This window comes from Trachurus trachurus (assembly GCF_905171665.1).
Source record: "Trachurus trachurus genome assembly, chromosome: 19".
Classification (NCBI taxonomy): Eukaryota; Metazoa; Chordata; class Actinopteri; order Carangiformes; family Carangidae; genus Trachurus; species Trachurus trachurus.
The window spans coordinates 18,374,751-18,517,993 of record NC_139913.1 but is presented as its reverse complement, the minus strand read 5'-3'; the positions used below and the strand labels follow the sequence as shown (position 1 = coordinate 18,517,993).

General features: G+C 42.8%; 6 protein-coding genes across 19 annotated transcripts; 3 read left to right on the top strand and 3 right to left on the bottom strand.

The window, feature by feature from the left end:
- Nucleotides 1–19,368: 19,368 nt before the first annotated feature.
- Nucleotides 19,369–63,865, bottom strand: mrtfab (myocardin related transcription factor Ab). 9 transcript variants are annotated; one of them, XM_083994201.1, is made up of 20 exons: nt 63,597–63,865; nt 62,876–62,937; nt 58,409–58,594; nt 35,966–36,031; nt 31,447–31,502; nt 30,837–30,912; nt 29,886–30,047; nt 28,900–29,054; nt 28,682–28,816; nt 28,401–28,469; nt 27,269–27,453; nt 26,992–27,157; nt 26,327–26,731; nt 24,462–25,565; nt 23,888–24,094; nt 23,711–23,803; nt 22,739–22,879; nt 22,474–22,566; nt 21,014–21,074; nt 19,369–20,923 (listed from the first exon to the last, which is right to left on the bottom strand). In XM_083994201.1, the coding sequence occupies exons 3-20, from the start codon at nt 58,530–58,532 to the stop codon at nt 20,340–20,342; spliced, it is 3,882 nt and encodes a 1,293-aa protein (XP_083850327.1). In that variant the 5' UTR covers nt 58,533–58,594; nt 62,876–62,937; nt 63,597–63,865; the 3' UTR covers nt 19,369–20,339. The 9 variants fall into 9 exon arrangements, with proteins under 9 accessions (XP_083850327.1, XP_083850325.1, XP_083850324.1 ...); XM_083994199.1 differs by having other exon boundaries at nt 29,886–30,060; nt 30,838–30,912; XM_083994198.1 differs by lacking the exons at nt 58,409–58,594; nt 62,876–62,937; nt 63,597–63,865 and adding exons at nt 42,123–42,861; nt 42,988–43,172 and having other exon boundaries at nt 29,886–30,060; nt 30,838–30,912.
- Nucleotides 63,866–68,135: 4,270 nt separating this feature from the next.
- get4 (guided entry of tail-anchored proteins factor 4) lies at nt 68,136–79,167 on the top strand. The gene is made up of 9 exons (XM_083993806.1): nt 68,136–68,428; nt 69,437–69,515; nt 69,893–69,974; nt 71,472–71,621; nt 71,933–72,071; nt 73,274–73,414; nt 73,613–73,688; nt 74,766–74,838; nt 76,448–79,167. Exons 1-9 carry the CDS (start codon nt 68,289–68,291, stop codon nt 76,537–76,539), a joined length of 972 nt encoding a protein of 323 aa, XP_083849932.1. The 5' UTR covers nt 68,136–68,288; the 3' UTR covers nt 76,540–79,167.
- A 170-nt stretch (nt 79,168–79,337) lies between these two features.
- Nucleotides 79,338–91,971, bottom strand: vps35l (VPS35 endosomal protein sorting factor like). 2 transcript variants are annotated; one of them, XM_083993608.1, is made up of 30 exons: nt 91,963–91,971; nt 91,086–91,185; nt 90,698–90,880; nt 90,470–90,589; nt 89,671–89,695; nt 89,412–89,491; nt 88,995–89,123; nt 88,784–88,868; nt 88,644–88,700; nt 88,454–88,550; nt 87,981–88,028; nt 87,599–87,692; nt 87,062–87,262; nt 86,881–86,927; nt 86,370–86,481; nt 86,107–86,223; nt 85,962–86,015; nt 85,789–85,869; nt 85,638–85,700; nt 85,067–85,152; nt 84,883–84,963; nt 84,673–84,736; nt 83,696–83,794; nt 83,511–83,588; nt 83,272–83,386; nt 82,897–83,036; nt 82,551–82,716; nt 81,798–81,916; nt 80,165–80,314; nt 79,338–80,034 (listed from the first exon to the last, which is right to left on the bottom strand). In XM_083993608.1, the coding sequence occupies exons 2-30, from the start codon at nt 91,086–91,088 to the stop codon at nt 79,936–79,938; spliced, it is 2,793 nt and encodes a 930-aa protein (XP_083849734.1). In that variant the 5' UTR covers nt 91,089–91,185; nt 91,963–91,971; the 3' UTR covers nt 79,338–79,935. The 2 variants fall into 2 exon arrangements, with proteins under 2 accessions (XP_083849734.1, XP_083849735.1); XM_083993609.1 differs by having other exon boundaries at nt 80,165–80,311.
- Nucleotides 91,972–92,482: 511 nt separating this feature from the next.
- Nucleotides 92,483–103,381, top strand: zdhhc16b (zDHHC palmitoyltransferase 16b). 4 transcript variants are annotated; one of them, XM_083993827.1, is made up of 11 exons: nt 92,483–92,601; nt 95,917–95,987; nt 96,619–96,925; nt 97,739–97,933; nt 98,349–98,437; nt 98,514–98,542; nt 98,667–98,800; nt 99,186–99,271; nt 99,367–99,490; nt 100,288–100,358; nt 102,049–103,381. In XM_083993827.1, the coding sequence occupies exons 3-11, from the start codon at nt 96,650–96,652 to the stop codon at nt 102,149–102,151; spliced, it is 1,107 nt and encodes a 368-aa protein (XP_083849953.1). In that variant the 5' UTR covers nt 92,483–92,601; nt 95,917–95,987; nt 96,619–96,649; the 3' UTR covers nt 102,152–103,381. The 4 variants fall into 4 exon arrangements, with proteins under 4 accessions (XP_083849953.1, XP_083849950.1, XP_083849952.1 ...); XM_083993825.1 differs by lacking the exon at nt 92,483–92,601 and adding an exon at nt 96,091–96,154 and having other exon boundaries at nt 95,973–95,987; nt 96,240–96,925; XM_083993824.1 differs by having other exon boundaries at nt 95,917–96,925.
- A 234-nt stretch (nt 103,382–103,615) lies between these two features.
- Nucleotides 103,616–118,031, bottom strand: mms19 (MMS19 homolog, cytosolic iron-sulfur assembly component). 2 transcript variants are annotated; one of them, XM_083994354.1, is made up of 31 exons: nt 117,925–118,031; nt 117,363–117,411; nt 116,923–117,023; nt 116,580–116,665; nt 116,325–116,399; nt 115,739–115,808; nt 115,338–115,466; nt 115,140–115,201; nt 114,327–114,413; nt 114,161–114,235; nt 113,890–113,967; nt 113,166–113,304; nt 112,245–112,399; nt 111,788–111,866; nt 111,290–111,415; nt 111,116–111,197; nt 110,824–110,921; nt 110,262–110,423; nt 109,060–109,215; nt 108,812–108,911; nt 107,710–107,812; nt 107,428–107,502; nt 107,190–107,316; nt 106,988–107,094; nt 106,725–106,781; nt 106,453–106,639; nt 106,254–106,336; nt 105,980–106,144; nt 105,741–105,800; nt 105,134–105,234; nt 103,616–105,046 (listed from the first exon to the last, which is right to left on the bottom strand). In XM_083994354.1, exons 1-31 carry the CDS (start codon nt 118,010–118,012, stop codon nt 105,016–105,018), a joined length of 3,093 nt encoding a protein of 1,030 aa, XP_083850480.1. In that variant the 5' UTR covers nt 118,013–118,031; the 3' UTR covers nt 103,616–105,015. The 2 variants fall into 2 exon arrangements, with proteins under 2 accessions (XP_083850480.1, XP_083850481.1); XM_083994355.1 differs by having other exon boundaries at nt 107,428–107,499.
- Nucleotides 118,032–118,550: 519 nt separating this feature from the next.
- On the top strand, nt 118,551–130,006 carry ubtd1b (ubiquitin domain containing 1b). Its single transcript, XM_083994973.1, has 4 exons — nt 118,551–119,329; nt 126,331–126,558; nt 126,732–126,889; nt 128,055–130,006. The coding sequence occupies exons 1-4, from the start codon at nt 119,248–119,250 to the stop codon at nt 128,304–128,306; spliced, it is 720 nt and encodes a 239-aa protein (XP_083851099.1). The 5' UTR covers nt 118,551–119,247; the 3' UTR covers nt 128,307–130,006.
- Nucleotides 130,007–143,243: the final 13,237 nt, after the last annotated feature.

Genomic DNA, 143,243 nt, shown 5'->3' with positions numbered 1-143,243 from the left:
GAACACAAGAAATAAGTATATTCTAACTATTTAAATAATAACATAAATGGTGATTATTAATGACATAATAACACAGCTCACACTCAGTCTTTAAAGGTGGCATAACTTTCTTTTCATTGGTCTTGTTGTTTTCAGTCTTATATGTCATTTTTCTTAAAAAATGCCACCACACCATCCATCCATCCATCCATCCACAGCCAAAAACTGCAGTTCCTCTAATGCCTACTTGAGTCTCAGCCCAAAAGCCGGTCCATCCCCACAGACTTCGAGGTTAAAATGTCTATCTCTGAGCTATTTGAATTTTAAATGGTTAAACTAATGGCCCATTGGCAACAAACCAGTCTCCACTTTGCATTTTTGGATTAGCCAGGAGTCAGGTCGAGTCACACATACACTGCCAAGATGGCAACAGCGGAGCAACCCACTGAGTGTCAGTAGGTGACATCATGGAGGCCACATCCAGGGACTGTCAAACACCAGCTGGAGTATTTGAGATCTTGATCTTATCATAATGAGATAGTTTGCTTCTTCTATTGTATATTCCTGGTTTGTGTTTGAGTTTGTCTTCATCTGTTCCTCTCAACTCCTTTGATTCAACTTTAAAAACGCCTCCTCAAATACATGTAGACCCACTGGAAATAAGTCTGTTTCAAAACACCTGAAGTCTGTCAGTCATATAAGTCTTTGCAGATAACTCCTTATTAATTTTGCTGTTTTACTTTGGACATGATAGACGAGCAGCAGGTGGTGGAAAGAGAAGATGACACTTTATTTCTCCTAAAAAGCATTTTCAGAAGAGGTGTCTCGCTTTTATATAAAACTTGTCAACTCTAAACTGATGCTATTGAATGTTAGTTTTTTTCCCCCTGCCTGCATGTGTGTGCCTGTGTGTGTGTGTACACATGAAAGAGAGCGAGTACACCACTTGAAGTTGAAGCACCGTGCAGGGCTGTGATCAGAGGGAAGCCCCTTAATGAGTTGATCCAGGCAAAGCTTTGATGCTGATCTGCTCTGGGGATCATGGGAAATAAAAAGCGGGAGGTGGGATTCCAAAATGACCTTTAAACTTTTACAGTCAGTGGATAAACTCCTGCTACAGAGCTACAAACACTCAAGAAAATACCTCCTGCAATATTTTGGGCAATGGCCACATTCTGCTACAAAATGCATCTGAAGAGCTTCCTGAAGAATTATGCAGCTATTCTGTTTTAGTAAAAATATACTTTAATATTTATATGTGTTAATATTTTATATGTTATTTTAATTTGAATCAAGGTTTGGCAGTTTTGTCCAGACTGAAAAAATTCAAATGGATGGATTTGAAATTTGGTAAAGGTATTCATGCCCAAAGATGAATTTTAATAACTTTGATGATGAACTGAAGCCAATGGCATCACCTGTACTTTGTGTTTAGTTAGTCAGCTAATAGCAGATGCTAGTGTGCATAAGACTGATTGTGGGGTGTGCAAAACATCAGCAGGTTAGTGTTTTCATTTTGAACACTAAATACACTAAGATTGGGTAACACTTTATTTTAAGGGGTCCTTGTTCCTGTGTATCTACCTAATTAATTACAGTGTAATTACCTATGTAACCGTATGTAATAACATGTACTTACATTGTAAATACATAGTGTATTTTGGTGTACTTACAGGTCCTTGTTACACTTGTAATAAGAAATGCCAAAGTGGCCTCTCTCTTTGCACAAGCATTCTATTACAAGTGTAACAAGGACCTGTAAGTACACCAAAATACACTATGTATTTACAATGTAAGTACATGTTATTACATACGGTTACATAGGTAATTACACTGTAATTAATTAGGTAGATACACAGGAACAAGGACCCCTTAAAATAAAGTGTTACCAGATTGGGTTACTGATATTTCGTATTTGGGCACTGTGCATAGTTGCAAGATACAGATCAACCCAAAGTCAAAATGTGTGTGAGTGGTCGTGTGTGACCATCTCAGGCAGTCGTTGCTCCTGGCATTTCTTTTTTCACCGCATGAGTGATAATTGTGACATTTTCAGGTGACTAACATGGCCGAGTGTCATTGTGTGAGCAGAGCATAAAGATCAGGGCCCGTATTCCTAAAGAGTCTAAGAATCCTCTCAGAGAGCTCCTAACTCAACCTAAAAATTCTTAGCAAGGAGTCTTAGCTTAGGAGTGATTCCAGAACACTCTCAGAGAACTCTGAGCAAGGAGTGGACAGAGACTCCTATCTTAGTGAGGAGGTGTGGTTGACCCCCGTTGCTAGGTATGAGTCATCATTTCAAACGCTGTGATTGGTTGATCCTAAAGGTTAGATAAAGAGCACCCGCCCCATGTGTTGAGGCTATAGTCCTCACTGCAGGTGGCCCCGGTTCGAATCCCTTGTGGAGCAGTCCTATCCTGCATGTCATTCTGCCTCCCATTTCCTGTCTCTCTCTCAACTGTTCTGTCAATTAAAGGCCAAAATGCCCAAAAAATATACTTTAAAAAAAAGCTAGATAAAAAAATATACTTTTGGTGATAATGGGCAAAGGATGGACCCTCAAATCAATAAATTTAACCATAAAATCCAATCTTATGAAGACTGTGTAATTGTAAAAATTATTTCACATAAAAGAAAATATCTGTTAAATGAATAGTAAGCTATACTTTAAAATTATCCTACAAAATGTGTGAAAACTTGCACAGTATTCACATAGTGAAACTTAGATTTATTTGCTTATGTTAATTACCATGCTGGTAATTTTTGCACTTTACACTTTCCAACTCAATTTGGTATTAACGAGGGTAAAATGGCTCAGCTTTAATCAGTGTCTGTGATTGCTGACCGGCCTATAAGAAGCAGTGTTGGTTGGCTTTGAAATCTACCACAAACCAGTGAACAGCTATGGAGAAGAAAAGAACAAGGAAATCCAACTGGACAGAAGAACAGGAACAATCTGTAGTTTCATTAATTCACTGTCATCCAGTGTTTGGAGAATATCTCTCCTGCCTCTTCTGTCCACCATTTTGTCCTCTGCTTAGGGAACTCCTAAGCCACTTAAAAGTCCTCTTCCCTACTCTTAACAGATCCCACCTTAGGAGCTCTCTTAAGAGCTAGGATTCTTTAGGAATAGCTTTTATCTTTACTAGGATCTACTCTTAACTTTTAGGAGAAATTCTAAGAAAACATCATGATTCTAAGAATTTTCTTAGAATTTGGCCACTAGGAGCAACTCTTTGCACTAAGAATCTTTAGGAATACGGCCCCAGAGGTTGTTCAGAGAGTTAGTCGACACCAAGCGCCATTACCTGACGGGTTAGGGCCGCTAAATTCTCCTTCATGTTCCATGATAGATACAGATACTGGAAAAGACCTATAACTTCAAGTCTTGTAATGGAAACTTTGTACAAAATATGTTCATCTCAACTCCATGAAATTAACAGTTATTGATGCAGATAGGGTTGAAATCTCAACATATAGAAAACACAAACAAACTGAACTGTCAAATGTGGCAAATGAATCCATCAGTAACACAATACTGTGTCCAACATCCTACACACACACAAACATTAACACACAGTTATATTAGTGTCTCCTCACAGACGTGTCTCTGCTCGTCTGACAAAGTGCAGGGGTGTGGGTCAGGCGAATATAAGGTCAGCTCCTCTGGGACAAAGAGACGGACTAAACAGGAAGCTGATTGATCACAAACATCAGCCCATTGATCACTGCTTATAGAGCGTAAAGTCATGCAACCACAACATGAGAGCAGCTCTACAGTCCATACATTACATGCCTGTAAGTGTGTTGGACTAATGCAGCCAGTGGCTCGTTGCAGGGCTTGTGCCACAGTTCAGACCACAGCAGAGATGCATGTATATTATAAACTAAGATGATGTGTTTCTTGCTGGTGTTCATGACGACCACATTTCCCACAAACCCTGCTGGTTGTTGAATCTCCATCCAGTCTTTCGCATTTAGCTCCATCTGCCACCATCTGAAGCTCTGACAGTGTTCAAATGTTAACGGTTGCTCTCACATGGAGCTTAAAAATGAACATTGTACTATTTTGCATTATTTTTTGTCAGTGCTTTGTGTAATAACCAAAAAGAGCTGCAGCCAGATCCACGAGGGCTCAGTAGAGCTACAGTCCTGATGTTAGTATTCTGATGGACTCCTGTTTGATAAAGCTCATGCGAAGGCCTTTTAATGAATACCAATTACATATGTTAATTCAGGCAATGCTTTATCTGCATTTATATGGTCACGAGTGCACACCGGAGTCTGTGTTTTCATAGGGTGCTCTCTCTCTCTCTCTCTCTCTCTCTCTCTCTCTCTCTGTGTGTGTATGTGTGTGGGTGTGTGTGTGTGTGTGTGTGTGTGTGTGTGTTTACGTGTATGTGTGTTGTCTCATTTGCTCAGGTCTCATTGGACCACATTCTAATATTAAGAGTTTATACTCCAGGGAGCTGGAAAGGGTAATTACAAATTAAAACCACCTTTTGGAGGCAGTGAGTTTGTCTCCGTGTGTGTTTGTCTCGTTATTTTTTGTTTGCACAGTGATGTGTGTGTGTGTGTGTGTGTGTGTTTGCCTGCATTTTTGGAACAACACATCTATATATAAATAATCTTACTGAATAATGAATTAGAATGATTTCTACAGTTGTTTTCAATGCTGCATTGTTTTTCCACCTGTGTGTCAGGTGTGTGTGAGATTTATGCTCTTATCTCTGGAATAAATTGATTTTGAACCGTCACCCAGTCCTGAATCCTTCCCGCTCGTACAATCTACAGCGTGCGTGTGTGTGTGTGTAGGTTAAACGTGTGTGTTTTCACCCCGACGGCCCACGCTGTGAGTTCACAGCACAAAGCCTAATGAGTGAGTCTGATGTTTCTGATGCTGCAGGACTGAACCCGTTTGGCGCCACATGCACACAACAACACAGCAGAGGGTCTGTCAGAGTGACACAACGTTTTCAGTCACAGACATTTAGTGCTCCACATGTTTTGACCAGAGTAAATGTTACTGACTGCCCAGCTCTCCTTGGGGTGAAGAGCTTTGATTTGTTGATATGAGACGTGACATTGGAAAATGTTGGCTGCGACTCCATTTTGTATGCCTGGAGAATAATTGAAATTTCTCCCTCTGTCGCTGTCTGTTCCCTCATGCATTAATGCATCAGAGAACATATAAGGTCATACGTCGGCTGCTGCTTTAATAAGTGGACTTGAGGTGACACATATCTGTGTGTTTTAGTTGATGTGCGCTGAAAGACAAAAGGTGGTCATTGTAGAGTCTGTGTTGTGTTTATTAGGCATCCATCATCATTTTAGAGCAGCTGAAATTCTTTTATAGTTTGATATTTAAATGTCACAGTCTTCGGTCATCTTCTCCTCTTTGTCACCATCCTCTCCACAGCATATACAAATCTGAAACATCACGGACCAGTGTGCTATAGGCAAACATGAGCCTCCACTATACAGTCAACCAATGCCATGCAATGGGATTTCTACCTATTGAAATTGGGATTATCTATAAACAGAAGAGATTCCTGTGTTTGAACATTTTATCTACTTGATATCACAATGTCCAGTGCTCAAGTGTAGGTGCGCTGGAGGTTTCAAGTTCTCTAAGTATAAGATTGAGTGATGACTGGCTTCCACACAAGCTGTGATGTCACCAAATTACATTTGTAAACAGAAATGAAAAACTCCTTGACCTCAAGTGCAGCAGTAATTCAGGCGTCACTTATAAAATATTTAGCTTCATCGTCAGCGTAGAATGTTACACGCACAGCTTTACTATACTGTTATTGGACTTTAAACAGTAATTGGTCCTGGATGACCTTTAAGTTGAGGGTTACCCAGCTCCATATTGATCCGTGACTGGCTTCTATGTCTGTCACTTAACCAGCCGACCAACCGTCGAGTTAATACCGAGCAGATGAACAGAATGGCTGCGCCGCATCCATAAAGCAACTGTAATATTGATTGTTTTTGCTGAGTGCATTTACCCTGGTATCGAAATAAAGCTTCATGCATGTAAACTGCATCCTGTTTACGAAGTCTACGGGAAGCTCACAGTGATTTAAAAAAACATGAAAAGGATAGCTAGGAGAAGAGTTTGGCCATCGTACTGGGTTTTGTGACAGTTTAAACTGCAAGTGAGCTTTTCCAACTTGAACAATAGATGGAAGTCAATGCACAACAGTGAATAACAAACCACATTAGAAACACTGAAATGATTTGATTTACATAACAAACTGCTCATTAGCTTCAGGGCAATAACAAAAACAGCAGTCTAAAACAAAGCAGGTGAAATTAGTCAGCTGTAAATCATAATTTCTTGACTAAATGGAAATTAATGGAGAGCAGTGTGATCAGTGGGAATTTTTCACAGCAGACATTTTGGCCTGTGATAGCAGTAAAAAATATCAATATATTTTGCTGTTAATATTTAATAATGGTTCTGTCACAGTTTTACATTACAACACAAACAATACCAGGTCCCTGAAACTGAAGCAGCTAAATGAAAATATAATACTGTAAAGGTAGAATTCAAGTAAACATGTTTAAATGGAAATTAGTTTTTTTGGTGTTATAATTTGCTCAGTCCAATAAGCATAGGCTGTTTAATATTCACAGATACATACACATGATAAATGACTCTCTCCAGGACAAAATACTAAAATACAGTATTATTATATGACATAATTAGCCCATGATAATAAACAAAAAAAAAAAAAAGAAAGAAAGAAAGAGGGTTATTTCTGGGTTAACGATGATGAAATCCATAAAAGGCAGCACAGTCACAGCTAAAAACAGTACTATAATGTCTTCTGAGATTTCTGTTCAGGTTTTGTAAGATGAGCTCACAGAGATCAGATCTTCCAGCATGACAGACTCTGGATCCTCAAGCTCAATATTTCAACTGAAAAAGACGATAGAAGTTTTTCAGTAGAAATTCACTGAGTGGATGAGGCAGAAGATTGTTTAGCAGGTTGTGATGACCACTGGTGGGACAGAGAGAGGCGCTGGATGAGGGACGGGGACAGAGACGGACAGCAGGGTTATTAGAGTTGGTTAGATGAATGATTAGTGATGTTCCTCTGACTGTTTGGTTGCACTCAGATGCCAATTAGAAAAGCAAAGACAAAGAGGGCAGCAGAGCCCAGGGGGGTTGAATCACAGTCCTGACCCCCCCCCCCCCCCCCCCCCCCCACACACACACACACATACACACACACACATCCTTAATTTAGTATATTCATGGGGACCTATCAGGATGAATCCTTGCCTCCAATCTTAAATTTTTAACTCTGCATTTTAACTTATTTCATTCTTGTTGGTCTATGTTGCTAAATTAAGAAAAGAGTTGGATGTTGCTTGTGTTTTGAGGAATATGAAGAGAAGGAAGGAAGACAGAGTGACAGGTGAAGGACTTTTGAAGATATTGTGTTGTCATACTGAGAAGAACTGCCACACAATGGAGCAAAGCATTTAGAAAGGAAAAATAGCCTTAAGCGTAAATAAAGATTACTGTAAATAAGGAATAATTTATATATAAATAACAGGCCATCTACAGACACCGTATTCTATTTGAAAAAAAAAAAAAACTACAAAGGGGACGAAAGAAAGAAATTATGAGCCTCATTTTAGAGGATTTAGACAAAAGGTAAAGAGTGTAAAAGTATCATCTCCAATCAGATTCCCATGTGTGTGTGTGCGTGTGTGTGTCCACAGTCCCCTGGACCTCCCTGTCAGCAGTGACCTTTACCAAATCAAAGGAGATGCAAATATCCAGCTTCATTTGGGCCCATTACAACTCCACACACAGCGACTCATAGAAGTGAATGAGCCCTGTGCAGACGCCCAGTGAGAATAGCTGTCAGTCTTCTCGGCCGGCTTTGATTAGCAATTTGAAGGGCCTCGGCCCTCGGCCCCCAACTCTCCTCAACAGATACAAATCAGCTCTGACGCTGCCTCGTCCATTACAGGCATCATTTCTTGGGAGAATTGTAATGAATCCCATTTCCCCACAGTCTTTGTGTCCTGCCCGCCCCCCCCTCCTCTCTCTTCGCTCACAGCTCTCACACCCTTGTTCTGTATTTTTGTTATGATTTTAAAGGGGGCTACATGTATTTGCATAAATAAAAAAAAATTGCATATCAACACGTAATGTCACTGTGGGTTTGCATAAATGCAGCACATCCTGCGGTGTCCAAGTTAAAAGTGTCTCAGCTTAAAGTGATAGTTGGAGTTGTTTGATGTGGGGTTGTGTGAGGTAGCTATCTGCATCCAGGAGCAGAAGCTGAGCTGAGAGGGAGCCAGACACAAAAATGTTTTTATCAATTTTTTAGCAAAAAAAAGAGGCCAACAGCAGTTTGAATGTACACTTTTGTTTTTTTTATTACAACACTGTATTACTCGACGGATCAGCTGTTTGAGTTCAGACAGGTGCACTGGGAGTTCATCATTCCTCATGTTTTCCCAGTGAGCAATGTTCCTCCGTCTCAGGCTTGCCACCAGCTGTTTGAACAGTAAAAACAGTACAGTACTGCAGATTTGAGATAAACAGATGCATTGTGGGACTTACTGTAAACTGATCAGGGTGGTCAGTTGCAGCTCGATTACAATTTTCTATATTCAATAAGTCACTTTTCCTTTTTTTTCATTCATTTTTCATTTTGATCATTTCAGAAATGTTAAGACTTTAATCTCTCTGGTAACAAAAGTGCATTTTGGAAAAGTAACATTGAAAATTATATTATCTGGTTCCTCCTGGTGACCTGTGGAGCTCAGTGGAGGCAGCCAGCCTCCAAATGCCTTGAGCTGTGTTCAGTAATGTTATTTACATGGTGTTCTGTTTGGTGTGTGTGTGTGTGTGTGTGTGTGTGTGTGTGTGTGTGTGTGTGTGTGTGTGTGTGTGTGTGTGTGTGTGTGTGTGTGTGTGTGTGTGTGTGTGTGGTAGAGGAGCAAAGAGGCAGCGTTATTGGATCAGTGTTTGGCTGTTTGAGGTAAAGTTGATCTCATAGAACAGAGCTGATGGTGATGGCAGATAGACAAATGGATGCATAGAAGAACAGAGCTGTACCACACTATATTATTGATTGATGGATGGATGGATAAATCAGTTAAGTGACTGACTGTCATGTTGTATTTATTTTCCTCTACATTTTCAGCAGGATCCATATTTGGTCACATTTTCATATGAGACAGTTTTATTTTGTGCCCCACATTATTTCTTCTCTATATTTATTACTTTATATAGATATTTCTTGTTTCTTGTTGTTATTTGTGAGTGTGTTCCATATTTCTTTTTCTTTCTTTTTTCCCCACAGTTTCCCCTTGTGGATCAACAAAAGTTTCATCTTGAATGTCAGGGGGGAAAAAAGTTGAACAATTCAACCTTACAACATGAGACATAAAATCCATTGATAAAGTCAAGTCATCGATTTACACTCACCCACAGAGTTTTCTAACCTGTAGCTGTAAAAAGGTCAAGGTGTCAACGCTTTCAGGCTATCACATCAGCGAATCACAGCGCAGCTTTTTGTCAGAGCAAAAAAATACTCAACTCAAACGTGCTGTGATTGTGGAATTGAAAATGGGCTACATTGGTGATTCACCGGGGAAATTGAATGAGAAATTCAAGGGTTAAACTGGTCTCATCCAAACTGCAGTGCTTGAGAGTATATCTTGAATCAAATGTTCATAAGAATGGAAGTTAATGGAAAGCAAATGCACAATACAGACTGAGAGTGACTCCTGAGAGGAAGGTGAAAGAATCAGTGTATGAGAGTAAAATGCAGCAGAAGAATGAGAGACGGCTGACGAAGCTTTGATACCTGTGACAGAGCACGTTGTGATGAGGAGTCGAAAAGTGAAGAAGAAGAAAAAGCGCAAGTCTAAGACTCAGAGTCACAACTTTTGCAGGATTATTTTCATGCAGTGTGTGTGTGTGTGTGTGTGTGTGTGTGTGTGTGTGTGTGTGTGTGTGTGTGTGTGTGTGTGTGTGTGTGTGTGTGTGTGTGTGTGTGTGTGTGTGTGTGTGTGTGTGTGTGTGTGTGTGTGTGTCAGTCAGTCTGACAGCAACTGATTGAGTTTATGATCCCTGGATGATCCTGGATATCTAACCATCATTCACATAGAAAACCTGCAACTTATTACTAATTGATGCTTTTGACCGCCTCACTCAATGCAGAAAAGTTGAATCAAACTTTTGTGAACATCAGAGTAAAGATAAGTATTGTATTGATATCTGATGCCCACCATCTGAAGCTAAGACACTTTGTAGGCATACAGCACCTACATTGTCTTGTAATAACGCTGATCTGCGTTTCCGTCGGGGGCAGTTTTTCGGCAAGCATTTGCCTCGAAAACAGCTCTGTCTTGTAACATTCCATTATTATCTAGTTAGCAGCTCGCAGCTCTGCTCCGCTGTTCTTAAAATAGCTTGCACCGACAATTAAAGGTAACGAACCTACTCCTAAAATGATAAGGGTTATGGCAATGGGCCAATTTGCCAAAATGTTGAACTATCCCTTTAATAACACACAATTGTGGGCACCCATGGGTGTATTGGACTTAAAATGAGTTGTGTTCAGGTCATAGACCATAAATAGAAATGAAAAGACTTCAATGCATGCTGGTTTGAGACAGACATTCATCCACCCAACTGTCACTCAAAGTGGCAGGCCCTCATATTTACAGAAATGTAAGCTTTGATAATCGGTGGAGTATACAGTACAGTCGTCATGAAGGAAGAAATTAGCTCTAGAGACAAAAAACATTTCTTGTGTACCAGATTGTAATTGTTAATTTCTGCTGTTGGTCACTGTAACAGAGCAGAAATTGGAAGAAGTGCAGTGATTGGTACCTCTTTATTCAGGTACATGGTTGGTTTGAGTGGTATTGTGAGGCAGGTGAACGGTGAGTTCAACACCTGGCCTGAAGTCAGAGGTGTGACCGTGTGCTTTTTGGAGCCAAGAGATTCAGATCAAGCACCAAAGTTGCACCGAAGCAGCTTCACAATCAGCGTCTCATTCATCAGCTCTGTGGCTTCCAGCTGCTCACATTCATGCAGGTGTGTTTATTACAACCTGACCTTCCTCACTTTTTTCCTCTCTAGCTTTCATAACCTACTCGACTACTTCAACCTCTTCCTGCTGAAGAATGTGTTGATTAATTTAAGTATTCATTATGGGATGTCTGGCATAAACAAACACACCTGTGTCCAGAAAAGCTGCTGTTCAGTCTGGTGTGAAGCTGGATCACTGTCACTTCTTACTTTTACCTCCTAATGTAACTGTTTCAAGATGAAATCATGGCTAAACCCAATCATTTACCCATCAACCATAAACTCAAACACTGGACTTTAATGTAGAATAATCTGGTTGTTATTGTTGTCGTTAAATATGCTGTTCTGTGTTTTTGTCTAAACAGATCTCTGTTTCCTGCCCAGAGACTACAGATGAAATTTAGCTTGAGCTAACTCTGGCACAACTGAGAGCTGTGCACTGTCTAAATAAACAACAAAAAAATAAGTATAACCAATAACTTTTAAATGATCACTTCTCTGACATGTGAACAGTGATGTTGTTACCTCTAATTTGCACAAATATACCCCCCCACCCCCCCAAAAAAAGCAAAAACAAGAACAATCCAGAGTCACTCAGTGGATCACATGGGAAGCTCTTTTTTTAGAAGTTGTGTCTTCTTAGTCTTTCCATTTTAAGCCATGTGCTCAGTCCTGTTTTCATCAGCTCCTTTGCTTTATTGTCTCTGGATCCGTGTAAGACAGGAGGTCTGACTTTTGTAGTTATATTTACGCTTGTGTTTCTGAACCTGAAGAGCACAGCGATGTTTCAGCTGATTTCTTTGATTTCCTTCTGTAACTTCTACACTCACACTTCCACCGGAGCCTCTGCTCTGGGAGGCCTTCTGTCTTCTGATGTTATAAACCTGACCTGCCGCTTCACCTAAATGCCAATATGGTCTGAACAGCGAGGACCTCTCCTCCCTCATCACACTAACGACTTGAGATGAATCTTTTGACGGCTCAATATTCTAAACATACCGACCTTTGAATCAAAGACTTTGTCTGTTCACCTCAGCGTCTCACTAGAACAAGGACAAACTCCTCCTATAGACGCTGTAACGTATAGCGTCGTGTCATGTACATTTGCATTGCTAAGCAGCAGCCAGGTGAGTGGCAGTCGCAGTAGTTGATTTTAATAGGGAGCAGCTATTTCGGTAAGTCCTCCAGCAGGCTTCTTCCTCTGGAGTTAATCACACTGAACAACACACCACAACGCTGCAGCTCCTCGCTCCTCTCTGGGGTCTCCACTGGCTCTCCCGTTTTCTTCTGGCTCCGCTCTCGTCTTCTCCCTCCCTCGCTCTCACTGCTTGTTTTTATTTATATCCAGGCCTACATCTGTATCGCCTTCCCCTCCACTCGTTTACATCTCTCGCTTCCCTGTTTCTTTTTCAATTTTCCCTCTTAATCACTCCGAGTCCCACAGGGGACGGCCGTGTTGAATGTCATTATATTGGCTGCTTGTGAATAAGTAGCCATTACCCATCAACATCCCCAGTTTCATCCCAGAAACACACACACCAATATGTCCTCCAAACAAATTTGACTCACCTGTGGGTTTGTTTAAAAGCACTTTTATTCCTAGATTTCAAAATAAAAGCGCAAAGAATGTGTTATTGTCCATTGCAAGGGTCACATGCAGGGCCGTTGCTAGGAATTCTGGGCCCCCTGAAAGAATACTAAAGTGGGCCCCTGACTTTTCCACTTTTTTCCCCTAGACTACGTATGTATTATCATTTTTTATTTAGCCTACTTTGTTTTGATGCTAATGCAGATTACTATGAGTATTAGTCAGGGTCTAAGCAGAATAAATCAGTCATACAAAGATTAGACTACTGGGTTTTTTTGTGTGGGCCCTACTGGGCGCGGGGCCCCTAGAATTATCATCACCTTTCTTTGCTATACAACGGCCCTGGTCACATGTGGAGTAAAAACATGCATGAAGCAAAAATAAAATCTTACTTATGTGCAATGTATTACCAGAGTTTGGCTGGACAGGAAATGTCAAAGTGCAAATACATACATGTGTTAGAACACTAATTCCTTCACGGCTTGTTCATCATGATAATTGGTCCAGGCTGGAGGGGTTTTATAAGTTGGAATAAGTTCTGGAGGGGATGTGTGTGTGTCTTGTGTGATCACATCTCACTGTCTGGGTGCAGCCATCTGATAGTGAGTGATTGGTTGGTTGCTCGATGATCCCGGAAAGTTTTAATTTGTCTCGAACGGAGAGAAAGTTGTAGCAGGATGTGATGCAAACACACAGTGGAGCTTTCAGTGCTGTTTTTCATATTTTATCACACAAAACACAAGCGTGTGAAGACAGGAAGAAACACTGAAACACACACATACACACACAAATTCCTTGAATCCATGTTCCACTGCTACTGTACCCACACTGTCCCACTGTTCTAATTAATTTAACTGACTCCCAGTACAATCGGTCTGATCACGTCTCTGTTCTCTCGCTCTCATCAAGCGTCTGAACTGAAGCTTCTCTCCAATTAAACCTAGAGCTCACGGCTGTTTGGGACCGGCCAGTCAATTAATTGATGCTTCCATTGTGATGAACCTACTTTCATATTGTCCTCTCATCATGTCCATGCAGCGCTAAGAGCTATAAACCCGTATCAGATCACTGACAAAGACACAGTGTACCGTTGAACTTGAACATGAGCTGCCAAACCCATTCACTGTAATGATCTGACCGATAGATAAGTGGAAAATGAGCTTTTGCAAAAACATTTTTTTAACCTACATAAGTTATGAAATGTTATAAAGATGATGATGTGCATGTGGAGTATATGTCTGGATCAAGCCTCTGAAGAAAAACCATGTGTCGGTGGACACCAGCGTGCTCCGATCGGCCCACGCTCCACGTCCAACAGTCTGACACCTCTTGTGTACTAATGAAGATCCATTGATCCAGAATAGAACTGACACAGCCGATGATTGTGTCCAACTCGACATTCATGCTCCATCACTCATAGTTACAAGGTGTGTATTTCCTACCGACTTCCTCTGCAGCCTGTTTAATTGACCTGACCTACAATATCTTGTGTTTTTTAGGTCACCCCCTGCCGCCCCGCCCCTCGCCAACATCTGTGGAGTCCAAAACAAAAACCTCTAAACCAGGCCAACATGGCTGCGTTACGTAACTCCCTCGCACTGTTCAGCCGTCCCAAGGTTATGTTAAAAGACTCAGTCCTCGATTACGTAATGACTGGTCACCCGTGAGTGCGGCCGTAGTCGGCCTCCCAAAGGCGACTATGATGACACCCAGTTTGTCAGGTTGAAGCAGTTCTTTTGTGTCAGTGGGTTTAGATTCAAAACACATTAATGAAAAAGTTGTTGTTTTTTATTGTTGTGTCTCTCCTCACAACAGTTCTCTGTCTGCAGGGCAACAAACCAGTACTGCTGCTCTTAATGGGAACAACATGGAGGAAATGTTGGTGCTCTCAACTTTTTTAAGCAGGATGTGGGACAGTGTGGTGAACTCCTTTCTTCTTTTCTGACAACATATTGTTGCAGCGTGACTCACCAGTGAAAGTGTTCACCTTAGAGTCAACAACATTACTAACACAGAGTGAGTGAGTGTCCGCTGCAGTTTGTGTATGCCTGGTTTATAAAACAATAGAGCAGTTGATTTAAATGAATGGAAATGTTTCAGCAAGTTTTAAATGGTCAACACAGGTGTCAGCAGCAGGCCGTAACAATAACACATGATATGTTTATCACAAGTTAAGTTAAAGAGGAACTATGTAAGTCTGGTCACTTTTCTGCTGTTTTGCTAACCCTCCTCCTGGCCATGTGCATTTGTTTACAACGAAGCCATCGAGAATGCAATCAATAGAGCGGTGCATAACATATCATACACAATGTTACGACTGGCATATTTGTGTAGTTTATGTAATAAGCAAGAGATTACGGGTTACGGGGTGCGTTTGTGTCGCGGTGCGCAGAGACGAGGGCTGGGACACCAGGGTGGCGGCCCTGATCTTGCACAGTTGTTTTTCAGCCAAGAGACGCAATCAGAGACATGCACGTGGAAGGCAGAGAGCCTCCATTCTCCCTCGTAACAAGTTAAGCCATTTATTAAACCATCACAATTATTCCAAAGCTATTTAAAGGGATACTTCACCCAAAATCGATAATTCACCAATTTTCTACTCACCGTCATGCCAAGGAAGGGTTCGGAGAACTTTTGGAGTTATCAAAATGCTTTTGGAGTTCCAGGGGGGTCCGGCTGGCAACAGATTTTCATATAATGGCGGTGGATAGAGTTCACTTTTGAATTGTCCAAAACACACTATGAAACATCCAGATACCTCCATACTGCTCGTCCGTACTGACCCAAGTGTCCTGAAGCCGCGACATGAAAAAGTTGTATGGAAAAAAATAATTTGATTTATGTTTTCCATGTTTATATCATACATCCAGTGGTTTACAATGATGAACAAACATCTTGCAGCAAATCTCGTGCATGCGCACAAACATCAACAGAGCCAGTCTGGGAGTGATGAGTGAGTGTGGATCAGAGACCTGCATTTAGCTCAGAGAGCTCAGTGACTCTGTTCTGTCACTGTCTTTTAGTCTTTTTTTGCCCACGTGCTCAGTTTCACTCAAACAAACAGGTGTACAACAAACTCCCACAGTTCTCTCAGTGCCCTCCTCCCTCTTTCCTCCAAGATGCCCCCCCTCCTCCCCTCCATCTTCCCTGCCCGTGCAAATGTCAGCCTTCACATCCTCTGCTATCAAAGGCTCTGCGGCCGCAGCAGGATCCACCCTGACCTGACTGTTCCTCTCACATCATACAACTTCACACAGAAATGCAGACGGAGGCTCCATGACACACAGTTGCTCTTCCAGAAACACACAATTTTCCATTTAACAAACATATAAAGTGATAATCAAATTAGCATACATTTTAATCTTTGTGCAACTTTTCCTCTGGATAGTAGGAAACATAATGCACTAAAAACACAGGATATGATTTTAGTCTTATACAATATTTAAACACACAGATCAGATGTGGTGCTTCCCATAGTCTGGAAGCTATTAAAGTCAGCAAAGGACAATGTGATCACCACGGAGCCCAGACAAAGTGTACCGACTGTAAAGACAAATTAAAATTCACATCACCTCATTCTGACTAATAGCGACGAAAAGAACAGAGCTTGTTTGTGCCGTGATGTCACAGGAGAAAAACAAAAAGATGTTTTATACTGAATCATCGCTGAATTAAAACCTCCACTGCTTTTATCTAAAACTTTACGGGCCACTGCACGGGATCCACTAATCAAAATAAAGTCGCTAGTTCTTAGCGACGCTTTCTTGACCTCTGGGGGTTATGTCATCTTCGCTACCTCAGGCTGGTGCTGAGGACTTTTCATTTATAACAAGAAGTCTGAAACGTGAGCGTTTACCACCAGGAGGGGACAAGATGCTAAAGGAGCAAACACTTTTCTGAGCTTGAGCCACTTAAGACACACCAGTGTTGTTATGTAATCTGTCTCTCATTAGTCCTCAAACTACAGTGATGACCAACAGTGAATCATTAAAGTGAATTAGAATCATTTAACCTGTGTTCAACTTTAAAGCTCCTCTTCCACATGACATAATGTATGACATACAAATCCCAAATATATATACATTCAAAACTTTAACACATGAAAACAGTTTCCTACTGCAAAGTCAAGGCCAGAGAAGTCTATTTCCTCCTATGTCTGCAACTCATGCAAAGGAAATAGATTTAGAGAAAATATAGAGTTACACTAAGGGTGGTTCACATAAGGAAAATAAAAAGCCTGTCCCGGGAAATCTTTGATAACCATGACTCCATTTCACTGCGAAGATGGCGACCATTGTTGTACATTCTCATTCCTCTTTTGTTCGTATTTTTTTGGGGCGATGGAAGGTTTTCTGAACACGTGTGATTAAAAATCATGCGTGACTGCTGGCTGCAGGGTGGCAGCCTCCTGTCAGTGGGATGTGGAGAACAGAGGAGATCTTTAGCCCTCGTGGCGCCGTGGCCCTTTGGAGCTCACTGTAGTTAATTAGTGGCATGGCCTCGGGACTTTTATCTGCTCTGTGTATGGGCGAGAGAGAGAGCGAGAGAGAGAGAAAGAGAGGGGGAAAAAGAGAGTGAGAGAGAGTACTGATGTTGCACTGGGGAGCTGCTGTGACCTGTGTGTGTGTGTGTGTGTGTGTGTGTGTGTGTGTGTGTGTGTGTGTGTGTGTGTGTGTGTGTGTGTGTGTGTGAAGCGAATTTGTAATTGTAAGAGCGTTCTGAGCTGGTTGCATGTTTGCGTGCTTTGCATATTATATCTGTGTGTGTTGGGTTCAGTGTATGTGTGTGTGTGTGTGTGTGTGTGTGTGTGTGTGTTTGAGATCTACTGATGGCTCATCAGGGTCTTTGAGAGATGATAGGGGCTGGCTGAGTGAGGCTTGAAAGACTGGGGGGGCATTAGAGCTCGATTCAGTCAATGTTGCAGAGAAAGGAAAGAGGAGGAGATGGTGAAGAGGTCACTTTATCCCCACTGTTCAAAACAAGAGCTCTCTAATTACCAACACATCTCCCCAGAATTCATGGGCTATTGAAGCTCCTGTGGGTTTTGAAATTAGTCTCTTTTCATTGGGGATCTCTCTCCCTGTAGGACTGAGCTGCAGCAAAATGGCCGATCTGGAAAGATATCCTCGTTGTTTCGTTCCGCCACTGAAACCTTATCTGTAGCAGAACCAGAGGAACTGGGTTTGTTTTCCCCTGTGTATCCTTCTTCCTCATCAAAATCAGGTGCCTACACTACCCATGATGCAACTCAGCCACTGCCAGTTCCATCAGAGATTTGGCTATACAGTACATTACTGTATAATTAGCAGCTAATGTGGTTTAGCAGTTCGCATCAAGTGGAAATGAGTGACTTCATTCCGTTTTTTGTTGGTTCCAGCTGAAGTCAACTGAATGCAATAATAGTAATTAATAATAATGACTTCATCCTAGTTGAAATAAATAATTTATTTGCCCTCCAGATGCGTCTTTAAACCTGAGCTGATTCCTTGTGAATACAGCTTGTCATGTGCAACATAAAGTGTCTGAGCTAAACTGTGAAAGTCTCACCAGGAACCAGTAAACAATGTTCTGCACCTCTGTCACACTGAAGAGCTCAGGTGTAAAACAGTGACAAGTAATGCAACACAAGGGCAGTAAGTGAGGAAACCATAGAGATGCATCACTGTGTGTGTGTGTGTGTGTCAGCCACACAAGTTGTTATTTGTTACTCCTCAAAGATGTTAAACAGTCTGTGAGTGTGTGAAGTGGCAAAGAAGAGGAAGTGTAAGTGGGAGTGAGTTCACCCTTAGTTGTTGTTGTCTTAGAGCTTTGTTCCCTCTCGATAACAGAGCTAAACAAATCATTGAGTCGCTAAATGTGTGTTTCGTCTATTGTTATGTGGGTGATGTTTTAATGTGGGTATGTGCATCTTGAGGATGTTTTGTACGGGTTTGTGAAAACAAGTTTCCTGCAAAGGACAAATAAAGATGAATCTGAAGAGTATAGAAAAACAAATAGACTCTGAAGTACTTTCCAGGCTATTCTAAGATGGAAAAGGTGAAGAATGTGTCAGTGTGTGTTCACACTCATGAGCTTCCTCCATCAGACCGCTGAGAGGAAGGGATGATGTGCTTTCAAAATGAAGTGCATGAGACCATTGTCGTTAAAACATTGAAGTGGTTGCTGTTCCCACACAGTGAGCAGGTTTGTGTTTTGGTCCTGACACATGAAGCGGTTCAGGGTTCAGACTTGATTCGGGACAGATCTGTGTTTAGAAAAACATTTAAGATTAATTGATTTATTAATTAAAGTCTAAATGTTTTATGGAAATTAAAATTTCCTGCACTTGCAACCACTAACAACTCTTCAAAATTTGTTTTGCACACTGCAAACGTAAAAAAAAAAAAAGTCAGACTTGTTGATTCCCAGATGCTTGTAAGAGGTGAACACAGCTGATTTCTTAACAATGGCGCCCTCTTGTGGTCTTTCTTTATCTAACCAGGATTATTCAAACAAGTGTAACAGGTTACCAATGGTTAAACTAATTAATAACAACACTAAAAAGCAGGCTCAGATGTTCTTTTTTATAAAATGAATGTTAATTGCTTTTTTGAGTAGTAAAAACTTAATTGTCTTTTGACACATTTACATGCTATATGATTTATTTTGTATTGTGAATGTAAAAGAAAAACAGACACACCTTCGAGTTTTTTATAGTATTTTTATTTTTTTAAACTTTTTTTCTTTAAAAAAATGACAAGGTCCAAGGATTTTGGAAGCCCCGCCCTCACCGTATGTTCCCCAGCCGGCCAGCTCGACTCTAAAGCAACCAGCAAAGAAAAATAGTCATATGGACAATTGATAATATACACCCCATATACAGCAATACATAGTGGTCTACCATAATGTTACCAATAATACGCAACCTCCAATGAGGCTTCAATTCAAACTGTTGCCACTGATATGGTTCATTTCAATAGCAACTGTCAACCAATGACGGTTGGTTTCTTTTTTTTTGTTTTGTTTGTTTTTGCTTTTTTTTGACTAGTGTGGGCGGGGTTCAGGTTTCCACGGTGAGATGATGAGACCACCGACTGTGCCGTTTTGTTTTCACACCATCAACTGACCAGTACAGCACACTGTAGCGTTCAATCAGCATCACCACGCAGCGCTGACACTTCAGCCGTCCGCCTGAACTCCCCCCCTTTAAACCAATCAGATTCAGCATAAGTGCAAAGTTTAGGAGGCACTGACACACACACTCTGCTTTTTTTTTTTTTCCTCCAGGAGCCAACGACGGCTCCTCGTCAACTCTCGTCTGTCAAACCGTTTTCCAAGGGTTGAAATGACGTTATTACAGTGACCTACAGTTTTTCTGCTGGTTCAATTTAACCTGGTTATACTGGAGAAGATGGGATGTTACAGTCTCCTGTACCAATCCCCATAGAATTAAAATTCAAAGTCCACTTCAGTCCCACCTATTCAAGTCTTCTCTATGAATTTAATATCTATGTTTTGTCCACCTCATCCTGCATATAGTAACAGCCAGTGAAAGACAGGGCAAATTGTGTAAATGTGTGTGCGTGTATTTGCATGTGCCAGTGACCCCTGCAGTGGTAGAGACAGCATAGAGAAGGTTTCTGTATGTGCATGAAATAAAGACAGAGCCTGTACACAGTGTGAGCGAGTGTGTGTCCGTCTGTGCGCGCCGAGCTACAGACACGACTCCCAGTGCAGCTGCAGGTCCGTGCTGTCCAGAAAATCGGCCGAGAAGACGCTCGGCGGAGTGTGCGGCGCCAGCGGGGCCAGACTCGTCCCTCCGTCTCCTTCGCCGGCTCCTCCCACTCCCCCTCTCCCGCCTACGCCGCCGCCGCTTCCTCCGCTGGCGCTCCCCACCATGGAGATGTCCAGCCAGTCCATGCTGTCCAAGGCGGCGTCGCCAAAGTCCAACCCCGCGGAGTGGGGCGAGAAGCCCAGGTCGGACGTGTCCATGGGGGAGGGGGCGTGGTCCAGGATGCTGGGCGTGCTCAGCATCTGGCTGTGCAGGTCGTCGATCAGCGTCAGGCCGCCGTCGGGCTCCACGCCCAGCAGGGGGCCCCCCGTGGTGCTCTCCAGGAAGTCCTCCAGGCGCCCGCTGCCCGCGCAGGGCTCGCCCACGGAGGGCTGAGGGGAGATGAGGGGGGAGGTGGGGGTGGGAGGGGAGAGGTGGAGGGGAGACGGGGGAGAGGACGGGGAGGGCGGGTCGGAGTGGAGGGGGGCGAGGGAAGGGTCCGGGTTGGCCTTGAAGCCGGGGATTTCTGAGGGAGGACAGAGAGAGAAAATCTGGTCAGTGCCGGGGACGACAGACTCGGGACGTCTTGGTGTCCACGGTGACGACGGGTCGTTACCTCCGCTCTTCAGCAGGATGTCAAACAGGTCGTCCATGTGCTGACTGTTCACACCGTTCTCCTGCAAACAGACAGAGAGGGAAACATGAGTCCTCAGGCTCAGCCAACAAGAGCACAAAGCACACAGACACAACGCACCTAGACAAACTCCACGTCTTAAATAGAGATAAACTCTGCATTTTACCTTTATTTATTTCTTATTTCATTACATCCCATTACAACACATTTACAATACAGTGTGCAGCCTGTTTGACTTTATCTAAATCAGCAGTTTCCAAACCTTTTAAACCACAGCACTGCTTCATTATGAGTGATGATGATGATGATGATTTGTCGGTGCACTAACTTCCCACCTCCCCTAAACGTCTCATATAGAAACTTGAAAAATATTCATATTCATTATGTATGTGGTCTCAAGAAGGATGTGGAGGTATTTAAAAAAACATGAGGGGGTATTTACTTCTTTACTTAAAGCAGAAGTAAGTGATCCGGTGGTTTTGGCTAATGCTGCGTTCCAGGTAGGCTTTTGAAACCGTAAATTACAGCTTCAAGTCACAACTTACGACTTTGTAGCGTTTCAGGCAACCCACTCGTGTTTTTCCGACCTGTTTTACCTGTGAAAGTCACTATAACGGCCACTCGTAACTTCCGACCCGTGAACTCGTACCAGATTGAACTGGTATGACTTCACAGGTCGGAAAAACACGAGTTACGAGTTTCCTTGAACGCACCATAACAGTCCTCGTCCCTACGTCACCACATTCACGGCGTCCCTTGGCTGCACACACAGCCCTGCATGCCGTTCTCTCTCCTCATTGGATAAAAATTGTAGGATACGAGAAAAGTTTTCTCCTCGGCTCACAGCAGAGTGACTGACAGACCCGTGTTTCGGTCCAAACACTCTATGTAAGTGATTGCTGTCGGAAGATATAACTATTTAAGACTTATATTAACACAAATATATCACTTACTTCTGCTTTAAATCTTATATTACGTCTTCAAAGTGCTGATATTGCGTGTTTAGGGATTTCCACCTACTTTAGTGTCATGGTTCATGTGCATCTAAAGCTGAAAAGTTCTCATTACAGGCTTTTCTTCTCTCACAGTGAACAGCAGACTGGTTAGTTTCAGTCTGTTGCTATGTGATTCTCACTTTCTCTCGACATGAAACACTTGAATAACCACCAGTTCATTTTGTCTACAGGTGTCTGACATCTGAGCGAAAGTTTGCAACAACTTTCTGTGAAATGTCTAGAGCATTATGGGAAACACAGTCGGTAAGTGAAAGGACACAACAAAACACAGAAAAGAAAACATATCAAGATGAGGTTGTTACTTTAAGTCAGGCACATTTCAAAGATCAGTAAAATGTGCACAATAAGGTTTGAAAATGGAGAGACGGACAAAAAAGAAGGACAATAAAGAAAAGACGGAAAGAAAAGACATGCTAGAAGACATACTTTGGAGCGTTGAGTAGGAAGGGAGGTGTTGGGTTTGGGAGAGGGAGGGGTGAACAGTGTGTGCCGGTCGTAAGGCGGACACACCTCCTCTCCCTGCCAGGATGGAGTGATGAAGTGATGAAATGAAAAAGAAAAGAGGGAGAAACAAGGAGAAAAAGGGTTAATGAAGTTGACAAATGTGGAGCGGCAGACTGAGCAGTAAGGTCGACATGACGACGGGAGCTCCCAGGAGCAGAGGAGGAGGAGGCGGCGGCGGCGGCGTTACCTTCAGAGACGAGATTAAACTGCTTTGGCTTTCGCTGTCCGACATGTCGTCGAAGAAGGGCTGCAGGTTGGGCGGAGCTGTGGCTGGCAGGCTGGGCTGGGGGACGCCGTTGGTGTCCAGGTGCAGCCCCGACTTCTGTCCCTGAGGGGAGACACAGGGACAAGAAGAAGATGAGATGTTAATACTCAGTTATAATTGGCTCGTGAAGCAATACATCTGAATAACAAGCTGCTTTTCTCATGATTCCTCATTATTTTCATTAACTGTGTGAGTGGCGACCCTCTGTGGCAGAGAGATGTTACTGCTGTTGCATTACAGTTGGTTTTATTAATATTTTTTCCGATATGCACACACAGTCGGACATATTTAAGGTTCTACTGTCAGGTTCGACATCCATAGACAAAAGGAGCTGATGAATGCCAATCACATCCTTTAATCATGATATTATATGAGGCATTTAAGGTAAGTTGTTAGGAGTAAAAATAAAATTTTGGACATAATAAAAACTGTCCATAGTTAGGGACAGTTTTTATGTCAGCCTGTTCTTGAATGTTATTGTGTTCATCAGGATATGTCATAATAATATATCATCATACATATGCTTTATATGTGTATATGTTCAAGATACACCTATGATGTGGTTGTGGAAGAAAGAAAGAAATTTGTGGATTTTATTAAAAAAAAAGAAAAGAAAACCAAACCATTAACAATAAATTATGTATATGTATTCACATAGGTGGCTTTTAGATCCTGCTCCTTTCTGACCATCGAAAGAAAGAAATATAGAAAGGAATATAAGCCTACAAATCTAGTTTTATTAAGTGACATAATTTTAGCGTCTGGGGATTTTGAGCAAGATCATTCAAAACTTACACCTAAAAGAAGGTGGCTAATGTGAGACTATTAAATTGTGCACTACTAAATAATAACAAGGTGTATTTGATGGTAACACATGCTGAGTATGGATCGTACCTTTTTGATTGGCTGGCTCACAGGCTCGGCCTCTGGCTGCTCTTTTGATTGGCTGTCATTGCTGGGCAGTTTACTTGGAGTTGACTGCAATCTCTGAAAAACAACAACAATACACATAAATACTCCATCACACATCAACACAGTTCAGTCCTACAAAGAATCAACATTGTACTGTACCTGCAGTGTGATGCGTCCATTGGTTTTGGCCAATGGGGACACTCCGTTCTGACTCTCCGTGGCTTGACTGGTGAGAGCGATCAGGTAGTGGTTGCCGTTGCTGTCGGTGACCAGTGTGGGCGCGCCGTTGGCCTTGAGGAGGTCTAGTGAAATGGCCTGAGTGTGGATCTGGGTGCCGTTCTGCTGGTTGATGAAGACCGGAGTCACCTGGGAATCAAACAGGACGTTTTTCCATTTTACCATTGATGATATTTTAACACCAAGAAACTTCAACATATCAACATTTTAGCTGTGAGGTGGCTAAAATGTCCTCACCTTGACCTAACAATAATTTCAACAAAGTAAAGAAATAATATTAACATACCTTGTGCGAGGTAGAGAAATAAAAAAAAATAAAAAATAGAAAATAAAATAAATGAAGTAAATTAAAAAAAAGATATATATATAAAATAGTAGTAGTAGTAATGATAATAACACTAAATGAATAAATAAATGGGAAAAAGGTTACAGTCTATTGAAACTAAAAATTCTAGTGAGGGTTGATGACTGTGTTAAAATTGGTCGTGGTGATCACCTGTTGCGTGGCGACGGTTGCAGTCTGCTGTTTCTGCTGCTGCCTGTGTTGAGTCTTCTGCTGTTTCCTCTGCTGGGTCAGGGTCGTCGTCGCCGGCTTCTGGCTCGCCGCCGTCTGGTTCTGGATCTGCACCTGGACCTGCTTCAGCTGGACTTGGCTCTTCTGCTGGCTCTGCTGGACCTGGCCCTGGGTCTGTTTGAGCTGGTTCTGCTGCGCGAGCTTCTGCTGCGCCAGTTTCTGCTGCGTGAGTCTCTGTTGGGCCAGTTTCTGCTGGGCCAGTTTCTGCTGCGCTAACTTCTGCTGGGCCTGGAGCTGCTTCTGTTGGGTCTGCTGGATGATGAGCTGCTGGAGGTGCTGCTGCTGCTGGAGCAGGATCTGAGCTTCTTTCTTCTGCTGCTGCTGCTGCTGCTGCTGCTGTTGTTGTTGTTGTTTCTGAGGGTTTGCTTTGGCCTCCGGCGCCCTCTGCAGCTGCACCTGGCCCTGCGGCAGTTTGGGCTGCTGTAGCTGCTGTTTCTGCTGCTCGGCCTGTTGGACCTGCAGCCGGTGAATCTGCTGCAGCCTCAGCAGAGTCTCCTGTGAACACTGCATCGGCTGGGCCAGCTTCTTGCCCAGGGCCTCCTCCGTTATCCCCTCCATTTCTTCCTCGGACTCCACCTCCTTCTTCACCTTCACCACTACGCCGTTAGGGAGAGTCGGGGGTTGAATGGCTGAGGCTTTTATTAGAGTCTGGAGTTTCACCTCTGGGGATGTTTTGCTCTTCTCGCTTCCTTCTTTCTCCGCGACTGTTCCACCCGCCATTTTGCCCTGCTCCAGCTGGGACCTGAGGGTCTCCACTAGTCTCTGCTTCTGCCTCAACATCCTGGTCAGCTCCTCGATCTGTTTGTCCTTCTCCTGGAGCATCTGGTCCTTGTCCAAAGAGGACGTGTCCATGGCCAAGGCCGGCAGGGACTCAGGAGTTTGGCCTGAGGCGGCTGAAGACTTGGCCTGGCTGCATGCGCTCTGGGTCTCCTCCTTGACCTTGGAGAGAGGCTGTGAGAGTGGAGAGATGTTCGATGGGTGCTGAGGAGACGGGTGCAGGGTGAGCTGGGTCAGGGGAGAGCTCACCTGAAGGACAACAAAGCAGGAAGAGGATGTTAGAAAACGCTTCAAAGGAACTTAGTCAATGTTGTTTTTTTTGTTTTTTCCTTTTTACTGTGAAATACAAAACAAAAAACATAGTGGACATACATCTGTGTTTATACAAGGTGTGAACAAGGTGTGTGTGTATGTGTGCGCGTGTAATTCAAATATAATATACTATAATATAAATGGTGGTCATGACAGTAATAGCAGTAACAAAGAAAGAAATTAAGGAATAATAATAGTAATATTGGTCAGAATAATAATAACATTATATATTAATAATAACATTAATCATAACATAAATATTAATAATATTAATAATAATAGTTGTGACAGCAATAGCTAGACAGCAATAATTACAGTAATAATAATAGCAATAATTCTAAAAATAAGAAAGAAAAATTAGAATGAAGGATGAAAGAAGGATGTAGGAGGGGAGGATGGGTAAATGAATAAAAAAGTGAATGAAATTATGAGAAAAACATGAAAAATAAATAAATAGTAAAATGGGGCCAGTTTGTAAGGTGTCATATTGACAAGATGCCTTGGATCCATTTGATCAGCAAGGCATCGGCCCATGGTTGCCCATCCCTATATGGAATTTTTTTTTATTATTATTATTTGTTTGTGTATGTTAATGATGTGCATTAAAAACAGGGTAGGAGTTAGTCAACATCTGCACAAGTCAATCGACTTTGTAGTCAATGCTGTTAACAAACATCTGCTTTACATAAAGCTCTCACCATCTCTCCAAACATGTCTCCGTTACAGCTCGTCTCGTCTGGACTCATACCGGCCAGCGACCTCTCAGACGGAGTGGGCGACACGGGAGGGCTGGAGCTGGTGCTGCCGAAACGCATGACCCTCCCAGGGACCGCGTGAGCCAATGAGGACAGAGCCAACTTAAAACCACACTCTCCTGGCTGGGCGTCAGGGGCGGTGGTGGCGGTGGCTGTTGGTGAGGATACGATGCCGCTGGAGGCCGAGCCGACGCCCTGCTGGCTGGGCGGCAACATGCCGTTTTTCAAAACCGTCGTGCCGCCTCCGCCATTTTGCTCCTGGTAGTTGCGGAGCCTCTCGATGAGATCATTCTTGGTGCCTGACACGGTCAAACCACGTAACTTCAGTTCCTGTTTCAGCTCAGCGACCTGATGAGAAACCAAACCACCATTGACTCAAAGTGAAAGAGCAAAACGACTGATAGGTCAGAAAACATGATTTCATAGTCAGAAGTCCCCGGAGTAGACACTTGTGTCATACGTTGGACTTTTAGAAGACAGTTACAGTCTGTGTAATGTCTGCTATCACTATTTATAATTTATTCTACTATTTTAAGTCAGTTCTCTTAATGAAAACAAGTTTCTATTCTTGAGAAGTACATTTCTGAGTCAAGTTGTCTTTAAATTACTTTGAACTCATCCAGGTTGGCTGGCAGAGTGCCGGGTTTGGCTCCCGCTGTCTGGCCCTGACGTGCATTCCCACTCTGATTGGAGGAGGCCATGGTTGTTGTCGTGGGAGCGCTGCGCGAGGGGGAGGGGCCAGAGTTGGTTGTCGGGGGCTGCTCAGTCGGAGGCCTGAAGGGAGACAGAAAACAATCAAGTATGAAAATCCAAGCGACGGAATCGTTTTGGAAACATCCTCCAAAATCTTTTCCTATTACTATAAACACTGTGGGTGACACTCACTTGGGCGGTGCAGGGAGGATGGTGTGGTAGTTGTAGTGCTGCTGCTGCTGGCTGAGGATCTGCAGCTGCAGGAAGAGCTGCTGCTGCTGGAGCAGCTTCGCGTAGGACGAGTCCATCTGCGGTGGACGCTCCTTATCTGCCTTCTGGTCTGGAGGGATGTACTGGTGGTACTTCAGCTTCTTCACCTACACCCAGATGAAGAGGACGGTTAAAAGGACAATGCCACTCTTTAATGCTTTTACACTGTACGATGTCTTTATGTCTTTAAAGGGACTATGAGGACTTTCGGAAAGCAGAAGTGTTTTCACACTACATTTCCCATGAGCCTTCGCGCGCACTGTGAAATTCTTGGATCGGCGCAAGACGGACAAAAGCGAAAACATTTGCCAAGAATGTTTTCATTAATCAAGAATGAAAGTCTGAGGTTCGAGGATGATCAGATACCGTCGTAGTACCGACCATAAACGATGCCAACTAGCGATCCGGCGGCGTTATTCCCATGACCCTGGGGGCAGCGTCCGGGAAACCGAAACTAGGAAATGCTGGGCGAGTCGACCACTAAATAATAATATCAAAATAACTATAAAGACAAAACAATATATTTATCGTAAAAAAAAGACCCATTAACAAGTGTGGGTAACGTAGATTCATCCACATTAATGAGACTCTTTGATAACCAAAAGCATGTCCTCGGGGTCTTTAATGAGGGATGCTTGTTGTGTAGATAACACTGGATATTCCTAGAAAATGCTGAAAGAACCTTTGAAAAACCAGCATGCGTATTCAACAGGTCTTCATGGAAAGAACATAACTAGAACAAAAGAGCAAGTGTTTACTCTGTTGAACTGAGCAGTATCTCTTCCTCTTCTTTGATGGATGTGATTGTTAAATGTGAAAACGTTGTGGGTGTTCAGTTTAGAGTTTATGAAACCTGTCACCACATCTTTTATTAACCTGTTATAGAGGTAGGTGATGGAGTTAGGACCACATGATGAATGAGCCCGAACAGCTGAACTGGTGTCACGAGAAAACAATGCTACTGTTCCTCCATGTCACTTGCCCATCAAAGCCATAAAATCATGTGTCACTGCCTGTCAAAGTGAAAATGAAATGAAACACAGAGCATGCTGACCTTGGGTTTGTTGTCCTTTGGTTTCTTGGGTCTCTGTGGGGGACGATCTGAAGACGACTTAGCTTGAGACTGTTGACAGAGTGTGAGAAATGTGGTTGAGGAGGGGGAAGTGAGGAAAGGAAGACGTGAGGGAGGGGTTAGACACTTATAGCTGCACCACAAATACAGATCAGATCGAGGTTGCATTTATTCACTTGTCATCAAAACTACAAGATGTTTAGTTTTGAAACAACCTAATTCTCAGTGACTCTGTGTGCAGAAAACAACCAGCGTTCACACACCTTGATGTGTCCTGTAAGACGGGAGTTTGCCGAAGTCACCGTCGTTCCATTCGTCAATTTTGGGGGTGGGGAGGCGGGTGACCCATTCACCTGTGGAGGAGGTGGTGGAGGGGGTGGAGGAGGAGGCTGAGCAAACTGAGGAAAACATAACTGGTTAATGGCATGACTGCAAATTTGAATTTTGTTCTGATAACATGAACCTTTAAGTGACTCTCTACCTGTGTGGGAGACAGTTCCCCGTTCTGTGTGACCGCATCGGAGGGGGACAGCTGAGGGACCGCGCTCAGGGGAGAGTCGTGGTTGGTCAGCGTGTCCGGCGACAGAGCGTCACTGCTGTCTTCGTCCAAAGACGAGCCCTCTCCTTTTGGAGAATCTGTGACAGAGCAGAGAAAGTTTTCAGTTTCAGCTCAACTGAGTCACGGTGGCATCTTTGTTGCTTTTTTCTTTTGTGGTCGATAAAAAAAAAAGTGACAATGGCTCATGAATCAAACTTCTCCCAGACCACAGTGTGTGACACTGTCACAGTGATGAAGATTGCAAAAGAGGGATGAGCAATTTTAGAGAAGCTATGTCCAAGTAACCAAGTTTCAAAACAGGACTGTGTCCAAACAATGGTGTTGTGTCATTTCTGTGCGGTTGACTTTTTATTATCACATCTACTGGAATGACGCAACCTGAACTACTAAGCCGTGTGTGTTTGAACACTCACCCTGGAAATATTGTATTACAAGCGTGTGAGGATTCCTAAATGTTGTAATTACTTAGGTTAAGGTGTGTTCGCAATCAACGTAAATCAATGGTACGGTGGCAATGAAATAACAGAGGTGAGCATGTTGCAACATCTCCACTCATCCCCTGACCTGCATGACCCAATGAATCAGCGAGCAGACCGCGTATACGTGAGGCAATACTTGAATGCACTTTTAGGAGCCATAAGGTTGTGTGTAAGTGTTTATAAATCCTGCATTTGTGCTTGTGAGTGTTACAAAACGCTGCGTAAAGGTGTGTATTCCTGCACTGGCTTGTTTTGAACACCATAATGGAGTGTGTGTCGGGTGTGTTTTTCTTGCTTTATCTCAGCCTGTGCTCATGTTCTAATGCCGTTTTACAGCGGTACAGATAACAAGTCGGCCCATATTCTGCAAGGGGTGCGGCCGACTGTGGTGAGGTGTGTGTGTGTGTGTGTATGTGTGTGTGTACTCACCCAGCAGCGGCGAGTGCACAGGGCAGGTGACAGACAGGATGTTTTTGTGAACCAGTTCGATGGGCCCCGGCCTGTGCGAGATCTTGTCGTTGAGGTCGTCGGCCAGTCGCGCTCGCTTCAGCTGCAGCTGCTTGGCCTGCAGGGACGGCTCTGCTAACGTCTCTGTGTAGGAGACAACACGACGACATGCATACACGCAAATTTATTAATCAAACGATCCACTTGGGTGTACAGCATCGGGGAAAACGGCCCACGTGAAGCGCTTAGTACCTGAGGGATATACATCAACACTGTAGATGAAATATAGTACAGATACAGGAAGCTGGTTTTCTGGAGATCACAGATATCGTGTTTTGGGCCTTTTTTTTTTGGCACTTCCTGATTCAGAATAGATCTAAACCAAAAGCTGCTTCTCGCAAGTGAAAATATATCTTCTACTTTGCATTAACTGGTTTTGCAATATAACAAATTCTAGGGCAAAAAGCTGAAGTGGAAAAGGCCTCATATCTGACTCAGAGGTTGATGTCGCTTATAGGAACTTACAGCAACCAAGTAGGAACTATACAGTAACCTCATCACTTGGAATTGTTCCGTTTCATTTGTTATATGCTTCCTTTAAATAAGGTATCTTGCTTTTCATCTCAGGGCTCCAGACCAACTGTTTTTACTCACAGCACAGTGGCACCTAACCTAAAATTGTGCAAGCAGAAAGTTTAGGGGCGCACACTGTAAATCGACTTGAAAAGCAAATATTCACATCTCCTATTCATTCATGATCCTCACACACATTGGCCTGACACCTGTAATGTCCCTTCCATGTTTCACCAGTGTTAAAAAAAAAGAAAAAAAAAGCCCCCCATCTGGAGCCCTGCATCTGACGTCCACCTTTCTTCCTACTCTGCGCTTTTGTTCTCGCCGACAGCGCAGCTCCATTTGCAGGTAAAAACTTACCCTCCAGGATGTGCATCCTGACGAGCTCGGAGCGCTCAGGACGACACCGGATTTTCCTCTTCAGATAGTCCTCGGTCTGGGGGACGAGACAAAGAGACGCACACGTCAGGGCGGGGCAGCGAATGGAATACAAGAGGCAGGAGGAAGAGAAAGAAGAAACGCTCTTACAGTACCATTCGATAAACTGCTACTGATCACACATTTTTGCCATGTCTCAGCATTACACTTCCCAGAAATCAACTAATAAGCAGTGTGATCTGGTGCTTTTTTTTTTTTCTTTGTTTGAATGGATGGTTCTCAACGCTGACACGAAGTACTGCAAAGTATCAATAAGCTATAGAGTGAGACATGCATGTTGTAGGCTGCAGGCGGGAGCAGGTCTGAACCTATTCAACCCTGCCAGTTCATGTGGCTTCATATAACATAGATGTGCTGCTTTAATGCTGTTTGTTTGGTTCCAAGGTTTTGATTTGCTTCCTGTAAGCAAATAAGTGTCTGCGCTAACATTAGAATTCAATTCCTGCTTTGTGTTATGCTCTTTTACACAGTACGAGTGTTTTCAAGCACATTTTACTCCACACAAATCCATCACCGTGCTTAAGACACTCACCCTTGCTCGCTCCAGACTCCTCCGCTGTTCGTGAAAGGCTGCCGGGCTTTTCAGTGCTGCATGGAGAAAGGGATGGAGGGAGGGATGGAGGGAGGGAAACGGAGAGAGAGATGAGCGTGGCACAGAATCGCACAGCCTTGTGTCGTGATGCTCTTTTCAGCAGGGGACTCTGAGAGAACAGAAAAAGCTATAGAGGAAGACAGACTCAAAGCAGAAGAGGCTGCAGATGAGAAGGTCAAGATGGCTATTCTAAACCACACACACACACACACAGAAGCACACACTCTGATCGGCCTCTGCGGCGTGCTGCTGTGTGCGCACACTTTTTCTGCAGTGGAGGCAAATCTGTTATCGCTATGAAAATTCAAAACCAAAGTTGTTTTTCTTGTTACTGTGCTGTTTAGATCCCTGTGGCTTTTTTACATCGAAGCAGCTGAAAAACAGCGGCGCAGGCTTTTTTAGGTGAGTTACGCTTTCATAGGAGCAAACAGTCAGCCATACCTCCACTGTAACCGTGACCAAACCCTATAACTCAGCAGTTTCATCGGCCAAACTGTAACCGAACTCCGCTGTGGGAGCTCAGACGCTCACATTATTCCATACGCTTTTTTCCGACATTCTAAGTATTTTCCAGCAGCACCAACTCCAACAAACACAACCGCATCAATGTAGCAAAATCTTTTCACTTATCAAATACTTGATTCGAGTCTCACATACTCTAACAGTCTGGAAAGAGGGATGCTTTATGATAAGTTATATGGATACTTCTCCTTCTGTGCTGACTTTTGTAAATGTAAATGTCTATGTGCTGTGTGTGTCTGTGAGTAAGAACAGATATTTAGATATTTTTAGCGAGTCAGTTGTGGCCTGTATTTGGCTGCTCTTAAAAACACAACTGAGAACAACAACAAAAAATAAATCGCTTTGAATTGTAGTTGAATCTGTACCATGGCCATGCAAGGAGTTTATTCTCTCTTTTAACATCAGAGGATGTGGACTGGTCACAGTTTCTTTCTAAACTGAATAAAGAATATTAGGTTTTTTTTCTTTTTAATAAAATTCCTAAAAGTTTTCAACATATAACCTTTTCATTTCAAATATAAAGGAGAAGCTTAACAGTCTCAAACAAAGCAGTCTGCTCTATTTGGGGAAGGATACTCGGAGGACAGTGGCAGTTACAATGATGTAACGGAGCGATGGTTTGATTGGTCAAGAGCTGGTGAAATTTGTGCCCAGGGGTGTGTGAGCGTGGACATTCTGGCTACAGCCTGGGGCGTCGACTGTGTGTGTGTGTGTGTGTGTGCCACAGATGACTGGGTGGGGGTGGGAGGCATTCCTATGTCACAACCCCCTCGACGTGGAAAGAAGAAGACCCACATACCGACTGTGATATAACCAAACGGTCCAGATCACAACAAAAAAACTAAGCGGCCAGTCAGCTGATCCCGTCACTATCGTCTGCTGTGACTCGTATTTCTTGCCTCCTATTGGCTGTTTTTGACCATTCACTGATTCTGTTCATGCATTTAACCTTTCTACGGTGTTTTGTGAAACTGATTCTAGGGCAAGTTCCTCCAGGACTTAAGGAGCTGTTAACCATGAAAGGATGAAATTACTGTGAGCTGAGGAAAGTGCACATACATTTGACAACACTTTTCATAACTGGAAACGGAAAAACCGAGCTTTTCTTGAACGGTGACATGTAACTGTCAGCGTCTCAATCTCTTCTACTATTTCCACTTCCACTGCAGCTGCTGCCACCGACTCCCTCTGTTATTGCTTGTTGTTTTGTACGTTATATCGTGTTTTTAGGTATGATTGACATCTTTATTCTGTTTCTGCACAAGTGTAAAACAATAAGCGTCTGAACAGCTGGCCTTCGTGACAGGAACATCACTCTCTGCTCTATCCTTATGAAATTAACAGGAACAGTCCAAACAACACCTGTGTTGTGTATCTGGCTACAGTGAACAAAAGACACAATCACAGGGAAATCAAAACAAAGGGTTACCCCGAAGAACAAGCCGAGTAAAAAGCCGTGTTTCTGCAATGATCTATTGATTCAACAGAGCTCCTTACAAGCTGCTGCAGCTGTTGTACAAGTGAATTCTTTGACAACAAACTAAATAAGAAATGAAAATGAATGACGCAAGGAGAAGAGAAGGATACAGAGTCTTTTCAAATCTGTTTTCAGCAGTGAGATCATGACCTGATACCTGATATTGCCCTTCACAAAAACTACCCTGACACTGACCTATTATGTCACAGATGAATCACATGACCGACCTAAAGACACAGGAGCATTGTTATTGCTTGTCCGCCCATATTTCTATACATTTAAAGGGATAGTTCAACATTTTGGCAAATTGGCCCATTGCCATAATCCCTATAGTTTCAGGAGTAGATTTGTTACCTTTAATTGTTGAACGGCAGAGTCGAGCCACGGAGCTGCTCAGAGGTGCACGACGGAGGCTCATGGGATTTCTTGGTTTCCCTCATCAAACTCATCAAATACACAATCCAACAACTCCAAGCGTAGCTCTGAGCAGCTCACGGCTCTGCTCCGCCATTCTAAAAATAGGTTGCACCGACAATTAAAGGTAACGAACCTACTCCTAAAACTAGGGATTATGGCAATGGGCCAATTTGCCAAAATGTTGAACTATCCCTTTAACCTAATCCTCCACAATTATTCTCTTCTGTATCCTTGTACCCAGAATCAACCTACGTCACATTTACGTGGCAGACATTGACACAGTGCAACAGCAGTGACTTAAGTTCACCACTGCAGCGACGGGAGGTCAAGTGTCTTGACCAAAAATATCTAGACCAGACAGAAAGAGAGAGACAGAGAGAGGGTTGGTGGAAAGTTTCTCATTCACACCACCTACAGCTGCAAAAACCTGAGTGTGAGGATTCGATACCACAGCAGGAACTCACCCTTCATCAGTTCCCAGTAACTGGCTGCGTCCTCTACAGGTTTGCACCATAACGTCACAATTATGGTGACTGTTTACGTTTGTATCGTCATGATACGATTCCACTGAAAGCCGATAAGGATAACGCACCCTCCCTCCTCTCCCGTCAGCAGTTCATATGATCTTTACGGTCCTATAACTCAACATGGGGCCTTGACAGCTGAAGGGCCTTTGCTCTACCTTTGCTCAGTCTCAAGGCAACAGTCAAAACAAGTGCTCTTTGTTGGGGGGCAAACACAGTCTTTGATAACTCTCTTATCACCTCTCATGTCCCTTTATGTTTTTACCCTCTCTCTCAACAGAACTATATCTAGACAATGAAATATCCCACCAGTACATAGTGATCCCAGGGCAGCTAATGGCCTGGCATGAGGCCTGTTGCATAAGGAGGACAGGACATATTCACTGTAACGACTTAATAGTCAAATGTGAGACTCCGTGCTGCCCACTGAAACATGCCCTGTACTGTATCTCAGAGCCCACTCTTTTCTTTTGTGCCTGATGCTTTTATCTAAACCAAGCCTGCCTACTTACTTCATCTATTTAAAGTGGACTTACAGCACTTAATTCAGGGTCAGATGTTACCATTAGCAAACAGCAGACAACAAAGATCGACATGAGGCTCTGAACAGGAAAACAGCAACCCTGCGAGCTGTTCTACTTCCATGTGTCTCTCTCTTGGTCACAGAAGATTAGCCGCCATATGTGCTGTATGGAGCTGGATGCTGCTGGGTACTTTTTGGTTTTTTATAGAAAGAACCTTCTTGAAAAAAGCCTGTTGGGAAAGGAAAGTTTTTAATAACTTTGTCTCCGCCTCTTATGATGTGTGGGACCATGAAACAGGAAGTGGATACAGAAGAAGAGGAAGCTGCTGTGTTTGATAACACAAAGTGGTGCAAAGACGCCACAGAATATAACACATACAGAGAGCACAAAACTCATACTGATATTGCATGTAGATAAGGCCATTGTCTGCCAGTACTTGAATGTCTTAACCTTTATATTATATTCATTTAAGATTTTTTGATATCAAACACTGGCAGACGGATACAATTACAAATTGCTGACATGTCTTGTATTGCTGATGTAGATAACCAGATATGATATGTGTAACAAGGCCCATTCATTGTGTGGATCAATGGCCCATATACAGAGGTCAGTGTTGGTATCATATAACAAACCCAATCAATCTTTGACAGGATCCGACATGCTGTCTGATGCTGGAGCAGGAAGGAGTTAACACACTCCGATCTCGACTCACGGGCACAGATACACTTCCCTAGTTGTCTGCATGGGTGTATATGAAGCGTCGTAACACTAAGATCTTCTATATATTAGCTATCTTCAGGCGAGGCTGTCTCAGTTTGACCTTTTTCTGCCTGTGAATCACCCTGCAAAATGTATATATGTATGTTCGAGTGGAACTAACCGCACTGACGGCGCATTGTGGAAGTTGCACAGCGCTGCGCTGTTTGACTCACCGACACATCTCCCCCCCCCCCCCCGAGCATCACAGAGACTTAAGGGCAAAGGAGACTTACGTGGCATGATCCCTTGGCTGACCAGTTCCTCTCGTGTTCGTCTCTGCTGGAGTTTGAGCTGGAGGACTGCATGGAGACAGAGGAGGTGAGGGGGGGGGGGGGGCACAGAGGAGAAGACAGAGTCAGTCAACGGCCCCGGTGAGAGCGAGACGCTGCAGCGGCGGAGCTCTGAGCCCTTAAAGCTTCCTTATTCTCGCTTGTTGTCCACTGATCTGCCACATTCAGATGGATAACCGACGCGGAGGGAGCCCAGATGCAACCGGTCTGACATGAAGAGGACCTGCGCTCTCTGGCACCCAAGTCATCCTCCCATTTCCCCCTTCTTTGCAGCTTTTTTAGAAGCTACAGAGGAGGCGGGCACAGAGAGGGTGTGAGCAGAGTACTACATACTTCCTGTTTCTGGACTTTTTTTTTTTTAATTCTGTGCAGAGATGTGTATGAAAGAAAAAGTAACCATTCATCACATAACCAGTGAGAGGCACGAAGCAAATGCAGCATATGAAAAAAAAAAAGATAAAAAGAAATCAGCAGAAGAAGCAAAAAGAACAATGAGAATTTAGCAGTCACGATCTGAGTGGAGATGAGGAGAGAGAAAAAAAACAGAGCATATGGGCTGATTGCGGCGTCATTTCAAAACAGGAAGTGCTTGTTACATAACGCAGATGCAAGTTTAAGGAACACAGCACTGGACAAAAGTACATGGACCATGTTTGACCCTCTTGCACACACCAAGTCTCACTTCTTGTGCATCGTGTTGCCCAGTTGTTCTCGTCTTGGTGCCTTTAAAGAAAAACAAAACAACACACCACTTATCCCCCATTTGCAGTCTCTAGCCTCAGAACCTGCATGTTAGACTTCAAAACACTTAGGAATGAATAAAACTGTCAAAACTGGAGAGGTTTACAAAAAGAATTATATAAGCACGGACGGCTGCAGGATCGAGCCAGTGCAACGTATTTCTTCATACATATGTTGCAGTATCAGTTTCTTGCGACACAGTTGAAACTAAGGGAAGTAAAAGCGACGTTCGATCGACCTTCAGTCTGACATCTAACTTCAAAGATCACTATGACAGAAATACACAAAACAGAGAACCGTCTGTGGTTCGGATGCTGTTTCTCAGATCAATAAGTGAACTCCACTTCCACTGTACTTCTTAGCAACAGCCTGTTGCCATTTTTAAACTTGACAGTGCGACACATGTTCTCATTGTCTCGGCCTCGAGTTCACACAGTTTGATAAAATCAAAAAGGAAAGAGTGCGTGCGCTGCTGGTACACCAAATACTATTTTCACCGACAGACAGCTCAGCTCCACTCAGCTGAGACTCTTGTTTTATATGCACCAGCTGTCGCTGCTGAAGCGGTGTGTGTGTGTGTGTGTGTGTGTGTGCATGCATGAAGTGGAACACACCACTGAGGCTTCCCGAGCATTTCTGGCCAGGGTTGTGTCTGCTACTTTGAGGACAAGCAGCACCTGTTCCTCCCCCACTAACAGAATGACATCATTGGTGCTCGCGGGGCTAGCCGGCCTGTTAGCGTCCTGCGTAGCCCAGCCGCCGTTTGTGTTGTTATAGCCCTCTCTGTTTGTTATGACAAAACGGTCCGATTCCTGGGCGGCGACGCTGCGATTCGCGTGAACTAACGTCACAGCCCGTGTGAGTAAACGTCGTTCTCCCCGGCTCTAAATCCTCGGCCTGCGATCCTGCGGCCTTCCCTTCTGTTATAGTTACAAGTGTGTGTGCTCTAAATCTGGAGGGATCAGAGCGGCACGGGAGACTCCCTCTTCTCTGGAAGCAATAACATGTCAGCTCACATTCAGCGGCATAAACACACAGACCTGAACAGAGCCAGAGGACTTCATGTATATGTTGCACCCATGCAGCAGCTCAGAGATTAATATCCCCCCCCCCCCCCCCCCCCCCCCACCCCCCCGGTGCCAAGCACACAAGCAAACACTTAGGAGACTCACGTGTTGCCTGGACCAGTGCACACACAAATGCAAAAACACACACACAGACATGCTGACCGTGCCGTGGCACAGTGCAGGGTAAGATGCCGAGAGGTTTATTCTGGGAAGGAGAATCTTACACTTTCTCTCCATCTCACTGCTCCATCCTTCCACACCAAGGACACTACAGTTCATTTATTTATTCTCTCCTGCCGCACTCCCCCCTTTTCTCATCATTCTTCCTCTTGGTGTGACGCCAAGCGAAATGGAAGCTCGCATAGCGTTTAGTCCGGTGGCCACGTTTGCTTGAAATGGCTTTTATAACCGGCTAAGAGTGATAAAGCGTCGACCATCACTGAAGTCATTTTTACAGAGAGGAAGACAAAAAAGCCAAAGAAGAAGTCTTATGGTGACACCTCTTAGGTGCTTGTGAACCGTGTGTGAGAAAAGTGTGAAAAGCTGCAGTGGTGAGGAAGCTGTGAGATGAAGTGGGGGGGGGGACCTAATCATATGATAGTGAAGAGATAACAACTTCACTTCTGAATAAATGAAACAAAGTTATCCAAACAGTTAAGTATGGAGGAAGAAATGGGTAGTCCAATCACATTAACCGTTACATAAGCTCTGCATTTGCGTCACTATCTGTTACAAACAAAACCATCACTGGAGAAAGGATATTTAATATTTTAGTTAGTAAGAAAAGTTCTATGATGGCAGATTGGAGAGAAAAGTTATAACTACAGAGCATGTAAATATGTTATCTGATCTGAGCTAACATGACCAACAGTAACCTGATTCCACATGTGTTTAAGTTAATATTGCAAATGTAAGAAGCTAATGGATGATTTAAAAAGAACAAAAAAGAACTGAGGTGAAACATAAAACCGTCTTTGTCTTCAGGAGATCAGGACACACTCTGGAGCTTAAATCAGGTTTGAAGGCCATTTTGGTTAATTTAAGAAAAGGATGAGAAGGCAGGGCAGTTTTATTAGGATACTAGGCCACAGCCAAAACCGGCCTCCGCAGTCAAACGAAGTTAGAGCGAAGGAACACGGAGGGGGAGAGAGAGAGGGAGAGGGAGAGGGAGATGAGACGGCTGCTTTAACATGAATCAAAGGAAACGACTATCGCTGTGCTTCCTATTCAAACCTGCAATCTGTTGGTTACTAGGTGTCATCTCGAGTCAACCTGCTGCCAGACTGAGACTGAGTCACAGTGAAAGTCACAACATGTCAAGTTTTCACGCTTTGTTATTTTAAATTTAGACATCTGGATGTTCACTTTTTTTTTCAATTATCTGCCAATATTGAATGTCTTGGGGCGTCATGTGGCTCAGCGGGTATAGCAGGTGGCGCCCCACATACAGAGGCTGCAGCGGCCCCGGTTCGATTCCACCAGTTGCCCCCCTGCTGCATGTCATTCCTCGTTGCTCTGTCTCCCCATTTCCTGTCTCTCTATTGTCCTATCCATTAAAATAAATAAAAACAAAAGAAATATGTGTCATCTTTCTGTCCCTATGTCACACAATGACAAAAATATAGAGAAAATAAAGCAATTATTGATATTTCACCTGATCAATATCCAGATAACTACAACTGATTACATTTTTGATTGAATATCACATTATTTGAGCAATACAAGAATACTTGTCACACGTTTCCAATCTTGTTCTGCAGACTTTACAGTAGTCCACCATGGCACACAGTTTGTGAGCACATTCACTGATACAGAGGTCATGTATTAAGGAGCCATCTTTAACAGTAAACCTGTGTAAAAGTGAAAACAGGTTGGATTTAAGGTTTCAAGTTGCCTCAAGAAAGGGAGAAGAAGAAGATCTCTGACGTAGAGTCAAGTTCTTAGTAGTAGCCAACTGGGCTAATCCTGCTGCGCTCATGTGTCATTAGATCTGATTAAACATGTCTGAGTTTGTCACTGTCCCCAAAGACCCCCGGGCCTGGCACAGCTAAGCCTCACACACACACACACACACCCATTTTAGCAAGACACATGAGGGAATGAATGCTACGAGAAGCCCACACCGGCTGAGGAAGTGGGCACACGAAGACAGAGACATATGTGATTACACTGACCCGCACCCAGCTACTGAACCCACTCACACAAGTCTCTCAGACTCTCCGGGCATTACACTTGGCACCGATGATGGAAATTTTCTTTTTGGAAAGCTTGTTAACGTCCTCCCGCATGAGCTCATCCTCTGCACGGTAGCAGCAGTTTGATTGCATCTGCCGAGCGGAGAGAGACCCGACGCTGCGCTGCCTGCGCCCGACCGCGGCGAATGTTTCACACGTCGGTGAGAATGGAAAAGATGCTAGAGGGCAGGAACAATACAAGGTTAAGGCCTTGGACTGGCTCCCACTGCCTTCACACTGCTGCACTGCTCCGGGAAGGCAGATGACAACAAGGAGGGCTGGAGTGAATACTAATTATCTTCAAGTTCAAGGAACACAAGTTGAATTCTTAAAGCCTGTCGTTGCTTAATGTGTTTCATCGTATAATTTCTGCGGACGTGATGTGTGCTCCTGATGAGCAGGTAGCAAAAAATGTAAATGTGGACCATGCCACATTTCAGTGGTTCTCACAGCACTGTAAAAATACATTTCTATAAATTTGATTACACTTTATTCAATATAACCTTATCTTCTAACGACTATTTTTATTTCACTGTCACACTGACTCTAAACCCTTTTCACACTGGGCAAAAAAAAAACAGCTGACATCCAGCTTTGTACTATCAATGTGAAAGGGGACGTAACGACATCCACTCCTGCGTCAAATGACTCTGCATTTGTCACAAGTATTTCTTGGCGCCGGCTCCGATCGGCGGGGATGCAAATGTGATATGTGGGTGAAGACGCCAATTTTCGCAGCGGCTTCTCTCGGAGCACGTAAACACTGTAAATAAATGTGTCGCACGCCCAGCGTGGTGCCGTTAAAGCAGAAACACTGCAGCTACACCTTCCACGGAGAGAGCGTGCTGCAAGACTGAACACACAATCACTGGCGTCTCACACGGAGGCCCAGACACTGACAGGAGCACCGGGATGCAACAGATCCATTATACTGTACCAGCCTGCACTTTCTGGAGATATTTCTTCCTCAGCGTCCAACTGTGTGTGTGTGTATGTGATAATGTTGCTCCCTGTAATTGTGTGTCTGTGTGTCCTCTCAGTCTGGACACAGCAAACTTGTCTTTTAGCAGGTTTAATAACCTTCTTTCATGTGTTAGTTTTAGTGTAAAAAGGCTGTCAGGCTATATCTCAGAAAATTGATTTCACTGCCGGCTTCTTTGGAGCAAGATGTTTTTGTACATTTTTCACAGCACATCCAAATCCCCAAATCCCTGTGCTAATAAGTGTCACGCCATCACCTTGATAAACAGTATAAAGCCTAGAATACTTTGGATACTACTATTCACCACAACCAGGAAAACTATTGAAAAGCAGCAATTTTCAGTTTGGCAGAAAACTTAATTCTATCTGAATCAAACAGTTGGAAAGTGTCCCTTGCTGAGGCAGAAATGAAAACTGCTCTGTGGAGTTTCTGGCCAACAGCAGCAGCAGCAGCAGCAGCAGCACCATGCTATAAATGTTCCAGTGAGTCAATGTTTTGTTTGTTATCTGGCACGTACACGTGACATGATATCAGCCCTCCCACTGGCTTCACTGATCTACAGGTGGCAGCAATGCCACAAGAGACGCAGAGTATTCTTACCAAGAAAAACAGAGGAAGAAGGCGACTACTAGCTAGCGTGCTAAAGTGGTTGTAAATCGGTTTTATAATCAATAATTCACACATTTGTTCGATTTCAATGACAAAACCAATCTATTCTGTAAACGCAAACATTCATTTTTGCATTTACAGAAAAAAAATAAAATACCACAGAGCACCTTTAATCTTGAAACGATATGACTTTAACGTCAAAGGCTGTTGTTAACTCCTACACTCTTTCACCCTTTCTTAATTTAACACAGAGGTCAAGTTTGGTCTATTGAGGAGGTGTATCAGACACAACATATAACCACTGTGGCTTCCTGCCATCTTATCTGGCACTCTTATCGTTAGCGAAACCCCATAAACTATTTCTATGAAGCCATAAAGTGAGATATAAACCTGGGGAGGCACACAAACACAAATCATATCAGATAACTTTGTTTTGTTTTTTCTGAGCCTGGCTCCAGATTGCCCACCTTCTTTCAAGCTGTGATAGACATGTCTGTCATGCTCCATCTTCAGTCCTGCCTTCTCCATGTCATCTCCCATTGGAGGAGAACCCATGGGGGAGGTTTCGAAGGACAGGCAGTGGTTGGTGTCCAGCATTATCATTCAGAATGAAGCCCAGTTATTTGGTAAACATTGAACTTCTCAGACAAAAGCGGTCCTACTCCAAAGTACCCAAATGTTTAGCAGTCTTTTAGCTGAAGAGCAGAGGGGGGAGAAGAGTCCTTGATGTGTCAAAACTGCACTGGCTGTCCCTTCAGTTAGCTGTCCCCTCTTTCCAAGGGGAGGACGTGAATGAAATGCTTTAGAAGACTCCCATACAAGTCCGAGAAAACCTCCTTTCAAAAGCAAAGCAAGTAGGAAAATCACTGCTACTGCCTCTCCACTCCCAGTGCCTCTCTCCTCTGTATGAGAGTAATCGATTGGTCTGTCTCAGCTTCTCTTCTCTTTCACTTCTTCCTCCTGCTCTCTCCTTCCCTTGCAGTGGCAGCCGGAGAGTCACGACGGCGCTGCTCTGCGAAAAGGTTTCCCGGAGAGATGAGGGAGGGAAGAAATCCACACAGGGACTGGTCGTGGATGAGAAAGAACGAGGGAGCCGAAAGGGGAGGAAACTGAAAAGAGGCCAGTGGAGGAGGAAGCGAGGACAGCAGTGAGCTCAGCAGAGAAGAGTGCCCAGAGAGACTGCTCTGGTTGCTGCTCCTCCTGAATCTAGACACACACACACACACACACACACACACACACACACACACACACACACACACACACACACACACACACACACACACACACACACACACACACACACACACACACACACACACACACACACACACACACACACACACACACACACACACACACACAGAGACGGACACACAAGCAGGGAGTGCTGCTGATAAAGTTCTCCTGCTCAGCTGTTGCCATTCATTCACCGTTACAGGCTGGGGGGGTCGGCCACATGCGAAACCTCCTCCCGTTTCGAACGCCAACACACCAATAACACCATCGATGACACAATTTGTTCCTCCGCACACACAGACTCACTCTCAAAAAACAGTGACTCAGGCCGTCTATGAACACTTTTTATTGAACAGCGGTAACCGCTTACAGCAATGACCTCATCGACCGTAATCGACCTTTGTTCGGAGATGCTTGAGTAAATCTGATCTGGGGATGAATCACGCGTCCTCTGGAGTGATTGATTGATACCCAATCACCGATGCAATTCTGAAATGTGTTTTTTTGGGACAGTCTGTCCTTGAGAACAGGCGGTTTACTCATACAGGGACTCTGAGAATATGTTTTCGAGAGCGGACGAGACTCTTATTAGACTGGTGCAACCTGAGGATGGAATCAAAGCGGATGTATTTTAATCCTTCCGAAAAACTCGATTCTTTTGCAGTCCAGCGCTGCCATCAAACTGTCTCTGACTCCTGCAGAATGCTGATGGTAAACGCCACCACCCCCCCCCCCCTCCTCTCCACTGTTTTAAATAGAAAAGGCCAGCTGGCCATAAGGGGGCTATATTCAGCTTGGTATCACCTGTGCACTTGCAGGGTAAGGTTACTTTGAGGCACACACATCATAGCCTGCAAACACACACAAACTTTAAGTTCCATTTCCTGAGACAGAATCAATATTTTATCAGTCACGACACAAAGGGAGATTCGAGGCTTTCATACATTTCTTTTTCTCCATACATACAGCACAGAGCGAAGTCGACTCATTAATAAAACAAGAGGCATGAGTATAAATATCAGATATGAAACTTGCATGCTGCGTGGCACGGTGTCTGACCAGTGCAGCGCTCTCCTGTGTCACACAGGTGACACACACACGACTACGGTGCACCTGAAAACATAGACGACACCTTAAACAAACGGTGGCCAGCATCTACAATAACTGTCTGTCATGAATGTGTGATTAAAGTCCACCTGCTGGTATGATTCACAGTCTGGGCAGGAAACGCAGAGATGACAACACACACTGGGATTAGGATGTTGCTGTGTGGGTTGAACCAATCTCAGTAACACACACACACACCATTGCTTTGCTATATTCTTGGGCACACGTCTCTGACACACTGCATTCCACAGTCCCTTAACTTAACGTGTGACTCTGACCGAAACAAGCCTTTAAACTCAGAAGGTCCGGCATTTTTGTCCCCACAAAGCTCACAGACGCCACATATAGGCTATACCCAACCCTTGTGAACCCTGTGAATGTAGGACAACAAGTCCACACCCACACCCACACACACATACATACACAAACACATTCAAAAGCAGAAACCCAATTCCTAAGGTAATATAAACCCCATGCGAGGCGGGTAATTTACAGCTTAGCAGTTAAGTATAAATTCAGTGTTGTTTGATAATTGTTATCTGTAGCTTCACTGAGGAGATAAAGATGCAGTTTGCATGGAAGCCTTTATGGTTTTAGGGCTTATTGGACAGTATGTGGGAAGTACCGCTGATGTTTCCCATGGTTGTCTACACTTGAATTAGTAGCTGTGAAACACTTTAAGAACCGGAGGACAATGTGTCTTGGAAATATTTTATGTGGCGTTTACAGGCATGCTGATGGCTTGGAGCTAAATCCCAAAGCTAGCGTGACAACATGGCCTCAATCACAATGATATTATTCCGTATCATTCTATATAGCTTGTACATAGTTTACTACTGTCACTATTTTAACTTAGCTATCATGCTAACAAGGGCGGCAGAACCCTGCATGGACAAGTGGCATAGCCAACGAATGGATGGGTCATGCTAATGTTTGCTAATTAGCACTAAACTCAAAGAACAGCTGAGGAGGATGTGAATCTAGTGAGAATGTGAATATAATTTTGCAAGTATTTAGTTATGAAATACAGCAGAGTAGCTGAGAAGTCAGTGAATTACTAAATTACATGACAATCTATCCAGTAGAGGCAAATGTATGACTAGAGCCATGCTGCTAGCTAGACTAAAAACAGCATGATAACATGAGCTACCAAGCATGACATGCCCGATTCCCAGGAGGCCGCCCATGTTTACATGTTGAATATCAGTACTACTACTATAAGATGCTTTTGCATGCTGTTTATATTTAGTATGACAGTCACGGCCATTTGATTGGGTGGTAATTTTAACCTTTAGCAAGAGAAATTAGCTGTCATGGCTCAGGCTTTGGGAACATTCCAGTGAAGCTATTTGGCCTTGGACATCCTTATCTGTGTCTGAAAGAAGTTCTGGGAAATTAAGAAAGAAAAAAAACACTCCTCTTTATGCAAGCACACAGGATACAATTACAATACGGAGGTCTGGCTGAAATAGTGACTCAAAGACTTCCTGTGAATGTGTAAATGAATGGGAAACTCCCCCACGGCTTCCAGTTGGTCATTATAACCTGGACGACTGGGAACATAGTCAGCTAAAAAATTTGTTTTCTTTATTTCTACATTATTGGAATAAAGGCCAATCCTGATTCAAACGGCAACACGCAAATCCAAATCCAATAATCACATCAACTGAACTTTCAATCAACACAGATGAGCGTTAAAATGTCATCCAGCAAATTATCTCAGCACAAGTTCAGGCAAGAAGACAACCATCAACCAGAGCTTTCTCACCATCACACTGGTGCCACTTCTGTCCTATTCGTTGGTTGGCTTTGACCACTGATCAACTTAGCTGAGGAATATAAACCAACAAACTCCATATTATCTCTCTCTGCTGCCACTGCAGTCCATACCTCCATCAACCCAGCGCCACCAGCGACACGGCCGCCTCTAACCCTCCCTCAGGGGGTTTTAGATTGACTGCTATTCATAGGACTCTGTCCCTATACGCCTCCTTTATCAAGAAGGATTAATGCCAAAGACGTTCATAAAAAAGTTCCTGCCTGTTCTTGACTTAACTGGTTGTTAGTGTTAGGTGAAGTTGAAGACTCAGAGAACATGTCAGAACTAAAAGCCCCATCTCTGCCAGCTGAAGACAAGACAGTGTTGTAGCATGCCACAGTGTGGACTGTCAATGACCTGACACCAGATTTATCTGTGTGCTATTCAGTACATTACCACTGTTTGTCTACTACAGCTATACTTGCTGTGGCGTCCCAGACATCAGCCCCCAAATTAAACAAACAGCTGCAAAAATACAACATGACCTCCCAGTGGATCTTTTATTATCCTCAGAAACGACTGCTGTTGTGGATAACCCGTCATCCTACATGTTTTTCTAACCTGGTCGTGGAACACCATGACCGTCTTGGCACGGCGTGCATGTCCTTCAGACACGAGCTGCCCAAAACAATCACCCCTCTGCATTCCATTAACCTCCCCACAACAATTAGCAGCTTCCGCAAACCTACCCCCTCCTCCCCGGTCTTCGCTAACAAACAAGACCGGGCAAGTCTGGTCAAGGTGAACCACGGGAATATCCAAATATTTCATGGAGATTTTCCGTCCACAATTGGCACTAGAACACTTTCCAAAGCTGTCATGAACTCCTGCCTTCAGACCGTGTTGTCTCATGACTTCTATGCAAATGTGTTATTAACTCTTAGAAGTTTACTTACTTACTAACTCCTCCTTAATTCTGATCACGGAAACAAACAAACAAAAAACTAGCTTGGTCGCTATGCCACCATCCACTTCTGTTTATCCATCTTCAAAATCTCTACCCACTGGTTATGCTACGCTGCAGCAGAATGGTGCTGGTACCCACTTATCTCCATGGTCTATGAATTTGTGTGTAATGATGAAAATCTGATCAGTCAGTAAATTTACCTAGTAGTGACTGTTTGATTGCTTGTTTAAGAGTGATTTACCATTGATGATTCCTGGGCACATATTTACACACTTGACAGCTGATAACATTGGCAGAGCATGGAAGCACATTAATGGGATACCAGTATCTCTCTGAGAGTATACATAGGCCTATGATCTATTCCAAGCTCTAATTCTTGCCAAGCATTTTAGGTTGTCTTTGAATTATTGGTTGTAAACTCAGGCATGTTTATTTATCTACTGACCAGATATAAATGAGAAAACTTGATACTCTATTCAATGGGGGCAAAGTTCAGCATTTAACACTGATGCATCCATCAAATGCTCAATTTGATTAATTAAAAACACCACTAAAAACGTCCAGATTCCAAAAATGTCCAGTATCAAACACTTAGATACTGGAACAATACTGTTCTGTTATCTGAGTGGTAGCATATTGGGACTATACACAGGGAAACTGGTCACTTTGTTATTTCCTGGATTTTGAACTGGTGACCCCACACTCACAGGCAAGTTTAACAACAAGGCGTCTGGATAAAGAATGCACCAAACAGATGAACCAAACAAAACCCGACCAGCAGAGAAAAACCAACCGGGCTGAGTCTCAATCTGCCACAGGTCACCCCAGTCATTAACATTCCAGCAGCGAAAACAGAAGGTGTTTTTCCCCTTTACTTCCTGGTTCCCCCACACCCACCCAGCCTGCTATGGAATTTACCAGCACTGTTTGCATTTGGCTGCTGGTCAACACTGACATCAGGCCTGGGATTTCTTAGTGTTGATCCATAGACATTCGTGAACTGTCAAGAGACGCATCCCGAGGAATCGTGTTAATGACATCTGATGAAGGTGTTCAGGCTGAGGAGACTCTTCGCTCTGAGGAGACTGGTGGCTCCGTGGCAGATCCGTGTGCAGTCACCAGTGGGAGGGAGGAGTCCGGCAACAAAACCTAAATGTAAAGGCAGCTACAGCAAGCCTGCACTTAATCACTTACTGTGTTTGTACTCTTCCAGTACAAACAGAGTGAGTGTTTGTACTGGAAGATGTAAACTCACTGCCAGGAGCTCGCAGGCCAACTCTTCATGTGTGTGCAAATGTAGCAATTGTAGAACTCCTTCTGGGATGCATAACCCCGCGCTGACCGACTCACTTCGGCTCGGCTCCCAAAGGAAACTGTGTTTTATTCTCTTTCCAGCTGCCTGGGGTAAAATTACATAACGCCAATTGGCCGATAACATATGCAAACTGTTTCAAAGAGAGTTCTGTTTAGTGATGTACTGATTGCTTTTTATCACTTCAATATCTTCAAAACAGAGGTGTCGCACGTGCAGGGAAAATGTGCAATGAAGGATCTGTGCGACAGCTAACACAACAGTAAGTGGTTAGAGTCCTAAATGAGCCGAAAACTTCCATTCTTCAAGGAGATTTAAATCACTACAAACTATAGATAATTACAACTTTGATCTTATTTTGGTAACTCCAGCTGTTAGCTAAGCAACTTGATTTGGTAACACTTTATTTGGAAATAAAACACAAGGTAAACAATGAAAATGCTGCTCATAATCACAATCATTCTAATGGGAAACTTAAATACAAACTAATGGGAATAAGTAAGGTGCAATTGTGATACATAAAAGTCACCAGGTGACTTGGTTGTACGGCCTTTTTACCAATTAACTTTCTTTTCCAAATATGTTTAGCTAGTAGGTAGATAAGTACTGAGTGTTTGACTCTTTCCTGGAACCCTGTTCTGGGGTTTAAGTGTTGGTGAATAGTATATCCTAAAGAACCAAGACATGAAAATAAATAATAGAGTGACCTTTAAAAGTCAAAGGTTCTTTGTTTACCAGCCCGCAGCAGCACACATCACTGTGTCATATCTCGTCAATAAAAAGTAGTGCAACTGCAGTCTAATTGTGCACTGTTGAAGGACAGAGCAGCATCTATAAGAGCACAAGTGGTGAGTGAAAAACAGAGCCATGGGCCAGCTGGCAGCTGTTAGCATCTGGTAACATGAAGCCCCACTGTAAGACAGATAGGACTGGACGAGGAGGAGGAGGAGGAGGAGGAGGAGGAGGAGGAGGAGGAGGAGTAGAGTCGAGGTTGTGCTCTGCAAAAAAGATTTCCAGAGAGTAACCAGTCTGAAAGAGAGGAAGAGGGAGAGGGAGAGGGGTGCAGAGTACCAGGGCTGGAGAGAGGGGGGGTGTTCCCTGCTCGGCGATGACGGCTTTTTAACATACTGTTACATAACTCCAACATCTGAAAATGATTTTTATTGTAACGAACCGTCTAACCTCCTACCCCACTTATAGAGGAAACACAGCTTTCTGCTTTCAGAGTGGTTTCCATTGCAGCCCTAAAACAACAGACTAGAAACAAAGAAAGTAGGAATAAGGAGTAAGAGGCCGTCGGACCGACCGGCCGTCAGAAAGTCTCTTGGATGTTGTAGTGTGTGCTCAGGTCGATCTTTGGAGTTTTATTGGGCTCTTCTTCCTGCCTCCCTCTCCGCCCCTCTTTCTGTTCTAATAAAAGCCTGGCTGTTAATTTGCTCCAGTGACTAAAATGACAAGGTTTTTATTAGACACCAACTTTTAATGGGGACACAGGTTTCTATTATCGGAGTATTTAAGCAAGGATGCTGACGCTAAATGATATGGGCATGGGACAAAATCTAATGGAACACTTTTACATGAAAATTCAAAATGCAAAACTCTGTTTCTTTTCTATAAATAATCTCTTAAAGGGATAGTTCAACAGAGTTGTTTTAGAGGTAAATTCATGCAAAACCGCTGATACGCGTTCCCGTCGGGGGCTGTTTTTCGGCAAGCAGTCTCTGCATTTACCTGAAAACAACTCTGTCTCCTAACGTTCCGTTATTATCTCATAGCGTGGTGAATGTGCAGGTCACAACTTGTCCACGAGAGCGTTTTGGAGTTGTTGGATTGTGTATTTGATGAGTTTGATGAGGGAAACCAAGAAATCCCATGAGCCTCCGTAGTGTAGCTCTGAGCAGCTCGCGGCTCTGCTCTGTCGTTCTGAAAATAGCTTGCACCGACAACTAAAGGTAACGAACCTACTCCTAAAACTATAGGGATTATGGCAATTGGCCAATTTGCCAAAATGTTGAACTATCCTTTTAATAATCATTTTCACAAATCACATACTGTAAACTGAAACCTCACCTTGCTTTCACAAAACTACCCCTCTTTCTGGTCTACAGGGCTTATGTCCTGGAAAATAACCTCACAATTTGTCAGTAACACAGAACTGGATTTATCCTCCTGAGGTTTCTGGGTTAATTCGGTGATTTTGAATCGGCATGTTACTGGGATCAGACCCAACACTGTGGAAATTTGACACAAGTCCTTTTCTCCTGCACATGGTTCTTCGACTGAGTCAGTCTGACAAAACAACAGGAGTCCCGTCAGCTCTGGGTGACCTCTGCTACATTCATCGGCTAACGTTAAGTGTGCCACACTTGTGAGTCACAGGCTAATAGCTGCTGTATTATTCAGAAACACCAGAGCAAGTTGAGTTGGAGCAGAGACATAAACTAACAGGCTCGAGGACATGAGTCTGTGCGGCTTCGTGTTGGAGAGGACGCAGGCGTGTACCTGTGACACCAGGGGCTTTTAACTTTGTGTGTGTTTGTATGAGCTCATCGCAGTAATGCTCACGTTCATAGTGGATAATGTCAGGTTAGTTTTAACAGCATAGCAGAGCATTTACGCCGCATAATCATCTTTTAATAAGTGTAAACTATTACAGTGCTTTCTCAGAAGCATGCAGCAGCACTGTGGCTCGTTCTACCGCACAATGCAACGCTGTGATTTTTAGACGGCGCACCGATCTCATTAACACTCAGCACACTTTGTCTGCAGCACGATGCTGCATTCATTTTCAGCTTTGCAATTCATGACACTAGTTATAAATGTACACGTGAGAGTGAGATGCAGCTCTGCCCAAAACTACACACCACATCATTGGTGCATTGATCAAGATTAGTACACAGAGGCTTAGAGACCTACAGATGTAGCATGATATCAATGGATGGAAGTGTCATTTAGCTTGGTAGGGAACAAAATGTGCATTTGCAGCTGCTCCGTTCTATATGTTCTAAGACTGCCTCACACCTTCAAGTGCATGTTATAAGATCCAGTAGGTAGGTGTGTGTGCGTGTGTGTCTGAAAAGATCACTGAGCTAACATGAGTGGGCTTGTACCACCGTGTGTGCAGCCAGGCACCATATTCCTGTTGCTACGGGCAGACCTACGGAGCTGATAAAGCTCTTTTCTTTTAGCTTTGGGCTACAGATCTGAGTGGGGCTGTTTGGCAGTGCTCTCACACTTCTCATTATCTAAGAGGAATTTACTGGATCACAAATCAAGATGTGAGTGCGTTAGAGCTTGTTGAAATACTGTGCTGTCAGGACACACTGTGAAAATGGAAAGCTACCAAAGCCTGTAAGTGCATGTCCAGGTCCTGACAGTGACATGAGTTGTGAAGTGTATGTGCATGTGTGTGTGTGTATGTGTCCATGTCCTAGTGAGTCATGCATAGTCTGTGGGTGTGCGTGGTGCGCTCTGCACATTTAAGATTTAAGCCTTTTGCAAAAAACTACCTCACTTGCATAAAAATGTTTCTGCGCGTGTGTTTATTAGATCAAACGCTGTTTACATGCGGCAGAAACGACGACATGTGCAGTTGGTTTGTTTAGATCCAGCCTGTTTTGTAATGTTACTGGAAGGCTGAGATTTGTGCCACAGCCTAATAAGCGCAAACATGTTCAGCTCCAATCCTGTTATATTTGATTTTGATACATTCTTTTAACTTGGACGTTTTTCTCGCTTCTTTTAAGCCTCTTAGGAACACAGAGATTATCTAATGCTGAGATAGCCACATTGGCAGAGCGATGAGGAGACATGCAGCTGGATTGTGTCTGCTGCAGCTGTGTGTTTAGATAAGATCGAAACATAAACCCCTCCTTCCTTCCTTCCGTCCTTTTACCATGTCTTGCTCTACGGTCTTTTTTAAAGGCTTATTTTAACATTCTTCCCTGTTCTCATCTCTCATTTTACATTTCTTCGCTCTCTTCCCTTAACCCCCGAGCTTATTCCTTCTCTTTCCCCTCGATCTATCGGTCTATCTATCTCATTCTTCCCTCTGCTTCCCCCCTCCTACTCTCAGCCAGACTGAGTGCTGTAGGGACTCTGCTGCTGGCAGCTTTCCAATCTGTTACATAACAGTACCATCAGCCTCCCTGAATCACTGCTGGGCTAGGCCGGCCTCAGCCAGGCTGCATATCAAGCTCTCGTGTTTTAAATACTGCTCAACGGCATAAGAGTCTGGCTGTGTGGGCTCACATTACATTAGCGGTTTTAATTTCTGAAAGCAAGCTTATCAATTCTGGCTCTTGTCAACCAAAACCCATCATTTAATGATCCGACATTAGAGTGGGGAGCTATTGTCGTTATGCAAGGGCGGGGACGAAGAGGGATGTGATCTTTATCTGTTTTTGTTTACAAGTCTGGGTGATGTAGTCAACCACAACTTCACTGATAAGACCTCAGTCTGAGTCAGCACCCTATTCTTGACCATTGTCTAAAACTCATTATCCTGAAGTCCAAGTGGCACATAGCACCTCCTATAAAGCTGTGGCAACTTTTCCCAATCTCATGGTTCTCAACAGTCAACACAGTTTCTTATTGTGACTACAAACAAAATCACTGCGGTCCAGTCAGGCCCTAAACTTGCCGTGTTCCCGTATTCAATTCAAAACAAACACCGCAGTACCGGAGCTGCAACAATTAATCGATTAATTGAACAATAATTGATTACGAAATTAATCGTTGACTATTTTGATAATCAAATAATCAGTTTGGGTAGTTTTTTTTTTAAAGAAAAAGAGTCCAAATTATCTGATTTCAGCTACTTAAATGTGAATATGTCTGGTTTCTTTGTTCTTTTATGACAAACTGAGTATCTCTTTGGTTTGTGGACAAAACAAGACATTTGAGGACGTCATCTTGTGGTTTGGGAAACTCTGATTGATATACAACTAATCGATTAATCGTTTAAATAATCGACAGATTAATCGATAACAAAAAAATCGTTAGTTGCGGCCCTACACAGTACCCGTTATTCTGACTGTTGATGTATGAATCAGTGGCATCATGCAGACGCTGTGATTAAACATCAACTGTTGCTTCTGGAAGACGGGGCTGGCACACGGTCTAGTCTAGTTGCATTTATCATCTGAAACCTACCGTAGTAAGACACAGTCTTTGTCATGATGAGGAACAAGCTGTGCTGACTGAAATGAGTGGGTCATTTCCACTTAAATCTGGAGCAGAGTGTGTGATGCCTCTAACCTACTTCCCCCCCTCCGTCAGTGAACCCCGGCTCTGTTCTCGACTCCCTCCTCCCTCAGCCAAACCTCTCATGTCTGGATCCTGGGCCCCCCCCTGGCCTGCAGTCAGTCCTGGGGGCGTGAGTGGTGCCTTGTCTTTCCTCAGTGGGGGTCGGGGGCCTGTCATTTTCTGAGAAGATCTCAATTCATCAACCACACCTTCTAACCTGCTTGACCTATTCATCTGCCAGGCGAACCCAGCCTCGCAGCTCCCAGCCCTGGAGAGCCTGGGAGGTTAACCCCTAAAAAACAACATTTACACACCACTGTACATACTGTCTGGTTTACTTGCCTCTGACTCAGACTTATGAAAGAACTGTATTTACAGCATCCACGCTCTACATCATTATCCAATTTGGTAACATCTGGAGAGTTTGCGGTTTATTTCTTCTTTTAATTGAAGTTTTCCTTTGTAGCTACCATTAAAATCCTCAGCGCAGCCTCATTGAGCTTCAAGTAAAACTGTCATCAAACTTATCACTGCTTCCAACCATAAATACCGACAGGTTTAGTTGACAGCAGCGGCCGGTATGCGTCTTAGGAAAACTTTGAACATTTCAGCAGCTGTGTAGCGGAGCGGCCGTGCTCATACAAAAACAATTAAACCAGCTCCTAAGACTTCAGAGTCAACACTTCTAACATTTACACATGCAAGCAGACACACACACACACACACACCACACCTGTAGCCAAACAAACAACAGCACGCTGAAATGGATATTACCTGACAGGATAGTCATTTCTCTCTGCACCATGCTGAAGGGAAAGCTTCACCCTCCCGGCAAACTTTAGCGACTCATACTCCCGACACACATGCACAGTGAACAGTGTGTGGGGGGAAAAAAAAACAAAAAAAAAACACAACAGCGGTAGAAGGCTGAAGAGAAATCCCGACAAGAGAAAAGCCACAGTAAACACGTTTTCCTCTCACCGGCAGCTGGTAAACTCCACAGGTAGCAGTGCACCTCACATTCCCTCTCTGTGGACTGTCTGTCTCCAAGTGTGTGCACACCCCGTCAGAGAGGGCGTGTGTGTAGGTCTGTGTGCGTGTCCCTTATTGCTCCTTGGATAACAACAAGGTCCACCCATGGGTTCCAGTCTCTCTGTGGCAACACCTTTTTTTCCTCCTCCTGCTCATGTGAACTTTTTTTTTCCTCTTTGAGCTCTTCTTACAAAATAATGCAAACACCGGTAATGATGAACAAAAAAAACTTTTAGTCACTCCTCTGTAGTGTATCAGCCAGTCTGGAAGTGAAAACTAAAAAACCAAGCCTCACCTCCTCCAGCACAAGTAACACACCCCCTTTTTTCTTGCTTTCCATTTTTCCCTCGCTTTCCTTCTGTTCCATCGCGAAGAAGTTATGCAATCCTGCCATTTCAGACATGACCTCCTCCTCCTCCTCCTCCTCCTCCTCTCTTCCCCTTCCTCCTCCTCCTTCTTCTCCTGCCTCTGCAGCCCTCACTCCCACACTCCAACCAGCTTCTCCACCTCAAAACTTTTGAATGATGTGAATCACATCATCAAAACGTGAGTGCTTGCTTTCCTTTGCCGTGGGACAAATTCATTTGAGCGACTGGGAAGACAGGAAGTGTCAAAATGTTTTCATAAGGCCGCTCTCTGGTGGCGGTGGTTATTGTACGTCTTGAATAAAAAGCCGCCTCTTTCACACTCACACACGTGCGCACAATGACCTCCACATCTGTCTCTCATCCTCATCCTGCAAAACAAGTCACCTCTCTATATATACACACGTGTGTTTGACAATAAATCCGCAGAACGCGTCTCTTACCGAGGAAGGAAACTTGTGCAATAAACAAGATTGCATAACCTGGTGAGAGATAAAACTTTGATAAGCTTTACTGTGTGGGCATGTCGTATTCATATTCTACTGCCACACACACACGCACACACTGTATGCATATAGAAAATTCACATGCAATGCAACCCCCTGGGTCTTTAAAAGCATCTGGGTGCAAGTTTAGCTGCAAGAATACCTGCAGCAACACGCCTGCTACTGGCTAGAAGAATGAAGCGTATAGGGAACAGGCCAACAAGAGCTTGGGTTGTTTAAATTTGGGAGTGGTGGCCTGAGGCTGTGTGAAAGAGTGTGTGTGTGTGCGTGTCTTGTGTGTTTCTGTGAGGTAAACACAGTCCTGTGACTACTTGTCACAGGACCATTCTTAAACATTTCTTAAATGATGTAAACATCGCCTGGAATATTTATGACATACACAATCACAGTTTCCTGATTTTATCACTTGTATTAAAGTCTGTAGTTAAAGCGAGCCGCGCAGTGCTTAGACTTTCACTTTAAGATTTTTATTGTATGGGCTATTGTGCATTATTCTCTGTCACTGTTGGACTCCCCTCTGACAATAGTAAATCATTTACTGGTCCGGCCTTGCCTTACCTTCCTCTCCTGGCAAATCAACAACAGGTCAACCAACTGTCTCCACAGAACCGGGTAACCAACGCCCAGCTTGGAACAATGGCCTGGGGTGGCCCAGTCTTCCGATATGGCAAGGTGTGTGTTTGTGGGTGAGTAAGGCGAACACTGTGCCAGGACTGTGCTGATATATTATCTTTCCTGGACATTTTCCCACTGATAATGTTCAGAGAAGTACAATAGAACCAAGTCAGGTGAGAGAGATGCTATGAAATGCCACCTAATCTCAGGAGCACTACGTAACCGCATCAAGTCCACTGAATATGTGTGTATGTTGTGGTTTTACCATCCAGTTGTGGTGCATTATTTTAGGTCCGGTGATGTAATCTGAAGCAACAACAGGAAACGACCTCGGGAACAGACTGTGTGTGTGTGTGTGTACAAGGAGGCGAGTGTTTACATCTGGTGGCCAACAATCACTGGTTTCTTGAGACAAAACATGAACTCAATCAGATCTGATGATTGATTTAATAGTGAAAAATCCCCATCACAATGTTCCAGTGCCTTAAGTGACACATTCAAATACCTTGTTTTGGCCCACAGATTTATCTTTGTTGCACTTTTCTTTTTTTTTTAAAGGTAGAGTCTAAAAAATTTTGCCCAAAAACAAATGCTAGACTTATACAAAAGAAATCCGTCTTAAACATTGCCTATGGGCTTCTAGTCCTGTGTGGTGGTGGCTGTGTCTGCAGCGCCCCCTTCCCTTGCCTTTAGGGTTAGGGTTATTATTTCAACCCTGTATCCATATTCACCCATTCATTAAAAGCAGAGAGAGGATATTGTGTCCTGTATCAGTTGTCAGTTGCAGCTCATGTCAGACATGGTGACAATTGACAAAGCTGTCCAACAAACAAAACAAACTATCTTTAAGTGCTTGTGACTTTTACTTGAGGGATCTCGACTCACGTGACCCTCAACAAAGCAAATATTCTAACTAGGTGAACTCAAGTTCCCCATGACGACTTAGCCCTGAGGAAGGCGATGCACGTTCACTCTGCACAGAGAGCCAAGTGGTTTATGCTAACGCCAGATACAAAAAGGCCTACAGAGTCTTAAGCAGCAAACGTGCAGCACACTCTAATCTACAGTAACAGCAGGTCAGTGCAGAGGAGCAAGCCAATTACCTGCAGCATCTTCTTTACTCCCTACTTTATAGAGACTTCGCCGCAGACAGCCTCCTGTATACACACACACACACCTGAGCACTTAAATCCCTATGACTCTCTCGCCTTTGAACGCCCTCTGTGGTGAGGTAAGCGCTCCTCTGACAAATGAACGCGACGTACAGACACATCTGACATTTAACTTCTGCCTCTCAGATAAGTGGGTTTTCCCACTTTCAACTTGGCCTCAACTTACGTAACACGTTCTGCATGCACACTTTTTTTTTAGTTTGGAGGAATTTATATTGGAAAGAGTCCACCTCTGTGAAGGATGAGGAGCGCTACGCCAAAATATTCACTTGAGATGGGCAGCAAGAAAACAGGCCTGAGTAGGTAGAGTGATGGTGAACAGTGTTCGCTACACACTCGAACGGTAGCTCAGACAAAAAACGGTCTCTTTAGTCTAGGGGGGAAAAAAAGTTCATCCTTGATGTCCGACATCCAAATAAGGTATTGGACAAAGTTGGAGTCTTTGCCTTCTTCAAAACAATGTGTATCTGCCAAATGAGTTTCTGTGTCTGTGGTTTACTTTACCAAAATAAGAGCAAACTTAGGGTGAGAGCCGCCATAGTCAGACGGAAGGGCAAAAGGGCAACAACACAATGTTTCCACATGTCTGCTGGACAGCTGTATATCACCTGATTATAAATCATCATTATCATCTGAATGAGAAGAGATCATACCCACATGCATAGTCTCAATAAAAGCCTGCATAGGACGATCCACAGATTAAAGAGATAGTTCAACATTTTGGCAAATGGGCCCATTGCCATAATCCCTATAGTTTTAGGAGTAAGTTTGTTACCTTTTATTGTCGGTGCAAGCTATTTTTAGAACGGCGGAGCAGAGCCACGTGCTGCTCAGAGCTATGCTATGGAGGCTAATGGGATTTCTTGGTTTCCCTCATCAAACTCATCAAATACACAATCCAACAACTCCAAAACGCTCTCGTGGACAAGTTGTGACTTGTGGCAATGGGCCAATTTGCCAAAATGTTCAACTATCCCTTTAAGTAAAATTTCTACCAGAACAGAGGTTTTGCAAAGTAACCAGGCTGTCTGCCCCAGTCCTGACCAAATGATGGCTGTTATGTAAAAAAAGAAAAACATCAACAAAGAGGGTGAGAAAGTTTGGGAAAATTATGTAAATCCAGTACTGTGGACTTGAAGTTTTCATATGTAAACAGTTTTCATATTCATCTGCCTAAGGCTGCGTTCAAATCGAGAAGAGCTCTGCATCAAAAACTTTCACAGAGGTTATTCTGGGAGCTAAAACACTGTAGTTTCTGCATTGGGGAGCTACAAGTGTCTCCCCGGAGTGGACCCACTGCAAAAACTGAGGCAGGCAGGATGAACATTTTGTGTGAAGGCTTCTCTGACCGATCGATCCAAAAATCAGAACAAAACCAGCTGGTGATTCAAAGGTGAACAAAAGACAAGTGTGTACGTAACGTCCCCCTCACCATTCTTGCGCTCCTGTAATGGCAGCAGGTTGGGCGCAGGTTGAAGGGACAGCTCCTGAAGCTCATTGGTCACTGACTCGCTCTGAGGGCTTGGGGCTGAGCCTGGCGCCCCGGCCACTTCCATGCTGCCAGGACTCGGCTCCTCCCCCGTCTGTGGGTGTAACGTTGCCAGGGTGACAGAGAGACCTGTGGACAAAAACAAGGACAGCAATAGTTTAAAGACCCATTGAAATGTTAGATGTGATATTACCAATGACACCTACAAAGAATTAACTGGAAATACTTATGTAAATAAAATGATTCAGCGCGGACGGCTGTAGTCACAGAGCTGGTGTTGCGTTCACTGACAGGTATCCAGCTTTATAATGTAGCTATGGAGCACATCATAATGTTTGTGTTAGAGCTGAGTGTTTCCAGCCATTTGCCATTTCACAGGAATAAAATGCAAAGATGCACCTATGAAAATGAGCCTTGGCTTGTGCACTTGGCAAAGGTATACATTGTACTTTCCGGTGTAAAGGGCAGTAACATTATATGGGGGATGGTATTAATTTGGTAAATATACCCTTCCATCTAATCTTCAGTCCCTCCCTTTTTTTCCACAAGTGTTTAGTGTTCAGAAATGTCACATTATCTTTATTGACCAACCAGAGTTGAGTATTCTACAAGGCAATGGCATAATAGAGAAAACAGCACCTCAGGCATTTTTACAGGCTACGACAAGTTAAAAAGTTATTCCCAGACATTTGAGCACCTCTCTCTCTCTCTCTTTCTCTGCGTCTCTTACTCACAGAACAAGCAACTGCAAAAACGAGGAAGAATGTGAGGTCGCAGACTGGGGGATTAAATCAGCCATCAGGGAAGAATTTGCATGTTTGAGCTTTTACGACTGTTGCTGTGGCCGCTGCTTTAGAAAGGCTGAACTCTCTTTATGGATTTTTTTTTCTCTCTCTCGCTTCTTAACAACTCAGTGTGATTTCCATATATTAAACTCATTTGACAACTTGCCCTCAGAGTTGGAGCTGCTTCATAGAGGAAGTCATAAAAAAAGCATGTTTGTGTGTTTGTATTCTGGTCTGTATAGTCTGGCTGCAAGAACAATTTGGCCTCCTTGGGAAAAATTTGGGGTAGATTTGATCATTTGAAATGGCACTCAATGTGAAAAGCTTGACTTGAGTGAACTTAACAACACAAACTGGAGTTTAACTGTTCAGTAAAGCTGACCTGGAATAAATGTTATCAGGCTAAAATAAGCCTGGATAGGTCATTTTGGGAAATACACTCCTTTACATTCTTGCTCAGAATTCATTGTGAAAGTACAAATAAAGCTACAACCAACCAGCATATAGTTCACTTAGCTTAGCACAAGTAACAGCTAACCTGGCTCTGTCCAAGGTAATGGACGTACCAGCATTTCTAAAGCCCACTGCTGATCACAATGTACCGTACTCCATACGGCAATTTTGCAAACATATAAATGAGAATTTGCTGCATTACTGATCAAAAAATTAAAAGACACAATATATATTTTCTTTAAAAAAAAAAACAGACCCATGTTTCCATGTCAAAAACTGATTTAGTCAGTTTTACAGTACAGTTTGCGCTGAATAGTCTACTTCACAACAACATATAATTAGGCACTTTATTTATTTACCTTGCTGTTATGGGTTTTTATTTGAGTTTATTTGCATATTTTAGTTTTTTTATTCCCTACTTGCCACATACTTTGCTCCCTTGTTTGATACTATAAATATTTGTCTTGTTAATTTGGTGACTGTAAGAACTGAATTGCCTTTCTGGAACAAATAAAGCATTCTGAATCTGAATCTGAATAATAGGAAAATAACAGGTATCATATATAAACATGAATATAATAATAGTGAGCTAACAGCAGGAGCCACCATACATACTATTATCTATGCTTAAAATGTTGATCAATGACACATTTACAAATATGACACAGATTATTATTGAATTATTGCCCAGGCCTTCCACTAACGGTGTCAACGTTTTGACATGATGTACAATTCACATGTCCAGTACCACAGTTATGAGAGTCAGTTGGGGAGGAACAATAGAAACAACATTGTGTCTCAGACTGACAGGTGCATTTGCTAAACTGGTTAAGCATGAAGTCATGTTAAGCGCACACACAAAGCTGTCTGAGATTAAACTGTCTGAAGGGTTATGTTTCCACTGGAACTTGCATCAAATTTATTTATGGAAGAGATTTTCCTGATTTACTGGAGCGCGCCCGGTGTAACTGGTTATCATCCTTTCATGAAACACTCCTCTGGGCTGAGCAGGCCCAGTAGCTCGGGCGCCCGGTTGCTAATTGTTGTTTACAAAGGCAGGCCTGCCGCTATGCTGCGTGTTGATCTCTCTCTTGCTCTCTCTGCAAATATGTGTTTTCAAGCCGTGGGGTTCTGATGGGGATTCTGTCATTACTGCACAGCGGGGCCGCAAACAATGAGGCAGTGTTGTCTGAGATGTCACTCTTCTCTCTCACAATCAAATGCCGGCGCACACATGTCTGAATAGAGGCACACTAACCACATGACCCACCAAATGTGCTCTTTATGTCATTGGCCTCAGGATGTCGGGATGCAATAGTTATGGTGTCAAATTTATAAACATTAGACACTTTTATAATGCTTGTTAGTGCATGAGACTATATTCTTCACCAGATATATGACAGCACCTGCAGATCTATCATAATGGAGGTAAATGGAAATATCCTCTGTAGGAAGTGTGTATAATTTTGTGTTAAATCAACTGTACATACAAAATATAAAAACATAACCAACATGTCTCACACTTTTGGGGCATGCATGGCTGGTATCAGTTCAACTGAGCACACAGCGCTCATCAGCAGACATCCTGTGTCCGGCCAAGAGCGTCAGAGAAAACACAGATGTCCAACAGAGTGATAAAAACTTATTAAAGGATGGAATGTTTTATTTGTGCCACTGTTGGACACAGTAATGCAAATCATGGAGGAGGTCACAGCCCTTTTGTTTGTGTTGATCCATCCTGATTAACGCTGGTACAACTGACCAATCGGCAGCTTTCAGTGCAGCAAGTCCCGCCCTGAAAGTTCCTGAACCCTCAGAAGTTGCAGCCTCCGAGGCACGGATCTTTCTCGGGCTAGAAATACAGGTAATTTCAAAGGGTTCCTATTCCCCAGGGAAACCTCCTGCTGTGGAAACACGCCTAATGAAGGCATTTCAGCCAGCAGCAAACAACTACTGACATTCAACACCCAGTTGTACTAACATGTACTTTTCTGCCCCAAGTTAGCTTTGTGAGTTTCTTTAAATGGGTTTCAGAGTAGCATTATCCATACAGGACAAATAATATACTCACATACATGGTATATTTAAACTAAAATGGGCATTTGTGTTAAAGACACACTCACAAAATAATATTGCATAACACTTTGACATCTTACGCCACCGTGTTTACATATTATGCCATCTGATATCTTTCAGTCAAATAGTCTGCCATTGTGCTGTCGTGTGATGAAAGCATCAACAGGCAAATCCACTGGTATTTAAGCTAATCCATCTCCACTACAGTCAAAGAAGAGTGCTAAGCAAAAGCACACAAAATTGCGATTTTGAACATCACATCATCGTGTTACAACCGTGAAATCACATGTTAATGACCAAAGAGAGTCTGGCGAAGACACACACAAGCCGCACCACTGAGACTGAGAAAGTCAAACCAGGAAATTGATCCAGGAAGGGAAGCACATAACATGAATATTCAATCAAAAAGCATCTCAGACTGATGCAGTATGACAAATATTTCTGTGGGGAAATTACTCAGTACTTTTGATGAACACTCGATAATGCATTACTAGTATCTAGGACAGAGTGTGCGCTTTATGATGGTGCAAGCTACTGTGATGTCACGGTGCCAGCATGTGATCTCTGACACATGCAAAACACCACTTTGAAAAGCATGTTTCCTGTCAGCAAGATGAAATGACACTAGTATACGTGTCTTTATATTTCCGCAATGTATACAAAGATGACCAAATTTATGGGCTCTGACCTAACACAGCCCATACACACTACAGTGGCCATGATATTCAGGGGGATGCTCACCGCAACATCAATTGCTTCATCTTAACTTTCCCAACAAACTGCTACTGTCCTAACCTGCAGTGTTTACTGTTCTGGTGCAATGCATTACACAGAGATACTAAAGTACTCCAGCATTCCTCACTGCACGCCCACACTAGCCTTTCAGATGTGTATCACTGTTACACTACCACACACACACGCACACACACACAGGCACACAGATACACACCTGCTGACAGTCATGTTTTCTTCACCATCAGACACAGGAAAACCACAACCAAGAATTGCAACACCTCAGATGGCAGCAGCCCAGGTGAAGGATGCAGTTCCTGCACCAACCCTGCTGTAAACTAAGGCCTGGGTGTTGTTTGCTTACCTGTGTTACAAAATCCTGAAGGGGCGTTTTCCCATCTCAGAAGGACAGAGCTTTGAATGGTTCTGTTGAGGAAAAACAAAACAGAAAACATCAGCAATAGGAACTATCTGCTCAAACCAGTTTCACTGCCCGAGTCCTTCCCTGTGCCCTACTCCTCCATCCAGATTGTGTAGTTGTACATGAACAGCTGTAGCCATGTGAAAATGTGGCTCTCTAAGTGGCGAACATAAGAGGCTAGAAATAATCGTGAGAAGTCATTAATAAGATCTAGTCGGATCCACGCAGCAGGAGGCCTCCTCACAGATGTCATGGGGCAGCAGCCTACAGCTGTCACTGTCCAAAACACAGACACACTGCTAAGCTATTGTTAGCCTGTCTGGGGGTGGGAGTTAACCTAAACAGTCTAAACAAAAAAGTGAGACTACAGTGTAAAAATCGCGTACGACACAATAAAACGCGAAATATTACCGACTACAGATTAACGTGCTTATTTCTAGCTCCTGTGATACATCTCTAACCTCACCATTGCAGACAGAGAGACCCCCCAAGTTAGCCCGCTAGCCACCGTTAGCATGCTACAACAGACAGGCATTCCCCGCTAGCGGGATAGCTAGCTGCTCGGCTAGTCCGTCTGGCATAGCGGTGGTTTTGTTGTCAAGCTAACACAAACAAGCTAAATGCTCTGGAGCTACCTACTGGGTGAGTGTATTTTTTCGCTTACTTATCATGGTCGCCACTTTGTGTGCGGTGTCTGTGAGGATAAACGGCTTTGGCATCACACTGCCACTTCCGAATCACAAAGGAAACTTTAACCGGAAAACCCTCCTCTGCGTGGGACGTAAAACCCACTTCCTCCACATCACCTTCTTCCTCCTCCTCACCGGTTCACCGCCGCCGCTCCTCTTCAGCAGGATACAGGAGGAGAGCGGAGCTGTGTTGGCACATGTCAGACATAAAGCTACCCCACTCCGGCACAATAAATGTACACTCTTCAATTTCAGGAGACGAGTAAATAAACGATGGAGGTATGCAGTTAAAAGTATGTAGTAGTCTTTGTCTCCACCTAGTGGTAAACTCTGGGTACTCCGAGAGCTACAGGTTTGTCTAGCACTGGAAACAACCATGGACTGTCACTGATAATGATAAATAATCAGCCAATGTACCAATAAACATTAAAAACAATAATGAAAGACTCACATATTTGTTGGATTATGCCATTATCTCACATCATGTTTTGGTTGAATACTGTACATTCATGTGAAATGCAAAACTTGAATTCACATTCTCAAGTTTCAAAAATACATATATAATGAATAATATAATGCTTTGATTTCTGTAATATATTGTAAATAATGATTTACTACTGCAGCTTTGGCTTAGTGCAGGGCTATTCAATTACAAATTCAGTGGGGCCAGATTTTAAAACCGAGACCTTAAGCTGGGCCGGACATTTTCAGCGGTCAAGAAGGTTATGACAAATGAGGGGCATTTTTTTTTAAACCCAGCATTAGCTATTAAAAACAAATCTACACAGCCAGAAAAAAGAGAATAAGTCAATAAAAGTAGTAGGCTACCTAGTGATAGTAGTAGTAGTAAAGGTGTAGCTGTTAATGCTTTGAATTTGAGTTTTTTTTTTTAGGAACTAAAAGTTTCCTTAGGCCATACTGTCTGAGTTTCTACTGAGGTTTACAGCAGGGGGTTATGTAAATCACTAAATGTAGCCTAGTCTTAAAATTAGGCCTAGAGATGAACAAAGATTTATTTTCTAACATATTTTGATTGGTCAAAAACAAGGAGCAAAAAGCCATTTGGGGCAAATTACTCTGGGAAAGTATTTGATTATGGATTATTTCTTTGAAAGGTAGCTATCCAATCAAGTTACTGTTCTGATTCCATTGCAAGCATTTAGTTGCCAAAAAGAAAGAAAAAAAAAAGGACAGCGGAGCGTGGCGTGCTCATGTGTGACTGAAAGGAGTGGAGAGACTGGTGGAGTATTAACAAAGTCCTTCTAGGCAAGTCAGGCCACTCGGCGGCCATATTGGCGACGCTTCGAAAAGCCCAAGAAGACCAGACCCCTATCTAAATGAATGGAGGGGTGGTCAAATCCACCCTTTAACGTGATAGCAGGGCGGAAAAAACATACAGACGTGCTAGCCAGTGAAATAAGATACAAATAAAAACCAAAAAAACATAAACTTTACCGCAGAATGACGTTTAAATCGCTATTTTTCCACAGGGAGTACTCAACTGCGCATGCGCGCGGATTTACGACACCGCCGTTACTGTACGGCTGTAACGGCTAAATCCGTGATCTAGCAGCAGCCCGAGCATACCTACACCGTGACCGGTCTGCCCCGCTCTACCTGGAGACATATCGGCTTGAGTCTGGAGATTTTTGCCCAAAAATAAACGCTAGACTTACATGAAATCTGTCTTAATCATCACCTATGGGCTCCTAGTTCTGTGTGTGGTGACTGTGTCTGCTCCCCCCTCCCACCCGCTCCCCCGATCCCCACTAACGTTAGCTGTCTCGGATGCTATCGAATGCTAGCATGGATGTATTAGTGCTAGCATGTCGTCTCAGCAGCAGCAGCAGCAGTCAGTTAAAAATAAATAAATACAGTCCGAGTGAACCGCTGGAGCCACGGACTGATTACCGACCATCACTAACAACTAAAGCCTCGACCGGTAACAAGTATGAGGGGCGTTCGTTGTGCTGAGCTAGCTCGATGCTAACTTCGACTAGCGGTAGCGTTAGCATTCGCCGCTAGCTTCGGTTAGCATCCGCCGCTAACAGCCGCTTCTCAGCTCACAACAAGCCTCTCGTACTCGGTACAATAAAACAATAGAGGCTCTCTTTATGGTGACGGTGTCTATCGGTCCACGGCTCCAGTGCTTCACCCGGACTGTGTGTTTTTTTTTTTGGAGTGGACTGCTGCTGCTGCTATCATGGACAGGAGGCTAACGTCCCAGGGGAGGGGGCCCAGTATGTTTAGATTAAAAAATGAAACGAACAAAACTATACATTCAGAAATTAAATTAAAGAAAATGTGGACTGATCGGTTCATTGTAAAACGCTTATTGATGTGAATGTGGTGAATTCTGTATACATAGCCCCGAGGTAGCTCTTTCGTTCATTTCGTTTTCGTTGTTGTTGCCACCAGATAGGTCTGTCGTAAATCTACTTGTGCGCATGCGCTGGTGCAACAACATGATTGGCCTAGTTCAGCTCTGGCAATGCAGGTGATTGGCTGCTGGTGAAAAGGGGCGGGACATGCGCCATCTTTGGCGTCGCAGCTTTCCCCATTCAAAACGGGCAGAGTGGTCTGTCTCCTCATATTATAACGTCTCTGGTATTAACCAGCCACCACGGCTTATTGTTGGCTGAAGGGAGGATCGGTCAGCTGCTCTCCAGAAACACCGTGTCGTGCCACAGCGGCCAGGTGGGGAGTGTGAGGTCCGTCGGTCCCGGACGGACGGGGAGACTTGTCTCTCGCTGACCTGTAGCACCACAGGACCACGGAGGGCAGCCTCAGCCTCGGCCTCGGCCCTCGGCCGTCCGCCGCGGCGAAGCCTCCCGCTCCGTGACGAGCGGCTGTGGCCCGACACGGCGTTTCTGGAGAGCAGCTGACCGACCGACCCTCGGTTCTACCGGTAACTTTCAAAACAACGCACTGACTGGGTGGGTGGGTTGTGTGTTGCTAGGCTGCGTTGAGTGGTGCATTCACTGTCTGAACTGCAGTAGGGATTTTGAGTTCTCGCAAAACGTGTTTCCCTCTGTGTCTTTTTTTTTGGGGGGGGGGGACCACGAGCCGGGCCACTCGGACATTGGGTCGGGGCCGGATGTGGCCCGCGGGCCGCCAATTGAATAGCCCTGGCTTAGTGTATTTGCAATGATTTAATGTGGATGTGAATAAAATATGTTATTCTTCTTGAATAAAAATATTATTTCATGCAGTGGAAGATGAAGAGAAAGCAAAATAAAGTCCTAAATAAATAAAATAAAGATCAGCTTGTATTAAAACAGACCACTTCACATTACAGAAAAAAACATTTTTTCCACCGTCAATGTGATGATTCTGGAAATTATGAATAATAACCTTGGTACTTTTTAGGTGGGTAAAATTGTTTGAGTTTCTGAGTTGTGTAATTTGGCACATTTCTCCAAAACAACAAACTATTCTAGAGCCCAGTAAATATTTATGTATTGTTAATTATCAAAAAATAAAAATCAGTGTATATTTGTCCAATTGTACTATAATTTTTACACTTTTGTAGGAAGAAGAATTACTGTGCACCAAGACTAAGCTGCACTAGGTTATTCCAGTTTAGAGCATTATTCCCACAGTGATCTACCTGGTTTCAGAACAGTATTTGATGGTATATGGTAAATGACCTAAATGTTAAGGCCATGATGGTGTTATTGTTTGACACCTGACCTCACCTATCTTTAAATGAATTTCTTTGATATTGGCTCAATATATAGATGTAATTGCCTCCATGGCCCAGTTTAGAGACTTAAGGTTTACAATGCCAAGAGTTAATCCTCAGCTAATAGGCCTAGCATTACAAACTTGTAACATAAAATCTGAAAAATGTGGGTGTTTCCCAGGCAGCCAGGGTCATGTGAAATGACGCTTTAGTTAAGGAATAGGAAATGTAGGGTGCAATTTTTTCAGAGCCTCAACAATAGTGACCAAAAGTCTGGATATCAACAAATGTTGCATACTAACTATTCATGTTTTAATTGGTCTTTCTCTGGGTAACCGTAGTTAAATCTATTTAATATACTCTCGTCCTCTTTATATTTCGTATAAAAATATTACATTAAATCATAAAGAATTAAAGCTGGAACTTGGTGGTATTACAGATCTCATGAATATGTTCTTTGAAAGCTAAATGAAGAAGCTACAACTGTAAATCTCCCTTTCTTAATTAAGGGAAAACTTCTGTATTGACCAATTATCTCTTATTTTAAATGCGAAAAATCCTTTGCATTTCAGATCCTGAATTCACATTCACACATCCACACATCTTTAATTTAAGATCCTTTTTATGTTTATGAGGTTGGGGCTCTTCTCTAACAAGGGCAAACCTACAAGAATTGACTCGAGGGACTGGAGAGACAAACAAACCTCACAAAAACACATGACCGTCCGTGACCCCCTATCTTCTATCTGCCACTAACTAGTAATCTTATCTCCCCGTGTTCACTCCTCACACCCCCATGCTGCATTCAGAGTGATTTGCTAGTCACAAGGCTGCGTGAACTTTTTTTTCCCGTGCTCACACACCCATTTACTACTACGCCTCACCGGCTACGGCAAGCGACGAGGGACCGCTCTGTTTAAGGCTTTCCGGTTTCTCAGTGTCAACATTCGGAGTGAGACAGCGCTGCTGCGGAGCAACGACGATGTCGGAGCAGGAGTCTCTGAGGTGCTCCAGTGCCAGAAACCGCGGAGGCGTCCAGAGGGTCGAAGGAAAACTGCGAGCCAGTGTGGAAAAGGGGGATTACTATGAAGCACACCAAATGTACAGGACTTTATTTTTTAGGTAAGGCATCGTTTCGTGTCCGTAACTGCAGTTGTATACAGTCATTTTGGCTTTGGGGCCTGCCTGTTCCAGATCATTCCGCTGTCAACCTTGCTGCCGTATCTGCCCGTCTCTGATTGGTCGAATCTCACCACGGATCCGCCCACTCGTGTCGATCCGCCTGTTTGTTTGGACAGCTGGGGTGTCCATCTGCGGCTACCAACGGGTCGATAGCAGGCTAGGAGTTAGCAACGTAGCCAACAGCTAACGATAGCGGACCTAGTGTTAGCTTGCCTGTGAATGCAAGACAGTCAAACGGGCTTGAGTTTTTGTGTTATATCGGTAAAGATGTCCAAGCGCTAAATATCCGAATATAGGAGATAATCGTTTTGCTAATTGCTTTTATCTAGTAAACGTGTGTCTTGAACCTGTCCAGCTGTGTTAGCATTTAGCCACACTGCACCACCGCAGCCTGGACTAAGGTGGTTAGACGTGTTTCTACTTAGTTCATTTGTTTTGTCGTAACTCTGAAGTGGCAACGCTGTTATGACCATTGGTCACATTTGCAGAAACCAGAATAAGCCACGTCATGGTTGCTCTATTGTCCAGTGTGAGTGTGTGTGTCTCACTAATGAACATTCACACCCTCATCGGTGTGCACATCTACTCCCACGGACTTGGGCGCTGTTGGGGGTAATGCACGGATCCATTGTGCTGCCAATCTGACTGGAAATCTACCTCCCAATAAAGTTCCATTAAAAAAAGGTGGCTTGCTCTAATCCAAATCAAATCAAAGCCAAACCTCCTCAATACCACAGTGTGGTCAACGGCTTGCTTCATGTCATGGCTAAAAGTCACAATTGCCTTATTCACCCCTGAACTCCTGTCACACCTGGTCAAAGTCATTATACTCATTGTAACATCCACACTGATCCCTTGTTGTATATGTGAAGCAAAAGCAGCTTTCATGCATCTGATAGTCTTAAATTGAACTTGATCTGTAATACCAACACTTCTGTTTTCCATCAGGTACATGTCACAGGCAAAACATGCTGAGGCCAGGGAGTTGATGTACAATGGTGCTCTACTCTTCTTCAGCTATAACCAGGTATATGCAACATTTGATTTCTGCTCAAAATTAAGTTAAGAAGTTAAGTTAGAAAGCAACTCTGGGAGGCTGTGTTCATTTTCCCCTATTGTGGTATAATTTGTATAGTACTATTAATGTCTTCAATAAGTGAAACTGAGTATCTGAGATTCATTTTTTTCAACAGTGTGCAGTGGTGATAAGGACAATATGTTAGTAGTTGGGCTTATCAATTACAAGAGCAAGAGCAGGGTTTTTTTTTAGCCTTTATCTACTGAAAGAAACTTGTTCTCTGTGTACCTTTTACAGAAGCTAAGAATTTATGTTTCTAAATGTGTGTCTGTAAATTCTGATACAGATTTTGAAAAAACATACAAACAATTTGTTGTGAATTACAGCAAAACAGTGCAGCAGACCTGTCCATGCTGGTGCTGGAAGTGTTAGAGAAATCTGAGACAAAAGTTGAAGAGGAAATATTAGGTGAGTATCGACCTTTAACTTTGAAAACACAGATTCATCTACAAGACTGTGTGGAAAATGTGTGGGAAATCTGCAACAGGGTGGATAGGCACATTTGCTGTCCTCTGGATTTATGTCATTATTAAAGTCTGAGCTGCAGTGGGAAATTTGTACTTGTTATTTGCACCATCAATAACCCCCCCCCCCCCCAAAAAAAACATAGCTGTCACAGCAAGATAGATAACCTTGGTCGTGTGTATAGTGCATTAGGAAAGTGTTCAGACCCATCTGATTGTTTCACAATTTTGTTTGTTAAAAGGGAAATTTTAAAATATCATATTCAGATCATTCAGAAACATCCAGATCCCTTTTCATGACACCTCAAATTTTGCTCAGGTGCCTTCTGTTTCTCTTGATCATCTCCAAGATTTTTCAACACTTCTGAGAGATAGATAGATAGATAGATAGATAGATAGATAGATAGATAGATAGATAGATAGATACCAGATCGATCGATAGATATATAGAACAATCGATCAGTCCTGACTAGAGAACCTTGTTGAGTCCTTCAGCTGCTTTTGTACAGACTTTCAGTGAGTGGCTTCTGTCTGGCTGCTCTGCCATAAATCCCAGATGGGTGGAGGGCTGCAGTGACAGTTGTCCTTCCGGAAGTTTTCTGCTATCTCCACACAGGATCTCTGGAGGGCATCCATGGTGACCATTGGCTTCTTAGCCATCTCTCTTAACTAAGGCCTTTCTTCCTGAATCACTTAGTTCGGCTGGACGGCCAGATCTTGGAAAAATCTTGGTTGTTTTTACTAAAACGACTGTAATCTAGGGAACCTTCTGTGCAAAAGAAACTTGTTTTGTAGCCGTCCCCAGACCTGTTCCTCAACACCCTCTGGTCTCTGTTGGCAGTTCCTTCCTCCTCATCGCTTCCCTTTCACTCTGATGTGCGTCGACAGCTGTGAGACCTTTTATATATAGACGAGTGCGTCTTTTCAAATCATGTCCATTCAGCTGTATCTATTATAGGTGGAGTGAAGTCAAAGTGTAGAAACATCTCAAAGATGATCAAAAAAATGGGAGACACCTGGGCAAAATTTCAAGTGTGACAGCAAATGAATGAATTAATGTGATGTTTCAGTTTTTCCTTTTTTAATGAATTTGCAAAAAAATTTGTTTAAAATACTGTTTTCACATCATAATAAGGCAATTGAGTGACAATCGATGACAGGGTTTGTTTTATTTTGGCATAAAATGGCTGCAGTAAAGCCAAATGGAGAAACCTGACGGGACCTGAATGCACCGGCCAGTGTATAGCCAATACATTCACACCTCTGATTGGCATTGATCCTGCTCCACTCTGCTGGATCTATTTGTGACACCTCTTCTCTAGATAAATGCTTCAGCCTCAGACTCTCATGACATCCAGGGAAGTCAACCTTCCTTGAGGACAGCGAATCAGAAGGGACGTCCTCTGATGTTGTTGGGGTGATTTGTTTGTTTGTTGAGCAGAAAGCCTGGCTAAGCTGTTCAGCCGGATGGACCAGAACTCCCCGGAGAGAGTAGCGTTTGTTTCCAGAGCCTTGAAATGGTCGACTGGAGGCTCCGGCAAGTTGGGTCACCCAAAACTACACCAACTCCTAGCTGTCACCTTGTGGAAAGGTAATCAGTTAATCATCCATTTTATACTGTATTGACCATAATAACACAAATTATTTGATATATTTATATTGAATATATATTTGAAACAGTTGAGAACCATTAAATCAGTATTAAGGTAGTAATAACAAGCCTACTGTGTGAATCCACACACCAGCCGCATCACGGTGCTTGTCGACACACATCAGCATAGCCCACCGTCCTCTTTCTCAGCATCTGGCTGGTATGTGTTCTTCCTTATACAACAGCAGCTGTCCTCCCGGCTATGAGTTTGATACCGAAACAGTCAAAATATCGAACTTTTGTGTGTTCAGAGCAAAACTACAGTGAGTCTCGCTACCACTTCCTGCATTCGTCTGATGGAGAGGGCTGCGCGCAGATGCTGGTGGAGTATTCGGCGTCACGAGGCTTCCGCAGTGAGGTCGACATGTTTGTGGCGCAGGCCGTCCTACAGTAAGTGTCGCTCCTGTGCTCTTGAAGGTCCAGTGTGTGAAATGAGGAGAAAACAGTGACATCTAGCGTTCAGATTCTATTATTTATCTATTAAATCATTCTACTGTTTATTTATGAACGTGAAACTCTTGAAACGTGCTCTCTGGTTGGCTGGATTTTCCATTCCGTACAAACATGGCGGCGCAAGATGGTGACACTCTCTAAGCAAGACCCTTGCTATACGTATGTATAAGAAGAATTATAAGGCTACGAAAACCAAACAGATTTTATTTTATAGCGATTATACAAATATATTCATTGGTAATATATTCAGATTTTCCCAATAAACCTTGACAAATATTACCAGGGTATCCGCGGGGTCTTGAAAAGTATTAAATGGTGATAAATCAATTTTGGGAAAATTAAGACCCTTAAAAAGTATTAAAAAGTCTTTTCACAACTTTATAAAGTCTTAAATTTTGAAGGTATTTTTTCTGAATTAGCTGTCCAAGAGTTTGAGTCCTAAAAAACATTGTAAAAGTGTGTGAATTTATTCATTTTATTAAAAAACAAAGATGAACCGGTACATAAAAAAGAAAAGAAGATTGTTGTTTTTGTTTTTTGAGAGTGGAGCAGTGTTTTTTTTTTTAATAAACTCTGCCTTTGATTTATTATCCTTGAATTATGTTGTATCATAAGTTAGTGGTCTTTATCACAAACTAAAACTGTTCAGTTAAAAGTGTCACTGATGTAAATGGTTACAGCTTGAAGTGGCGGTGAGATGTTGAAAAATATTGAGAAGGTCTTGAAAAAGTCTTAAAAAGGTATTAGAATTAACTTCAAGATTCCTGTATATACCCTGATTACACACTGGACCTTTAAAGCGCAATGTTTTTCAATCATTACACTGCAGAAATTGAAAATCAACATCTCAAATGTCAAACCTCCTACCTGTAAATGAGTGCAGCAGTTGTTCTGTAATGTCCAGTCACCGATACATCCTCTTTCAGCATGCCAGCCTGCAGTCGTATCCATTTCCTGTTTGTCAGCAGTTTGATTGAAGTGTCTTTTTTCCCACTGTCCCTCTCTCTGCCTTCTTTATTTCTTTGTGTTTGTCACATTTTCTGCCATATTTTCTTTCCCATCATCTCATTTTGTTCATGTTGTCTGTACCTTTTTTTCTATTTCTGTACTTTCCTCCTCTCACCTCCCAACCCCTGCAGGTTCCTCTGCTTAAAGAACAAAAATAGTGCTTCTGTGGTGTTCAGCACGTACACAGAGAAACACCCGTCCATAGAGAAGGGCCCTCCCTTCGTCCAGCCTCTACTAAACTTTATCTGGTTTCTGCTGCTGGCAGTGGATGGGTGAGGAAAAAATATTTTATTTAATTTTATTTTATTTAATGCTGCACACTTAACTTATTTTAAAATGTTGTTGAACTTGTAATTCCAATACTTTACACAAACAGATCAGTATAAATCAGTTAATGATTTGTATTTGATAAATAGATTGAAGATCATATTGTGCAGTCTTTAAAACTTTTCTTAACTTTTTTTCTCCAGGGGTAAATTAACAGTTTTCACAGTGTTATGTGAACAATATCAACCTTCCCTGAAGAGGGACCCCATGTATAATGAGGTAAGTGTAAAGGTCTTCTGTCTTCACCATTTCATTTATTAATCATGTATTAAATGAGCTAGTGTGATGTTACTATAACCAGAATACACCATGTCTACAATTATGTGCACTACGCCTGCACACATTATTTAACCTAAGGTAATCAAGAACATGACAGTAGGTGGGTTTCCATGCAAATATAGAACCACATTTTGAGAAATCCTGGAAAAGAAAATCCTAATTAATGCACTTCTGTCCTTCCCTGTGAAAATTTCAATAAGGAGAGATCAAAGGGAAGTGAAGAGCAACTCACAAAAGTCTCCATCCATGTGAAGCCTTGTTATAAATGTATGCCCATATGTATAGATAGGAGATGGGATGTGATGCCTTGGAGTGTAGGCACTGGTGGTGGTGGTGGTGGTATAGAGTCTGAGGGTGTTTGATGCAGGGAACGTGTCCTTGGACTTAAATGGAGGTTGCTGTGGTGATGGGAAGGGCTGAGATGGGCAATAGTAAAGCTGAAAGACAGACTAATGCAATGACATTAAGAAAGTGGCATCTAGTAATTTATTGGCCAGGCAGAAAGGTCATTGGCCAGATACAGTGAGGTTGGGACTGAATGGAGGGATTTGAAAGAGAGAGAGAGATCAGAAGTATAAAGCCAACATAAACCCATAGTGGGACAAGATAGAAGGGAGAGATTTTCTTTGTCTTTTCCACCAAAGCTTCATCAGTTGTTGGTTCATTAAGTGGCCTCTTGATTAACCAAGGTCCCACTAAAACCACTGCAGAAGAAAAGGCCAGAGTACATCATGATTTATATTAGTGTTAAATTCATTATCAGTTAGTTGTACATTTGCCTTTGTTAATACTTAAAACTGTGTCAGCCAACCAAGCAGAACAACATTTTTGAGATTCATTTTTGCCATAGGGAAATTACCACAGTATAAAATCAGATGGAAACCCACAAGCGTCTTGTTGAAATATTGTTGTAATAGTTATATTTTAACATATAATATAAACCCAGTCCACATCTTTGACTGTAACTTTGTAACTTTGTAACCATGTCTCTCTGTGCTCCTCCTCCTGCTTCCTCAGTATCTCGACAGAATAGGACAGGTTTTCTTTGGCGTTCCACCCAAACAGTCTCCATCATATGGTGGGCTGCTAGGTGAGTGCAACAAGGCTTTGATCATCTCAGCGCATGTTATGGATCATTTGTACACAAATTATTGATCAGCCCCTTTTCAACTGTGCAGTTGGACAGATCATGTGTGATGCATGGGATTTGTCTTATTGAATACTTCTCATGTTTTGTACATGATAATAGTGTGTTATATGCTTACTGCTTTCTTCTTGGCAGTCATACTGTATGTAAGATTGACACCATTCTCACATCTGTACAGTAAAAGAGGAACTATATATTTGCCGGAGACAGCAACTTCTTGTAGTTGTATCATCAGGTAGGCGACCAGAGGAGAGATGAGTTTGTAGTGTAGGTGTAGTGAGCTTTACATCATGTCCACACACACAAGTCGTAGCACGAGCTGAACATTAGCAGCGAAGCTTAGAGTCAGAGTCAAAATAACACTCAAACCTTCCAGCACTACAAGGTTTTCAAACCCAGCACTGAGTCATAACAAGCCTTTGGAAGCATTCATTGTTACGTGATATAAAACTATGCTTTAGGTTGTTTACAAGCATTTAGAGAGTAAAGCTGCATTCACATGGAATCAGGCAGACGGGAGATGACAAACAGAACAGCCACGGGACGGAACGCAAAAAACAAACAAGCTGTCCAACAGAAAAGGAAATGATACACACGTGATGATAATATGTTGCCATGCTGATGACGTGTTGTTGAAGAACAAATTCTTGTGTATTATTTAATGTTATTACCATAGCTATATGTATATGGCCATAAAATCCTGATAGCTCTTGATATTGCATTGCAAACTGAAAAATTCCGTCCAAATCGTAACATCCGGTTGTGAATTCAGTGGCGGTGGACGGTAAAAGGTTAAAGCAAGTCTGGCCGCTTTACCGCTGTTTTGCAAACCCTCCTCCTGGCCGTGTGCATTTGTTTTCAACCACCTGGCAAGAAAGCAATCCATGGAGCGGTGGATAGCATTATTTATCATATGCGATGTTACGATGCGTATATTTGTGTAGTCTTATCTCTCATAAACAAGAGATTTCGGGGCGCGTTTGTGTCGCGGTGCCACCAAGACGAGATCTGGGTCAGCGGGTCGGCGGCGCTGATCTTGCAAGGTTGGTTTTCGGCCAAGAGACACTTTGTTGAAGGCAGAGAGCTTCCATTCTCCCTCGTAACAAGTTACAAGTCATTGATTTAAACCAGCACTATTAACTCTGAAGCTGTTTAATTAAGCTAAAAATGTAGCATAGCTAAATATCCCGCAGAGTTCCTCTTTAAAATATTTTAACTTTGGATGGCGTTGCCGTCTCTGCCAGCCTCGCCCAGGTTTACCGTCCTTCTCTCATCCACTAAAATGACATCCGGTTTGCCGTCTGCCGGATTCCATGTGAATGCAGCATGAAAGTGTAGAGAGGCATCAGAACTGCAGGTTGGCACATTTGTTGTCACTGGACAGAGACAGAAGAACTGTCCTCCCTGTCTCCAGCCCTATGCTAAGCTAACCCAGCTGCTCATCTTCTGTACAGACATGAGAGTGGTAGCAGTCTTCTCATCTAACACCTTTATGACTGGTCCGGAAGCACTTGATTAGAACTCATGAAGGTCATTGTGTTGCGTCACACAGGAAACCTGCTGAACAGCCTGATGGGAGCAGGCGAGGAGGACGACGGCGCCGAAGAAGCCCAGGAGGACAGCAGCCCCATAGAGCTGGACTGAGCCCGCAGCCCAGGACGTGCAGAACAAACGAACACACACACATACACACACACAAAAAAAGAGGAAGACCACCCCGCCTCCCTTCGTCACCTCGACAACAGGGATGGGGTGCGAGGCTCTGGTCGATGTTTTCAGAGGCGTGCTGTTTCCAGACACCCCATCCCACCTATAAAGTCCTAAAATCAGAATAAGAATCAGGCCACCAAAACATCCCTGTCAGCACGGCCTGGACTGACTGCGCCCAACTGCAAACTCTTCCTGTGTTGAATTATTATTATTATTATTATTAATATTATTATTATTATTATTGTTATTAATAAGACTATACTATTTTATTTTAGACATTTGGGTAGTTTGGGACTCCTGCTCTGTGGTGAGGGTTGGTCAGTTTTAAACAACCGATAAACAACTGCCCTCTCTCTGTGAATACCTGCTCTGAAGACATGGGAGTCTCCCAGTGGAGAGAATACAATCCCAAGTGCAAGCCCAAGTTAACGTCATCATTATTAAAGAGTTTAGGCAACTCACAAATATTCAACTGTTATCTTTCATTCAATCGGAGCCATGGCTGTCGAAGTTGTTGGCATTTATCAACAGCTTTTTTTCCGTTACAAGTCTCTTCTGTAAGTAGTGAATTAACTTGTAGTCAGGGCCACGTTTCACTTTCTTACTCTCGTTTGTCCATCGACATGGACAAACCAGACATCAGACATCAAACCAGACATCAGAGACAAGTTATTATCATAGGTCATCTTGCACCTTGAATTTCAACCAAACAAACCTTTCCTGCTCAGTGTCTCCTCTATGGATCATAGTGGTGGCTGCTTTTTTTCTTTTTTTTTTTTTTTTTTTAATTCAAGTGAATTACTACCAACATAGAGCTGTCTGTATACAAATAGCTCCGGTGTAGATGTGTCACTTTTTTTTTTTTAACGTGCACTTGCTGAACTGCTGCTGAGCTTGTTTGCGCCATCTCCAAGAGAAACTGCGTAAAGGAAGATCCAACATTGGCCTTGTTACAGTTGCCAGAAGCCCTGCAGATTCTGGTAATGAGGTGTTTGAAGCACTGAGGGTCTTTAAAGTGATCCGCTGACGAGTGGAGCGAAATGAGACACTGTGAAAACCCCGTCTGTTGGAGTGAACCTTGCTTTGCATGTTATCAAGATGCTAATATTTAAGCTTGCTGCTTATCTGACTATTTCTGACTTTGTCTTTTGTCTTTGATTCTGTTTTTGTTTCTGTTAAACAGTTTCCTCTTGGAGGTGGAGCAGTCATTAGTTCAGCCGGTGCACATTACAATAGCTGCTGTCCATCAGTGTTAACTTCTTTGGCCCTCAGAGAACACACTCGGCTTGTTTCCCCCTCGACAGCTCGTTTTTCTTTGCTCACATCATTCAGTCTTCAGCTTCATTCTGTCCTTGTAGTGACATTCGATCAGTCCGGGTCTTGTCAATTTGCTGTTTTAGGATTTTTTTTTTTTAAAGAAAAAAAACCTAACTGTGCTCCAGATAATCTAGAGGGGCCAAATCCCCCTTGTGAAGTCAAAATTTTTATCAAATACTAGGAAACTAGGAATGTCCACAGGTCTTCCAATGTAGAATAGTGTTTATTTACTTCTATGTAATTATCTGTGTGGGACTGTGGAAATCCAAAATGGCCAATATTCAATAAAAACGGCATTAAATAAATGTTAAATATCACTGAAGAGACGGTAAAATAATTCAGTACATTATTCAAAACACATTTTTTTTGGAAGTGTTATTTCAGCGTTTTTATTTTCAAGAATATGTATTGAATCAAATCTTGAAGATGAATAAAAATGGCTGAAATACCATTTTACAGTATTTTTAATGCATTGGATTACACCACAGGTCATCAGTTAGATCAGATATTTAGACTTTTATTTCATATAGATTTAATTTTGGTCATTTTGGTCTTCCATAGAGGACTGGCTGGCTCAATGTCATAGTGCTACAGAGGGACGATAGAATAGTGTTGAGTTGTCAGTGTACATGCTCTGTCGTGATTGCATCTATCTAATGTGGTTGAGGATCATCATAGAGACCAGTGATGTGGCGGTCAAAGAGTGAGTCAAAAAGCAGCGGTCATCAGAGACTGAAAAACAGAGAAATCTACAATTACTCTGCCACAAAATCCTCCAAATGATTATTTAAATGGCTTGACAAGATTGTATTAATGTGTTTTAAGTCATTGGAAATTGAGGATGAGGATTCTCTCTGGTGGCCAGCTCCTCCTGCAGGCCTCTTTGTTTTACCACCATCGATCATCCAAAAAGGGAAATCCAGACAAAACTGACTGAGGTTCCTCAACAACAGTCACATTTTCTACAGAGATCAACTAAATGTCATAAAACAACTTTCAGACGAAGACGGAACAAAACTTACGATTTTTTTTCTCTCCCCCATTTCCATCACTAACCTCAGAGTCAGTTTTGTCTGGATTCTCTCTTATCTGGCAGTAAAAAAGGTGTGTGACCAAAGGCCTACTGTGTGTGTGTGTCTCAGTGAACATCGTCACAGCTTTTGTATATGTTTTTTTTTTTCCTTTGAGGACTTACGGGGAGTGTTTGCCTTTTCAATGATTCACTAATTGAATAAATAAAATACAACTGAGAAGAGTTTGAGAATGTCTTCAAACAAGCGCTGTCCTGTCCGTTTTATTACCGCATCATGCTCCGTATTAAAATAAAACGCTGAAGCTGAAGCTAACCAAAACTCTAAATACTGTAATGAAAAAGATACATAATAAGTATTTAAATACAAAGCAGAATGTTTATTTCTACAAACACATGAAGAGGACATCATGTTAAAACAATGTCATTAAATCAACATTATTACATTATATATATTGTATGCATGTGATACAGAGAACAGTTGTGCAAATTCACATGTACATGTTTTTCTTCTGGGTGTGTGTTAAAGAAATGCAGCAAAACATAGACCAGCATTGATGAAAAGCTATCACTGCATGAAAAAGGTTAAGTGCAGCAGTAGCAGTATTTCAACATTATAAGTATTTTTACTTTGACAAAATAACTAGGCCAGAAGCACATCTGTGATGAGACTTGAAAGCCAGAAAACCTGAACCTTGGATTCTTTGATCTTGAAATAATTAGGTTCCAATGTCGGCAATAATTGTCTATGATAATTGATAGTTTTGGGACAACTTCCATCTACAATCATTAACATTTCTAATATTGATCCAATGAGTTGAAGTCATTTTTCTACTTCCATAACCCCTCAGATGTCCATATAGTGTCATCACACACAAAAATACATGAAGGCACGTTCTCCTCTGTGCTTCCTGTCATCTTTTATTTACACAACCCCTCGCTGTGTGGTGACAAGTTTAGATGAGGCGTGAAGAGGCTGGTGCTCAGGTGCGGGACTGCAGCGTGAGCCTCTGGACTGTATCTGACAGGTAAGCCATGTTGGGCTGCTGAGACTGGTGTTTGATGAACTCCAGAGTCCGAACCTGGAGCGGAGAGGGAGAGAGAGCGACCAGAGAGATCAGCGAGGAGGAAGATAAGAAACTGATAATAACTACGAGCGGAGCTGTTTGAGAGATGCTGAACTACGTCCCCGAGGTGTGGATGTGAACTCACCGAGAGCCGTGTCTCGCAGTATCCGTGTTTGTGGCTGAGGTTCCACAGGTTGACGGCCAGCTGGCTCAGCTTGTTGTTCCTCAGGTCGCCGTGAGCCAACAGGACACCGAACAGGGAGAAGGCCACGGCGCCCTGACGCCGTGTGCTCTGCTGTGAAGGGCAAGAAGCAGGTCAGTGCAGGACACACAAACAGCCTCATTAGGCCCAATCCCAGTGTCCTCTGTAACACCGGAGCCATTAATCCTCACAGACTTAAAGGGATAGTTCAACATTTTGGCAAATTGGCCATAATCCCTATAGTTTTAGCAGTAGGTTCGTCCTTTAATGATTGGTGCAAGCTATTTTTAGAACGGCGGAGCAGAGCAAGCTGCTCAGAGCTATGCTACGGAGGCTCATGTGATTTCTTGGTTTCCCTCATCAAACTCATCAAATACACAATCCAACAACTCCAAAACGCTCTCGTGGACAAATTGTGACCTGCACATTCACCATGCTATGAGATAATAACAGAACGTTACGAGACAGAGTTGTTTTCAAGGTAAATTCATGCAAAACCGTTTTTTCTGCAAGCAGTCTCTGCATTTGCCTCTAAAGCAACTCTGTCTCGTAACGTTCCGTTATTATCTCATAGCATGGTAAATGTGCAGGTCACAACTTGTCCACAAGAGCGTTTTGGAGTTGCTGGATTGTGTATTTGATGAGTTTTATGAGGGAAACCAAGAAATCCCTTTAGCCTCCGTAGCTTAGCTCTGAGCAGCTTGTGGCTCTGCTCCGTCGTTCTAAAAATAGCTTGCACCGACAAGTAAGGGTAACGAACCTACTCCTAAAACTATAGGGATTATGGCAATGGGCAAATTTGCCAAAATGTTGAACTATCCCTTTAACTGATTTTACCTGCTCGGTGACTGAATGTGAGAAACTGCAGATGGTATCAGAGGAGTGGGGCAGCACTTTGGCACTTTTGATTTTTACATGCTTTCTATTCTCTTCCTCTGCTCCCTGTTTGTAAACAACATAATGATGTTGGATCTAATCTAATCTAATCTAATCAAATCAGATATAGAATTCATCTTCACCTCATCTGGGGACAGATAACTTCACACAGCCCAGGCTCTGAACCACCAGTGAACTTATTTCTTTACTTTTATGGCTGTTGTTTTTTGTTTTACTTCTGGACAATACTTACAGTAATCCTGTATTTAATATTGTGAGTTTTACCTCAGACAACAGCTGTGTCCAAAATCACTCACTGATTTGCTTTCTCTATAGTACTATGTAGTGATTTCATTGGTATGATGAAAGCACATTTTCAGACTATTTTCTCTCCACTGATTTTCTGTCTTTCAGCACAAGCAAAATGCATAATGATATATACAGTATTGCTTGGTTAGTGATCATCAGATGTACACTACTTTTCATGATGCATTGCGGGATGTTATGAGTCCACTATACAGGGTATAATCATTTCTCAAACACGTGAACAGCAACACAAGATGGTAAAGAAAGAGAAGATGGTACGTAAATGCAGCATAATAACACTGGATAGACCCCAGGTCTTCTCAACTGGAGAGCTGAGTGTATGGTGACAGAATTAAGAAGCACAAAGGAGCAAAAACATTTTTTCTGTCGTCACCTCGTCTCGACCGAGCGTCTTCAGATGATCCAGGACTTGACCGATCAGGGTCTCGCACAGCTTGTTGATTTCAGACAGAAACTTGGGGTCTCCTCCGTAAAGTGTCTCATTGGAATCCACTGAGCCCAGGAAAGAGAGGAAGAAGATAAATGTAGAAATGTGCTTTTAATGAAGCGGTTCATAAAGTAGGCACTCACATAAAATCCCTCTATAAACTACTACAGCTTACAGACGGATAAAAAGCAGAGCCTCTCGTCACGAAGTGGAGCAGCAGAAGTGTTACAACACTAACAACTTGGTTATCTACATTTATACAGGAATTAACCCTGCAGTAATCCATAAAGTAGGATTAGGGAGTTCTGAAATTTCTGAAAATCCTGGATGGTGTGTTCCAAAAATAAGAACTACAAGAAAAGTAAGATTCATTTTTGCATCTGTATTTGTCTGATGATCTTGGTGATCTTCTAGGCCAGGGTTGTCAAACTCATTCTAGTTCAGGGGCCACATACATCTCTGAATCTCTGAATTTGAGTAATAACCTATAAATAATGAGAACTATAAACCTTTCCCTTTGTTTTAGTGCAAACAAGTACAATATTTAAAAAAAAATATGTGCAATTTCAACAACATTATGCCTCTTCTGTCTTCTATGAAACTTTAACACTTATTAATTCATCCCGTGGGCTAGTTTTGGCATGTTTGACACCCCTGTTTTAGGCAAAAAGATATTTTACAGAATGTGTGTGCATGTACCTTTGGGGACAGAGTACAGGTAGGTTTCCTGACCCATGGCGGCCAGCAGGGGCAGAGCACTGATGTAGACCCGCACCTTGGCGTCACTGTTGTCCTCCCAGGTGTAATCTTGGACCATGTTGAGCAGACCACGGACCAGGTAGAGCACACCGTGCTCTGGATGATCCTGCAGAAACACACACATACTCATCAATGTAGGGATTTTGTGAGGGATTGTGGATCTGGTTCATCTCCTCTAAACACACATCTAAACTCATAACTGAGACGGCTAGAGGAGTGAGGAAGAACCACATGACTTTCCTTATCTTTTTATAGTGGAAAGCTTGGAAAGAGTTGAGTACGTTACCGGGACAACCAGCAGCGTGGCCAGGAAGTTGTTGATGAAGTCCATCAGGAAGCTCTCGGACGAGCGAAGTTTCCCCTCCACGCTGATGGAGCGAGGAACCTCCGGGAGAAGACTGACCGCTGCCTTCAGGAAGGCATCCGCTGCAGGAGAGGAAGGATGGAGAGAGGATGAGAGGGAATAAAAGTGAAGACAGGGAGCAAACATGACACACACAAAATGAGAGAAAGGGTTTGATGCAGAAAGAAAGGCAAAAGAAAGATAACAAAGGTGAGATAAGGAAAGAAAAGGGTTGGAAGGAAAAGATATGATTTGTTAAACTGATAAAAGAAATAAACTGGTCCCAGTTTGAAATGTGAAACCGGGCAGCCTGCTCACCCTGGGAGAGACACTGGTTTGCCAGTGCGACCTGACCAGAGAGCAGGTAGAGGCTGAGACGACTGAAGATGCTGCTGAGAGACGGGATGGTGATGAAGCTGTACGCAGCACACGCCTGGAGGACAGACACACAGAAACATGGTTATGGACTCATCCATCCATCGTACATAACACCGTGCAGTTATGTACGGTGGCTTGCAGGGATCAGACTCGTGTTGCTGCTGCGTGCATCGACTCACCCTGACGAACGCTGCCGTTTTCCTGGAGTGACTCCCTCTCATCACCCTCCTGGTCTCCATCGCCAGCTGGTTCACCGTCTGCAAACCACAAGACCAGCTCAGCATGAAGATGACGTGTGTGTATTGTATTTGTGTGTGAGAGAGAGAGAATCCCTTTCAACTAATTTGAGTGGATTTGTACTGACATGAATGAGCTGCACCAGAACTGGCTCCAGGTTACAGAAGGTGGCTCTGGCCTCCACACAGAAACTCAACTGCTGCTCAAAGTCTCGACCAAAGGAAACCTGAACAACAGGATAAATGCAGAAACAACAGGGAGTGAAAACAGAGAAATGATGGGAGAATGAGCTCTGCTGTTGCTCCGGTTTATTCTCAATTCCAAATCTGGGAACTGTAGTTTATTTGGACTCATATACACCGCCCTGCTGCCTCAGATATTCACAAGATCACTGAGGCTGGAATACACCAAGGTTGAACTCATAAACCAGATTAACTTGGTTTAAATTGAAATTCTGTTGCACTAAACACGTTTAGAATTAAATTCTTTTTTTAAATTAACCATCTATTTAAACTCAGTTAGGTTTTTCCCAGAGGAAATTTAACTCTGTTGCGCCAAAACCTTCAACTCTAATTGAATCTGTGATGAACACCAGCTGAGGAGGTTCACTTCACCTTTAATAATATACGTGTAATTTATGACATAGATAAAACAAAAAAAGTGAATAAAATAACATGACAAATCATTTAAAAACATTTAAAAAGACTAAAAGAAAAAAACTTTATTTAAAGCCAGAGTTAGAACAGACAACTACCAGACTGATAGACAGTCTGACTAGTACATACTGTATGAGACGAATGTGATGGTGAAAAACCATGAAGTGCTTTAGAACAAAATTTTAAAATCAACACAGAAACTGAATCAATGTAAGTATGACATGTTCTGAGTTAGCTGCAATAGCTTATAATATTTTTGGAAAGAGCAGATATGAGATCATTATAATATTCAAGCCGCTGCATATACAGTACAAGCATGCAGCAGTTTACCGAGTCATTCAGACAGAGGAATGGTGGCACTTTCAAAGTGCCCAGCTGCTTTAGGAAATGACTTTTTAAGAGAGGTCAGAAATGACTGAGAGGCAGATTCTCGAGACGTCGTTCTCACCATACGGATGAAGCCGATGATCAGCAGAGCCAAAGATCGTTTCTCATCCTCCAGAGTGAGAGCGCTGCAGGGCACAGAGCAGAGGGGTTAGTGACTGAAGACAAACAGACTGCACATTCAATATCTGTCCTTATCAACAATATCAGAAACCCCAAGAAGAAAATTAAGTTAGACGTAATTTCCCCAAATCCATAAAAGACAACACCCTACTTGACAGAGTCGTGCATGGTCTTGCAGATGTGCAGCATGGCGTTGAGGATGACTGGATCTCTGGTGAGCTCCACCTGGTGTCTGCAATTATATTTTACAAACACATGTATGAGAAGGTGTCACTTTCTGTCACAAAGCATATAAATATCATTATTTAAACCAAACACTTGGGGGGTTCTCTTACTTGATGAAGACCTCCATGATGGATCTGCAGACCTCCACCCTCACACTGTCCTTCTGGAACATGTCGAGGAACGGCAGGAAACGCTCCTGAGAAACAAAAAGCAGTTAGACTGAAGAGCTGTGGCAGCATTTTCTTTTCTCATTAAAGGGGACATATGGAAATATCACTTTTTGAAGGTTTGTCTTGCCTTCCCGCCCCCAAAATGTGGGAATTGACAAAATAATCTGTAATGTGCAGGCTCCCTAGATTGAAATCCACGTGGTTTTATGAGCTGTTCCCTCAGTTGTTTTCCAGTGACGTAACTAGGATTCAAATTTGCATAATCCCACCCCTACCTGGGACCGGTAGAATGGGTGGGGCGGGGAAAGCAGTGGCTAATTTGCATTTAAAGGGACAGGCACTGAAACCAGCCGTTCTGAACAGGGCTGTTTTGAGAGGATGAAAAGAGCTGTGATGTTTGATCCTTGGGGTATTTTGACCACAGCATGTCACAGACATGTCTTTAAAACACCTGGGAACTACTTTAATTTGTGGAAAGGGGGCATAATATGTCTCCTTTAACACAGCTCACCATGGAGAAGAGGATGGAGAAGTCCTGGAGGTAGGTGAGGATCTTCCTGATCACTGACTGCAGCTACACACCGGACAAAAACAAACAAGAGTTGCTGAAAAAGAGATGGCAGAGACAGTGGGGTCACTCTGTTTGCAAGCTAGTTGCTAACCTGAGGATATGCGTCCTCGAACGCTCTGTCAGGGGTCATGTGTTTGATGATGTCAGCGAGGATGGTGTTGACCTCACGTTTCTGTGAATGAGAGATGGAGATACGATAAGATTGTATCAAAATCCAAGCGATAGAAAATGAAACAACTCATCCTCCCTCTGTGTTGTACTCACTGTAAAGTGTCGGCAGGTGAACTCCACCCAGATCTCAGCACAGTTGATGTAATCCTGGAAAAAAATTCAGCAATAATCACACATGTGGTCATGATCTGGAAACATATAAGCAGCTATGTGGAAACAGCTTCAGTCTGACACGTACCCGAGGACTGCGCACTTTGGTGATGACCTTCCAGGCTTCGTTCAGGATCGTCAGCCTCTCGGGTTCTGGAGGGTCGGCACAAGCCAGGCTGCGACCCAGAGATCCAAACAGCAGGTGCTGGAGAGGAGGAAACAAGAGGGTTTTTAGGAAGGCAAAAGGATAACCCTCTGTTATTTCCAGATGAATGACAAGAAGCAAACAGTCAATGAAAAATAGGAATTATGTAATGGATGATTATATTACAACAAGTATCTTCCTCTGACCTTTGGGAAACCAGCTTCATCACAGTCTTTGATCATCCCGATGAAGTCCGAGGCTCTGGCTGCAACAAACTCCGGCCTGAATGCCCTCATGACTGAATTCAACAGCAAAGCACTGTGGGAAACAGGAACACCATCATATTTCGCGTTTTTACCACCAGCAGAAACCAATAAAACCCTCTGTAACACCACTGTTGAGAAGCTTTTTAGATTGTGACACTGTCTGGTTATAAACCCCTTGCTTCACGCCGGCTGTGACCGGTGCCAGAGAGTTTTTACTTCTTCTCAAAGTGAAAAGATGGAGACTTTTCTTCAGTAAGTCACTAATGAAAAAAATGTGCTACATAATATGAACTGAAGAAATGTAATATAATAAAGACCAGTATAGAACTTAATTAACTTAATTAAACTGAGTCAGACTTCATTTTTCTCTCCTCAGGAAAATGAGGATTTTCAGCTCTTATCAAAATAAATTAAAGTTCTCTCATTATCGTTAAGCTGTTAAAACACTCACTTGTGTCCTAGTTTCTTGCATCTCTCCATCATCTCTGTCAGCAGTTGCTGCAATGAAAACACAAACAGCATAACTTCACTGATAACTATTGACAACGGTAGTTTTTTGGGGGCAAATGTTCAATATCTTTCATTGAATAAAAAATTCCAGCTTCCTAAGTTAAATGGATGTGACTGCAAACCTCTGGAGCTCTGTAGGCGATGCACTGCAGGATCCAGCTGATGGCAGGTGAGTAGAGCGTCAGGTACTCAGGAGCCTCCACCCTCTGCAGCACCAGCTGGTTCCGGACGCTCTCCCCGCTGATCTGGCGGAAGGTCCCGAGCAGGTCGAAGAAGTTGCAGTTGAGGCTGTCCTTCAGGTGGGGGGCCACCTCCATGCCCACCTGGAGGAAGAGGGGAACATGGTCTCTTAAGTATATTTTTACTCTTTACTTCATGTACTTTCTTTTACTCTTTTTTTCTTGCTTTTAATTGTATGTTTAATCTTTCCAATTTTTACTATTTTGGGTTTTATTAAAATTTTTCTCAGTTTTTTTCCGTTTCCAGTTCTTACTTTTGTTTTTATGTAAAGCACATTGAGTTGCCCCTTGGTATGAAATGCGTTATATAAATAAAGCTGCCTTGCCAGCCTAAGTAAACTGCTAACCTACCTACATATCAATGACAGATGACAAGAACATACCGAGCACATGGAAAAAGTGGAAAAAGTCCAGCCTCACCCTGCAAAGATAAGCTCTGGCATATGCAGCCACCAATGGGTCACCAATCCCTCTGATCATGGCCGTCAACCGAGGCAATGTCTCCTGGATCCCACTACAGAGAGAGAGAATGATGAGGCATAAAAAGGCTCTGATATTTATTTAAAAATCGCTTTTGGCTGAGTGGAATATTTTAAATCTTTCATTTTCTATGGAAACTAAATATCCAATTATGAGTTGAAGGGGAATGTGAATGATATGATACAGAACTAATATGTCTTCCCTAAGGCTGGTAGGAGGTTTATGAAGCAGGAAAGGTAAAAGTTAATTTGTATGGAGATGTAAGACGAAAATCAGAAGATCAGGTTTCAAAGGCTGAATAAGAAAAAAAAAGTAAACATACGATTTGTTGAGGAAGCGGTTGCACTTGAGAATGGCGGCCTCCACGTATCTGTTCATGGAGGTTAAAGACTCAAATTTATACATGAGGTAAAGGCTGTGTTAATGAGTTTGAATCCTGATGGTATGAAACCTAAATTAAGTTCTTTTTAAAAACAAAATCTTTTTTGATACCAATTTTATCAAATCCATTTTAGCATAAACAAAAGTAGAATACATTAAACATCTACTCCTTAGGTACTGGAATCTGTTATCGACTGATGAGACTTTTTTCAGTCTTAGATAGTATCAAACCAATTCAGCTGACTCATTAAAGTATCAGAGTTTGATACCCAGCTCTACTGACCTGCAGGCGCTCTGGAATCTGGTCTAATTGAATTTAACAAGCAAAATGTAATAAGTGAAAATAGAGCCGGCATCAATCCAGATGAGCTGAGGACAGATTTGAGCTGTGCTGCTAACGTCAGTGGAGGATACAGTCTGGGCAGGAGCTCTCTGATGGAGGCGATCTTGAAGAACCAGTTGAGGCACGTCTCCTTGGCCGTGTCGTTCACGTCCTCTACTGTGAACGAGTCTGAGGAGAGAGGACAGGACACACAAAACCAATCAATGCACGGTCTCCTTGGAGGTTACAGAAAAACACTCTTATCATGTATGCGTTCCACACCTGGCAGGGGTCGCGGGTCTGAACACATGGTCCAGATTCTGTCGAACACCAGGCGACCTACGGACGAAAGCAAAACCATATTCAAAAGACTTGTAAATTATCTGTTTTTCAACTGAGGTAAACAAGACTTCTCTACGTACCAAAGGTGTCGAGGATATCTGTGATGAGAACAAACTTGCTGGGGTAGAACTGGATCACCGAGGTGTCGGACAGAAGCTTCGAGCACTGGAACACATATTGATGCAACGTTATTCAAGAGAAAACCAGGTAATAAAGACATAACGCTGATTAACTACGGTATATCTCAGTTGTTGCAGTTCTTTTGTGGATCTTTTCAAACTGCTGAGTCACCTGGATGACGATCTTCAGGGCTTTGACCTTCTGGTCAGAGGCCCACGCCTCCTTGAGGGACTGGTTCAGCTCCTCGATGCGGTTTGCATAATCCTGCTGGGAGAGGTTCAGCAGCTCTCTCTGGGAACCCTGAACACACACATACACACAGTCAAGCCCAAAATACATCCTTACTATACTACAGTTTCACTCTGCTTTGCCCAAAATGATATTTACTTCAATGAAAATGGTATGGTGTTGATGAAGATCGCAAGTTATTTCAGCGATAATTCATAACAGAGAAAGAAGCAGTGCTGTATTTGTATATTTATGTATATGGAAATTTAATTCAGTTTCAGCCTTACAGTACCAGGAGAGCAGAACAAATCTGAACCCTCAAACAGATATTCCACACTCGCTGTACAGATATAAACCTACCTCCTCCAGATCATCCAGTTCCTCCAGACGAGTGCGAACTTTCTCTGAAACAGCTGAGGATCCGGGGCTCGGAGCTTTTCCTGCACAGACAACACATTTGTCACTGTCTCTGTCTTGTTGTTTTTTTATTGCTACTTAAAGCAACCCTGATTCATTACTTTTGTTTATAGGGTACGGATGCTAGCCATTTAGCAAACCATTTCCTGTTTACACATCAAGCATGTGAGATCAAATCAAAAACAGTTTCAGTAGGTCTTACCTCTGTCGGAACCCATGAAAAGATTCTATGGAGAAAAAGAAATTATGATCAATTTCCATCCAGTTAAAGGTGGAAATACAACCTTCTATAATTTTGGTTAATTTGGTAGACATATATTCTTGGTATTGACAGGGAGAAGAACTCACATTTAGGGCTGTCACAATAATGAAATTTTAGTTGATGAGTAATTGCCCATACAAATAATTGCGATTAACAAATTAATTGTTTTTTTTCTGATCATGTTATAGAAGATCTTTGTACCTAGAGCCATCAGGCTTTTTATTTCTTCTGCAAATGGTGGATGAGCTGACAGACCAATGAATTTCCTTTGGGGATAAATAAAGTATTTTGTATCCGGATTCATATTCATATTCATATATTATAGTATAAGCCTAAACATAGTTTAGTAACACACATACACCTTATGAAGTAGATATATAAATAATAGATAATATAAAATAAAAAATGCACTTCTGGTTGCCTTTAGGCTTTGCTAAATCCATGATGCTAATGTCAATAGATGCTCATCGAAATGCAGTCCATGAATGTTTGATGTTGAAATGAAGCGCCTTGAGATGGACAGTTTGTGGTGCTCCTCTCATGCGCCACTGAATCATAGAAGAAGAAAGGGGTGCAACGTGATGATGTCATTAAAAGAGGACCAGTCAAACCTCAAACGGTACGAGGACATAGTGATGGAAATGCAACATTTCTGATGATTGATTATGCAAAATAATTGCGATCAGCTGAAATATTTGCGATCAGGCAATTATGCAATAATTGTGACAGGCGTACTCACAATTGAGAGTTTTTCAGTGGTGGTGAACCTGGCCAGGATTTCTCCTCTCTTGGACGACCAGGGCTCAAAGTCTGGTCCCACGGCTTCTTCCTCCTTCTCCTTCCTCTTCTTCCCCAGGTCCTAGAAGCACAGCATCTCAGCATTCAAATAGAATAGGGGAAATGTCTTCTGAAAATGTTTGATGTGTTTGTGTGAACATCAATCAGCGTGTCTGCAGAATGAACTGACCCCTGTGGAGGCGCTGTGGGACATGGCTGGAGTCTCAATGGCTGAGGCTGCTGCAAACATGGACAGGGGGTCGGTCCCATCCAGCATGGAGCTCAGGGGGTCCGGGGGCACAGAGGAAGAGGAGGAGGAAGAGGAGGAGGTGCTGCCTTTACGAGCCCCACGTCGAGTCTTTGTATCCGTCACCTATGTAAAGGGGAGATGGTCAAGTCAGAGCTGCTGCCGGGACACTGAGGGATTGTACCAACTCATTAAATACAAATTATCATCACCACTAATTATTCCACATCACAAGTTCACACATTGCTTTCCGATCTTATAAACAACAGATAATAGCTTGTTTTAGTTTATTCTGTCTGCTTTAAAAATGAACACAGAACAGTGCTGATACCATTATGGGTTTGAGTGGATGGTAGTCTCCAAACTCCACCGGAGCCACTTCAGGACGGCACCTCTGCAGCTCGGCCTCATAGTTGCGCCCGCGGGATCGCCTGGTCGCCCAACAGACAGACAGGAGAGACAGAACAGGTTGAGCTGTTTCTACTGGCACTTTCTGAACACTCACTGTGATTCAGCAGCTGAGGTGAGAATACTGTCTATTTACTTTACCTGATGGTTACCTTTATAACTTGATACATACATATATTTACAAAATTAAACAACATAACATTCAGTTAATAAATAAACAAAACAATAACACACATTAGTCCTTGAAGCATAACATGCACAGGGATTAATTTACTAATACAATGGTTGATGATGAATTTTCATTCAATCTGCTCATCTGCTGCTATGGTTTGTACGACAAAACAACATCTGTAACCTTTGCATGTGCTTGAACAGAGCTGTCATGATATAGGACTGGAGGATATAGAGGTAGCCTATTTCTTTGTAATATAACAAACATAGCATTTTCTTTTCTTTTCCAATATCGATTACCTGCGAATATATTTGATTCAGGATGTTTACAGCACATCCTCACAGTCTCTGAGAGAGCGCAGCTAAACTAAAGGCAAGGAGGACGTGTGAGTTGAAACCAAAGCCATGATAACACTTAGTAATGTTGAATTTGACTGTAAAGCTTATGATGAAAACATGCTAATAAAGTTGGCACTTTATTTCAGGCGTTATATTAAACAGAAGCTCAGATACAAGCTTTTGCATTGCACATACGTTCCCACATTTCATATTATATGAACAAATGCATGACTTAAATGCCTTTTATTGACAATAAGCTGTTTATTTTAAATAAGAAAACATCAACTTACCACTGCACCGCGGCCATTTTTCTACAATCATATGACCTCCTAGCACTTCCTGGTTACGCCAAATTTAGGGAAAGTGATATTTTTCTTTTCAAATGCTCGTTTTTAAAAAAGCATGAATCACTTCATGCAAAGTTTTATCGCCGTAAATATACAATTACTGGCTGTTGTAGCGTTTTATTGCTGTAAGCGTGAGTTCAGAGACGTTTTAATGAAACGTTAGAGCAAAATAAGACTCAATTTCCCAGGATGCCTTGCGCGCTCTCAAGCGAGCCGGTACCAAAGACACGAAGTAGAGACGAGGTGTCACTTGGGTATACATTTTCGGGAAAAGTAAGAACAGTGAGCAACTTTCCATAGTCTGTAGTACTCGTTGTGGAGTTACAATGGACCGACACAGCTTATTAAAAAACAAACAAAAAAACCCTCAAATGTTCAGCAGTCAGGTTAGCAGGTCAAAGAGCGTGTTAGCTTTTTCTACTCTTGAGTGAACCATCTGTACGATAAACAATCTTGGTGTGAACCGCCGAGCTGTGCGGAGTGTTTGCTGCAGTCAGTCAGTGGAGACCTAAGCTAACACAGTGTCGACCGACCATGACCTGACCGGTGCCGTAGGCTCGTCCGCCCCTTTCACCTGACCAGGTACAGTACTAATGTCACCTTTAGCCTGACGCGGTCTAATGCCTGTGTGAAGACGGTTCATTAAGGCGGGCTGGTTGGCGGTGGCTGGAGGCAGAAAGGTGTTGGCTAGCTAACGTTAAAGCGTGACAGATTGTCTGGACATAATAGATGGGAAGCGTTTATGAATTAATTGACTGAACAAGATGGGATGTTTCTGTTGGATGGTGGTGTCATTCAGTGTGTCCGGCTGAGCGTTTATCACACAGTTTGACCTCACTCTGACATATCAATCAGCCGTCATATAGACAAAGGTGCTAGACTGTGTGTGCTCTTTACAGCCTCATGACAAATCACAAGCACTGAGACATAATAAATTAACTTAGTTTCACCACTTTGGTTTCACTCAGTGGTTATATGAACCAGTGTGTTAGATGTTGTGTTTGACTGCTCATGCTGTCACTCTGTATCTAATCCACACTATAGAGTCTAAAGGGGGAAAATCACTGCTGTCAAAATGGTGAGCAAATGCAAGAAATGTGTAGGCTACCTGACTTGCATTATGGCTTCTCAGAGTGGGAAAATACATTATATCATAATAGATATGCATTAATAAGGACAATTCGTATTAATAGATTAATTATTTTATCTTTACATGGTCACAAATGGTGAACAATTCCTGAACCGGATGTCTTCTGTTCATCAAATGACTGAAAAGATTATTGATTATCAGAATATAGCTGATACATTTTCTACCAACTGACCAATTCATTAGTAATGTAATACTGAATAATGACTCCATTCCTACAGAGCATAATAAATGTATTATGCCCTGTGGTTGGTTATAGTTATTTATAACTATAACCACAGGCAAACATAAAGATGAAGGCAGCAACAGCCCTAAGATGTGATAACAGCCCTCATCCTTTCAGCCTGCCTCATATGCAGCAGGTAGACGAGTGCAGTAAGTCTGAACTTGCATCCGGGGGCGGTACTTCACTGTTACCTGTCTCAAAGGACTAATCAGAGAGAAAGCTATAACAAAGCAGACCAGAGGCTGTCGTTTCATGTCAAAGTGGTGAGTCAGTGTTAAGTTATAGATGCACAAGCCACGACAGAGCTGCAGCTTATTACACTGCTGCTGCAGCAGCAGGGAGGCGCAGAGACGAGGAGAGCATGAAGTATAAAAAGCATTTTATTAACACGATCCAGCAGCTGGAAAATCTCTCGTATGGGTCAGAGGATAAATGTGAAACAGATCAAAACAAAAAGCCTTAAGACAGCCCTGGTTGCTGATGTTTATTTGAAGTTGTCTAATAATATATTTATAGAGATGATTAATGCTGGATGAAATACCAATCATACAAAACCACTCTTGTTTTCCACAGGCTGCTCTCTGACAATCTGAGCAGGAGCCAGAAATCCAAAGTATTTATCTGGGATTATAAAGTAAATCATCTCAACATCTGGGAGCAGCAGCCAGCACATGTTTTTCTTAATAGATTACCCCATAAATGTCATTAATATGCTCTCTTTGGACTGACTTACTAATGGACATATGTTTTTGCATGATTTGTGTTTGTACCATTTCTCCACAACAAGATAAATGATCACACTGAAGAGAATAAAAGGCCTGAAAGTCAAAAACTGTCAGAGACGTCCTGCTCCTCTGTGTCTGAGCCAGTTCAGAAGTAGAGGACGGAGTAAAGCTTATTACAGTCAGACACACAGGGAGTGATCGTCCTTTCTTCTAAGACCAGATTTAGGCCAGCGGGTTGCCATAGAGACTGTGGTGCCCTGCTGCGTGCCACTCTCTCGTGTTCTCTGTCTCTCTCAGGTGCAATACATGGAGATTAGGCCTAATACTGTGTTTTAACCACTGTGTGTAGTAGCCAGTAGCCAGCAGCCTGTGTGTGTGTGTGTGTTGTTGTTGTTGTGTGTTCTTCACATCTCTCCGTCTCTCACATCGTCGTATTGATATTCAGCCATTACGTCTGCTGGTCCTGAATGTTTCATGTAACCTTCAGTATCATCCACACATGCTGTAACAGCTCTCTGAATGATTTCTGTGGTGAAATATCTTGGTTTTCTTTCTAATCACGATCTGGTGGAGAGATGTAGTTCGTCCTGAAGCCACTTTCTGCCCAAAAAAGAGCAAAAAATGAAAGAAAGGCCGGGGGTGTTCTTCTCAGACCAGTGGTGTTTATTACAGGGGAAAAAAACAGCTTCTGGTTTGAATCATGAGAATGTGATCTCACCTCGATCTGACCCCTGTGCAAGGACTACTGAGTTAAAAGGCTCTCACAGCCAAGTGTGCTTTGCATTCTGGGATACTACAACAGCAAGTCCAGTGTTTTTCAACCTTGGGGTCGGGACCCCTTGTGGGGTCGCCTGGAATTCAAATGGGGTCGCCTGAAATGTCCAGTAATTGATAAAAAAAATTACTGATAAAATATTTTTTAAACTAATTATTAGGCTATTCTTTAAAAAAATATATGATTACACACAATCCTAAACAACTGTATTCTATACTTCCACTTTCTCTAATTTAAATTGAGTTCAAATGAAATGCAGCATATAAAAATATAGTACCAAAACTTAAAGTCATATAATTTACATAATAAAAGATAAATACTTTGCATCAGTTTATCAATACAATATTGCCACACAAAATATTTGGATACGATGCAGCATTGATCAAATCTTTTTGATAGAACAAACGATAAAAGATAAAAGATAATCTGAGTCTTAATTGAAAGTAAAAAATAATTAGTTGCAGCTCAAACTTTTGACCCATCTACCATGAATAACTAAATGAAGCAACATTTAGTTTAATAGTAATTTGTCTATGGGAATGAAGTTAATTAGCAGCACTTTGAATAATTAACTGCCTAATTAAATTTGATAAATAATTTCAACTGCCAACTATTTTCTGGCTTCTTCTTCTTCTTTTCTGGGCGCTGGGGAGCCTGATGAGTATTTTTCATGATTATCTGACATTTTACAGATAAAACAAAGAAACAATTATTCTAAAGAATCATCAGAAAATGAATAGATTTAGTAAATAACAGTTTTCTGCAGTCAAAACTATCATATGTTCAGTCTCATGTCATTTTTTTTCTTCCATCTTTCATCCTGGTGAAATTTGGCTTCCATACATTTATGTAGAGTAATTCAACTAATGCTTTTGAATGAATGTGGTCATGATTTATTCATGTTAATTTATATTAATGATGTATTCAAGTTGAGTGTGGCACCTCTTGAACCTATCGGTGTCATCATGTTTAACCTTGACAGATGGCACATGTGCCTTTGTGTTTCTGTTTTCTGACATTTCAGAAACTGTCCAACAAAGTGCTGAATAAAACCATGTGGTCCAGTGGTCACCATGAGAGATCAAGCACCTGATGGTAGGAGGAGGGGGAAAAAAGAGATAGGTGCACATTGTTGCTCAGCTTTACTGTTAGGTCCCTGATTAACATCTCTCATTATTCATGCCATCCTATTTTGGAGAACCTGAACAAGCCTTATCTGTGTAACCAATACTCACTTTCATGAAATGATGCCCTGGGATCAGGTAGCCACTTTATTTCCTTCTTAAGACATTCATCCCTCGGCGTTTCCCCTCTTATAGGGTTACCACTCTGCATCTCCGCCCGCAGGTTTCTAGGAGGTCTTTGGCCTGGAGATCTGGATTTGCTGTAAATAATTAACAGGAGAAGTTTATTTCTCGTGCTGGCCGATGGCTGCAGCTCATTACCTGAAAGCTCCTGTCCTGGTTGGCTTTGATGGACAAGTGTAGCATGGAGGACGCTGTCTCCAAACTTCAAGTATTTTAATGCTTTCTAGGAAACAGAGGGACTTTCTATAGGAGCGTTCATTATTCCACAGATGCACCAGGAGCTCTGACAGCCTCTCTCCCCCTCCCATGGAGACCCCGGTGGTCGCCAGGCTGCGCTACGAAGAGCTGCTGTTCTTCGCCGCCTGTGTGTGTAACTGCTGGGGCGTGTGTCTGTGTGTGTGCGTGTGTCTGGAGGGCAGAGTGTTTAGGCGAGGAGGTGGCGGCGGTGGCATGCGTATGGGCAGCAGCTGGAGGTGGCAGCTCTCCCGGGTCATGAGGCTCGCGCTGCGCTGGTGCCGGCTGTGCCGCCCGCACAGAGGAGGAGGAGGAGGAGGCGGCGGGGGCAAGCCCTGGGTCAGCGGGAGGCTGATGGAGCTGTGGAGCTACAGCAGGCTGCTGCTCAGGTCGCTCTACTACAACAGCCTCAACAACGCAGACACTCTGCTGGACTGTGTGTTCGAACCCGTCTACTGGATTGTAGACAACGTGACCCGCTGGTTTGGAGTGGTGAGTTTTCCTCTCCTTTGCTTTCCATTTCTTTCCTCTCCTCTCCTCACCTTTCCCTTCCTTTCCTTTCCGTTCCTTTGATATCTTCTCCTTTCTTCTCCTCTCCTCACCTCACCCTTCCCTTCCTTTCCCCTCCCTCTCCCTCTCCCTTCATTTCCTTTTCTCTCCTCTCCTCTCCTCTCCTCTCCTCTCCTCTCCTTTCCTTCCCTCTCCTTTGATCTTTTCTCCTTTCTTCTCCTTTGCTCTCCTCTCCTTTCCTTTCCTCTCCCTTGCCCTCTCCTCACCTTACCTCACCTCACCCTTCCCTCCCTTTCCTTTCCCCTCCTCTTCTCTCATTTCCTTTTCTTTCCTCTCCTTTCCTTCCCTCTCCTTTGATCTTTTCTCCTTTCTTCTCCTTTGCTCTCCTCTCCTTTCCTTTCCTCTCCCTTGCCCTCTCCTCTCCTCACCTTACCTCACCTCACCTCACCCTTCCCTCCCTTTCCTTTCCCCTCCTCTTCTCTCATTTCCTTTTCTTTCCTCTCCTCACCTCTCCTTTCCTTCCCTCTCCTTTGATCTTTTCTCCTTTCTTCTCCTTTGCTCTCCTCTCCTTTCCTTTCCTCTCCCTTGCCCTCTCCTCTCCTCACCTTACCTCACCTCACCCTTCCCTTCCTTTCCTTTCCCCTCCTCTCCTTTCGTCTCTTCTTCTCGCCTTTCCTCTCTTTTCCTCTCCTCACCTCTGACTGGGGGAGAGGAAAGGAGAGTCCTTTCCTTTCCTCTTCCCTGTCCTCTACCTTGTCCTTTCCTCTCACTCTGTCTTTTCTGTCTCCCTCTCAGGTGTTTGTGTGTCTTGTCGTCCTTCTGACGACCTCGGTCGTGGTCATCGTCTACATGTTCATCCTGCCCACGATCATCAACACCTACCCCCTGCACTGGGTGCTGTGGCACCTCTGCTGTGGCCACTGGCTGCTGGTCATGGTGGTCTTCCACTACTACAAGGCCACCACCACCTCTCCAGGACACCCTCCAAAGGTACCACACTCCTCACGGCTCTCAGGGAAAAATAAAATGTTTATGTTTATATTACTTTTGTGTAAGTATATTTTTGGCTTTTTTATGCCTTTAATGGATAGTACAGTTGAGAGAGACAGGAAATGGGGAGGCAGAGAGAGGGGGGATGACATGCAGTTAAGGGCTGCCCGATGTTGGATACTTCTCTATTTTGACGCAGCATGTTAACAAGTGACAATCTGAAGAGTTTCATGACTTTATCTTGCATGTCTGTGACACATCGCAGTGACAAAACAACATATAAACAAATGCCAAAGTTATCCTCAAAGAAAATTGCAATTAAAGCAGAAAAACTCTTGCACAATCAATAACAACATGATAAAATGCTTAAAGAATATATCATCTTTACCTTATTGTTTTGTTTTTTCTACTTTAGGACAACATTCATGTTCCCTCAGTGTCCATCTGTAAGAAGTGCATCACTCCAAAACCTGCCAGGACGCACCACTGCAGCATCTGCAACATGTGAGATCATTTGTCGACGCTGTTCATCAGAGTTATTTGATCGGTTCGGTTTTAATTGTTCTCTGTCATATTGCAGGTGTGTTTTGAAGATGGACCATCACTGTCGTATCCTTTTTTAAAAGCAGCACATAAAAGCATAAAAGCATGAGAACACCCTGTGCAGCATCCTGTGCTTCAGTGTTTTGTAATTTCCCACTCTCTGCACATTGACCTGAACGCGTTTTCCCAGCCTGGCTGAACAACTGCGTGGGCCACTTCAACCATCGCTACTTCTACTCCTTCTGCCTCTACATGACTCTGGGCTGCCTCTACTGCAGCATCAGCAGCAGGGACTTGTTTCTGGAGGCGTACAACGCTATAGAGGTGACTGTTCCGCTCAGGTTTGCCCATAACTGGATGTTATTTCCTATTTTCCCCCGAGGTTTTGTCTGTGATGAATAATTTCGTAGCGGCTGCCAGGCGGCAATTAGGAAACATGTGTCGATCTCAAATGGCAAAAGACGAGTGAAACGGGACACTCGAAAACAATCTAGGATTCCTGATCTCAAAGTTAGGTCTCGTCCAAGACGGTCGTGTCTCATGGGTGTTTGTTCAACAGATGGTAAACAAACACTGTAAATAGTTTGCGGGATGTTAGACGTCGGCACTGAAATAAAACACTGACGGACTGAGTCTGAAAGTGAAATGACACCATATTTGATACCTGACTATGTGTGTGTGTGTTTCCCCCCCACCCTCTCCCCTTTAGTCTTATTATCAGACGCCCCCTCCAGACTACAGCTTCAGAGAAACCACTGCTCACAAGAGTGTCATCTTCCTCTGGGTGCTGACCAGGTGAGCAACACACCACTGTTTGTATCTATATGTTTGAAAAAAATAAATAATAAAGTCTGTAATCCATGATCCTCCCTCCCCCTCTGTCCCTCCAGCTCAGTGGCAGTAGCTCTGGGGGGGCTCACCCTGTGGCACACCATCCTCATCAGCAGAGGAGAGACCAGCGTGGAGCGCCACATCAACCGCAAAGAGACTAAAAGACTCAGGGAGAGGGGCAAGGTGCGGACTGTGATGAATGAAGTCAGAGGTTTTGGCTACAGCACGGATGCTGTGTAACTGGATGGCTGCTTTAACTGGGAAACTTAAAGGGATACTTCACCCAAAATCAATAATTCACCAATTTTCTACCCACCGTCATGGCAAGGAAGGGTTTGGAGAAATTTCAGAGTTATCAAACCATGTTGGAGTTCCAGGGGGGGTCCGGATTTTCATATAATGGCGGCGGATAGAGCTCACTTTTGAATCGTTCAAAACATACACTATGAAACATCCAAATACCTCCATACTGCTCGTCTGTACTGACCAAAGGGAAAATTAATTTGATCTCTGTTTTTAGCCTTGTTGTAGCAGTAGCTCCCAGTGGCTGCGCGAGATGCGGGAGGTTTGCTACGAGATGTTCTTCCATGTTTACATCATACATCCAATGGTTTACGCACAAACATCAACAGAGCCACTGGGAGCTACTGCTACAACATGGCTAAAAACAGAGATCAAATAATTTGTTTTCATGTCGTGGCTTCAGGACACTTGGGTCAGTACAGACGAGCAGTATGGAGGTATTTGGATGTTTCATAGGGTGTGTTTTGGACAACTCAAAAGTGAGCTCTATCCGCCGCTGTTTTATGAAAATCTGTTGCCAGCCGGACCCCCCCGGAACTCCAAAAGCGCTTTGACGACTGAGTAGAAAATTGGTGAATTATTGATTTTGGGTGAAGTATCCCTTTAACTTCTGCTCTACTATGGTTAAAATCAACTTTTGAAAATGGCTGTTAAATATTTCTTGTGTTCCGATGCAGGCGTTCAGAAACCCCTATCACCGTGGCGGAGTGAACAACTGGAAGTTACTGTTTGGTGTAGAGAAAAGGAGGTGAGTTCAATTACACATTTTACCCAGCCGTACAAGTAATGATATCTCACTCTGGTATTCAGCTTAGACATGCAGCAAAGCTCTTGCACTCACATTCTTCTAGCCATTATTGTTATAATTATTTTTAAGGATTTTCTTTTGCCCCAAACAACTGTAGTGATTCTTTAACTTTATAAGGAGTAAGAGCACAGTCAGACTGGATTAAGTTCAACATAAACAACACTTGTTTAATATAAAAATACTCCCAGATTTTGGACTTTTATGAGTTTGGTAGATGCTCCTTTGTCCAGGCGACTGAGATGTTGCCTGACAGCTGGCAGATAAAATGATGCAGTGTTCTGTTCAGGCAATTACAACAAATAATCCATCCATTGTCTATATCGCTTATCCGTGAAGGCGTGGGGTGGGGGGGCTGCAGCCGATCCCAACTGACACAGGGCGAGGGTGGGGTACAGCCTGGACTGGTAGCCAGTCTATCACAGGGCTGACTTATAGAGATAAAACCCTCACACCCATATTCATACCTAGAGGCAGTTAGTCATCGATTAACCCAATGTGCACGTCTTTAGAGTCTGGGATGAACCCAGAGAACCCAGAGAGAAGCCACACAGGCAGAGGGAGAACATGCAGACTGCACCCAGAAAGGCCTCAGACCCAGAACCTTCTTGCCACTAACCACTGTACCGCTGCGCTGTCCCTAAAACAAAGAAAACAAAGCCATTATTTGCATGCTAGCAAACTGCAACCAGTGTAATGAGAGGGCAATGCAATGTCACCTAAACACTATGCAATATGATGCACCAAACTGATTTCACAAGGCACCTGCATCATTATGAATTAACATTTTGGCAAATTGGCCCATTGCCATAATCCCTATAGTCATAGCAGTAGGTTCGTTACCTTTAATTGTCGGTGCAAGCTATTTTTAGAACGGCAGAGCAGAGCCGTGAGCTGCACAGAGCTACGCTACGGAGGCTAATGGGATTTCTTGGTTTCCCTCATCAAACTCATCAAATACACAATCCAACAACTCCAAAACGCTCTGGTGGACAAGTTGTGACCTGCACATTCACCACGCTATGAGATAATAAAGGACGTTATGAGACGGAGCCGTCTCTGTCTCTTAACGTTCCTTTATTATCTCATAGCGTGGTGAATGTGCAGGTCACAACTTGTCCACCAGAGCGTTTTGGAGTTGTTGGATTGTGTCTTTGATGAGTTTGATGAGGGAAACCAATAAATCCCATGAGCCTCCGTAGCGTAGCTCTGAGCAGCTCGTGGCTCTGCTCCGCTGTTCTAAAAATAGCTTGCACCAAAACCTGCACAAACCTACTCCTAAAACTATAGGGATTATGGCAATGAGCTAATTTGCCAATATGTGTGAACTATCCCTTTAAAGTGAAACCCACACAGCTCCATTCAGGAAGTGTCTGATATGAGCAATACAAGCTGTTGGCTGCCATCCATATTTGTTTTAATACAACAAGCAACAAGTGATAGATATGTGGGTTAAGGTCAGTGTGTCTAGTTTATTTATTCATAAGGTTAAAGACGTAGACATCTGCTGGAAGTTGGTGGAGACAATCTTTGAGTGCTGCATTTAAAATGAGCTCTGAACCTCTCTCAGAAAATGTGAAAAACTATTTTGTCTTCAGTTGGATTTGAATGGACCTGTTCTTCTGTTCCTCAGTCACTGGTTCACACAGGTGCTGTTGCCCTCCAGCCACCTTCCCATCGGTGACGGCATCATGTGGGACTGCACCTTCACCAGGAGAGACCCCATGGCCATCTGACCTTCATACATCGATGAAACTCTCACCTGCACCTTCAACTACAAGCACCGTGGCTGCTGTGTCACACAGTTGTGAAAAACCCTGTTGTGCTCTGCTGCTGCAATCATTCGACGAGGGAATAAGTTGCTTTGTGAATGTGTACGGGGAGAAAAAAAACCCTTCATCCTCTCAGACTGTCCACCAGCCTTGTACAGTGGGTCTGATCACAGACCACCACCTGTGTTGTCGTCTCGTCCGGTTTATAGAAGGTGCTGCTGGCCAGCTGATGAAGCCCAAACACCTTTCTCTTAACCATCTCTAAAGACACAACAAAACAGTTTTGTGCGTTTCCTGCACCAGCACTACAGCCTCTTTCAACAACTGTGAAAGTGTGTACGATGAAGGAATGGATGCGTGGCCTCACTGAGGACTGACTCACACTGTCTTAAAGGTGCTGTTGCATTTTTAAACATCGATACAGCACATTGTGAAGTGATGATGAGGTAACGAGTATGAATTCTGTGACTTGTTGAATGACACAAGTTGACACCTTTAATAACTGATATTATGTTGATCCCTGAAATGTGTAACCAGGGATCTGAGCCTAAACCATGTCTGCTTTATTAAACACATCTTTTTATTGGTATTGTTTTTATTGTTCGTAATAACGTGTGCTCCTCAATGTGAGGGAGGCGAGTCAGGAGATAAAAATACATTATTCGTTTGTGATCGTTTGATAGACGTCCTATAATCATTTCAAAGTAATTGTTGATTTCAAAACGTTTCAAAGTTTGCATGCTTAACACCTGCGATGTTTTGTAGACGTGTTTTGGAGAGATCCACTGGTCTGAACTGATCCGCTGCCAAAGAAGAGTGAAAAACCAAGAGGTTGACTCGTCTCTCAATATTTCTGACTTTTACTCACGACATTTAGATGAAAAGGAAACCGTGTGCAGCCCTCGTGTTATCATGTGTAACATTTTATTCTTAGACTCTGGTGAAGAAACTGTCGTGTGCCTTTTTGGATGTTTGGCCTTTAAATTGAGACACTTTAAATAAGTGATGAAAGGCACTGTGAATTTCACTTTCCTTTGTTCTTTTTTTAATTTGTTGTAAATTTTTCACCCCAACATGACATATCCAAAACTTTATGAGTTAGATCTGTAGTTGCCATAGAAACATGTTTAGGTGTGATTATAATTGTGACCAGTTGGAGCTGTGCTCCGGTTTGATTCGTTGTCTTTTCTAATAAAACAAGTGTTTGATATTCCTTAAGAGTCTGCTGTGTGTCATATAGCTCACTGGGTTGAGCAGGCGCCCCATATACAGGGTTTAGTCCTCGCTGCAGCTGGCCCCTGTTTGAATCCCTCAGTGTGCCCTTTGCTGCATGTCATTCCCCCTCTCTCTACCTCTCCATTTCCTGTCTATCTCTATTGTCCTGAAGGCAAAAAGCACAAAAAAAGACAGATGGCTTTAGTGTAATTACAAAGAAAAGTTTTAATGACATCTTAAGTTAGACGTTTTAAATATTGTCTATTTCCTTGGCTTCCATGATGAGAGGTCCGAAGTCAGCCAACCTTAATGAAATGATTCAACATTAACTGCGATATAGCAACAATACTTGTTGAGCCGATACAAGGCAGATGTTGGACAAACTTCACATAACTTACAATCAATCATTAATGAATTTTAACGTCAACACATATTTAATTCTGTAAAAATTAATCTTAAAATTTCACCCAGTCAGTGGAGGCGTGATACACGTAGAGGTGCTTGATTCTTGTCGCCCTATGAGCAACCGGGGGATGTGGTGGTGGTGGGGGAGGGGTGATTGGCACATCCACATTTTCCCTTGTCGCTACAACTCCACCCGGGCCGGTGCACCACAGTGACAGAAATCAAACACGCCAGCTGTTGCTAAGACACGGCTGCTCAGTAAACACATTCATCCAGATGAGAAGATACAAGGCTGTCAGTGCCTGCTGGGTTCAGTGCTTCATTTGGCTTCAAGTCCACGTCTTTGTATCCAGTGATGTTTTCCTGTGGTCCCAGTTCTCTAAATGGTCATAAAGTTTTATAAAAGAGAAAATGTTTGCCGCCACAGGTCAGGAGATCACTCCACCAGCACCACAGTGACTCTTCCACTGATTATATGTACTGTTTCCTTTTTCTCTTCATACAGGAGTTGAAACATGCAGAGTGTGTTGAAGTCATTTTGAATTTTAGATCCTATGAATTTGATCAGGTTTGATCACTTGTTCATTATTCTCTTTTACTATTTCATAAGCCAGAAACTCAGCTGGTGAAACCAGAGACGTTCTATTTGGTGAAACTGCGGCAACTCATCTTTCATCATTTCATCATGACTACATCCTGTTGTTGTAGCTGTTCATATGACTGATTGACAGTAAGTAAGAACTAGTACACATGACCAAAATGTCTTCACGCAACCCAGTTTCCTGTGATATGTAGAAAAAAAGACAACAATGTACATGTAATGTGGGGTTACACATTAATATTAATAAACTAGTTGTTTTCAATCTTTTAACTTAGACTATGCTCCACAGTCAGTCCATGTTCTTTTACTTGTGCGTTTATAAAGATAGAAGTGCTCAGAACAAAAAGCATTTTCGGTAAAAAGGGAAAGAAGGTGGAAGATGGAGGGATTCTGGTTAAAGAGATGAGAGCAGGAAGGGCAAGAGGGGGTGCTGGGAGATCCATAGAGTGGATAAGGGAAGGATGTGTGTGTGTGTGTGTGTTGGGGGGGGTTAATGAGAGCTGGTGTGTGGACTGCACAGCTCTGATCCTGGAGACTGAGGCTCTCAACTGTGTCGGGGGGTTGAAGGGGTCGAAAGGGACACAGGGGTTGTGTTTGAGGAGTAAAGTCACCTTCCCCCAGGACTTCCTAAAAGGAACCTGTGAGGAAAAGAAGTCAGAGACAAGCTGACACACAGATCCAACCGTAAACACAGTGACAGTATTGTAGCAGTGTAAATATCTTACCACTCTGCTCGTGCCTCAACTGCCACTCTCCTCACCAGCCTCTTCTTGTCGTCCAGAGGTTGAGCCAGAGCTCGCAGCACGCGGGCCCGAAACGGCATGATCTGAAACATACAAGTGATCAGAGACGGTTTTTCTTTTGCAATCACAATTTTGGTTTTATAAAATTTTGTATTGTCACGTGGCATCAGCAGCTCAAACTTATCCGCTTACAGCACTTGCTTTAGGTGAAGATGCTGTATTTTATTCATAGGCTTTGTGTGTGACATGATTTTATAGAGTCAATACCCACTGTTGACATAAAATAACTTGAGACAATAGGTTAGGTTTACTCTGTTTCAAAATTTTATAATAATATTATTCAGAAAATCACAACTCATCAAAAAAAATCTTGACCTAACTATGTACCTCAAACTACCTGAATGAAGAATCCACATCGATTGAATGGAAGTTAATGGAATATATGGGGTGGAGCATTTCACGTGAAATTCTTGAGTAAAGTTCCCTCCGAGATTATTTATACTTGCATACTGGCCAAGAAGAGACTCTCTCATTTGATATTTAACCGCACCACAAGGTTTTTCACACATAAACATGTTTAGAGTTTTACCTCATGTTCAGGGAAGCGGGACAGAGCGTGGATGCAGCGCAGTGAGGCGATCCTGACGCTCTGTGAGGAGCAAGAAACAGACAAAATGCTGTCAAGAGCTGGGACTAATGAACAGGTTCATGCTGTATGATGGACAGATCCGTCTGAATGATAAAGACCCAGTGTTATGCCACAACATATTTCTGTTTGAGAATAAAAATGAGAATAGAGATCAGTCAGAAGTTCAGCGTCTCACTGACCATGACTGGACTGGTGATGAGGGCCAGCAGCCTGCTGACCAGCGCCTCCAGCTGCTGTATGAGAGCTGGTAGTGGGTCGATGAGGACGGGCTCCAGACAGGACAGGGTGGACAGCTGGACGCCCTGATCGGGATACGACAAGGCCTCCAGCAGCAGAGACAGGAGCTGGACAGAGACAAGACCGTTCACATTATTACTGGGCCAGCAGACGGTCGCTGTCTACAGCAGCTTACGTAAGTGCTGTTTATGCATGAACAGCTTCCTGTTTACTCACCGCTGGCAGCTCAGTGATTTGAACCTGCTTTGGCAGTTTATTGACGATGTTGGACAGAGCCTTCAGGTAGTTGGGCTTCTTCTCTGGAGAAAAGACAGAAAATGTGTAACATTAACTGCGTGTAATGAAAGTAGGACAAAAACAAGGTCTGTCAATGTCTCCTGTAAACACTGAACTCTGCAGAGCTGTGGCTCGATACCTTGCGGCGCAGCATTGAAGCCCTGAACCAACTTTGCGGAATTCTCGCTGAAGAAGCGCTGGCGGTACATGATGCGGACGTCGGCATGGCAACCGCGGTTCAGAACGTCAGCGGATTCGCTCATCAGCAGCGAGAAGCTGTCCGCTGCCATCGGACCCAGGTCAGCATCGTCGAGCAGAGAGAAGAGCTTCAAGAGACACACACACATTTTGTCTGTGATGCTATTCAAGCACTCAGATAAGGAGTGTTAAATAAAGGAAATCATTATTCACCTTGTCAGTCAGTGCTGTGAACAGTGGGTGGTATCGGAGAAGCAAAGCTTTGGCCACCTGGAGACAAAGACAAACTCACTGCATTGTCTTTCTCTTATACTCAAATAATTTTGTTATTTTATAAATTAGCTATATTTATTTTTTGACATCTGACAATAAAAAATTATGAAATTGAATTAAACCTTTCCATATTTTCTATGTGAATCATAATCATGCAAAAAATGAGCAGCCAACAGACAGATATGAAACAGAGTAAGTCTTACCCAGACTATGAGGGTGAATGCCTGAGTGTGTGCAGCGGAGGATGTGGACTCCAGCTCTCTACACACTCTTTTCATCGTGCTCTGAATCAGACTGTCGAGAGAATCGCCTGCAGAAAAAACCCAAAGAGAAATCCTAAGTTTCTATTTGACAAGATGAAGCTCTACGTTTCTCCAATAAAACTTGTCCCTGTATCAAACTGACCCTGTGATCTTTTGTTGACCAGCCCAGCGAAGCACTTTGCAGCAGAGGTGTATGACAGCGGGTGGCTGCAGGTGCAGCTCATCTCCTCCAGCTGTGACAGCAGCTGGTCCATCCGGGGCACCTCCACCTTGACCGCACACGGATCACAATACACGTCACAACACAGCTTCAGGAAACACAGCAGTGAGTTTTAAGACTTTCAGTAAAAATGTAAAAAGGCGCTGAAGATGAAACTCACACTGCGAGGTAACGAACACACGCAGCCGATGAGCAGGCAAACCATCTGAGACTGGCTCCATGAGTCCCCCTGCTGCTTCAGGACAAACATTACACAAAATCATTACGCAAATCCTTCAAAAAATAACCTCTAATTAAGGTTTCTGAAATATAAAATATGTAGGTATCCGTATTTAAATTTTGCAATACAGTTGACAACAACAAATTTGTTCTTTTACCAAAATAGAAGGAGACAATCTTTAAAGCAAACATCTTGTATACACACATTTCTACACAAACAGACCTTGAGCAGCTGGATGTGTGAGGGGAAGGAGTTGTCAGGCAAAAAGGAGACGTCTCCGTCCAGGAAGAGAGACACCGCCCTCGACGCCGTCTGTCCCGCCAGCCTGATGACACCAATCGCCCCGGGAGGAAAACCACACAAACCCCATGAAACATGCTTTTTACATCACATCAGTGCAAAAAACATCAAAGTGCATCAAAGACAGAGAAGTGAGACACAGACAGGAAACTGATGCAAAATATTTAAGGTTTCCCAAGTGCAAGGTTGAGAAAAGATCGGAGAACTGATTTAAGAATCATAAACATAAACAATCAAAAGGTTTTCAAAACGGCTTGTTCACAACTGTTTACAGTGTCACAAGTTCTTCAGACAGAATGGCTGCAAGATTAATAGAGAGAGTAGGGTTTTAATTATGAAGCGTATGAATGTGATCTGGGTTTAAAATGCAAAAGACTGTTGTAGCATTTGTCCTTTTCTAAACCTACTCTCTGCAGAACTTCATTAAGGTCTTCATCCTATGGATTATAGATTCGCCATGTACTTTGACGTTGTACCAAAATACAATATCAATCAAATATCATAGGGATAAACTTTTTGCAGCATTGAATTGATTTGAACTGAATTGAATTGAACTGAACTGACTTGAATTGAATTGCATTGAATTGAAAGCCTTTATTGTCATTGCACATTAAAATATGAGATTGAGAGCGCTACTCCACAGTGGTGCATTCAACAAATATAATAAATGTGACATAAAATAGACCAGAGAACAATCAAAGGACAGTCTTAAATAAATGAAGTGCAGGTGCTGTTGTGCATAAGGCAAACAGGTGGACCGATTTTATTTACTGTGTTTGTTAAATGAGATTATGGCATTGGGAGAGAAGCTATTTGTAAATCTAGTGGTTCTGGATTTGATAGACCTATGGCCCCTATGGTAAAAGTTCAAACAGGTGGTAACCGGGGTCTATATTGTCCTTAACGATGCTGTTGGCTCTTGAGAGAGTGTTACTGATGTCTGACAGAGAGGGGAGTTGTTACACAAGTCTTCTTGAAAAAGGAAAAACAAAGACAGAAAGAGCAGCAGAGAGATTGCACTGACTTTGGCTGTAGCCTGGAGCAGGATGTGCTGATGACTGGGACCATCGCAGACAGGACCACCTCCTCTACCAGAGGGCTGCTACGACCAGAGGAACCGTCACCTGCAAAGAAAAACATTCACCAGTGTGGTGACAGTGAGAAACAAAGGCGGTGTGAGGTCACCGTTAAACACAAGCCAGGTACGGTCAGACTCCTCTAGTGATATCTGATGCTGGGATGGAGGATGAGAGATTAGGAAGAGCTGCTCACCCTGCAGAGCTGCTTGGAGCGCCAGTGAGAGCAGGCGTGGGACGATGACATCATGGAAGCACTGTCCCGTCTCCTCTGTGTCCTGAACCTGCTCCGCTATCCTCTGGAGGCTGCGACACGCCAACACCACCTCCTCTACTGAGAAACCCACGCTGCCTGAAAACGACAAGTGTCACTCATTGGCAGTTTCATATATCCTGTCTGATGATACTGTTATTCTGCTCTTATGTTTTTGGTCTTAATAATGTATTATCTGTTAATTCTTCTACATATATTTTCTTCCTTGTGTCGAGGTAATGTTTATTCTGTAGTAATTGGAAGTCAGGCCAGAAGGGGAGGGTAGGAGGAATGGGCTGATCTGGTATTTATGTTCATATTCTTGTACAGTGTTGCATTTTTCAGCTCAAGGGTTTTTATGTTGTTGTTTTTTTTAAATCAATAAAGACAAAAAACAAGTGTTACTCATATGAAGTTTCCTATTGAATTTATACAAGACAGTTCATGTTGGCACACTGAAGATGGGAGATTTGAAGAGTCAGCTAACAGTCACTTATACAGAAAGTGATTGGTTAAACATTTTGGCAAATTGGCCTATTGACATAATCCTTATAGTCTTACAGTAGGAGTAGGTTCGTTACCTTTAATTGTTGGTGCCAGCTATTTTTAGCTAGGAGGAGGTAAATTCATGCAAAACCGCTGATGCGCATTCCCGTCGGTAGCAGTTTTTCGGCAAGCAGTCTCTGCATTTACCTCTAAAACAACTCTGTCTCATAACGTTCTGTTATTATCTCATAGCGTGGTGAATGTGCAGGTCACAACTTGTCCACCAGAGCGTTTTGGAGTTGTTGGATTGTGTATTTGATGAGTTTGATGAGGGAAACCAAGAAATCCCATCTGCGTCTGTAGCGTAGCTCTGAGCAGCTTGCAGCTCTGCTCCGCCGTTCTAAAAATAGCTTGCACCAACAATTAAAGGTAACGAACCTACTACTAAAACTATAGGGATTATTGCAATGGGCCAATGTGCCAAAATGTTGAACTATCCCTTCAACACGTTATATATCATTTGTCAAGTATCATACCTCCTGTCTCACTCCACCATCAATTTTCCAGAAGAGCAATTTATGAATAAACAATACCATTCTTATGTGGTCGTGGATAAACCTCTATAGTACTAAAACTCAACATCTGTGCAGACGGATCACCTGTGTGTGCTGAGCTGAGGACCTCCAGGAGGACCGGCGTGCTCTCCCGTACAACACTGGGTTGGGTGGACACAGCAGCCAGAGCGGACAAACACCGCTGACGCACTGCATGATGGGATTGCTGCTCCGAAGCCACTTTGTTGCTGTCTTGATCCATGGGCTCTGAGCAGAGAGAGAAGAGAAAGAGGTTTATTGGGTATTTCATTATTTTATAAAATCGTTTATGCCAGTCTTGATTCTGTAATTAGAGATTAGATTAGAGATTTATTGTCCTCATATTAACACAGAGTGCATCAACATGACGGTCAGTGCAATAAGAAAAACACAATAATAAAAAAACTATCTAAAAAAACAGTGTAATATTAAATAGTGTAGAACTGTTTCTTAATTTGAAGAGATTTTGACATTGACAAGTTTTAAATAGAAAATCAACTGTGATTAATTGAGGAAAATTCCTTCAAGTACTTCAAACAAAAAACACATGTCAACATATGTAGAGTGCTTCTACATTTTCCATACTGCGTGTCCACATGTCTATTTTTGGTCAAGGCTTTTCACTTACCATCAAACATCTCCTTCTTTAGCCTAGGGATCAGTTTAGTGATGAAGGCTGCTGGGTGAAGCTCTGCTAAGGCTCCGGTGCACTCTACCACAGCCAGGCTGGAGGCACAGACAGGACGTTATAGAGACACAGACAGTGTTTAGTTCAACTGAAATGTCCTGATTTTGTTAAAAATAAAAAGGGAACGGAAGCTTAAAGCTGTTGCTCTGTTTCATTGTTTTGTGTGTGAGAGAGAAACAGGAAAGTAGCAAAAAAAGGAATCAAATGATTAATAGATGAAAGTTGAGCTGACCTGACTCTGTCATCCTCCTCTTTCAGCAACAGACCGATCAGGTGATCAACAGCCCGCTCAATGTCCGAGTCCAACAGCAGACCTGAGAGAGAAAGTGTGAGTAACACCTGAGACGGGTGCTGAATTTCTGACTCTGCTGTGTGTTGTAAATTGAAGTGATTTACTGCCTCTCACCTGTTTGTTGGGCCAGTATGGTGAGCAGAGAGGTGGCTGTGATCTGCAGACTGGAGTTGTTCTCTGTCAGAGCTGAAAACACCATGCTGCACAGAGACTCGCGGAAGGCTAGAAGCACCCTCTCCTCTGATGAGCAGGGAAGAAACACGGAGACACAGAGTTAAAATCTGGAGTTTGTTTCAGACTTTGAGGAAAGTTAACTCTGTCCCTTGTCTCCATTGTCACAGAACATAAATATACAGTGATGAAAACAATACTAATACAATATAAACATGCACAAACTTCAATGTTAAGAGATTAAACTACATGTTGTTATGTTGTTGATATTCCTCCCTCACAAATGGAGGAACTATGATTTGATGGTTAATGATGTTTTCTACATTTTTTATGGTTGTGAAAATAGAACAAGAGCCAGCTGTAAGAGGGGGAGGTCAGACATGACCTGACAGCCTGGAGCAGATCTGACACACTGAGCTGTCTGATGAATGAAGCACTCACCATTCTCCAACGACTGGCTGGTTTTGACTGACTGGATGAATCGCAGCACCACCTCCAGTAATGTCCGTCTATGGGAACACTGTTAGAGAGGACAGAGTCAGCCTTTGTTGTCTATTATAAAGTTGCCCCGACCAGGAAATAAGCATGAAAAACCACAGTGTAGATATTCAGTAGAATTGTTGTCTTTGTTTTCTAATTTTAGATATTTTCTTTCTCTTCCTCTCATTTTTTAAGATTTAATTCTTTTACACTGAGGTGGTCAGTCCTAAATGGGTTTAAGTGCACACCCACCTCCTCAAAAACTACAATGTTTGAAGCATGCAAATAAAGTCAACGCACTCAAAATCAAACTTGTATCAGAAAGTAAAAGTAAAAGCTCAACTCATCCTATCAAACAGCTATAAATTGTTTAAATTAAGCTAATAAACATATATATATCTCAGTTTTATTTATTTACCTGTGAATTGCTGTTGTACTGCTCGATGAGAGAGGGCATAACAGCCGTTGTTATGATGTGACTCGCCCTGTTGGAGGCGCTGCAGGCGGCCTGCAGCAGCTTGGCGCTGGGCCACACGAGCTTCAGGTCCGGCTCAGACAGGTGATGTTTACAGTCTGAAACAACATCATCAATAACAACACTGGGCTTTTATTGTAGATGAGATACTGAGGAGAAAGTTTAGTTCCTTGTTTAGCTGCCGAGTCATGGGTGTGTTATTGAAGTTGTAAAGTGTTCGTAAACTCTTAGTAGAGAGACTTTCTGGGCCAGAAAAGGCAGCTCTCACTAAAAACCTCTGGATCTAGTGTTGATCTTCAGTGTCTCACATTCTGTTTTAAAGGCTTTACTGCCCTGAATAGAACAACTCCCTGAGGACATTTCTGGATTCTGATTGGCTGGAGGGTGTGGATATAATAAAGTAGACATTTTATATACGTTTGTCTGCACCACTAAATTAATATCCACTGAACTGTAGGGAAAGAAAACAAAAACATACGTTAAATGTCATATTGACAGGTTAACAGTCTTGGTGGTACTTGGTGGTTCTCAGCCAACCAGCACAAGACTGTTGACAAGACATTTAACTGTGAATGTGTGAACAGTCATTGTGGTGATAATTTCCTGCCCATCTGTACAAGCAGCGCTACACTGCAGCGAACCCTCCCATTACCACAGCGCTGACACATTCACTTCATCAGCACTGTTATTGCATCAGGACATTTAAGTCAGTTTAAGTCTTTTCTATTTCGGCTGCTTTAGTGTCATCCAAGGTCACTTCATAAAACGAGTGAATTTTGCATTTTATGCGATCAATTAATTCATGTGTTTTTATTTGTTTTTTTTATAACATGTATGCACTTAGGTTAGATTTCTGCATTTCACCTTTGAGAACCAGGTCCAGGAAGGTGCTGAGGGCGTCTTCAGAGTCAGAGTTGAGGACTGAGCGAGACAGACAGGAAGTGAGCGCGGTAAGAGCAGCGAGGCCTGCAGACTCGATCCTCTCGCTGGATGTCTGAAACACCTGCCATCAAACAATGAGAGGAACATTTAACTTCACGCTCTCTAAGCAGCTTGTTTACTCTGGTGTGGATGGTGAAACAACAAAGGAAATGGTTATTCTAATGCACAACTGTAATCAGTTTGTTAAGCTATTTTACATACAACATGAGGGTCTTGTCTAAAGTCTTAGACAAGACATACAGTAAAAGACTCCATCTTGTTTTACTTGAATTTCAAATGCACAACCAACTGCATCTGTTCCTTTCTTCTCATACACTTTGGTCTCGCTTACATGAATCATCACTCACTTCTTTTGTTTAAGGATTTTGACTTGTACAGCACCTTACTGCCATAATCTGGTGCCATCTGGTGACAAACAACAAACTAATCACATCAACACTGTGGAGATTAAAACTGCTGATCCAGAGTTGGTTGACACAGCTGTAAAGTTGTTTGTTGTTGTTAAGTATGTATTGATATTAGTACTCTAACACTCGAACGCTAATCACAAAATCAAACCTTCAATATTTTATGTACTAATAAAGCTTAGACACCACATTTGTACAACAGTCACTACAATAACACTTCTGATATTAATAAAACCCACCTCTCTGCGCACTGACGTCCACAGTCCCTCCAGGAATTCTGCACAGTCCTTATGTTCATACTGTGACACACTGGCAGTCTGCAAAATATGGAGTTCATTAACTTTTCTGAAACTGAATTTTTACTTTTCTAACCCTTTACCAGCACATTACTCGATCAAAATAACTAATCAGACACACATGTATGCATATTTTAGCAGCAGCACGTTGTTTTCTCCAACACCACAGGATGGTGAAGGGAGGATATTTTAGAAATGGGCTCAGGAATCTCACCAGAGTGTGCAGCGAGTCCAGCTTGGCGCTCTGAACGTCCGAGTCCAGCTTCTCAATTATAAGAGGCAACAGGAACTGTGACGGTGCAACAAACAGATCATGAACACCAACTCATACAGCTCACACCGTGTCCATTACACCAAAAAGCAAACATAAATGGACCCACCTCTGCAAATTTAGGCGTCCCGCTGAGGACGGCCCTCAGTGCCTCTATCAGCTCATCTTTGGTGATGCCGTGGGGGTCGTTGGGAGGCTGGGGTGGAAAATTGATGGTTATTAAAACACAGGGAAATCATTTATGAACATACACATTCACAAATGTAATAAATACATCACCAGGGAGAAGCTCAGCAGTGACACATTCTCCATGTTAATAATTAGTGTCTCTTAGCAATGCAAATTCTATGAATGCATCACAATAGCATTACCTGTTCATGCAAACTTAAACTTAGTAGTGAATGGAGCTTGTAAAAACATAATTTTCATCCATGTTTAAACATTAATTTCCTGATCATTCCAATGTGCAATTGATTTAAGTTAATAGGTTTGAAATTCATGTTAAAAAATCTAACACTTCCTCTTTGGTGGATGGTTCATTCTGTGCAGCTTCTCAGTTTGGTTTCAACTGCTATCACACAAGAAATCTTAACTAAACCACAAAATATTCATGTCAAAGACCAAGAAGGCATTGTAAGATTTCGACGTGATAAAAGCATATCACAGTCACCATACTACACAAAACACGGCACGTCATATCGGCAGCACCGTGGTTTGCCTCAGAGTCAACAAACAATCACAGAGATGTGATGCTCAGTGACGTAGAGAGTGCGTGCGTGAGCAGATGAGGAGACGGTGGCTGTATTTTTGTTTTCAAAATTCGTCTGAGGTGGCAGGAAGTCGCTGATGACATTTCTGTCTGCTACGCTCTGTTGCTTTCATCAGCTCTTGGTCCAAAGCAGCTGAGCAAACAGGGACTTACGGGGGAGAAGTCGATGGGGAAATAGCAGGACGTCACTTCAAACAGCTCCTCTGTGAATTTACCTGTGACAGCAAACAGGAAATGAACGGGAGGTCAAATAGATAAATACCCCGTTAGAGTTAGAAGAAGGTGAGTAAAAGGTCAAAGAGACACAGACAGTATGAAGACACCAGTGAGAGAGATGCTGTTTTCTCTCACCTAGGTCGTAGCCTCGGTGGATGATGTTCTTTGCAATCTGGAAAGCTAACTGGAGATTGCGAGGATCCCTCTCACCGTCCATTGACTGGACAAAGCCAAATACAAAGTCGGCCCCCAGACCTTTCAGTTCTGTGGATTCATCAAAAATGGGAGGAGCCAGATTTATTCAGGTTTGTTAAATACATGACAGAAGCTGCAAAATGAAGGGAACAGTTGCCAAGTTGGTGGAGTTGCACCACCAAAATCTTTTTTAGCGCTTCCTCTAAATCTGAGGAAGTTCGGGACTGGTTAGTCAGACAGAGTATGACTAAAACTCAACCGATTCACTGTTTTATATGAGACGGAGAAAAGAACTGGAAAACAGATCTGGAAAACAACTGGACGAAAACCCTGCGTCTTACCGGCCTCCCTGGTTTCCATGAGGTTGATGAGCATGTTGTAGACACATGATCTCTCAGCCAGCATCAGAGACTGAGGAAAAATGAACAAAACCACAATGCTTACATAAGAGCAGTTATGTATGTATCAGGTTTACCCATAAAATATGAATACAAGAGGGGTGGTGGGTTATTTATATGTATTTAAACCAACTTGCTGCAATTTATAAAGGTATTCCTGAGGAACAGCGATTGAGTGTACTTTGTCTAAGAGTTGTGGAGGATGAATATCACTTTGTGTTTCACTGTCCACTTTATCACGGTTTAATAAATGTTTTATTTGAAAAAAATCCAAGAAAAGAATCACGATTTGTTTTGTATCACTGAAAGTTCTGTTGGTTGGTTGTTTAAGGAGGAAGTATTTACTTTATCTACGGTAAGTTCTTGGAGAAGGCATGGCAGTTGTGCAGGAGAACAGGTGAAAATTCACATTTTCAGAATATTAATTGTATTTTATTTTTATGACTATCTTGGATATTATCATATTTGATTTACGTGAGTGTTACTTACTCAATATAAAATCTTATTGTTACACAACATCAAAACTCACCTGTACATGAACATCCTGAAACAAAGACCTCAGCATGGACACAGCTGAGCCCGGAGGCAACACTGTACATTTTGTCTGGAAAAAACACAAACACACACAACGTCCATGTTGCTGTCATGTCATCTGAAAATTCTCAAAAATGACTCTCGTAACTATCCAGCATAAACCAACTTGCAGATGTAACAGTCGGTTAATGTAATGCCGGGTGTTTCAGATGATGTTTTCACTGAGAATCTATCACAGTCAGACACTCACCAGTGCTTTGAGCCCCTGCAGGACAGGTGGAGTGATGACGTAATGGTCCTTCAGACGGTTTTCATAGAAGGCAATCAGTACTTCCACTATGGAGAAGAGGAACAGGGATATATATATGTGTTACTGATAATGACATTGGTAATTGTTTCCCCTTTTTTCCATTCATTGATAGCAAATGGAGCTTTCCATGCAAATACCATGTTTCAAATTCCACCATGATACATTCATTCATGACAGTTTCCAAATACCCTTCAGAAAATATGGTGCCTGTTGGTCAAGACAATCACCAAGAAGTAATGAGAAGTGAAAAATAAAATATAACAAAGTGAAAAAAGATGTGTACCTTCTGCCACTGTAAGATTCCCATAGCACTCATGCAAAACCTCAGACAGCAGCTGGACTCCTCTGGCTCGGGTGTGAGGCTGGGAGCTCGTCAAACTCAGTCTACAGTCGAGAAAAAGATACAGAAGTAAATGAAGAGTATTTGGAGTATTTAAAATGCACCTAAAATTGAGTCTAGCGGTTTCTTTTTTATAGAAGCCTCTGACATATCAAATAAACATTTGAGGAGGTGACGTTCAGCTATTTCAAAAGACATAACTAACTTTGTTAGAACTTCATCATGAAACCATGTTGTGTCTTGATATCTCGATATTTCTAATGTCATGCATCTCTGAAACCTCTTCACTCCCACATCCAAAGACAAAGAAACACGACATTGACTGCAGCATTGTCATGCTTTACAGTGTAATTATTATTATTGTGAGGATGCTGACAACTCACCCCAGCGCCTCCACCAGCTGCAGTATTGTGAATTGTCCATCTTTGACACCTGAAAATAAAAACACATTTAGTGAATTGTTAATAACACTGGTGCAATAACCAATTTTACCCCATACAGAAAACTGACCTGACACGAGTTATCTCTGGTAATCTACAGATTAACTAGGGGCATTTGGCGAGGTTCAAAGGTACAGAGTTCATTGACAGGATGCTTTCAGCCGGACACAAACACTGCAGCTAGCAAGCAGCATGTGGTTAGACCACACCGAGCTAGTGGTCAAATTCACTACACTACTAATGTGACAGTGCAATAAAACACTAGGAATATATTCAGTATGTGTTAGGAAGTAAACAAAGTAAGCAGACTATAAGCGCAACGGGTGTTTTTTTGTGTCATGAGGTCGTAACACCACACAGGATGTTGTGGCGCTAAGTTAGCTAGTTAAGCATCATGCAATGTTGCGCATCGTCGAGGCGGCAACTCTGCAGCCCCCAACGGCGTTTATTCACACCGCACCGACCTGAAGACATGTCAGGGGAAATGAGACGAAGACTTATTTACCTGTCGCTGTATCTTTGGCCTTGCTGTCTTGTAGTCCCGAGACAAATTCCTCCACCAGAGACAGCAGCAAGGCACTATCCGCAGCCATCGTGCCCCTGAATCTCAAATGACACTGCGCATGCGCCAAAAGTTCGGCGTGAGAAGCAAAACTGGCAAATTTTACATAAAGTTTTAAAAACCGAATCGGTAACGGACAATACCATGTCGAATTGAAGGCATTCTGACTTTTTTTGTGAGATTTAGCAGTGTATTAGAGGTTGAAATAAAACTAAAACATTTAGTTAATGGTGCTGCCTTCAGGTACTGTCCGAATTTTTAAACACTACAAAGAGAACATCCTCGCTAACGTGGGATTTTCTGTGCTTTTCCTAATGTGCATGTTCTACCTTCTTACTTACTTGCTTACTTTGTGTTATTATTATCTTTTAATCCTCTTTAAATTAATGAATATCCGCATAAACAAGAAACAATACACACGGAACAGACGCAACGTTGTTGTGTGTATCAGACTTTCGTCGTCCATTCATAGTTGTCCTACACCCTGACGTACGGGAACGCAACACCTGCATGCGTGCTTACGCTCAGGCGTAAAAAAGTTCGGTGGTGCTACTAGCTCTGCCGCTAGTCACCTTTCACCAGCAGGGAGGGAAGTAACGATTTGGGGGGATTTAAACGGCTAAGCTCCGGAGACAGTATCAAGGGATTGAAGTTGTACATTGAGGGCTGCGGGAAAAGTGTAACCACCTTACCACAGCTGGGAGACAATCGTCGTGTAGGGGAAGTGGTCACGAGTGCGCGGAAGTTTGTGTTTACTGATGTTGAGGTAGCTAGCTGGCTGGCCCTGTTAGCCTGTTAGCGAGGAAGGTGCGCTGCTGCTGCTGTGGACACCGACATTCACAACTAACTCAACTTCACAGGCAAGTTAGGAAACATCCATGTTGTCGGTTTTAGCGTAATATTTAAAAACAGATGTAAGGGATAGCTGTCGGTGTGGCAACCTCAAACTCTCCTATAGCGTCGGTGTGGGCCACGAGCTTTGAATCGTCTGGGGTCGTGTCCAAACACAAGTTAGCGCACAGATACAGAGAGAAAACGCACATCGAGCCCGCAGGTACGGCTCAGTCCTGCGGTATCAAACACGACACCGATTCCCCCCGTTTGCGCCGTCACGAATGACATCGGGTTTGCAACTCCGGACCTGCTGCGACCCTTCCTCCTCCTCTTCCTCCTGCCCCATCGGACCGAGTTCATCACCGTCTTTGTCCGTGATGGGCCCCCTGCTCAGCTGGTGAGACGCGTGGATAAACAGTGTGCCATCTGACCATGGGAGGATGTGTGGGCAGATACTGGGAGGGCTGGGAGGACACACAGAGCCGAGGGTCGTCCAGGAACGGTGGACGAGGAGGTAAGAAGTGTGTGAGTGTGTGTGTTTGTTAGTGAACTGGTATTCATGCAGTGTCAGAAATCACATCTTGATTAATTCACCTGCTGTGATCAAAAATGAATCTGACAGCACCTATCCTGCTTATTTGGATTAATTTTAAGTGCAAATAAACTCAAAATACATCACATGACATATCTCTCAAGGTGATAAAGTATCAAATATGTGTCAAAATCTACTAACAAATGCACAAAAAGACTACTAGAGGTTCCTGAAACTCGCACTGTTTAGATGTATTCCACTCCTGCATCTCAAGTGACCAACTTGTTCTTGGGTTTCACCTCCTTGTTCACCTTTGTTTTGATGTGGGGGAAACTCTGGCTGCTGGTAAACATAGTAAATTACACCTAGGTGCAAAACCACGCACCTGAAGAAAACAGGACTCTGTAGTCAAGTAGGGATTTGATTTTACAATGCACCACGTTTCTTCTCACGCAAATAGAAACACATATCAGCAGCATGCATGCTTGGACCAAAGTGTATACAAAGGCCCAGCCTGTGTGTTGATTAGATAGTGATCATATTGTGCAGGTACAAACGTTGGAAGTGTTAGCGCAAATAAAGGGGGAAGGACGTGTACAGGTACCAGTTTTAATTTTGGATATAGGCAGTTTCTAGAAGTTTCTAGCGACACAGTCTGAGTTGAAAATATAAGTGTAGTTACATTTCTCCTGTACTGGACACAGACTTAACAGTGGCTTTGCCTCATCAATACACCAGCTTGTCGCACCTCTCTTGGCCAGTGCTCTGACTGTGGTGTCCCAGACCTGTGCTATTTAAGTTGAGCATCTATGTACGGTGTTTCATCTCAACACCGAGTACAGCCAGACTCACCTACACTGCACCCACATTCTCCTGGCTGACACTGCACCTATATCGAGAGAAGACCTGACAATTTTCTCACCCAGCAATTTCAAGCCTCGCTCTAATCCCACCTGGGTCAACAGCAGCTATCTTAAAAGTGGCACCGTGGTCGCCCTGCATGTGAACGCGCAGTCGGGGATCAAGCAGGATGCCGTGCCTGCTGTAAACCGCCAGCAAAGCAGAGGAGGCCGCATTGATTCCCCCCGAAGTTGCTGATGTGCCGATTATTCACATCAGGGACTTGAGTTCATGTCCATTATTACCTTCCCCGCAAGATAACATTCTTCCAAAGATAAACACTGGCAAACTGCCACATTTTGTTCTTTTTACACTTGTCTTTGATAGTGACGGATGGAATTTGGATTGCTGCTTCAGCACTTAGCGAGAGTAAATGTTATATTTATAACCAGACTAAACTCAGTGACGCAGGCGCCGCACAGCTGAATTGGCAGTCTGAAATTCTGCATAGTTTTGACCCGCAGACAACAACGTCGGTGATATTTAGCACAACCTTTTATGACAGATGGAGCGATATGAGCATTATCAATGTTTTAATGGGTGAAGAAAGGAGTTGTAGATTTGTAAGTTCAGGAATTGATGTAAAAAGACGTTCAGCTACCTGCTGAGGTGTGGCAGTAAAGTCCTTACATCAGTTTGTCAGTTCAGCAGTTAAGAAATATGCGATTTTTACCTGAAGCAAAATAGTGTAGACGGGTGATTCAGAGTCAAGAGTGAAATATATTTGAGTTCCTGCATCTTTGGCACAGCCGTTCCCTTGATAGTTGGCGTCTGTTATTCATTTGGACGCAGGTTGTGTCCCTTTGTTTCCCACTGACGGAAAGTTTTTCAATTAGTCTTTTTCCAGCTGGAATTGTCTCCAGTTTACATCACAAAGACGGGATGTTTTCAACATGTACTCCAGATTTGGATCACAGAATGAAGGAGACTTTTTGACCCCATGTCCCCCTGGAGATAACCCAGAAAACAACCCCCATCAAATATAGATTAATTTCCAGAGCAGAACATGACCCTTTTTTAAATAAGTTTTCCATTTTTGTTTCTTACCAAAGTGGCGGATGTACAGACTATTTAAAGTCAAAGTCATCACAGCTGAGATTGCCGGCGGTTTTGGCGCCGGTTCGTGGTAATTTCCCACCCTGATCGGTATCAACAGACACTCCCCACCAGAGCAGGCTGCGACCGTGAAGAACAAGTCATGTCATGTCCTGCTGCGTCATTGACCGGCTCCTCCAACACGACTCCATCTGCGCTGCTGGACACGCCCTCGTACAGACAGCCATGTGAGAGGCAGCAGGTACAACAGAGGAATAATCTGCCATCTCTTCATCTGTCACAGCATGGGTGGATTCATTTCCGCCCTCAACCAAGAGTTCGTCCTTAGTTTCCTTGAACAAAACAGCTCTGATTTTTGAATTGTACTGAAAGGGCTAGAGATGAAACAAAAAAAGAAGGGAAAAAAAGGCCACATTTGGTTTAGATAATCTGTAGTAGAAGTAGAACAAGTCTGGACAACATGTCCACTGTGTCTGAAAAGTTAAGAGGTATCCTCTCCGGAGTTCGCATGAGAAGATGGATGAGAAGGTTTATGAAGCAGAGCTGCTTGTTTACTTGAGTTCATTTAATTTATTTGTGAGAGGCACTGATGTCACTGAGGTAAGACGCTTTGCATAACATTGTAGCAATTTTCTCATTTCCATCTGCACACAGAATACAGTATGTACAGTCCAAAAAGAGCACACAATATACATCACAATACAAATATACGTCACTGTCACATTTCATATGCTGCTTTGAAAACAGGATTAAAGGGATAGCTCAACATTTTGGCAAATTGGCCCATTGCCATAATCCCTATAGTCTTAGCAGTAGGTTCATTACCTTTAATTGTCGGTGCAAGCTATTTTTAGAACGGCGTAGCAGAGCCGCGAGCTGCTCAGAGCTACGCTACGGAGGCTCATGGGATTTCTTGGTTTCCCTCATCAAACTCATCAAATACACAATCCAACAACTCCACAACGCTCTAGTAGACAAGTTGTGACCTGCACATTCACCACGCTATGAGATAATAACGGAACGTTTTGAGACAGAGTTGTTTTAGAGGCAAATGCAGAGACTGTTTGCTGGAAAAACTGCCCCTGATGGGAACGCATCAGCAGTTTTGTATGAATTTACCTCTAAAATAAGTAGTAATAACGTTCCGTTATTATCTCATAGCGTGGTGAATGTGCAGGTCACAACTTGTCCACCAAGCGTTTTGGAGTTGTTGGATCAATTGTGAGTTTGATGAGGGAAACCAAGAAATCCCATTAGCCTCCGTAGTGTAGCTCTGAGCAGCTGGCCGCTCTGCTCCGCCGTTCTAAAAATAGCTTGCACCAACAATTAAAGGTAATGAACCTACTGCTATGACTATAGGGGTTATGGCACTAGGCCAATTTTCCAAAATGTTGAACTATCCCTTTAAAGTCATTTAATTCCAGAGTGAGTTAAAGCAAAGGGGAGACTTTCTGTCCACTAGAGGTATTTCTTCAGAAATCAATAATGGGAGAAATTTAATTACCTTCCGGTGCAGTGAAGGATGTTTTTAAAAGCCACGCTATAGATCAGGACTGAGTCAAGATACAGAGGCCGACTTTATCTGTAGTCGCAGAAAGACAAATGCGTTGTTGCGGCGATAAGACGTCCAGCTGTGAGGATCAGACTACACGTGGGAACGTATGTTTGTGTATGTTCTTATCTGTCCGGCGGAAATGCAGCCACACGTAGATCCAGTCTTGGTCTGGTTGAAAGAGTTCACTTCCCATCCATCCTGCGTTGCGCTCCAGTTTATGTTCTACATTGAATGCTGTTAAAGAGCAACACAGAAAACACCCTACATTAATTATTTGCCTCATGTCGGGGGAATGCGAGAGGCTGTTAAATATCTTTACGGGGCCAAAGCAACTGTGTGTGTGTTGTGTTGTGTTGTCGTTCTCTTCCCAGAAACAGGTAATCTTTCAACAGTCCTCCGACGACTCCGAGCCTCACATGACTGTTGTGTTTGTATCCTCACGCGCCGCAGCCTGACGCCTCGTATATGAACCTTATACCTTGTTTATGACTTGTTTCATTAACACTCACATATACGACCCAGCACGTGGCACCTGCTCATGTATCTGTCGGACATTGATTCACGGCTCTGTTTTGTTTTGACAACAAAGGGCCGATCAATCAATCGCTCCAATCAATCACATGCTTTTCCATACACGTTGTCCACTGTGACCCTGGTATTTACATAAAACAGGACTTTTTTTGTGCTTCCACCTCTTTACAACAGTTTAAGTATTAAACTTTCCCACACCTCCTTGTGCTGACTGTGCAGCGTGTCCACAGTGTATCCTCTGTAGATGTCAGGGAGTGTGTCAGTGTCAATAACAGTCAGTCAGTCCTCCCTGTAGGAAGGGACAGACGGTAAAACCCTAGAGCTTGAATCACAGGAGTAGCTCACAATACTTCACTGTATTATTAAAATACAAACAAAAGACCATTCAAACCGAAACTGCAATAATATATCATATCTAATCTAAACACAATATGATTTTTTTTGTGTGCATATGATGCAGCCCTATTGAGACTTTTTTTTTGCAGTACTGTAATAGATACTTTAAAAAATTAAAAATTAAAATTAAAAAATATTATAGCAAATTCCCCAGTCTGACTCGTGTATGTTGAATAAACACATATACACAGTAGTAGACAGATATACAGGTGCATCTCAATAAATTAGAGTATCATGGAAAAGTCATTTTCCAGTAGTTCAAGTCAAATAGTATTGAGTTCATATAGTAGATAGACATCTTCCATTTCCAGAAGGCCAACATTTTCATATTAAACATGATTTTTTTTAAATGGTCTTTTGTAATATTCAAATTTTTTGAGACACTGAAATGTAGGTCTTCATTAGATGTAAGCCATAGTCATTATAATTAAAATAAATTAAATAAATAAGGACAATAAATGTTTCATTCTGTATGAAATGGATCCATATAATGTATTAGTTTCACTTTTTGAGTTGAGTTACTGACATAAATAAACTTTTCCATGATATCTAATTCATTGAGATGCACCATAGATTACAAACGGTGCGAGACGAAGCTTCTTGTTTGAAAGGAGGAAGCACATGGGGTTGGTTTATTGTGTGACTGCATAATAACCACCTGGCCTGTGTTGTTGTTTTGCTTGTGACTTGTGTTGTATCTGTGAATACGGACCAAAATGTGACAGACACACTCGGATCCTGTCACAAGCACAGGACGGTGAGGAAAACCCGTTCGTCTCAGTTGGGATCCTTCTCCCGCTCCAAGTGTTAATCCTACACCGCCGCACGTCCAACAAATGACTCCTCCGGCGCTGCCCTGCACTATAAATAATTTGTTTGACAGAAAGGCAACCTCTTGGATGCGTGCTGTCTCTTGTACGCTCTTCTCCGTTTTCCATCAACTCGGCTCCTCTGGTGACTGGCATCGCTGCCTCGGGCGTTTGAACGGGGGGGAAGCTTAAGCCCGTTCAGCCCCCTGACATTAGAGGATACTGACAACAGGAAGTGAAGAGGCTGAATGTCAGCACTCGTGTCGAAACATCTCCAGTAGCAGTGATCTGTCACAGCCAGGAAATGTTATGAATTTAAGATGAGGGTCAGACATGTTGCTCTCCGGATGCTAGCCTGTTGCCTGTTGCTGGTCTACGTACTTGAATAAGCGCTTCCCCCCTGACCCAGCTGTGTTTTGGGTTAATGCTAAGTGGTGGGAAACGCGTGTAACATTACCCACGCGGATATAAGCTACACATGCTTCATGCATATTGCAAACTCTGAATGACCTCCTAATTTTAGATTCAGATGACATAGTGGGGTGAGGCGGGGTGGGGCGTGCGCTGTCTCTGGTGACAGCGAGCTGCATATCTCTCTGAAGGCCAGCTGTGTTTATGACGGCCAGGAGATGAAAGCGGGATGTGAATTTACGGAAACGCCATGGTAATTAGACATTAATCTGTTGTGCGGGCAAACATTGGAGACCTACTTAAATCATTTGTACTGTAATCATCATTCAACCTGTGGAGTTTTTGACCTTTAGTATCAAAAAACAGGGCCTCAATGCATCCGGCATGTTTGTTAACAGATATGAGTGATAGAAATTGCAATATTGTAAAGTGCAAGATATGAATCTTAGAGGAGGCAATTTTTATTATATGAAGGTCAAATGTGTCACAACATTATTGTGCATTGTTTGCACCATAAGTGTTGTGTTACTACAGAGATGCCCTGGCAAACAAATCATATTCTCAAAATCCGAAGGGATGTGTTTGTTCAGAACAAGAAGCAGCAAACATAACATCATCAAATATATATTTTTGAAATGAAACTTGACTAGAATTTCACACAGAAAATGCTTATCACACTTAATATCTGCCCATATCATCACCATTATGTTTTTTTTTTGCAACCATAGCATAAATGTACGCCTGCCTGGTGCTTTCAGGTTCCTCTCGTCACCATTTGACTTTTTTGTTTTTCCTCCTACAGTGTAAAAAATCAGTGCACATCCCCAAGTGCAAATATTTTGGCATCACAGGGCAAACACACAGGACTCCCTCTGTAAATGTCAGATTTTAAAGACTTTTTATACCGTGCACATATCAGTGTTTGTCAGTTTGTGTCACTCACTGTCCCTTATTTGCACGGTCATTGTGGTATTCTAACTGCTGTTCCCAGGCTTTACATGCCATCTTGTATGTTTCTGTTCACCGCTTCCTGTTTTGGTTTCATCCCATGCCATGCAAATCGCTAAAATTGCACTTTGCTAAACAAGCCAGCAGGAATCACAATGAGGTCACCAGATCTCACACATCCCTCTGACAAAATACTGGCAAACGGTAGTTCACAGGCTGCCATGGACCTGAAGGCAAAGGAATAAAATAAAAACAAAAAAAAACTCAAGTTTAAGAATTGAATAAAACAAATCCTGTTCATTGTCTAAAGTGGATGATAATCCTCTATATTTTCTCTACCTGTAACAATCCTCTGTGGTTTTTTCTTTCCATCGCAGGACGTAATGAGCCTCTGAAGAAAGATCGTCCCAAGTGGAAGAGCGACTACCCGATGACGGAGGGGCAGCTACGGAGCAAGCGGGACGAGTTCTGGGACACGGCGCCGGCCTTCGAGGGCCGTAAGGAGATCTGGGACGCCCTGAAGGCCGCCGCTGTGGCGCTGGAGTGCAACGACCACGAGCTGGCCCAGGCCATAGTGGACGGAGCCAACATCACACTGCCACACGGTGAGAACGGAACATGCACAGTGAAAATAGCAGGTTGACCCCCGCCCCCACCCCCGGTCAACCAGAACATAAATTCAGATAAACATCAGCAGAAGATTATTTTTGGATTCGACAGCAGATTTAGAGCTTGAACTGTCCTCCTCCTCCTCCTCCTCCTCCACTCCCCTCTGCAGGTACCCTCACAGAGTGTTACGATGAACTGGGGAATCGCTACCAGCTGCCCGTCTACTGCCTGGCTCCACCCGTCAACCTCATCTCAGAGCGCAGCGACGAGGACCCCAGTGACAGCCCCGAACCCCCGGTAGCACCCAAAAAGGAATTCCAGCTCAAGGTACCTCAACAAGCTCTGAACAGACTTCATATCTCGTTTTTCTAATTGAATCGAGCCTTGAAGAGCGACTGGACCCAACCACTCACACCTCCACTTTTAATGTTGAGAACCACAATTACATATAGAACTTATTTTAACGTTGACTATGTTTACAGCATATTCAGAGTAAGGTCCATATAATGGCTGTGGCAATATTCTGAATAGGGTGTTTACATACTCACGCTACTGGAATATTACTGTTTACATGTAAATCAGCATATTCTGAATAACACTAATAGTGGTAGCCGCATCAGGTGCGTTCTTTGTCCCCATTGCAGTGTCACACATCCCAACACTTCATAATAGTCATTTCAAATATTAAGCCTGGCTGTTGTTTCTCCCTCCCTCCAAAAATGAAATGACATCTTTTCTTTGAAAAAGTCATGTGTCTTTTGTTTTACACAGGGACACATCATGCTATGAAATAATAATGTAACATTATTATTTCATAGTGTGGTGAATGTGCAGGTCACAACAAGCGTTTTGTAGTTGTTGGACAAACCCTACCCCTATGACCATATTGGGATTATGGCAACAGGCAGATTTGCCAAAATGTTGAACTATCCCTTTAACAGCTGTAAACCAGAGCATGTTGTTGACCATGATTGCTGAGCAAATATGGGAATATTTGTAGGAATATTTAGGGTGTTTACATGTCTCAATAATGTGACGAAGCTGGTGATACTTCACGTGTCCAATAACCTTACTCTGACCCGACTGTTGACATTGTCATGACTTATCTGGAATATGAACTTATTCAGGTTAATATCAGTATTTCTGTGCATGTAAACATGCTCAGTGTTAGCAGCTGGTTCCAGTCGGTGTTTCACTTACTCCCTGTCCTGCTCTCAACTTACCTTCCAAAATTTTAAGTAGTTAAAGTGACTTCAAAAGGAAATGTTGTAACACTTGTAAATTACCACTTTGCAGCTATTAATACACATTCTTTTATGCTGTTCTCTACTGATTTGTTTTTCAAACACTCATCCTGTTGATGGCCCACGCACATGGGACAGAAAGTGAAAAACGAGGAGTGCAATCTCATCTCCAGACACAACAGGCTGTTTTGCAGGTTCCTGTTTTGGTTTATAGTTGAAACATGAGTGTTAACCGTGTTCCCCTGCAGGTACGACTGTCCACGGGTAAGGACCTGCGTCTCAGCGCCAGCATGGCCGACTCCATAGGGCAGCTCAAGAAGCAGCTGCAGGCCCAGGAGGACATCGACGCCACCCACCAGCGCTGGTTCTTCTCCGGCAAGCTGCTCACGGACAAGACGCGGCTGCAAGACACTAAGATCCAGAAGGACTTTGTCATCCAAGTCATCGTCAACCCGCAGGCGCTCCGAGCGCCCAAACCATCGCCCGCCTCACCTGAATAGCGAAGAACAAAGAGGGGATGGGGGGTGGGGGGGCAGCTGGAGAGGCGATTTGCAATGGGTGGCGAAACACTTTAGGACCAGAGGTGCCTCCTGATGCTGGACGGAAACTGTGGAGGTACAAAACTACATGAGGGAGTAACTTTAAAGTGCTGCTTTCTTTCATCTACCACGTGTCATTGTATTTTTTTTTTCTTCCCCCTTTTTGTACGTCGGGTTGTTCTCGAGTCACCACACTAACTCTGGAGATTCTCTTCCCCTCGTCTCTTTGAACCCTTTCAAATCAAAGCGGAACTTATGCTAATGAGCAGCCTTTTCTAATGTGCGTTTTGTCATTGTACACACCGCACATGCAAGGACCCGCTGGCCGCTGCCCCTTTTTTCTCCTGCACTAACTATGGTAATGGTAACTAAGTGCCAATGGAAGAAATGCAGAAGTGTTTGTGTTGGTTCTAAAGCACATTTCTCCCAGGACTGCACTGCAATCCTCTACTCCTACACACACACACACATCTACAGGAGGGAAAGGCAGAGAGTGTGATCTCCAACATCTTGTTTCCCTATTTTCTTTTTTTTTCTTTTATCAAGGAAATAATGTAATCTGAGCTTTTTTGCACATTTGAAGATTATTACTATACTTTTGTGGTAGTTTGTGTGCCTTCTACATGAAAACAAAAAAAGGGTCAAATATCCTGAAAGATGCTAGTTTTACCACTAGATTAAGCCTTCTGTATTTTTGTTAGATTCAGGAACTCTTAGATTGACCCAAGCTATAACTGCTGCCTTTTTTAATGATTTCACAAGTCATGCTGACAAAACATATGGTGTGTGGGTGCTGACGTGTGCGTTTGGGCAAAAGGAATTGTGTATTTTACCCACGTGATACATTTAATTTTGACATAGCTCGTAGAGACAAGACTGTTCCCTTGTGTACAAGTCATAGCTTTGTGGTCAATCATATCATTTTTTTTTTGTTTATGGAAATGCAAAAGTCATGGTCTTAGATTGGTCTTATTGACCAGTGAATGACCCCTCCCCCAACCCCACCCCCACCCCCATCCCCCAGACCACTAGGGGGCAACAACACAGCCCTGGTATAATCAGTACAGTTGCTTGGGGCACCTGATGAATGTAAATCCAGTATTGGCTCACCTTCTGTCCTCTGTGGTTCAGTTGTTTCAGATATTTGTCGCATTTTGTTCTTGACTTTCTTCACCAGCAGACGGATGAGTGAGAGTGAGCCGGTTTTGGCACAAAATGGCTACCGACAGGTTTTATATGTGGGAGGGACGGGGGGGGAGAGAGGCGTGAGGAGGCGACCGTGTGGAGCAGTGAACCAAAACAATGAGCTGAAAAGCTGCAGATCTAAGCATCAGTCATGAGTGGATCTGGGAGTACAAACTTTCCAGGACAGGGAGTTCATTTTCTTTGCGTCATTTAAAAGTTGTGCATAATTTAAAGGGCCTATACACTAATTTTAGATGGGAACAAACTAGCGTACTTTGCCTGTAAAAACGTCCTTACAGCTGAGAAAATAACCTCTATGATGTCACTAGGGTTATCCCAGCTTGGGGAAGAATTTCATCACAAAAGCTTGTAATATTTTATCATAGGAGCCAAAACACCACACAAGGGGCTACCATCAGGATGCATAAACCTCCATAGCTTTGATCTTTTGATCTCTTCTTTTTTGACCTCTCTTGCAGTCCTATGACTCCTAGTCCTATAGATTTTATCAGAAAGGGTTAAAAATATATGTAACAGTGTTGTGTCTTTTCCTCAGTTGACTATTCACTGTACTTTCATGTTAACACACCTAGTCTTTGCACAAGCCGCGTTGCCTGACAGTTCAAAGCGTCTCTAACTAAGCAGTGGGCTGGCTGCAGTTTTCCTTTTATATAGTTGTACAGAAAAGCACAACGTCAGTGTGTTTGCACTGTGACCGATCGGGGTGGTCCAGCAAAGATAATTGTTTTGAATGGAAAAAGCTTTGTCCAGGTTTGTCGCCAACCCACGAATGTCTGCCAGGAGACACAGACGCATTGGCTTCAAACAGCGTCACCCAGAAATGATGCTGCTGCTGCTGGCAGCTCCTGGCTAAAGATGCCATTAACGTTGACGCATTAAAACACTGTGGCTACGTCCACACCGCAGCTTTAGATTCAGATTTAGTTTCCCACCATCACATGGCAACAAAATCCACAAGTGTCTTGAAACCTGAGACATTTATCATACATTTGATAATTGATCTTTGATCAGACTTATTGCGTTTGGTCCAGTTGGTTCATTAATAGTAGCTTTTTGACATTTTTAAAAAGCTAGTGAATTGTGAAATCTGATCACTGCTCATTACTTTAGTTTGTGGGTGTAAAATAAAAATAAAAAACACTGAATTTGAATTCATAGAATACTATATTTTAACTTGAAAATGCCAGAATTTAAATGAATAACTTTCACAGTGTGTGTCCAGAGTGACTGAGAGAATTTAACCCAATAGGAGACTTGCAGCTTCTACTTCACTTTTCATCTTGACATCTCAGTGCCTAAACTTCATCTGCAGCTTGAGATTTTGACTTTACGTAAAGTTTTTTAAGACCTGCAGTATCTCTACATCCTGGCCATGTTAGTATTATTGTTCCAGCTCACAACAGTTTCTTATGCAGCTCACGTCGTGCATCAAGACCTGCCTTGTAGTGTGTCGCACCATTCATCCTGATGAGACCTGAGTCTGCAGCCTGATGAGCGCTTGTTTTCCTTCACTGCTCCTGTTGCACAACCATCACTGAGGAAGTGAAAGTGACCTGAGCCACACACCGACACATCAAGACACGTGTTTTATCTTTCGATTCTTTTCTCTATCTCGTCTCTTTTCTACAGTGTCATCATCACAGCTCATCACAATCACACATGATTTTGTTTTTTTGTTTTTTTTTAGTTCTAGGATTTTTTATTTTATTTTTGCTCCACCGATGGTTCTTTTGGGGGATTTCTTGATCATTTTATACAAACTTGAATAAGCGTCATTTTTCTCTGTATGTGCAATACAATAGACATAGACCTCATATCTTCTTTTTGTTTTCTTAGAGCACCAGCTATGAGTATTGTCAAACCACAGGTACAAGCCTGCTACAATCTGATGCCTGTGTCGACTGTTTCAAATGTTTCATGTTTGTTTTGTTATTCGGAAATGTGTTCCCAGTCTGACGCCCTGACCGCTCAGACGGCCTTTTATCTTTTATCACAGACTTAAATATCTTGAACATTAAAAATGCCTACACAACTTTTCTTCCCCGGTGTCCATTTAGCGTTCTGCCCTGCTCGTCTCAGCGGTGCAGGTCAGGGTGTCGCTGAGCCTCAGGTTTGGGGGAGGAAAAGCTCTGCTCGACAACTTTATCGATAGCGTCTCCCGTTACAGCATCCTCCGCGCCGATGGGAGCCGGGTGGGCGGTTGTCACGTCTCTGGCTGTCATCTCTCCCTGTGCGTTCATCCTCCTCCTAAATTCAGTGAAGTTATCAGGTTTAACTTAAAAGGTACAACATCTTATTTTGTTGTAAAAGGGCTTAAGGAACTTTTAAGGTGTCCCTCAGGTTGCAGAGAACTCCTGAAGTCAAAACCGGCCCCTGTCCCACCAGCACCTCAATACAGTGTCTCTGTTCTAAGGGAAGGCCATGCAAAGGCAGATAAGCTGATCCCAGATAAATGTGTTGTGAAATGGATGAGATTTTTTTGATGGTTGCATGTTTGGATACAGGCAATGCCCGCCCCCCCCCCCCCCCCCCCCCACATTTAAACCTACAATGATAAATCAGTACAAGATGTAGCAAAAGTTTAATCTTCAAATGATTATTTGAAGTAAATGTCTGTCTTTTCCATTCTCCAACACTTGTGTTTAGATTAGGTGTTTGACTTGTCATGGTAGGAGAAGCAAAGGTGTCAGTAATAACATTAACATTGGCTCCGATTAGCTCAAGTGAGACATCGCAGCGGCTGAGCCAACAATATCCCAGAACCCTAAAAGACTGACGCAGCTGAATGGAAGTCAGCCATTTGTTCTTTTTCTTATTTAGACCAGTGGTTTAGTTTCACCATGATGAAATGTGAAAAGGGCCATTATTCTGACAGACAGCACAGTGTCAACAGAAGGAGCACAGTGTATTCCCACAGAGGTTAGGGTTAGTGTGTGTGGCCCCTCAGGGTGCAGGGGCCAATCACATGCTCCAGTCACACTCAAACTCTGTATAGAGACAATTATTATGCCCTATATAGTGGACTCTGCATCACGAAGTAGTGCACAAGCAATATAGACCATCATGCATTCACTGAAAGATAGAAAAACAGTGCAGAGAAACTGAACCCAGTGGTGTCCAACAATGTTTTCCATGTATCCAATGAGCTCACTCTCCAGTACTAACAGTTCTCTACGCTGAGCTCCCCGGATGATGAGTAGAGAGAAGCGAGTGTGAGTGAGTGATTTGATTTCAGACACAACCAGAGACTCCCACACAAACTCCCAGGTCACTCAGGTTCCCTCTGCGTATTCTTTACCTGTTTATTGTTGATATTTAAATCCAAATCTGTAGCAGATGACCTGTGAATTACACTTCAGTATCTCCAACCGCTTGACTTCAGTCATCATTTGTTTTTTATGTTAAGGTTTGACCTCGCTGGCACCGACCTGTAAGTCCTGCACCTTTAAGTTTAAGTTTAGTTCTGTTAAAAAGCAAAGAACTGCAAACCTTCAGTCGTAGAGATCAGGCGAGGGACTGAAAGGAGCGCTCAAATCAATCTAAAGCAAATTTCAAATGTTTGGAGATATCATTGTTTAGCAATTTTAACTCAAAGTCCACTTGCTGGCTTTTTCCAGACCCCTTCAACCACATTTTGTGGTCTTCCTCATGGAGTTTGTGAAGTAATTTCCAAACTTCTCTCCTGAGAAAAGCGCTGTTCACAGTCAGTAGCAGTGTTGTTACTGGACACGGATCGTGACACCATCAAGATGCAACAGTTACTGTCCCGCACTCATTTGAATGTATGTACATTTCTACACACTTGATCACATGTATGACCTGACTCTGAAAACAGAGTCCGATGTCTGCATTACGTCATGCACATGTATATTGGTGATATTATACAGATCAATCTGAGTTGCGTATGAAGTTGTTTATTAAGCTGGTTACACACTAAAAGCCATAGTAGGCCAGAAATATTTATTTTAGACTTCTAACAGCAAATAATATAACTATCCTCTCTTTTAAGAACTCCGATTCCCAAAAGACAGTTAGATAAAGCTTTCTCATTGTTTTAACAGATTACACACACAACACAGTAAGTCATGTCTGAACCACTTCAACAAAGATTTTTCTTAAATTGTCTATACCACCTGAGTATGTGTAAAAAGAATCAGTATATTCAAAGAGAAAAATCAAGTCACTATAAAGACAGTTTCCTCATGATGAATGACACCCACTATTTTATTTTACTAGGTGTTCATCATTTATATGCTGATTTCGTTTTAAATCATGTTTTTAAACTGTTGAATAAAATCAAACTATTGCAAAAATACGTCGTTTTTTGCCTTTTCTTGTTCCTTCGACTTGATCAAATCACAGTGGGTTGAGTAAAGGTAATGGCAAATAGCTTTAAAATGGAGAAATCCCAGTCGGCTTGCTGCAGGACGTCCTGATTGATCGTCGCCACATGATGGAGCTCTGCCCCTCTGTAAAAACCCCAGCGAACTTTGGCTTGCTGGAGACTAGGGAATGAACATGACTAGGGTGAACACACACAGCCTTGTTTGTTTCAGCCTCTAACATATTCATGGATCGGATGATTTACAGTGTGTTCCTTGAAAGCAGCAAAGTTAAAAAAAAAAAAGAAAAAAAAAGAGCACTATGGAAAAGTTCTTTCTCCTAAAAACAAAGTGTTGTCTTCTGCATTTTCTGAAGAGGAGATGAGCTCAGAAAAGTAACCCTTCCCTACTTTGTCTGCTTCATGTCATGACTTCCTACATTTCCCAAAATGCCTTTGGACAATCCTCAAATAAGGGTGTGCGCAGTTGCAATCAAAGGTGGCTTTATGGGCATATAAATGGTTTGGAGGTGTTCAGCTGCAGGCTACTGTACACGTGTGCACGAGTTACTGATGCACAGAACTCGACGATGTTGAACAGCGTTTCCCAGCAGCCACCTGTCAGTCACACAGGACACATTGGCCGGTAATGGGGCGCTTTCTTTCGATCAAGTTTGAGGTTCTGTAGGTGGAGCTCTTTTTTTCTCTCCAGCTGTTGAAGCGTGCTGAGCATCAGTGGTTATGGTATAATCACCAATTTTTCCCTCTGGTTATACCAAACACACCATAACTGTAAAATCTGTCATTTCCTGTCTGAAAGGCAGAAAAAAAGCTGCCAGATCAACTGGGCTGTGGCCGAGTTCATATTTTGTCTAGTAAACGGTCAGTGAGGTCATTTTTCTGTTGCTTTATGTGGAAATATCCATTATTTCTGTCACGCTGCACATCTTGTTGCAGCCTCCTTCGCTCTCCTCGTACATGCGGAGGGAACTTTTTAAGCAGTACAACTCTGACTCGTTTTCTCTCTCAGTCTCTGCAAATTCAGTCAACACGGGGTCTCTGGAGGGTTGTGGTGCATGGGGCCTGGAAAAAGCCCCTATTGACGGTGGAATTTCACAGGGAGCGCTGTTTGTGGTCACTCGCCCAGTCAGCTTTATTCTAAGCTCCGTTCCCCCCACCGACAGTCCCAGGATGACCCTGACGCCACAGCGGAGTTTGGAGGGTTTGGACAGAGGCTCATGTCTAAGGGGTCATAACAATGTCCAAGGCTTATGATTTTAATAGGACTTTGGATCTTATTCAATCTGCTTTATGAAACTCCCACATCGTAATGTGTGTGTCTGATTTTCTTCGCCTCGGCCTCTTTCCAGTGTGCAGCAGCAGAACCACTGAGTGGACACCGTGAAGTTTAACATTAATCCTCCCCAATGAACTACAAAATCATGACTGAGATTTTATATGAAATCCTCAACATAACCTGGTTTATACAGTAGTAGAGTTCAAAAGTACCAAGTGATACACTAAAGACAAAGCTTATCAATGGAAAGCATATTATTTAAATCATCTATTTTCATTCATACTGCTTGAATAAGTTATAACTCTGGTTTTGGGACTGACTGGCCACTGGTTAGTTTAAACCAGCACGACTACCTACTTCTGTACAACCACACTGTACGTTTATCTCCACAGAGCTCCATGTTTCATTGTTGGAACTTTCCAGCTTTACCATAAGTGTTTTGAATTCCACTCTCACAAATGATCAAACTTACCCACCCCAACAATCAGAAGAACTAATGCTCAGTAGGAGTGTTTCCTAAGTAGCGCACCAGTTTGGGTCCAGCTAGACTTTGTGTCCAGAGACTTAAGGGTCTTGTAGCCAGCGAAGAGGTTTCCTTAGAAATTCAACATAATGAAGTTTGTGCATACAGTAGCCTAGGGCAATAACTTTGTCTCAGGTCTTTTTAAAGAGAATTTTGTAAATTTCCTGTGCTGCCAAAAACAGGTTCTGTCCATTAGCTTGAGAATTGTTGCGTTTACTTTGGTGTTAAGGACCAAAGTAAACGTAGTAAATCCTTCGAGCAGTGTTTCTTAGATTTCTTGTGTTTTGTCTATTTGCATGTGCTTATTTCAATTCAAGTGTGTTGATCTCTCTGGGCCACTGTCAAATAGGCACAGACTGTAAATTTAGAAGGATGTACAGTAGTCTCTGTAATGTCACCCATAGCTTCTGAGGAGAGATTTTGAAGCTCGCAGTGAGCTTCTGCACCATTGCCATCTTGGCAGTACCTGGTCAATTATAGAAGTGTAGTTTTTGGGAATATGTTGGCCTCATTTTTCAACTTTGGGTGTTGGTGCTTGGTTTATAGGGACACATTATCACTAAAATCCAGATAACAATTTCCCTCCGGTATGCCGAAGTCATCTCTTTTCCATTATTTGTAGCAGTTAGTTTGCCAGGTTTAACAGGTATTTATTTAGCAAATTTCGCTGAACATTAGCACTTAGCTTTAGTATTTCTTGCACAAACCCACTACAAAAAGGGCTATTTAGCTAGCTAAGAGAGAAAGTAGCCTGGGTGGAAATGAAGCATCTGAGTTATGGAGACCCTCCTCGATCTGGTTTCACTGGCTATCTCCACAGATGTGCGGTCTGCAGCTGGACCTTCATGGACACTTTGCCACAAAAGTGTGTTTTAATAGACTGTAAAAAAAAAAAAAAAAAAAAAAAAAAAAGGTGGTTGTGCTATGTAGTGTAACATTTATAGCAATGGGAATTTATAGCGCCGGCAACAGATAGCTGTGGCCTCGGAAAAAATACAGACCTGAAAAATCTTGACGGTCTCCAACTTGGAAGGCTTGCTTAAATTTTTCCTAGTAGTAGTAGTGGAATTTCCGATTATCACAGCATCCCAGAAAGGCACCAAATGAAAAATAAAACTAGTTCACTGAAGGCAATGCATGATTTCTGAGTGATGAAATGGTCATGGTGCTAATTCTGCAGCCGTATTTGAGTTCTACACTCACAGCTCTAATTACTGCTTGTTCTCTGTATTCACTCACTGTTTTCCATCAACAAAGATTTTCCTCCTTTGAGAATAAAATTAGCATCTCTGACATTTGGTAAAACCTTGATGACATTTTTGTTTTCCTTAATCTCCTGGCTTGATTATCCCATGAGTGGTGATGATGATATTTTCCGTGGAACTTCAATTAACTAATACTGTTTTGTCTCATAGCAGCAGTAAACAACTCCAAACTGGTAAGTTTTCCAGTATATCTTGATTGTGTTTCCACTGGGAATAGAAATATGTTGTCCCATTTATCGTCTGGTCTGCAGCTCCTGAAGCAGCTCTTTAAAAGAAACCCACCATTATTTCTGATACTGCTCCCTTTCAGTGCAGCGCGTCCTTGATGTTAGTGAACCTACAGTAATCTGCTGAGCTAACTTACAGGAACTGGAGGTCGTTCATGAGTCATCAGGATGTTTATGAGAGGAGTGTGTGTTTGTGTGTGTGTGTGTGTGTGTGCTCTCTGTGGGATAAATACAGAGGATTGTTATGCACAGCAGACTTTTGTCCAGAATAACAACCAGAATAGATGAACAAGTAAAATCCTATCAGGACATAGCCTGTGTGTGTATGTGTGTCTGTGTGCGTGCGTGTGTGTTTGTCTGCACGCATACGTGTGCTCGTGGGGCTAGTTATGGTGGCTTTAAGGCTAATCCCTCAACTCCTGCTCTCACCGGACTCTCATCCACTTACCTAACGCTCACCTGGCGCGCACCTAAACCTGGTCTAATACTATGGTGTGTATGTGAGTCACCTAATACCTCCCACTGTAAGTTGTAACAGTGAACTTGGTCACCCCATGGCCTGACAGACCACGTCACAAGTGCCCAGTAGGAGCAGAGCCAATGGAAGGTGTTACGAGACAGGCAAGGTCTACAGAGCTTAGCATGGCGGCAAGGTGTTTGTGTCCAACAGGTCAAAGGTCTGAGCCAACCTGTTACGCTCACAATGTGGAGCAAAAAACAAACTGATTTTCCACCAGAGTGTCCGATTTATTCAACATTAGGTGAATACAAAGTAAGAAATGCAAGTCATGTTGGCCTGTTTGCTACGGATCAATCCGAAATGTTTCTGTAAATGTTGTGCCACAGTAAAGGATTATAACACGTTAAACCCTGAGGTCAAGTTTATTATGACATCAGTTCTTATTTTTTTTTTTTTTCCTCATAAAACTGAACAGTTTTATTAGCAGCTTGAGGAGGGAAAATCATAGGAAAAGAATGCATGTCTGTTTTATTGGGCTGTGAATCAACAAGAGTCGGATCCACCTCTCAGTCACAAGATTTGTAATTTATAAGTCATGTCCAGCCCCAGAAAGCAGCAGCAGCAGCAGCAGGTATTTCTATCAATTTGTTTTGCGTTCCTTCTATTCAAGTATGAGTATGAAATACAACTTGGCTGGCTTGGATACTTTCTGTTTCAATTGGTACAACAAGGCCAGTCTCAAGTCTAAATGCTGCATTTTGCAAACATTTGCAGGTCTAGTCCACAATTCTTCAGCTGTTGGTTGCACTACCTCTTCCAAACATGGCCTATAATATACTGTAGGTGTCTTATGGACATTTACAATTCACTAAAAATAAAACTGTGGACCACACAAACTACTTGTTACTTAGGAGAACCTAACACTTTGTGGTTGAGGTGTAACTTGTGTAACCAACAAAAACAACACCAGCCACTATGGCCTCATTAGAGTTAATGAGGTGATAATGAATATGGAGTATCTGGCATTGGATTGCAATAGTTTTAAATAAAGATATAACCAGGGAGGGAAGGTGACTTTTAACTTAACAAAAATAAAATGCGGCTACATTTAATAAAAAAAAATAAAAAAAAATAAAAAAGGAAAAAGATGGTTGTTTATTGGTTGAGCAACAACAGCACTCTTAACTGCCTGAATGAAAACTAATGCCTATTTACAAAGGTTTGGCATATTAATATAGACTTCTATGTTCTTTTATATTAAACATAGGATTTATCTTTTGACCCCTCAAACAGTTTCTAGTGGTTTTTATGTTCTGTTACATCTTGTGGTTTTACAGTTTATCACCAATTACTTTAGTCTTAAGAAACTTATACTAGTGCAAACATTTTGTAAAATATGAGTTTGATGCCAGAACAACGGATTTAATATGAAGATATTCTCCACAGAAAACTGCAGTGACACACATCAGGTGTCCCACATGAGAGAAGGACAGATGGAGGAAGTTCTGGATGTACACCTCTCACACACGTTGGCTGGCGTGTCCGTAACTCTCAGACAGAAACCCAATTAATCACACTCCCTGTCCAGGATCAACACAGCCTCTTTCAGCTCCATGTCCGACACTTGTTGGCCCTTAACCCCCCACAAAGCTGGCCAAGTGAGCCAGCCAAGCGCACACATACTGTACACACCCTCCCTCCTCCAGTGCAGGTGCCTAGTACAAGACACACCGATTCAATCCCCCAGAGTCAAGGTAACCATCTCCTCATTTCCCTGCGGCCAATCAGGAGGCTCCCTGGCAGGCCTGTTCTAATCGGCAGACTACCCCGGGGCTTTTATTGTACCAGACTGTAGCTTAGGAGAATCTCTCACTGGCCTACAGGGTATTAGACGCTGATATGAGCTCTATCAAAGGAAGATTTTCCCATAGTGGAGGGGAAAAGTGAGGCAGCGGTCGCCTGTAGGTCAGGGACACGGAGCTCCGACTGGATCCACATGTTTGAATCAGACATGCACATGAAACCTTGGTAACCCTGGAAACCCCCTAAATCAAGAGTGATTCCGCCATGTCACAAATATTATAAGACCCATAGTAAAATTTGCATGTATTAAAACCTGCCTATGAAATGAAATTTTATATGGTACATTGTGACCATATATACATTATATTCACAAAAAGTTAGGTATATTGGGCTTTTGGATAAAAATGCACTATAACTTTTACAGGTAAACTTAATTTGAACTTCTGTAAACCTTTGAAAGCACATGTCCAACTGCATAAACCGCAAAAAAAAAGTGTCTGATCCATGAATCGACAACTAAATGTTCTGGTTCAATGATAATTTGTATTCAAACAGTCTTCTTCATCATGCTGTTCACATTTTGACGTCATGAGACCAAGACGACCCCTAACTGTCCATCAACACCATGTCGAGGCTTCAGACGGGATGTTGTCAGAGGGAAGTGAGTGTCACAGAGTGTCATCAGCAGGTTTAACAGAGACACAGAGAGACTGGAAAAGTCACAGAAAGGGAAGTGGACGTCCTTTGGCCATACAACTTATTGTCAATACATTGTTTGAGGTGTAGAAATTCCAGACTTCTGCCCTACTTTCATAATATATTCTAATATCACTGTAGCACAAACGTTTTATATTTTCCATAAATTTCACCCAGAGGCCGAATATCCCTAATATTTTTGTGAGTAGTGTATATTTAATTTGTATGTGCAAGATTCCTAAAGCAACATGACTATGAAAAAAACCCTATACTTAGTCCTTGTACGCTATTTTGCATGAATGATTATCAACAGCAAATGTTATGTCTTTAACAGGCTTTGGAATTATATTTATAATGTCTACATAATACATACATAATGCCATATCTACTGTACATTATGTTTACATATACAAATTGGTGTAATGTGGTGTGATGTGTAAGATAAAGACAAGTGGAGAGTTGAGCGTTTTCTTTTTTCATTCTGTTTTTCACATCTTTCTGTATCGATAGACAAAGTTCACAAAGATCTAAGTGAAATAAATGAAGCCAATGAATAAAATCACCAAAGGCAGAGTTAAAATTCTCCAGTACAGATACATAAACAGCCTATCAGCAAGTCAACAATAAATGTTTAATTTATTCGAGCACTGTGTACTTTTTCCTTTGTATTTGTGTGTTTTATGTTGCGCTGTGCTCTCTTATTATCATTTTGACGCAATAAGTAATTGAACTTCGTTAGAATTTCGTGTAAATAAAGTTGTGTAATGCCATACACACAGTGTTACTCCCTGTCAGTGAACCAGATGACTGCGGTTATTTTCTCCTCAGCACCTCGTGTAAATCCATTGGTTGTGACAGAAGAGAGGCAGCATTTACATTCTTGATTGTCACACACCCACTTGCACACACACACACGCACACACACACTCTTAATATAGCATAAATACAGTCGACTTACATGCAGTAATGCTGCATCCAAACCGCATGACACGGCAGTATAGTGGAAAAATGGCAATTTATGCCACTCAAATTTGTCCTATCAGATTGCACTGTGTGTTTGTTTCTTGCTGTGGTTGTGATGGCGTTTGAGGCGGCGAGGGAGAATCCACGCACATGAAGTTTGATCTCTGTGATTCAGTTTTGTGACTGTTGCAATCGAGGTCTTACTCATAACTTATGTAAAACTTTATTTTGGTTTGACTAAAGCTTGGGTCATTCCCTGAGTTTTTGTTGCAGTTGGCCTGCTCGCTTGAAATTTAAGAAATACAGTAAGGATACACACCGAGCCCAGACAGTCTGCTGTGTTTGCTCGAGGAATTTCTTCTTTTTTTTTTTTTCCTCAGGGAACTTGTTTTTGAGGAATTGTTTTTCTACACAGATTCAGCTCTGGTTTCCATTCTGACATGATGCAGACACAGTGAACTGATTTACAAACAAGAGGAACACGGCTCAACACCCGTTGTAAACAGACTGATTTCTGTGTCACCTTTAAAGGAAAAGTCTGACATTTTAGGAAGTAGGCTAGTCTTGCTTGCTTTCCTATTCGGCTAGCTCAGCTTAGCTTAGCTTAGGCCAAATGGTGTTTTACAAACATGTCTAGCCTTGACACAACAGGACCCGACACTTTCATGTGCTGACAGTGAAGCTGCAGCATGTTTACAGTTCAGTCTGAAACCTGATGTGTCTCTTATGAATAGCAGATTCATACTCTATGAATGATAAGCTATTGTTCTTGTGATTTTAGATTAGGCCTACGCAACATGGGTTTTAGTGTATTTTCTGTGCAGTCACACCACACCTACACTTTTTTTTCCTTCAGTCTCTGGTTGTTTTCCTCAAACTCTTATGTCACTCAAACCCAATACTCCCTCTCTCTCTGTGTGTCTCTAGTATCACTGAAAGCAGTCGAGGCGCTGCATGTTTTCCACTAAGCATTACTTTGGACATGTCGGTAACAAGCTGTTTGACTTAAAACTTTCCTGGAGGCTGATGTCAGTGTCAGAATGTGAACAGCTCTGGTTTGTGCAGCCTCTAAATTATAACATTTATTCTTCTCTACACAATAGATGGTTACAACCAAAAACACAGTTGTTTAAACAAGGTCGAAACAGTCATTTAACATCAAGCTCCTTCATTACATCCCCACTGGAGAGCAGCAGTCGGATGAAATTTCATGACTCAGATGTTTCTCCCCCATTTACTTTCTATGAGATGTTTAAAAGCATGATGAGATATGGGGGCTGATGGAAACTAGGTCTGTGTTATACAGAACCTAGACAATTTGGAGAGGTGAGTTTGCACATGTGTGGGACGGGAGCCAATCCCATTCAAAAGAGCAGACTGTGGGTGTCCTGGCCGCTCGGTTGGTTAATGTGCCCACCGTGTAACTGAGAGACTCGTATCCGGTCCTTGACTCTGGTCACGTCATGCCCTCTCTGTCTCCTCTGTCTTTATAATTTGAGGCGTCTACAGTTCCATCCAAAAGTCCAAAAAGCAGGAGAATGATGGTGTGAGAGCTGCAACTGGAGAAGTCTGACAGCTCTTTAGGGATTGTGCAAAAATGACTAAGGATGGAGCAGGAGTCAGTAAAGCAGCAGAGTTCTGTATGTACAGTATGTACGTTTTGTATGTATGGGAGGGTGGTCAAGTTTTTTTGAACAAACTTGGGAGGATCAAGTCAAATTAACATAATGTTCTATATTATTATAGACAAAAAACTAAATTAAGATTAAGACTATACTTGGAAATCCATGCCCCTCAACAATGTTGGCATTGGTGTTTCCCTTCGAGTGTGAAATTGCAGATTTGTAAAAAAGAATTTGCACATTTGAATATTAAAGGAGACATATTATGCCCCCTTTCCACAAATTAAAATAGTTCCCAGGTGTCTTAAAGACATGTCTGTGATGTGCTTTGGTCAAAATACCCCAAGGATCAAACATCACAGCTTTTCTGCCTGTCCCTTTAAATGCAAATGTACCACTGCTTGCCCCACCCCACCCCTTCTACCGGTCCCAGGTAGGGGTGGTGTCATGCAAATTCGAATCCTAGTTACATCACTGAAAGACAACTGAGGGAACAGCTCATAAAACCACGTGGA

Bases quoted from the DNA above. Each gene is read 5' to 3' on its own strand.
- ubtd1b (XM_083994973.1), top strand. From the start codon at position 119,248: ATGGGAGGATGTGTGGGCAGATACTGGGAGGGCTGGGAGGACACACAG. The intron at 119,330-126,330 runs GTAAGAAGTGTG...TTTCCATCGCAG, and splicing joins CAGGAACGGTGGACGAGGAG to GACGTAATGAGCCTCTGAAG. The intron at 126,559-126,731 runs GTGAGAACGGAA...TCCCCTCTGCAG, and splicing joins CAACATCACACTGCCACACG to GTACCCTCACAGAGTGTTAC.
- mrtfab (XM_083994198.1), bottom strand. From the start codon at position 42,258: ATGATAATGCTGGACACCAACCACTGCCTGTCCTTCGAAACCTCCCCC. The intron at 31,503-35,965 runs GTAAGTCTCCTT...TTCTCCATGCAG, and splicing joins CAGCCAAGGGATCATGCCAC to CACTGAAAAGCCCGGCAGCC. The intron at 21,075-22,473 runs GTATGTCTTCTA...GTCTGTTTGCAG, and splicing joins TTCCTACTCAACGCTCCAAA to GAGAACGGTGTGAACAGTCA.
- zdhhc16b (XM_083993824.1), top strand. From the start codon at position 96,506: ATGGAGACCCCGGTGGTCGCCAGGCTGCGCTACGAAGAGCTGCTGTTC. The intron at 96,926-97,738 runs GTGAGTTTTCCT...TCTCCCTCTCAG, and splicing joins TGACCCGCTGGTTTGGAGTG to GTGTTTGTGTGTCTTGTCGT. The intron at 99,491-100,287 runs GTGCGGACTGTG...GTTCCGATGCAG, and splicing joins GACTCAGGGAGAGGGGCAAG to GCGTTCAGAAACCCCTATCA.
- vps35l (XM_083993608.1), bottom strand. The intron at 86,928-87,061 runs GTTTGCAGTCAC...TTTTCATTGCAG, and splicing joins TCGCCTACAGAGCTCCAGAG to CAACTGCTGACAGAGATGAT. The intron at 83,387-83,510 runs GTGAGTCGATGC...TCTGTCCTCCAG, and splicing joins AAACGGCAGCGTTCGTCAGG to GCGTGTGCTGCGTACAGCTT.
- get4 (XM_083993806.1), top strand. From the start codon at position 68,289: ATGTCGGAGCAGGAGTCTCTGAGGTGCTCCAGTGCCAGAAACCGCGGA. The intron at 69,975-71,471 runs GTGAGTATCGAC...TTTGTTGAGCAG, and splicing joins AGTTGAAGAGGAAATATTAG to AAAGCCTGGCTAAGCTGTTC. The intron at 73,689-74,765 runs GTAAGTGTAAAG...CTGCTTCCTCAG, and splicing joins GGGACCCCATGTATAATGAG to TATCTCGACAGAATAGGACA.
- mms19 (XM_083994354.1), bottom strand. From the start codon at position 118,012: ATGGCTGCGGATAGTGCCTTGCTGCTGTCTCTGGTGGAGGAATTTGTC. The intron at 115,467-115,738 runs GTAAGACGCAGG...ATGAATCCACAG, and splicing joins CATGGAAACCAGGGAGGCCG to AACTGAAAGGTCTGGGGGCC. The intron at 114,236-114,326 runs GTGGGTCCATTT...GCACCGTCACAG, and splicing joins GGACGCCTAAATTTGCAGAG to TTCCTGTTGCCTCTTATAAT.